Source organism: Cherax quadricarinatus, chromosome 17 (genome assembly GCF_038502225.1).
Source record: "Cherax quadricarinatus isolate ZL_2023a chromosome 17, ASM3850222v1, whole genome shotgun sequence".
In the NCBI taxonomy this organism is placed as follows: domain Eukaryota; kingdom Metazoa; phylum Arthropoda; class Malacostraca; order Decapoda; family Parastacidae; genus Cherax; species Cherax quadricarinatus.
Genome location: NC_091308.1, coordinates 29,353,161 through 29,497,339, shown reverse-complemented (window position 1 = coordinate 29,497,339; position 144,179 = coordinate 29,353,161). Strand labels below are relative to the sequence as shown.

Sequence of the window (144,179 nt, the reverse complement as noted above, 5' to 3'; positions counted from 1 at the left end):
TCCATTAAAGGGCTAGGATCCTTGAGGAGGACAGAATTTGAAAGTTTAATATTAATTTCAGAGATAGAGTGCAAAGAGTCAGAGTCGTCCTCAGAGGTAGAGGACAGAGTCATTACTGGGACTTTATCTGGTGTATGGAAGTATTTTAATTGATTAATGTGGTAAGTTTTAGTTTTTGAGGTCTTATCAATGGGAGCTACCACATAATTTACATCAGATAATCTACTTACAATCTGCATAGGTCCCGTAAATCTAGCTTTCAAGGTGTGGCCAGGTATAGGTTCCTGCACCAACACCTTGTCTCCTGGATGGAAGGAGCAGAATTGTGCACTTCTGTCATACCTCTGTTTCATCTTACTTTGAGCTGTCTTTAGGTTAGCCTTGGCTAACTGACGTGCCACCTGCAACCTTGAAGACGGGTTGTAGAGTGTTGAGCTAACGTCTTCTCCCATCCATCCTTCTTTGAGCACCCGAAGAGGACCTCATACATTGTGCCCAAAGATCAGCTCAAACGGACTATACCCTGTAGACTCTTGCACAGTCTCTCGTACTGAGAACAGCAACAAAGGTAGTGATTCATCCCAGTCTGTAGGAAAGTGCATGCAAAAACTTCTCATCATTGTTTTTAATGTCTGATGGAATCTTTCCAAGGCGCCTTGGGACTGAGGATGATAGGCAGTGGATAAGTTGTGAATTATCCCTAACCTAGTTAATACTTCCCTAAATGCTTTGGCAGTAAAGTTAGTACCTTGATCACTTTGAATAGTTTTAGGAATGCCAAAACAAGAAATGAATTTGGTTAAAGCTTTGAGAATAGCTTTAGCATTAATACTACGCATGGGAATTGCTTCAGGGTATCTGGTTACTTTATCCATAATCGTAAATAAATACTGATTTCCAGACTTTGACCTAGGTAGTGGACCTACACAATCTATAATTAAATCTGCAAAAGGTTCTCCATCAGCAGGTATAGGTTGGAGAGGTGCAGGTTTAATGGAATGTCCAGGTTTCCCAACTTGCTGACATTCTCGGCAACACCTAATATGATTCTTCACATCTTTCTTTAATTTTGGCCAATAAAATTCTTTTGTGATTCTATACAAGGTTTTTGTAATTCCTAAGTGACCTCCTAATGACGTATTATGAGCTATATTTAATATTTGAGGTCTATACTTTGTTGGAACCACTAACCTGTCATACAATTGCCGGCCCTCTATCTCCTTACCAGTCTCAGTGCAGATCAAATAATTGTTTTTAACTTCATACCTGACCGGATGACCCAAAGAGGATTTACCCATGGCTGCCTCAAAAGCGAATTTTAAAGAAGGGTCCTTTCGTTGTTCCTCCCGGAAGGACAGTCCCTCGGGCATGGAAACAGAGACATCTGGCAATCCTGCAACCTGGGAATAGGAAGGCTTGATCGGGGTCTTTTCACTTGATTTACGAGGCTCCGGCCGGTGTGCCTCATAAAACAACGTGGCTATTCCGAGATCGGAGTCGTCCAAGGATAGGTCAACATTCTCTCCAGACAACCCTTGGGATGTTGCCCGAGTTATGGCCAACACCGGAGCAGAATTAATCATTATAGGTTCAGGACACGAACTAACAGTAATAATGTTATTACCCAGTAATAACATGGCATCTTTCATGGGAAATCCTTTTGAGACACCTACAGTCAAGTACCCGGTGTAATATTTGCACTGTACATAAATTTTATGCAAAGGAACAGAATATATAGCTCCTCCAAATGCTTCCAATAAAACAGAGGAATTCAAAGAAGTATTCTCTGAAAGGGGTAATATTCCTTCTCTTACAAGTGAGCAATATGCTCCAGTATCTCGAAAGGTCTTTACTTCAATTGTTTCTGAGTTTTCCTGAAGGGAAATAAGACTCTTGCAATAATAAGGGGCCATACCTTTTTCTACTTCTCTATGGGACATGTTACTAGGGATATTAGAGATTTTCCCAATGGGTTGGGGTTTATGGGGGCAGTTGGGACGGATGTGACCTACTTTGTTGCAGAGAAAGCAGACGACAGGCTTGCCCTTTACTCCCTGTTGATGTTGCAAATGGTGTCGTTCTGGCTGGTGTCTCTCTGGATACTGTTGTCGAGATGCACCATGAGTAGTTTGCCTCTCCGCAGGTGGACCATATGTTGAGAAGCGTGGCTCACCAGGTGACTTAGTTGGCTGACGTAGACGTTCTCCCTCCGGCTGGCACTTCATTCTCCAAGGTTGACGATCTCTGCTCATGCCAGGCTGTTGAAAAGAGAGACGGGACCGCTCGGACAAGGAGCGGTTTGTTTCGAAGGTATCAGCCAACCTGGCTGCCTCCAATGCAGTGGTTAAGTCACGATCCTGCAGAAAGACTCGAACCTCTGGTCCCACAGACTCCAGCAGGTTATCAATCAGAATAAGCTGCACCAGCTCCTCAAAGGTAGACACCACTTGCTTTATACCAGCTGGTAAAAGCTTTGGTTTGCTGTCTCACAAAGTCCACTAGGGATTGACCAAGCTGCCGCCTGCTCAATTTAAAACTCTTGCGGTATTTGGCTGGGATACACGTATATGCTCCCAACACTGTGGTCTTCACTACTTGATAATCAGAAAATTCAATGTCATTTAATACTGACGTGAATTCTTGTACCTTACCCAATAATGCTGTATGAACCAACGATGCCCAATGCTGTTCCGGCCACCTCAAGGCTCGAGCCTGATTTTCGAAGCTTTCGAAAAATTGCTCTGGTTCGGCCTCATTGAAGTGGGGAACAAACTGTACTGCTTTCTGTAAACTAAAATCATTTACAGAATGCGAAAACTGCCTCCTTTCTCTTTCCCTATCAAATTCTTCCCTTGCGAATGCTCTCTGTTCCCTAGTTTGCTCAAGACTGATTTTTGCCAGCTCAAGTGCCAACGACGCTGATTCACCCTGAGACAACCCAGCTGCACTATACTGACCATTTTGCTCCGTAGGTGTATCATCTTCCTCCTGCGAGAACATAGGAGTTTTTGCCCTAGCTCCCGTAGAGGGAGGAGTCTGATGTGCCATCTCTTCTTCTATAAGCTTGTCAGCAATCAGTGAACGCAGTTGCACAGCTGTGAGAGTGCGTTTGTATGCAATGCCAATGGAACGAGCAATTTGCCAACAACGCTGAAGGGACAATTTAGGTAGGTTATGCAAAGTATATGCCGACACCAGACGTCTGACTCGTCTAGGTGGCATAAGTTATTCGCTATGCACAGTACGATTGCAGAATACCCCAACGTAACACGTTAATTTGCAGAACACGCTTAGCTATGCACAGTACGATTGCAGAATACGCATATAAGCAAAGCTGACTGCAAAATTCTCCACACCGAACAGGCTAGTAACAACTGACACGCAAAATTTGTAAAGCAATGCCAGACAGCTACACTGTTCTAGAAGATTGACCGTAGCGAAGCGAGCACACCGAACAAGCTAGTAGCGAGCTGTTGAACGATCACACAATAGTAAGGCTGATCATAACAAAGCAACTGACACGCAAAATTCGTAAAGCAAAGCCAGACAGCAAGCTGCACAATGTTCCTGCTACGAGCTTCACCCTAAGCTCAACCGTTTCTCTAAGTCCAGCTCCAGCTCTTGGACAGGCTACCCATATTACAACCCAGGATTCCAAATGGCCTGTTACCCCGGGTGTAATGGGAGCAAAATAAACACAGCAGAAAAAGTTTAGATTTATATTATCCTTCACCAATTTAGAACAGCAATATGTACACTATGTACAGTGATAAGTATAGTGCACTCCACGGTAAGCAAGGCAGAAATAGAAGCCACAAGATAGCAGACCGTGCTTCAACCAGCTCTAGAATGGGAATGACAAGGGCAGACAGGAGAGCAGTACCCACATAACCTCTGCGATTGCCAAAACCATCTTCTTATTGGCTAGAACCTGGTCACTAGTTGAACGACGGGGCCCCATCATCAACTCTTAGCAACCTGGTTCGCTGGTTGGGGGAGATAGCCTGTAAATGAGGGTGTGTACATGCGCCGAATAAAGATTACGTACTCTTTGCATGCCACAGAGGATGTGGAAGAATTGGTGGAAGACCACAATGAAGAGCTCACCACTGAGGAGCTGCAAGAGCTTCAGCAGGAAGAGCAACACATCACAGCTCAGAATCTTGCTGCAGAGGAGGAGGAAGAGAGATGGAAGAAGGTGCCTTCTTCAGAAATTAAAGAGATTTTTACTATGTTGGGTAAGATGGAAAGCTTTATGGAGAAACATCACCCTAACAAGGTTGTTGCAAGCCATATTGGCAACATGTACAGTGACCAAGTCTTGGGCCATTTTAGGGAAGTGTTAAAAAGACGACAGAAACAAAGCTCTCTCCACAGTTATTTTGCGAGACAGGACTCCATTGACTCTCAAGGTGGTCCTAGTGGCATTAAGAAACAGAGAAGGCAAGCAACCCCAGAAAAGCAATTTTTACCTGAGGTGTTGTTGGAAGGGGATTCTCCTTCCAAACTATAAACAATCCACTCTCTCTCCTCCAGTCTCCCATACACTAAGAAGAATCTCCAATAAAGGTAAGTGTTATGCTGTTAATGTTTCATTCATCATTTCCCATTGTATTGTTTATGTACTATATGTATATTTCATGTAAAAAATTTTTGTTTTAATACTTCTGGGTGTCAGGAACGGATTAATTGTATTTACATTATTTCTTATGGGGAAAATTGATTCGTAAATTGTAAATTTCGTTTATAGTAACGGCTCCAGGAACGGATTAATTACGAAAAACGAGGGACCACTGTATTTTGAAATGTCCATATTAGTGGAATGCCATAAAGCAGGGCCCTACTGTATACACATTTTTGCATACTTTTACACATGCTTACACATACACAGAGGGAAGGCATCATCTGCAAGAATGTTAGCCAAAACAAGGTGTGACTATTAGAAGGGAGGACAAAGCAAGCATTGGAGAAAGTGTCTGAAATGAAATTATTGTGCTCTCTGATGAATAGAAAAACCTATCAAGGTATTCTGAACTCAAGATGACCTAACAATCTGCATAGCATGATGCCTTATTCATAATTAGGATTAAGAGGAAATTAGTGGCTGCCATTTTACTTTTGGCAATTCTATTTATTGTATATTGTATTACCACTTAGTAGCCTGAAAAGTGCACAGTTAAATTCTATATTGTTCCTTTAACCCTTTGAGGGTTTCGGACGTACTAGTACGGCTTACGCACGGGTTTTTGACGTACCAGTACGCATAAATTCTAGCGCCGGCAAATCTCGCAGGAAAAGGCTGGTAGGCCTAGATGTGAGAGAATGGGTCTGTGTGGTCGGTGTGCGCGGTAGAAAAAAATCTGGGACCCAGTGGTGCATTGTGGGAACGCCATCTTAGTAAACAATGTCCACCATGCCTCGTGGTAAGAAGCTCCTCACTCCTCGGAGAATTGGGACACTTTTGTTCCCCAGTGACAGTTCTAATACAGATGGAAGTGCCAGTGAAGATGAGTTTCAAGGTTTTGGTGAGGTTTTGACCGAAACTAATGATCATAATATCGGTAATAGTGAGGAAAACCCAGACGACTCTCAGCCTTCCACCTCTGGTGCTGGGCCGTCTTGTTCACGTTCAGTTGTACCAGAATCCAAGAGGAAACTTCTATTTTCCCAAATCCCAGACTCAGATGAGAGCATGTGTGATGATAGTGATAGTGAATATGAACTACAAGCTCTTCAAACTAGTTCCAGTAGTCATAGTGAAGTGCAATATTCCCCAGTGAAGCGTCAGTATATACGACGACATATGCACTCTGGTAGTGTGCCATATGCCATTCCAAGGGGAAGGAGTGCATCTCGGAGTACATCCCGTGGCTGTACAACAGAAACAGACAGTGAAAATGACGATGATACTGTTGCAATTGGGATGGAAAATGTGCGTGGTGGTAGTGGTGCTGGCGGTGAGGCACCAGCAGTGGGCCATGCTGCCACCCACGCTGCCACCCACGCCGCTGCCTCAGCTAATCTACAACAAAGGCCACCATCCCCCACCCACCCACCACACCAGCCTCCACAACCACAACCTCCACAACCACAACCACCTGTCATTGTCCAGTACCCACCAGCAGACCGCACCTGGGATTGGCAGGAAGCTGTCAATTTTGTTCCAAATGCCCACCAGTTTGATGACAGCCAAAGTGGAATACGGCCATCTTGTACACTTGGGAACAATGCCACTGAACTGGAATGTTTTGAGGTATTCTTTGACGAACCCCTGATGGAAAGTATTGTCATGGAAAGCAACACATACTACGAGTACACCATGGCAAACACATTACTTTCACCAAAATCACATCTACACCAGTGGAAGGAGGCAACTTTGGCTGAGATGTATATTTTCTTTGCCACAATAATGCTTATGCCACATGTGTATAAGCACAAAGTGAAATCATACTGGTCAACAGACCGCCTGATTGCAACCCCAGGTTTCAGTGATGTAATGCCAGTGAATCGATTTGTGCTAATGTTACGTATGCTTCACTTCTCAGACAAAAGCAGGCCTGACAGAACTGACAGGTTATGTAAGATTAGGAATGTGTTTGTGTATCTGAAAGAGAAATTCAGTACACATTTTTATCCCTTCAGGAAGCTTGTAATTGACGAGTCTTTGATTCTGTTCAAAGGAAGGCTCTCTTTCAAGCAGTACATACCAAGCAAGAGGAAACGCTTTGGTATAAAGTTGTTTGTGCTTTGTGATTGTTACAGTGGTCTGGTATTGGATATTATTGTGTACACTGGAAGTTATACATTAAAATACCAGGAAGTTATTGGGCATCTCTGGTGATGTGGTTAGAACAATGATAGAACCATACCTTGGTAAGGGGCATATATTATATACAGATAACTGGTACACAAACCCCTCACTCAGTGATTTTTTGCGAGTGAACATGACAGATGTGTGTGGCACAGTGCGTGCAAATCGGAAACATATGCCCAAGTTTGAGGCTGGCACTTGTAGAGGTGAGGTGCAGGCGTTTGCTGCCAATGACATCTTGGCATTTCGGTGGCATGACAAACGAGATGTCACACTGTTGTCATCAGTTCACCCTAATGAAATGGCAGACAGTGGCAGGCAGCATAGAGAGAGCAATGAACCCATTCTAAAACCTGCAGCTGTGATTGATTACACCTTCAACATGCGTTCAGTGGACAAATGTGACATGCAGATTGGGTTTGCTGATTGTGTTCGCAAGAGTTATAAGTGGTACATAAAACTCTTTTTCCATCTTCTGGACATTTCCATGCTCAATGCTTATAATACGTATAAGATGAGGACCAGAAACAAACCACAGTACGGCGAATTCTGTTTGTCTGTCATCAGACAAATAGCATTCAAGTACCAAGGAACAGCACCTGCAATTGACCGCCTACCAAATTATCAACAACTACCTGCTCGTCTGAAGCATGGTGATCACTTCCTGGTAAAACTGCCTGCTAAAGCTTTCAAGAAAAAGGCTCAGAAGAGGTGTTACATCTGTGCACATATAAAAAAAAAGCCCACAACAATGCAGAGACACTCGTTTTATGTGTGAGGAGTGTAAAACACCACTGTGCATGACACCATGTTTCAAAGAGTTCCAGAGGCTGCAGAACTTCTAGAAACATTCCCTGTGACTGTATATGTGTATATAAAATATAGATAATAGTAATAAACAACATTTCATATCGTTTGTTTGTGTAAATATTTTCTATAAACAAAATAATGACAACAGTGTTTACGCCCTTATTGTGTAGTATTGAAAAAGAAATAACTTACAAAATACTGATCATGTTGGCCTCAGAGGCCATAAAAGTTACTCAGAAAAAGAAAAATTGAAAAATAATTGAAAATAGTACATAAAAAAGTAAATAGAAAAATACCGAGTGACAGCAGTTGGCAATGTTACCAGATGTTGTTCAATTCTGGCAAACTTCACGCCTCCATATCTTGGTAAGTATTGACGGTAAAAATTTTTTGTTTAGCCTATAATGTTTAGAAAAAAAAAACTATTTTTTCATAAGAAAAATATTTTTTTTTTTTTTTGAAATTTGGCCGACCCTGAGAACGAGTTTCTGAGAGGGCCTGTCGACCCTCAAAGGGTTAAAAGACATATTTCATTTTTATTATTCCCTAACTTGTACTATGTTTTGCCTTAATATATTCTTCTTGGTCCTCTACATATGCAAGCTTACGGCAGAATTTTCAGCCTTGTCACACATTCATATTTTTTTGACAAGCAAGATGATAGTTTTCCAATGTGATAGTTAAGAAAGAAAATACAGCTATTTTCAAATGGTTCCAGTGTTTGTTTCCTTAATCCTTTCACTATCCAGATTTCCAAAATTAAGTGTTCACAATATCCACATATTCCCCCCTTCCCCTGTTGATAGTTTAAATGGGCGAATTGGGCCCTTTACTCATGTCAGACTGATTTTAATGAAGAACCTTCTTCATCCTCAACTGCTGAGCTAGTACAACTATTTTTTTGTCCTCGATTTTAACGTCAAATTTAATTAAATACAATCCCTCAAAATTCAGGCAGGCGCCCTCAGAAATGCATGCCTTGGTGGTCTCCTACTTGTGCTCATGCAGTGCATTTGAAATGTGCTGCATGGGGTCAATATCATTACAGTGGGATCACAGAGCTAAATTCATCAATTGGTGGGATTATGTTTCTACTCTCACTTCGGCTTCCTCTACAAGTTTCGCGTAGAAAAAGTACGAAAATTGAGTGGTAAGTACTCTCCAGACCCAGCTCCCATTCTTAGGGTTTCTCGTGTCAGCATTGCAAGCCCTCTTGAAGTTGCCATAGAAATTGGAAATCTTCTTGCCCTTATCTCTCATGGGCTCCATCTATGCCCTTTGTTCTTCCTTCCAAATCTGCCTGAGAGTTAATGCTTTTAGACTTTTCTTCAAGCAGGGAAGTCTTATAATGTGCCTTTTATGCTTCTAGAACTAGAGTCAACACTTTCCACTTGCCGATCGTTGGCAGCCGGACCTGATGGCATTCACATTCATATGCTTTAGCATTTACATCCATCAGCCATCATAGTTCTCTTACGTCTTTTAAATCTTGTTTGGTCACAAAGAGTTCTTCCTCATCTGTGGAAAACTGCTGTTCTGCCTTTTCATAAACTGGGTACTTTGAGCCATGATCCCTCTCACTATCATCCCATTGTTCTTACCAGTGCAGTTTGCAAGGTGATGGAACATCTAGTAAACAGACATTTAGTGTGGTATTTAGACACAATAATCTTTCCACTCATCAGTCTGGCTTTTGTAAGAGCTGCTCCATTATTGACCCCTTACTCTGTAATGCCTTTGCTAGTAACCACTCAGTTATCACAGTTTTTTTTTTATTTTGAAAAGGTATATGACACTACTTGAAGATATAACATCTCGGCTCTGGCTCATTCGTTAAGCCTTCAGGATGTATTATTTTTTTTTTTTTTTAACAAGTCAGCCATCTCCCACCGAGGCAGGGTGACCCAAAAAGAAAGAAAATCCCCAAAAAGAAAATACTTTCATCATCATTCAACACTTTCACCCCACTCACACTCTGCTACTTTTCCTTTAAAATTTTTTGTCTGAGAGACATTTCCACGTTTGGGTAAAAAATTTGCTTTCCCCAGACTTTGTCCAAGCTGAAAGTGTCCCTCAAGGATGTGTGCTAAGTGTACCACTCTTTTTCTACTGCTCTCCCATCTCATATTTGGTCATCACTTTATGTTGATGACTTTGTTGTAGCTTGGCCAGCCACACTCCAGAATACTGTCAACCATGTTGATGACCTTGCTATAGCTTGTGCAGGCACTGGCTGCCACCTAGTAGCAGCCTCACTCCAGAATGCTGTCGATCGTGTTTCCCATTGGGCCGCTACTCATGGGTTTAAATTTTCTGGTGCCAAACTACACCAAAATATTTTCACCAGATGCTCTATTATCTCTGATACTCTGGTGTACTTGTATGGTTCCCATATCTGTGAATGTGATAAGGGCTGATTTCTCAGCCTTCTGTTTGATTGCCAGCTGAATATCCTTAAAACTCTTGCTTATCTTTCTTTTGGGGTGGGGGGGGGGGAAGATTGATGAACTTTCCTTCAGCTTCATTCTGCCCTAATCCTATTGAAACTAGATTATTGTGGCCTTTCCCACAACTTTTTGTAAGCTTGATCCCATTCATCATCAGTGGTTACGTTTGTGTCTAGATGCTTTTTGCTCCTTGCCTGTCGAGTCTACTATATGCAGAGGCAAATGCTCCATCTTTGCATGATTGGCGTGATGCCCATTGTCTCCAATATTTGTCATCTCTCACAACCTTCACGATCCTTCTACTTACAGGATGGTAATGGATGTTAGTAGAGGTCCATGATGTGTTCACCACTCATTTACTCTGTCCCTTTTCTCTTTGTATTCACTCTCTCTTGGCTTCTCTTCAATTGCCCCCTTTTCTCTTCCCCTTTGGCAAGTTCCAATAGTTCAAATATGTTCTTCCCCACTGCCATGCATGAAAGTTCAAATACCTACAGTTCCTTCTCATTCCCTTTCTCTTAATCACTTCCAAACTCATTCTCATGCCGTCACAATTTACGCTGATGGTTCAGAATCCTCTGATGGTGTCGGGTTTGCAGCAGTGCACCCAGACAGTGTTGTGCGTAGTCATTTATTACACTCAGCTAGCATTTTTACAGCTGAACTGTATGCAATTATCCATATTGCATCCATGCCTACCTCAACATTTGTAGTACAGGTACACCACTGACTTTCTGTTAATGGATAATCTGGCACCTCAGTTAATCCAGACAAAATTACGAGCAGGAACTTGAAATTCCCGCACCCGTCAAACCAGTTTACTGGGAGGCCCCCCTCAAGGAAGGTTCCTTGATGTTGGTGAGGGGCTCTTGAACTAGGGAATTGGATCTGTGCTCCGGTTCCCTGAATTAAGCCTGAATACCTTCCACATTTGCCCCCACAGGCGCTGCATAATCCTACGGGTTTAGTGCTTCCCCTTGACCTCAGGGTTGTTGAGGTGGTTCGGACATGTAGAGAGAATGGAGCGAAACAGAATGACTTCAAGAGTGTATCAGTCTGTAGTGGAAGGAAGGCGGGGTAGGGGTCGGCCTAGGAAAGGTTGGAGAGAGGGGGTAAAGGAGGTTTTGTGTGCGAGGGGCTTGGACTTCCAGCAGGTATGCATGAGCATGTTTGATAGGAGTGAATGGAGACAAATGGTTTTTAATACTTGACGTGCTGTTGGAGTGTGAGCAAAGTAACATTTATGAAGGGGTTCAGGGAAACTGGCAGGCCGGACTTGAGTCCTGGAGATGGGAAGTACAGTGCCTGCACTCTGAAGGAGGGGTGTTAATGTTGCAGTTTAAAAACTGTAGTGTAAAGCACCCTTCTGGCAAGACAGTGATGGAGTGAATGATGGTGAAAGTTTTTCTTTTTCGGGCCACCCTGCCTTGGTGGGAATCGGCCAGTGTGATAATAAAAAAAGAAAAAAAAATACTGGGAGGCCCACAGATGACCCTGATGAAGATAAAATAGATGCAGCTGAAAGACTTTACTGTGACAAGTAAATGAGCTGGTGAATGAATTAATCAAAGGGCTGGAACAAAGTACCGCCTTTACGGAACAAGAATTAACAAATTTGCATTTGTTGCATGAAAAAGTACACTGGGAAAGATGAAAACACATGAAGCAACTTCACTTGGATGATATGTTTAAAAAAGATTACAAAAAAAGAGTGTGTGTCCTGTGACTTCAACTTCAAGTAACCCAGATGTCACAGCTGCACCATCAGAAATCACAGATGAAATGATCAACTACAAAACAGACTACTCATGACAGCTCTTAACTTCCGGATTGATAAATAAATTTTGTTAAAACTTTTTTATTTATTATTTAATTTACATTTAGTATTTTGTTGATTTAAGGTTCCAGCAGTACATGGTGGCTTAGAGATATATGGGAAGTGTATAATTAACCCTTTGACTGTCGCAAGCCCCTTTCTGAAACTGTCATTCTATGTTGCAAAATTTTTGAAAAAAAAAAAAAAATTATTTTTTTCTTATGTAATGATAGAGAATCTTTTCCCGATGGTAATGACACCAATTGAGCTTATACCAGACAGCGGCAGCAGCGACCTCCAAGCTCCGTACTTTTCTCCAACTATCAGAGCCACCAATGCTCCTATGATGACCTAGTTACAAGCAAAACTGCACTACCCAACGTAGCACCCAGAATGACCAAAGATTACCACCAGTGAAACCTACAAATCGAAAGTAATAGAGATCAAAGGAAGACTGCCCACAAACCGAAAGCAACACCCCGCTGCCAGCCGAACAATGTAACCCTAAGCTTTGTATAACTACAACTTCTTCTTAACTACAACAATTCCTGTAGTATTATGAGGCGCAATCTAAAAGGAAACAGCACCAAGGCCAGCAAGAAAACATCGAAAAATTAACTATTCAACAAGTGTAGCCAGGAGGACGCTGGCCCAGCAACCACCCCACTCACCACTGCTCAAGGCGACACCACAACAATAACAACAAACATGGCTGCCACCAGCCCATCCTCCCCTCTCTTCCCCGGATTCAACCTAACAAGTAGTCTCTCAGGTATGACCAACGATCCAGATACCCTAAAGACATGCATCTCCACCTTAGTTATTAAAAATATGAATCTTCGAGAGACGCTAACAAAACAAGACACCAGGATGACACAACTCGAGAACAAAATCCTCAGTCTTGAACAAAAGTTAACAACACCAGGAATGACTAACTGTGACAAGACCATCCAAACAGTCATAGATAGCCATACCCAACAAATAATATCTCTTAATACAAAGGTTGAAGAAGCAGTAAAAGACTGGAAGAACAACTTAGATAACCAGTTCAGTGACTACTTTGCTCTCCAAGAAGATAAAACTGAGCAAGATAAACTATCGGACGCAGTAATAGTTAACAGTCCACTTTTTCCCAGTGATATGAACCAAACGAACAGTAAAGAAATTACTCTGCAGATCATAAAGGATCAAACAAGTGTTATTGTACCAGAGTCTGAAATAAAAGAAGCCAGGTTACTAGGATCCCATGGTAGAAAAAGTGTTATGCTTAGATTCCACTCATATGACAGGAAAAAAGACTTAATTATTGCATCTATTAAAGTAAAGAAAGAGGTATACATAAACGAGTGTCTTACCAAAAAACGTCAGAACCTGTATAGAGTCAGAAAACTTAAGCGGAAGAATAATGACACAATACACCAATGCTTCACACGGGATGGGAAAATTTTTGTTAGGAAAACAAATGTAGGTCAACTGTACACAATCACGAACGAGAATGATCTATCACGATTTCTCAGGGATACTAATCTTACAGAGAATAACTAAATGTCCAACCTAAAAGCCTACGTAGTGTAGTGTATGTTTTGCTTCATTATTGTTCAAATTTCATAGTACAATCTCTTAGTAATTAAATAATCAACTACCTCATTTTGTGATTTTACTAGTAAGCATAAGTCACCTTATCTAATTTTCTTATTTACTATTGTTTGCTTAAATATTAGCTGAATTAATACTTTCTCTGTCCATATTACTACCTCATATTTTTTTAAATACTATCAATTGATATTACTTACTAAAATTAATAATTACCATTTTTACTATCAATACAATTTACTCTTAACATTTTTGACATCATTTAATAACCATTACTTGTCTAATTACCTTAACCTTACCTTAACTTGTTTTGTAATCATTATTACTTACTAAAATTTTATTAAACACCATATTTACTACCAATCAATTTTACTTTTGTACATTAATCATTATTTTATACTTCCCATAACATTTTATTGCCAAATTTCCAAGTTTGTATATTCAACTCCAACCTTTATATTATCCTTTGTACCTGTGTACCTGTCTACCATCTTACTATCATATTATAACCAAGACATTGCCATTGTTATTTTTTACTTATTATTCTTTTGGTATTCTAATTTGTGAATTTTATTTTGTCAATTTAAATCTAGTTATACTCTTGATCTTGTCAACAACATATACCAGACCCTAGTGCAATTGCAAGTACCATTTCAATTTGTATTTTTATATTATAAGTTTATATTATAAGTCCTACTCTAAGATTGTTTTCATATCTTAGTGGCTATATTGTGTGTGCAATTAGTGTATATTTCAATTATATTATTGTTCAAGGCCCTTAACTATCTTTTGCTAACTAGTACCAACTACCTCATATATTTTTTTTTCTACTTTTTTTTTTCTTATTCTTTTGCTACCTTAACTTGTATATTTTATCTTGTCAATTTAAATTTAGTTATACTCTAATTCTTGTAAACAACTTATATAAGACCTTAGTGCAATTACAACTGAGAGTCTTGTGCCTTTTTTATATTATTAGATTAAACTCAGTTGTACTATAGCTCATTCTAGCTCAATACAGTCAATACCAAATTCATTATATTAGACCATAGTGTAATTACTAGTGAGAGTCTGGTGCTATTTTTAATTTGTATTTTTATATTATTAGATTAAACCTAGTTGTACTATAGCTCATTCTAGCTCAATACATAGACTATACCGAAGTTGTTACATTAGACCTTAGTGCAATTACAAGTGAGAGTCTTGTGCTATTTTTTATTTGTTTTTTATATTATTAGTTTATACCTAGTTGTACTTTAGTTCATTCCAGCACAACACATAGACAACAACAACTCCATTATGTGTATTAGTGACTATACTCTACATGACCAAAATGCTATAACTATATACTTGTCCAAACTTCCCACCACTACAGATATCAGTACTAAAACTCAACACACAACTCAGGATATAAATAACCATAATTTAAACCTAGAAGATGATTGATCACATTGATCTAAACCTCCATAATCTGACACACGACCAAAACCTATTGGAAAGTAACTGTCTTTACTACACAGCATCACAAGCCAGCACTATCCTAAACAATGCTAAAAGTCTATCAGTACTTAACTACAACATCAGGTCCTTAAGCAAACACAATGATGACCTCCTGGCACTCCTTGAATCACTAAAGACACCCTTCTCCTGCATTATTCTTACTGAGACCTGGCTTAAGCAGGACACAATAGATATCTACCCTCTACCAGGATACACATAATCCACAACTGCAGACCATACCAAGTTGGGGGTGGTATTGCAATCTATTACTCTAACCAATTATCTTGTATTAGCACCACTTGCTTTAGTGAGGAATATGGAGAATACATTTTTGTTAATTTTACTGTAAAAAACCTTAAGACGCCTATAACAATCGGTGCCATTTACCGGATACCCCACACAAACATCCCAAATTTCAGTGAGAAATTAACCCTTTGAGGGTCGACAGGCCCTCTCCGAAACTCGTTCTCAGGGTCGGCCAAATTTCAAAAAAAAAAAAAAAATTATTTTTTCTTATGAAAAAATAGAGTTTTTTTTTCTAAACATTATAGGATAAACAAAAAAAATTTACCATCAATACTTACGGAGATATGGATGCATGAAGTTTGCAGAAAATGAGCCGCGTATGGCAACAGCGGCGACTGCCGCTCACCCGGTAAACTTTAGTTTACTTGTATTTGAAGGTTTGTTGTTTTTTTCACTATTTTATTTTTTCACATAACTTATGTGGCCTATGAGACCAAAGTAAGGTGCAATGTACATATATACACTCGTTGTATACAACACAATAAGCACACAAACATAATTATCAATATATTGTTTACAAAACTTGTTTACAAAAACAAACAATACAAAACATTGTTTATTATTATTGTTCTATAATATATATACCAATATACAGTCACTGAACATATTCCTATTAGTTCTGCAGCTTGTGGCACTCTGAAACATGGTGTCATACACAATGGTGTTTTATCTTTCTCCCTCATTCTATCTCTTTCAATCTGTCTCTCTCTTTCTATCTGTCTGTCTATCTCTGTCTCACAGGTACACATAAATACAAGTATACATAGTATAAATTACCTAGGATAACCCAAGAAATCCAGACAAAGTGCTATACTCTGCTTGAAGATGTGAGTAAAAGTGATGACACAGTCTTGTGGCTCTCTGAGACAGAGAGCTAGATGGATAGACAGATAGACAGGGAGCTTGACAGACAGACAAATAGACAGACAGAAATGTTAGTGTACCAGTACCAGTGTACTAGTGTTCCACCCTCCTCCTCCTCTTCTTCCTCTTCCTCCTCTTCCCCCTACTCTTCCTCCTCTTCCCCCTACTCTTCCTCATACTCCTCTTCCCCCTACTCTTCCTCATACTCTTCCTCTTCCTCCTCCTCCTCCTCTTCCTCCTCCTCCTCTTCCTCCTCCTCCTCCTCTTCCTCTTCCTCCTACTCTTCCTCCTCCTCCTCCTCCTCCTCTTCTTCCTCTTCCTCCTCTTCCCCCTAATCTTCCTCCTACTATTCCTCTTCCTCCTCCTCATCCTCCTACTCTTCCTCTTCCTCCTCCTCCTCTTCTTCCTCCTTCCCCCTCTCTTCTCCTTCTCCTCTCCTCCTCCTCCATAGTGTAAATTACCAGGAGTCGGCAGCTGTCAAAATGACATATTGTCTCATTACTCACTCCCCCCTCCCGCCTGTCAAAACAATGGGGTCGGATGCTGCTTCCCTTCCTCCATTCTATCTAATTATCTTTCTCCCTCATTCTATCTGTCTTTTTATCTCTGTCTCACAGGTACACATAAATACAAGTATACATAGTATAAATTACCTAGGATAACCCAAGAAACCCAGACAAAGTGCTATACTCTGCTTGAAGATGTGAGTAAAAGTGATGACACAGTCTTGTGGCTCTCTGAGACAGAGAGCTAGACGGATAGACAGGGAGCTTGACAGACAGGCAAATAGACAGACAGAAATGTTAGTATACTAGCAAAAACAAAGGGAGGGAGATGTTTATCTCATCTTTTGGCATCAGCTCTACCCTCATTTACCCTCATCAAACGTCAGCACTTATCAGATGTTATCTCCCCTTATCTTGTTACTGTCATGGGTGAACATTTATTATTACCTATTATTATTATTATGTATTATTATTATGTATTATTATTATTATGTATTATTATCATTACGTATTCTTCTTCTTCCTCCTCCTCCTCCTCTTCTTCTTCCTCCTCCTCCTCTTCCTCCTCCTCCTCCTCCTCCTCTTCTTCTTCCTCCTCTTGCCGCCTCCTCCTCCTCTTGCCTCCTCCTCCTCTGCCTCCTCCTCCTCCTCCTCCATTCTTGGAACAAGTTTGAAGAGCTTGTAGTTCATAATCACTATCACTATCATCACCAATGCTCACATCTGAGTCTGGGATTTTGGAAAATAGGAGTTTCCTCTTTGATTCTGGTACAACTGAACGTGAACAAGATGGCCCAGCACCAGAGGTGGAAGGCTGTGGGTTGTCTGGGTTTTCGTCACTATTACCCATATTATGGTCATTAGTTTCGGTCAAAACCTCACCAGAACCTTGAAACTCATCTTCACTGTCACTTCCATCTGTATTAGAACTGTCACTGGGGAACAAAAGTGTCCCAATTCGCCGAGGAGTGAGGAACTTCTTACCACAGGGCACGGTGGAAATTGTGTACTATGATGGCATTCCCACAATGCACCACTGGGTCCCAGATTTTTTTCCTACTGCGCACACCCACCACACAGACCACACATCTAGACTTATCAGCCTTTTCCTGTGAGATTTGAGGCCGCTAGAATTTATGCGTACTAGTACGACAAAAACCCCTACGCGTAAGACGTACTAGTACGACCAAAACCCTCAAAGGGTTAAGGAAATGTGTGCATTGTGGCTTAAAGTGCAAACCTTTTTTGATAAAAATCACCCTGACACAGCTATTGCAAGCCGTGCTGGTGACTATTACACTGACAATGTTGTGAAACACTTTTGGAAAGTCATAAAGGAACGAGAGGTACAGGCCTCTATGGACAGATATGTTGTGTGACAGAGGTCCAGTGACTCTCAAGCTGGTCCTAGTGGCACTAAAAGAAGAAGGGAAGTAACCCCGGAAAAGGACTTGCTACCTCAAGTCCTAATGGAAGGGGATTCCCCTTCTAAACACTAAAACCATCCACACTCTCCCCTCCTCCCATCCCATCATCATCACCAGATCTTCAATAAAGATAAGTGTCATGTACTGTACATCTCTTCTACAGCTTGTGTGTATTAAAATTAATATTTCATGTGGTAAAAAAATAAATTTTTCTTACTTTGGGGTGTCTTGCACGGATTAATTTGATTTCCATTATTTCTTATAGGGAAAATAAATTCGCCTAACGTTGAGCTCTCAGGAATGGATTAATATTGTTAGGCGAGGGTCCACTGTAGAGAGTTTGAGAGTAAGACCCTTTCTTGCCACAATCTCCAGTGCAAGATTCAGACTTCATCTTAAGGGCCATGGTGAAATTTACTGTCCAGTTAGTACAGTTCATACAGATTGATGCTGCTCATAGGGCAGGGTTACTCAAACTGATGCTGCCTGCATGACGCATTGCCGCCGTGAGTATTGTCAAATATTGTACAGTGGTGTGCATCAGCCGGCCCAGCCCAGCTGCCAGATGCACGGTCGTAAGTCGAGTGGAAGTATGTAGAGCAGGTCGTAAGTCGGATGGTAGGTGTATTTTCTTTTTGGGGATTTTCTTTCTTTTTGGGTCACCCTGCCTCGGTGGGAGAAAGTCAACTTGTTAAAAAAAAAAAAACATACATATATACATACAGCCTCTCCTTACTTAACGATGGAGTTCCATTCCTAAGACCACACTGGTAAATGAATTTGTCACTAAGTATTACGATAAACTTTATAAACCATAGGCGTTGTTAGTCTAGGGGACTTTTTGATGAGAATTATTCTCTAGTTATATCGTAATAAGGTTGTAAGGAGATTGAAAAACTTTGTAAAATGTATCTTTAATATAAAGTAGATATTGTTAAAGACAAAATATTTTGTTGTACCTTATTCTTAACCCTTAAATGGTCCAAACGTATATATACGTTTTTTCAACATTTGAAAGTATGTAAAAAAATGTAGATCTTCTTTCTTCTTTTACATGTGAAAATGTGTAAAAGAGACTTTTATCTACTTTTTTTTTTGTTATATTTGAAAATATGTAAAAAAAACGTAGATCTACTTTTGGAGCACTACGGATTTGAATGTTGATCTGTTTGGACCGTTTAACCCTTTGACTGTCGCGGTCGTATATATACGTCATAGGAGATACCGTGTTTGACGTATCTATACACATAAATTCTAGTGGCTTCAAATCAAGCAGGAGAAAGCTGGTAGGCCCACATGTGAGAGAATGGGTCTCCATGGTCAGTGTGCACCATATAAAAAAAATCGGGGAGCCAGTGGTGCATTGTGGGAATACCATTTCAGTCGTCCTTTTTCAGCATGTCTAGCGGTAAGAAATATGTGACTCCCCAGCAAATCTGGGACTCTTCTCTTCCCAAGTGATGCTCTAACACAGATGGAAGTGTCAGTGAAGATCAATTTCATGATTTCGAGGAGTTTGAGACCAAAAGCAATGGAGGAGGAGGAGGAGGAAGAAGAGGAGGAGGAGGAAGAAGAGGAGGAGGAAGAAGAGGAGGAGGAAGGAAGGAAGGATGAAGAGGAATGAAGGAGGAGGAAGGAGGAGAAGGAAGGAGGGAGGAGGAGGAAGGAGGGAGGAGGAGGGAGGGAGGAGGAAGAAGAAGAAGAAGAGGAGGAAGAATAGGAAGAGGAATAATAATAATAATACCTAATAATAATAATATGTAATAATATGTTCCCTTGAGGCATGAAAACAATTCACCCCATGACAGTGACAAGATAAGGGGAGATAACATCTGATATGAGCTGACCTTTGATGAGCGTAAACGAGGGTGGAGGGAGGGGGGCAGCTGTCTATCTGTCTAAGAGCCAAGAGGAGGAGAAGGAGGAGGAGGAGAAGGAGGAGAAGAAGGAGGAAGAAGGAGGAGGAGGAGGAGGAAGGAAGGAGGAGGAGGAGGAGGAGGAGGAGGAGGAGGAGGAGGAGGAGGAGGAGGAGGAGGAGGAGGAGGAGGAGGAAGGAAGGAGGAGGAGAAGGAGGAGGAGGAGGAAGGAGGAGGAGGAGGAAGGAGGAAGGAGGAGGAAGGAGGAGGAGAAGGAGGAAGGAGAAGGAGGAGGAGGAGGAGGAAGGAGGAGGAAGGAGAAGGAGGAGGAGGAAGGAGGAAGAAGGAAGGAGGAAGGAGGAGGAGGAAGGAGGAGAAGAAGGAGAAGGAGGAAGGAAGGAAGAAGGAAGGAAGGAAGGAGAAGGAGAAGAAGGAGGAGGAAGGAAGGAAGGAAGAAGGAAGGAGGAGGAGGAGGAAGGAGGAGAAGGAGGAGGAAGAGGAAGGAAGGAGGAAGGAAGGAGGAAGAAGAGAAGGAGAAGGAGGAAGGAGGAGGAAGGAGGAAGGAAGGAAGAAGAAGGAAGAAGGAAGAAGGAAGGAGAAGGAAGGAAGGAAGGAAGGAGGAAGGAGGAAGAAGGAAGGAGGAGGAAGGAAGGAGGAAGGAAGGAGGAAGGAAGGAAGGAGGAGGAGGAAGGAGGAGGAGGAGGAGGAAGGAAGAAGGAGGAGGAAGGAGGAAGAAGGAGGAGGAGGAAGGAGGAGGAGGAGAAGGAAGGAAGGAGGAGGAGGAGGAGGAGGAGGAAGGAGGAGAAGGAAGAAGGAAGGAAGGAGGAGGAGGAGGAGGAGGAGGAGGAGGAAAAGGAAGATGAGGAGGAAGAGGGGGAGGAGGAGGAGAAGAAGGGAGGAGAAGGAGAGAGGAGAAGGAAGAGAGAGGAGGGGAGGAGGAGGAAGGAGAAGGAGGAAGGAGGAAGAGGAAGAGGAGAACGAGGAGGAGGAGGAGGAGGAGAACGAGGAGGAGGAGGAAGGAGGAGGAAGGAGGAGGAGGAGGAGGAAGGAAGGAGGAGGAGGAGGAGGAGGAGGAGGAGGAGGAGGAGGAGGAGGAGGAGGAGGAGGAGGAGGAGGAGGAGGAGGAGGAGGAGGAGGAGGAGGAGGAGGAGGAGGAGGAGGAGGAGGAGGAGGAGGAGGAGGAGGAGGAGGAGGAGGAGGAGGAGGAGGAGGAGGAGGAGGAGGAGGAGGAGGAGGAGGAGGAGGAGGAGGAGGAGGAGGAGGAGGAGGAGGAGGAAGGAGGAGGAGGAGGAGGAGGAGGAGGAGGAGGAGGAGGAGGAGGAGGAGGAGGAGGAGGAGGGAGGAGGAGGAGGAGGAGGAGGAGGAGGAGGAGAAGGAGGAGGAGGAGGAGAAGGAGGAGGAGGAAGAGGAGGAGGAGGAGGAGGAGGAAGAGGAGGAGGAGGAGGAGGAGGAGGAGGAGGAGAAGGAGAAGACGACGACGACGACCAAACATTTGTCTGTCTATTTGTCTGTCTGCCAAGCTCCCTGTCTATCCGTCTAGCTCTGTCTCAGAGAGAGCCATAAGAATGTGTCATCATCACGTTTACTCACATCTTCAAGCAGAGTATAGCACTTTGTCTGGATTTTTTGGGGTTATCCTAGGTAATTTACACTATGTATACTTGTATTTATGTGTACCTGTGAGACAGAGATAGACAGACAGAGAGAAAGAGAGAGACATTGAAAGAGATAGAATGAGGGAGAAAGATAATTAGATAGAATGGAGGGGAAGCAGCATCGGACCCCATTGTTTTGATAGGCGGGAGGTGGAGTGAGTAATGAGACAATATGTCATTTTGACAGCTGCCGACTCCTGACTCAAAACAATTATAAGCCACACACTCGCACCCAAGACAAGCTTGCTGAATGGTGATAATAGCAGTTTTATGAAAGTATCTAGTGACTTTATATGTGTATATATATTATAGAAACCAGAAGCAAGAAGGAAAGGCAGGAATGAAGGAAGGACTAGATGAAAGGAAGGAAAAAAGTAAGGAAGGACAGATGAAGGAATGTAGGAAGAGAGGTGGAATGCCCTCCAGGTAGCCTCCAGGTAGGAAAGGAATGAAGGAAATTAGGAAGGAAGGAAGGAATGATGACACATGACCATTTACCTAGGATAACTACATAACATAACTGCCTGCTAATACTTCAAAGAAAACTGCTCAGACGAGGTATTTTGTCTTTGCACATAAAAAAAAAACTTCCACAAAAATGCACACACACTGGTTTTGTGTGAGGTGGTAAACACCACTGTATGGAACCATGTATGTGAGGAGTAAAAACCACCTGTGTATGACACCATGTTTTATGTGTGAGGAGTGTAAAACACCACTGTGTATGACACCATGTTTTATGTGTGAGGAGTGTAAAACACCACTGTGTATGACACCATGTTTCAAAGAGTTCCACAAGCTGCAGAACTTCTAGGAATATGTTCAGTGACTGTATATTGGTATATATATTATAGAACAATAGTAATAAACAGTTTTTTGCATTGTTTGTTTTTGTAAACAAGTTTTGTCAACAATATATTGATAATTATGTTTGTGTGCTTATTGTGTTATATGCAACGAGTGTATATATGTACATTGCACCTTACTTTGGTCTTGCAGGCCACATAAGTTATGTGAAAAAATAAAATAGTGAAAAAAACAACAAACCTTCAAATACAAGTAAACTAAAGTTTACCGGGTGAGCAGCAGTCGCCGCTGTTGCCATACGCGGCTCATTTTCTGCAAACTTCATGCCTCTATATCTGGGTAAGTACTGATGGGAAAATTTTTTTTTTTGGGACTCAAACAATCAGAAAAATAATCTTAACATTTTCATAAGAAAAAATAATTTTTTTTTTTTCGAATATTTTGCGACACCAGGAGACACTTCAGGATTGGGCCTTTCGACAGTCAAAGGGTTAAGGGTTAATTATATATAAACAGACTTTATATACCACTTATAAATTAAGAAGACTTTCATTCTTAGTTGAATGAACCTTTAATATTCAGTTGAACAAAAAGTTACGTTATTCTCTATTTTCTAAGGAGATTAGGCTGATGGCTTAGAAAACTTGAAGTCTGTACACACGAGAACTTCTGTATAATGAAAATTCCACAATTTCTGGTGACTTAAGCGAATAAAGCTCTAGTCCAAAAGCTTCACCGCTTAGGTTAAAATGAGTAAGTTGTGGAGACCCTCTCTATACCGAGAGTTGCTGCACTGTAACTGCATCTCTGCATAACTATAATGGTAGTGGGTTTGTGTCAACCATCTTTGATATTGTTTTAATGTCACCTTTGCACCATTATAACATTTCTGGTATATTTTTAAATGTTTGTACAGTATACTGTGTACTCTACATTGTAATAAACAGAATAGAGGAAATCAGTTCTAATATACGTACATTATTTAGGTATGCATACTGATCAGAGAGCCTACTGTAAGTCTGAGGCATTGGTAAACAAGTATGTAATTAAGTGAGGAGTGGCTGTATTTTTAAATGTTTATACAGAAGTGTACTGTATACTGTAATAAACAGAATAAAAGAAATCAGCTCTAACATATATTATTTAGGTATGCATATTGGTCTGAGAGCCTGTTGTAAGTTTGAGTTGTCAGTAAACATGTTGCTAAGTGAACAAAGGCTGTATATGAGGCAGCCATGGCCTTATTTTCACTTCTGCCACGTATCAGCAACTTTTATACCCAGCTTAACCCTTTGACTGTTGCAAGCCCCTTTCTGAAACTGCCATTCTATGTTGTAAAATTTTTTGGAAAAAAAAAAAATGATTTTTTTCTTATGAAATGATAGAGAATATTTTCCCGACGGTAATGGCACCAAAAGTATGAAATTTGGTCAAAAACTCACGGAATTACACTCCCGTGAAGTTAGCGGTCTTGGAGAATTATACGCATTGGCAATTTTGCCGACTTTGAGCCCTGTTTTTGGCCAATTCCGTTGTTCCAGTTGACCAAACTCATAGCTATTTCTTTAGAACTCCATTTTTTCTATCAGTTGAGTACAAGAAACCACCCATTTACCAATTGGAACTATCCAATAAGTGGTCAGAAATTGGCAATTTGGCCAATTTCATGCAAATTAAAAAAGATGACAATTTCAAAATAGGGTCCAGAATAAACAATGTAAACATTCTTGCCACTAAAATAACATATTCTCTGTTCATTACTCATGTCTCTAGGCCCCTTTTGTATTACTATTGCTTTCTATTTTCATTTTTTATTCATACAAAAAATACAAAATTTACTGTTATGCAGACTACTGCAGCATTGTAAAAATGGTATAAATAATATCAGTGCACTAGTGAAAGAATATTAGACTCTCCAGTTGACGTGTATTGGAAGTGTGGTGTGATTTGCTTACTCTTGAACATTCGTAAAAATCGAACATTTCCACTACTTTGAGCTCAATTTCAAGGTCCTTTTCATCATGAAACTAACCAAAATCCTCTCTATTTCTGTAATATGTTTTCCATTTTATCACCTGAGACCATGAAAACAAGAATACAACGATAAATACTATACGAAAATACACCTCAAATTCAGCGTTTTAATCCAAAAAAAAACGGTCAGTTTTTTCTTCTTCTCATTATGCACTGCGTGCTGCAGGATTTTTTTTTATGTGGTGCCCGGTGCCGGGTGGCCCGGTGGCCTGGTGGCTAAAGCTCCCGCTTCACACACGGAGGGCCCGGGTTCGATTCCCGGCGGGTGGAAACATTTCGACACGTTTCCTTACACCTGTTGTCCTGTTCACCTAGCAGAAAATAGGTACCTGGGTGTTAGTCGACTGGTGTGGGTCGCATCCTGGGGGACAAGATTAAGGACCCCAATGGAAATAAGTTAGACAGTCCTCGATGACGCACTGACTTTCTTGGGTTATCCTGGGTGGCTAACCTTCCGGGGTTAAAAATCCGAACAAAATCTTATCTTATCTTATCTTATCTTCACACTGACCATACAGACCCATTCTCTCACATGTGGGCCTACCAGCTTTCTCCTGCTTGATTTGAAGCCACTAGAATTTATGCGTATTAATACGTCCGAAACGCTGGCTTGTAAGATGTATATATACGACAAAAACAGTCAAAGGGTTAAAAAGTCAACTTATACACTGGCATATACACTGATTCCCAGAATTTTGACTCAAAGATATGGTTCTTACCTAATATGAATGATTTGCATGATGATTTCACTCTCCACACTGAGCAGTTTGCTATAATGAATGCACTTAAATGTATGATACTTTAAGTATAACTATCATCTCTAAATGCTTAAAAGCCTGTGAGGCATGAACTGTAACATACAAGTGTATGAGGCCAGGAACAGGAATGGCAAAATTATAACAGTCAGAGTACACTTGTGTTGATTCACTGGCACACTGATTTTCAGCTGTATGACAGAGCTACTGAGCAGCTTTATGCATGGAAAAAGTGTGCCCATAGTATCACCACCTTACACTGACAACTTGTACTAAAAGTAGTGGAAAAAGATACAAAAAGCAGACAATATGATATTTTATCGAAGGTTTCCATCCTGGGACCTTGGTCACTCCAGATGCAGTGACCAAAGTCCCCAGGATCAGAACATTTCCAATAAAATATCCTTAAATGCTTGGCTTGTCTTTTTTCATTACACTGACTACTTCTACACAACCCTTGATCTTAAAGTTTTTTTTAGTATTACCAAATGACAAGTCATCCTCAGTGAACCTGCCAAAATGTATGTAGATTTTTACTTATTCAAAATTGCCTACCTACCATAAAATCATTTGTGCATTTTAATATTCTAAATTTTATTAAATTGTGTACCCATAAAATTAGTGCAAGGTAAGCCTTGGGGAATGCCAATAAGGAGGTGATTTTTTGGAGAACAAGTTTTTGGTTGCATCTGAACTAGTTTTGTACTATATCCAAATGTTTTTGCTAACATTAGTCTATCTGTGTCTATTAGTTTCATACACAACTGACCCTGACCAGTTTTAGGATTGCTTTCATCATGAGTTTGATCTGCAGCATGACCCAAAATAAGGTATTCATTTAAAGAAAGAGGCAAATTACAAAAAACTTGGCTACGGGGATACTTAAGAATGTGATTTGACTGAACTCCTCCATAACAGCATGGACTGCAAACAAATGCAGCCTTCTGTTCTAGGCACTTAAGCATTACTAAATCAGTTGCAACTCCACAAGCATGTAGACAAACTCCTATATTAAAATGCCCTTTAAAATAGTCAAGATTACACTGCATGAATGTAACATTATTTAACTGGAGGTCTTCAACTCTCTTCTTAGCTCGGACTAATGAGGCTTCTTTATTTTCAACAAGTAACACTTTACACTCTGGAAGACAGAAGGCAGCAACTATACCAACATGACCTCCTCCAGCACAAAAATCAACAATCACATCACCCTTTTTAGCAAAAATCTGTATGGCAGAAACAACATTTTCTAGTTGTTGACACTTTCTATTCAGTCTAGACAAAGGAAGCTGGCCCTCTTGTGGACTTACTGCTGATGGAAAAGATGACCAAGGGAGTGAGATGACAGCTGAAGGATGGGCATCAAAAACTGGTTTGATAGCTGCTTTTTCTAAGACTTCCAAAACTTTGTCTATGTCATTCTGATGGGTAAATGCCCTCCAGCGAGGCTTATACCTTTCGGGGTCACTTTTGTATATACTCTCAAAAGGAATTTCAGGAATTACAATTTCAACAGAAGTGCTAATAGTTTCCTCAGTAGACATGTGAACTAAAGCCTTCTGGAGAACAGGTAATGCCCTTTGAACATGATTATCACAAGAAATGAGTTTATACCACTTAGTGACTAGAGGAAACACATCTTCCACGTCTACAAATGTTTGTACCTTTGATATAATTATGTGGAAACTAGCATAAAGTATAATGTCAGCCAAAGTCATGTCTAAGCCTTCTGCATATTTGTGTTCTAGTTGTGGAAGTTCAGAAAGTTTTTTCTGACACAGCTTCTTTTGTGCATTTTTATCTTGAAATGTACTTTTGATGTACTCTTGCTTTTTCTTCAGTGCATTGTGAAGAATGGGTGGGTACTGCAGGTGGTGCTCATATCTTAACATGTCTTCTGGCAATATTATCTTTTCACTACTGAAATAATGACCCCTAAAAACACTTTTAAGTGTCGTAATTGTCTCCACTTCACAGAACTTTGTCCATACACTGACTTCAGCACATGCTTGCAAGCATCCTCCTCTAAATCCTAAAAGGTTTTTGCAGTAATGTTTTGGATGCATTTCAACTGTCTGATTCAAAACAAACCTCAGAGAAGAACATAACCCAGCTACACACCAAGACTGTGATACCATCATAACTGCTGGCAACATACAATTTTTAATCATATCTGGACAGTCTACTTCTTGTTTTATAATTATCTCAAAATTCAAGCTACTCACAGTTATCGGGAACCAAGGATCCTCTTCCAAGCTTAAAGTATCACTGATACTTTCATTGTTACAATGTATTGTGGCTGAGGGTAAGCAAAACATATGTTTCTGTTGTTCCACCAGCACTACACTGACTGCCGGGTTATAACAATACTGTAGAGCAAACAAAGCTACAAGAGTTTCACCAGGAACCCAAAGCTCATCACCATCTTTCCTGCCTTCCAGGTAAAAACTATCCTGCATCATGTTGACTTGATATCAAACTTGAGAAGCCCACTGAAAAAAAAAAAAAAAAAAAAAAAACATGAAATAAAGAATACCTAAAGTGCATTGCATAATTAGGAACTTTTCAACTTATGTATCAAAGTATATAAGGATTCTGATTTTAATAAATAATATATCTGCAATACGAAAATATGACAAACTTTCAGGTATCAGTAGTGGTAGACAATATTAATAAGAGTATAATACAACTGAAATTTATAAAAATGAGTATAAAGAAATAACAAAAAAGTTACTTTCCCCCTACAAAAAAAATTGCATTTTGAGTGATTGTATCCTGTTTGTTCCATGAGTAAACAACTCTTGGAATGAACAGGATTTGAACCCATGGAATGACAGTCCAAAACTTAGTAGGACAGTGCTGTAACCACTACACCATGCCAACCTTATAATATTCATCCAGCTAGGTATATTTCTACAGATTAGGGAGATTAGCATGGCCTCCACTCTGATTACAAATGAAGGATTTTACATATGAATCCCACACCAATATGATTTTGGAAAAAAGTTATTTAATGTTTAAAATATAACAACTCTCAGCCTATTAATTTAATTTGTACAACAATTTATATGACTTATGGTCCATAACTCTTTGAGGGTTCATCCCGTGGTTCTACAGCTTTGAAGCCTGGGTCCAAGCCACAGTTGTATGCCATGAGCTCAGCTCACTCTGATAAGCTGTGAGCAGTAAATTTGGGCCTAGATATGGGAGAATGGATCTATGTTGTAAGTGTGCACCCTATAAAACAAATCATGCAGCATGCAGTGCATATTGAAAAAAAAACTGTGGCTGTGTTTCTGGATTAAAACCGTGAATTTGCGGTGTATTTTCGTATGGTTTTTACAGTTATATTTGCAGTTTCTTGGTTTCATTTGACAGAATGGAAGATATATTACAGAAGTAAAGATAATTTTGATTGGTTTTAGTACTGAAAACAACTTGAAATTGAGCTCAAAATAGCGGAAATGTTCGAGTTTTGCCAATGTTCAAGAGAAAACAAATGACATCACGCCTCCAATACACGTCAACTGGTCGATCTAATATAAGTAGACAGCAACCACCCAGGGAGGTACTACCGTCCTGCCAAGTGAGTGTAAAACGAAAGCCTGTAATTGTTTTACATGATGGTAGGATTGCTGGTGTCTTTTGTCTGTCTCATAAATATTCAAGATTACAGGTACATCTTGCTACTTCTACTTACACTTAGGTCACACTACACATACATGTACAAGCATATATATACACACCCCTTTGAGTTTTCTTCTATTTTCTTTCTAGTTCTTGTTCTTGTTTATTTCCTCTTACCTCCATGGGGAAGTGGAACAGAATTCTTCCTCCGTAAGCCATGCGTGTTGTAAGAGGCGACTAAAATGCCGGGAGCAAGGAGCTAGTAACCCCTTCTCCTGTATATATTACTAAATGTAAAAGGAGAAACTTTCGCTTTTCCTTTTGGGCCACCCCGCCTCGGTGGGATACGGCCGGTGTGTTGAAAGAAGAAAAGATCTGAGTTTTCTTTGATTTTATCATTTTATCTTAGTTCTTGTTCTTATTACTTTTCCTTTTATATCCATGGGGAAGTGGAATAAGAATCTTTCCTCCGTAAGCCATGCGCCATGCGTGTTGTAAAAGTCAACTAAAATGCTGGGAACAATGGACTAGTAACCCCTTTTCCTGTAATAATTACTAAAAGGAATAAGAAGAAAATTGTCAAAGTGGGAAGTCTGAATGTGTGTGGATGTTGTGTGAATGATAAGAAAGAGATGATTGTGGAGGTTATGAATGAGAAGAAGCTGGATGTCCTGGCTTAAGTGAAACAAAGCTGAAGGGGGTGGGTGAGTTTCAGTGGAGAGGAATAAATGGGATTAGGTCAGGGGTTTCTAATAGAGTTAGAGCTAAAGAAGGAGTAGTAATAATGTCGAAGGATAAGCTATGGCAGGAAAAGAGGGACTATAAATGTATTAATTCAAGGATTATGTGGAGTAAAATAAAGGTTGGATGTGAGAAGTGGGTTATAGTAAGCATATATGCACCAGGGAAAGAGAGAAGTATAGAGGAGAGAGAGAGAGATTCTGGGAAATGTTGAGTGAATGCGTGGGGAGTTTTGAACCAAGTGTGAGAGTACTTGTGGTTGGGGATTTTAATGCTAAAGTGGGTAAAATTGTTGTGGAGGTTGCCAGAGGTAAATGAAAATGGGGAGCCTTTAATTGAGCTATGTGTAGAAAGAGGTTTGGTAATAAGTAATACATATTTTATGAAAAAGAGGATAAATAAATATACAAAGTATGATGTAGCACATAATGAAAGTAGTTTGTTAGATTATGTATTGGTGGATAAAAGGCTGATGGGTAGGCTCCAGGATGTACAGGTTTATAGAGGGGCAACTGATATAACGGATCATTATCTAGTTGTAGCTACAGTTAGAGTAAGAGGTAGATGGGATAAGAGAAAAATGGCAACAACAAGTAAAACGGAGGTGAAAGTGTATAAACTAAGGGAGGAGGAAGTTCAGGTGAAATATAAGCAACTATTGGCAGAAAGGTGGGCTGGTGCAGGTATGAGTAGTAGGGGGGTTGAAGAGGGTTGGAATAGTTTTAAAAATGCAGTATTAGAATGTGGGGCAGAAGTTTGTGGCTATATGAGGGTGGGTACAGGAGGAAAGAGGAGTGATTGGTAGAATGATGAAGTAAAGTGTGTGATAAAAGAGAAAAAGGTAGCTTATGAGAGGTATTTACAAAGCAGAAGTGTTATAAGAAGAGTAGAGTATATGGAGAGTAAAAGAAAGGTGAAGAGAGTGGTGAGAGAGTGCAAAAGGAGAGTGGATGATAGAGTGGGAGAGGTACTGTCAAGAAATTTTAATGAAAATAAGAAAAATTTTTTGAGTGAGTTAAACAAGTTAAGAAAACCTAAGGAACAAATGGATTTGTCAGTTAAAAACAGAGTAGAGGAGTTAGTAGATGGGGAGATGGAGAGAATATTTTAAGGAACTTTTAAATGTCAATGAAGAAAGGTAGGTGGTAATTTCATGCACTGACCAGGGAGGTATACCATCTTTTAGGAGTGAAGAAGAGCAGGATGTGAGTGTGGGGGAGGTGCGTGAGGCATTACGTAGAATGAAACGGGGTAAAGCAGCTGGAACTGACGGGATCATGACAGAAATGTTAAAAGCAGGGGGGAGGGATAGTGTTGGAGTGGTTGGTATTTTTGTTTAATATATGTATGAAAGAGGGGAAGGTACCTAGGGATTGGTAGAGAGCATGTATAGTCCCTATATATAAAGGGAAGGGGGACAAAAGAGATTGTAAAAATTATAGAGGAATAAGTTTACTGAGTATACCAGGAAAAGTGTACAGTAGAGTCATTATTGAAAGAATTAGAGGTAAGACAGAATGTAGAATTGTGGATGAGCAAGGAGGTTTTAGAGTGGGTAGGGGATGTGTAGATCAAGTGTTTACATTGAAGCATATATGTGAGCAATATTTCGATAAAGGTAGGGAAGTTTTTATTGCATTTATGGATTTAGAAAAGGCATATGATAGAGTGGATAGGGAAGCAATGTGGAAGATGTTGCAAGTACAGTGGACCCCCGCTTTACGATCACCTCCCAATGCGACAAATTATGTAAGTGTATTTATGTAAGTGCGTTTGTACGTGTATGTTTGGGGGTCTGAAATGGACTAATCTAATTCACAATATTCCTTATGGGAACAAATTCGGTCAGTACTGGCACCTGTACATACTTCTGGAAGGAAAAAATATCGTAAACCGGGGGTCCACTGTACATGTATATGGAATATGTGGTAAGTTACTAAATGCTGTAAAGAGTTTTTATGAGGATAGTGAGGCTCAGGTTAGGGTGTGTAGAAGAGAGGGAGACTACTTCCCGGTAAAAGTAGGTCTTAGACATGGATGTCTAATGTCAATTAATGGTTGTTTAATATATTTACAAATGGGGATGTAAAAGAAGTAAATGCTTGGGTGTTCGGGAGAGGGGTGGGATTAAATTATGGGGAATTATATACAAAATGGGAAGTGACACAGGTACTTTTTGCTGATGATACTGTGCTTATGGGAGATTCTAAAGAAAAATTGCAAAGGTTAGTGGACGAATTTGGGAGTGTGTGTAAAGGTACAAAGTTGAAAGTGAACATAGAAAAGAGTAAGGTGATGAGTGCATTAAATGATTTAGATAAAGAAAAATTGGATATCAAATTGGGGAGGAGGAGTATGGAGGAAGTGAATGTTTTCAGATACATGTATTTGGGAGTTGACGTGTCAGCGGATGGATTTATGAAGGATGAGGTTAATCATAGAATTGATGAAGGAAGTGAGTGGTGCATTGAGGTATATGTGGAGGCAAAAAATGTTATCTATGGAGGCAAAGAAGGGAATGTATGAAAGTATAGTATTACCAACACTCTTATATGGGTGTGAAGCTTGGGTTGTAAATGCTGCAGCAAGGAGGCAGTTGGAGGCAGTGGAGATGTCCTGTCTAAGGGCAATGTGTGGTGTAAATATTATGCAGAAAATTCGGAGTGTGGAAATTAGGAGAAGGTGTGGAGTTAATAAAAGTATTAGTCAGAGGGTCAGAGGACTGAAGAGGGTTTGTTGAGGTGGTTTGGTCATTTAGAGAGAATGGATCAAAGTAGAATGACATAGAGAGCGTATAAATCTGTAGGGGAAAGAAGGCGGGGTAGGGGTCGTCCTCAAAAAGGTTGGAGGGAGGGGGTAAAGGAGGTGTTGTGGGAGAGGGGTTTGGACTTCCAGCAAGCGTGCGTGAGCGTGTTAGATAGGAGTGAATGAAGACAAATGGTATTTGGGACCTGACGAGCTGTTGGAGTGTGAACAGGGTAATATTTAGTGAAGGGATTCTGGGAAACCGGTTATTTTATATAACCAGACTTGAGTCCTGGAAATGGGAAGTACAATGCCTGCACTCTAAAGGAGGGGTTTGGGATACTGGCAGTTTGGAGGGATATACAGTGGACCTTTGCATACCGTTGGCATCACATAACGTTAAATCCGCATACCGATACATTTTATCACTAAAATTTTGCCTCGCATACCGCTAAAAAACTCGCTCAACGCTATTCGTCCGAGACGCTTCTAATGTGCGGCCTGAGCCAGCTTCACATGTTCCGCCGGTGGCATTGTTTACAAGCCAGCCTCCGCGGTAACATCCAAGCATACAATCGGAACATTTCGTATTATTACAGCGTTTTTGGTGATTTCATCTGCAAAATAAGTGACCATGGGCCCCAAGAAAGCCTCTAGTGCTAACCCAGTGGTAAAAAGGGTGAGAAATACTATCATACCACAGTCAGCTGCTGCTGCACCACGGTCAGCTGTTGCTTGACCAGTCAGCTGTTGCTGGATCAGTCAGCTGCTGTTGCACCACGATCAGCTGTTGTTGGACCAGTCAGCTGTTGCTGAATCAGTCAGCTGCTGCTGCACCACGATCAGCTGTTGCTAGACCAGTCAGCTGTTGCTGGATCAGTCAGCTGCTGCTGCACCACAATCAGCTGTTGCTGGACCAGTCAGCTGTTCCTGGATCAGTTAGCTGCTGCTGCACCATGATCAGTTGTTGCTGGATCAGTCAGCTGCTGCTGCACTACGATCAGCTGTTGCTGGACCAGTCAGCTGTTGCTGGATCAGTCAGCTGCTGCTGCACCACGATCAGCTGTTGTTGGACCAGTCAGCTGTTGCTGAATCAGTCAGCTACTGCTGCACCACAATCAGCTGCTGCTGCACCACGATCAGCTGTTGCTGGACCAGTCAGCTGTTGCTGGATCAGTTAGCTGCTGCTGCTGCACCACTATCAGCTGTTGCTGGACCAGTCAGCTGTTGCTGGATCAGTCAGCTGTTGCTGGATCAGTCAGCTGTTGCTGGATCAGTCAGCTGTTGCTGGACCAGTCAGCTGTTGCTGGATCAGTCAACTGTTGCTGGATCAGTCAACTGTTGGTGGACCAGTCAGCTGTTGCTGGATCAGTCAACTGTTGCTGGACCAGTCAGCTGTTGCTGGATCAGTCAGCTGTTGCTGGATCAGTCAGCTGTTGCTGGATCAGTCAGCTGTTGCTGGATCAGTCAGCTGTTGCTGGACCAGTCGGCTGTTGCTGGATCAGTCAACTGTTGCTGGATCAGTCAACTGTTGGTGGACCAGTCAGCTGTTGCTGGATCAGTCAACTGTTGCTGGACCAGTCAGCTGTTGCTGGATCAGTCAGCTGTTGCTGGATCAGTCAGCTGTTGCTGGATCAGTCAGCTGTTGCTGGATCAGTCAGCTGTTGCTGGACCAGTCAGCTGTTGCTGGATCAGTCAGCTGTTGCTGGATCAGTCAGCTGCTGTTGCACCACGGTCAGCTGCTGTTGCACCATCAGCTGTTTCTGAACATGACTCGTCCCGAACCTGTCCGTCCAGCCTGAGCGCCTGCCTTGCCGTCATTGTTTACAAGCCAGGGTGGCCAGTTGCATGCATACATTCGATACATTTTGTATTATTCCATTATTTATAGTGCTTGTAACTGCTAAATAAGCCACCATGGGCCCAAAGAAAGCTTCTAGTGCCAACCCTGTGGTAAAAAGGGTGATAAATACTATCGTACCACAGTCAGCTGCTGCTGCTGCACCACGGTCAGCTGATAAATTGGACCAGTCAGCTGTTGCTGCACCACAGCTGCTGCTGCACCATGGTCAGCTGCACCACAGCTGTTGTTGTTGCTGCACCACCGTCAGCTGTATTACTCGAAGATGTGGAGAGAGTGTCGTTGGTGTGGCTTAACGTGAAACAATTACCGAGAAACAATTAACCCCAGAGGGTTAGCCACCCAGGATAACCCAAGAAAGTCAGTGCATCATCGAGGACTCTAACTTATTTCCATTGGGGTCCTTAATCTTGTCTCCCAGGATGCAACCCACACCAGTCGACTAACACCTAGGTGAACAGGGAAAAATGCCTGGAACTAGTGCTCATATTGGTGAATTTAAAGCCAGCAAAGGTTGGTTTGAGAGATTTAAGAATCGTAGTGGCATACACAGTGTGATAAGGCCTGTTCTGGAAGAAAACGCCTAACAGGACCTACAGTACTCAGGAGGAAAAGGCACTCCCAGGACACAGTGTCTCATCAGTCATTGCTGCATCTTCAATAAAGGTAAGTGTCATTTATTCTTCATTTAGTAGAGTAGTACATGCACAATATATACTGTGCATGTACTACTCTACTATTGTGCATGTATCCTTCTCTTTGTGTGTAGGAAAATGTATATTTCATGTGGTAAAAAATTTTTTTTCATACTTTTGGGTGTCTTGCACGGATTAATTTTATTTCCATTATTTCTTATGGGGAAAATTCATTTGCATAACGATAATTTTGCATAACAATGAGCTCTCATGAACGGATTAATATCGTTATGCGGGGGTCCACTGTATTGTGTATTTCTATACTTCTAAACTGTTGTATTCTGAGCACCTCTGCAAAAACAGTGATTATGTGTGAGTGAGGTGAAAGTGTTGAATGATGATGAAAGTATTTTCTTTTTGGGGATTTTCTTTCTTTTTGGTCACCCTGCCTTGGTGGGAGATGGCCGACTTGTTGGGAAAAAAAAAAACTGATATTATTTATATAATTATTATAATATTGCATAACAGTAAATTTTCTATTTTTTTGGTGTGAATAAAAATTGTTTGTGAATAAAAAATCAAAATGGAATTTATCTGTAAAAATGAATTCCATGAGGAGCACTAAACCTGTAGGATTATACAGCACATGTGGGGGGGGGTGGAAGATATTCAGGCTCAATTCAGGGAACCGAAGCACAGATCCAATTCTCTAGATCAAGAGTCCCTCACCAGCATCAAGGAACCTCCCTTGAGGGGTGTAAAGCCTGGAAATGTAACTAATAAACAGATGAAATGTTATTTTAGTGCTAGAAATGCCTGCACTTTATTTTGGACCCTAATTTGAAATTGGAATATTTTGAACTTTATTTATTTATGTATGTCTTTGCAAATAGTACACTGAGATTATGTATTTACAATAATGGGATGCAATGCAAAGAGAGCCTCTATTATGCCTAGGCATTATGGGCTTTGTGTGAAATTGGCCAAATTACCAATTTCTGATCACTTTAATGGGTAGTTGAAATAGTTGATTGGGCAGTTTCTTGTGCTCACTCAATCAAATAGAATCAATACTAATGAAATAGCTAAGAATCTGGTTGACTGGAATAATGTAATTGACTGATGTGTAAATATCACTTATGCAGTAAAATTCGCAATAGTGTAATTTTATCAATTTTCCATCAAATTTCATATTTTTTTGTTTTATTACCTTCAGAAAAAGATTCTCTTACCATTTCATAAGAATTTTTTTTTTTTTTTTTTTTTTAAATTCTTGGACCCTGTGGACAAGGTGTAGAATCACGGCTTGAATTCTCAAAGGGTTAATAAATAATGAAAAAGCTCACATGTACACTGCTATTTTACATGGCAAAACGACACTAATTGGGAACTGACCCTGAAATGGCTTGATGAAGCAGAAAAGTTAAAAACCAAATTTAATGGAATGCATCTCTAAGTTTAACATGAGTGTTTAAGGGAAACTGGGGTTTGCCTAGCATAAAAATTTATTAGGAACTAATTTCTCCCAATATATATATGTTATGTTTTAGGTATGCTTGCAACTGACTTATATATTTGAAAAGAGGCCAGTTATTAAATACATGACACTACAAAGTGTCATTTATACACAGCTTCAGCTGTATATAAATGACACTTTTTGTAACAAGGAAGGAAACCAGAACAATATTCATGCGGCAGTAAGCCCTGGTAGCTCCAAATGGCCAGATGCCTCAGTCTTAACCGTATTATCATTGTGTCTGGTGTTAGTCATAAACAAGAGAATGCAGTAAGACTTTCAACGTTGAAATGCAACAATAAAAGTTTTGTAGATGAATGGTTCAGAGAACCGACATGTTGATAAATTAGACACATGTGCAACTCTTGGGTATCTCTATTGAGAAAACGTTTCACCACACAGTGGCTTCATCAGTCCATACAAAGGAGAATCTTGAAGAACAGGAGGAGAATGAGGTAATCAGTCCCTCAACCTTGAGTCGATGTGGTCAGTCCATCAATCTTGAATAGAATACGGCATACGTGCTGAGAAGGAGCTTATAAACCGTTGGCAGGAGAGGTGTAGCAGTCATAGGTCGTGTAACATTCTCCTCCTGTTCTTCAAGATTCTCCTTTGTATGGACTGATGAAGCCACTGTGTGGCGAAACGTTTTCTCAATAAAGATACCCAAGAGTTGCACATGTGTCTAATTTATCAACATGTCGGTTCTCTGAACCATTCATCTACAAACCTGTCAGACACTGCAACTTCTTGGGATCTTAATACTTGAATTCTTTGCCTAATTCTTGGGCACGACCTACTTCAACACTGAACAAATGTTACACGACCTATGACTGCTACACCTCTCCTGCCAACGGTTTATAAGCTCCTTCTCAGCACGTATGCCGTATTCTATTCAAGATTGATGGACTGACCACATCGACTCAAGGTTGAGGGACTGATTACCTCATTCTCCTCCTGTTCTTCAAGATTCTCCTTTGTATGGACTGATGAAGCCACTGTGTGGCGAAACGTTTTCTCAATAAAGATACCCAAGAGTTGCACATGTGTCTAATTTATCAATAAAAGTTTTACTGCATATCAAAAACTTACCTCAAACTGATGTCTTTGGTAAGAGATATGGGTTTAAACGGCCTTGTGAACGAAGTTTCTGATATCTCAAAGCTGTTGATAGTCCTGCAATAACACCAATGGCTGCTGCTAATCCCTCAAAGAGCCAAAATCTAAATTCCTCTTGCCACACTAACATATCACAGCTAAAAAGTATTAGGTAAGATTTAATATTATTTTTTTTACATACATTTTTGCAAAAAATTAACATCAACTATCTGTTCAAGAAGGTCCCAAATAAATCAATGTAGACAACTGCATTACTTTGGTAAACATTATATAATTTTAACTTTATTGTGAAATCTATTGGTGAACCATTCATGCATTTCAAATTAAGTGCTACATGGAAGAGTGCTCTCTCTATCCTGAAACCCCATACCCCTCAAGGGAGGTTTCTTGATGCCAGTAAAGGGCCCTTGATCTGAGGAATTGAACCTGACTTTCCCTTCCTTGGACCAAACAATTATTTTCCATTCACTCAAGCACTCTCTGACCTCTGTGGGTTTAGTGCTCTCCCATGAAAGTAATAATAATAATAATAATAATAATAGTAATAATAATAATAATAATCTGCATCTTGAGCTTATAAGGACAGCACCCTCAAGTAGCTCCTGCCTCAACATGCAGCATACTGACATTGTACCTACTACATATACTCCATCTATTGTACTGGACTGAAAAAGCCCCTAGTGGGCAACACATCTTAAATGTCCTAAAACTGTTTCCATCTTACTCGTGAACATTGTTAATACACCATTTAGCCTGCAATATCTTATGTGGCATGTGTATTATGTGTTATTATTAATCTAGAATTACAGGTAGTAGGTTGGTAGACAGCAACCAACCAGGGAGGTACTACCGTCCTGCCAAGTGAGTGTAAAACGGAAGCCTGTAATTGTTTTACATGATGGTAGGATTGCTGGTGTTTTTTTTTTCTGTCTCATAAACATGCATGGTTTCAGGTACGTCTTGCTACTTCTACTTACACTTAGGTCACGCTACACATACATGTACAAACATATATACACCCATCTGGGTTTTCTTCTATTTTCTTACTAGTTCTTGTTTATTTCCTCTTACCTCCATGGGGAAGTGGAACAGAATTCTTCCTCCGTAAGCAATGCGTGTTGTAAGAGGCGACTAAAATGCTGAGAGCAAGGGGCTAGTAACCTCTTCTCCTGTATATATTACTAAATGTAAAAGGAGAAACTTTCGTTTTTCCTTTTGGGCCACCCCGCCTCGGTGGGATACGACCGGTGTGTTGAAAGAAAGAAAGATTAATCTAGAATGAAATTTGGTGTATGTGTGATGCTTGCAGCAACCATTAATTCTCTCACTGTCTTCCATGTTGATCTATGTTACTGATGCCAGTGTCACACATGTAAATCTGCATTTAAAGAGCACCCTCAAATATGCTGTGAGCAGTAAATTTTGGCTTAGACATGAGAGAAAGGGGTCTGTGTGGTGGGTGTGTACAATGTAAAAAAACAATCTTCCCCCACGCAGTGCATAATGCAAAGTCAATGACCTTGAGAGAGGCACTGCATTACCTGCTTGTGACTTTCACCCATATTCACTATGTGAAGAGAGGTGAAGGTGCCTCCTTCACCCCCCCCCTATTCTCCTGTATTCTCAACTCTCCACCTTTACCATAGCATCCAGTAAAGGCAGAAGTCACTGAACCAGGAAAGTGTGTGAGCATCAGTACCAACGTAGGCCTAATGTGGCTGAGGAATGTGCGAGGAAGGTGGGTAGCCAGCAGGCAACAGTGAGCTTGTAGTGCTTATTATATTAAGATGGAATAAGTGTTCCAGCCTTCACAGCTAGCTAACCTCTTCCTTTTTACTCTTCGAACCATTGAGGTGGAGTAAAAAGTATTAGAGCCCAGGCTAGCTCATTCTACAGGCAACACCTAGCAATTCACCCACCGCTGCATGCCACCCCCAAGTGCCACCAACACCCACAACCCCTCCTTCTTCCTCTCCTGCTCTTCCCTCAGCAACTCAAATGCAAGTTTTAGATTTCTGGCACCCAACTTTAAAAGGCCTAGTTTTAGTGGTGGTGACAGATGGCGCTGACAGCTCTTCTGGCTGGAGTAAACAACATCAGCTGATTCCCTACTCATACTATTCAAAGACAAGAATGCTATTCATCTCATTGATGTTTCTCAGATATAGAAGAGACCTAAGGATGCTATCGTGTGTGATTTATATATAGGTTAATTCAGTATCAGCAGAAGTGTATTCTAAGCACTAATGTGTGCACTTGTTGTATGTGATAACAGTTGTCATACATGGTAACATGTGTGAGTGAGTTTGTTTGGGTACTGGTTCATCTACATACAGCTGAACAAACACCCGTACATACATACATGCATGCATACATAGTAAAGTGTGAGTTACCTAAGGTGGCCCAAAGAAGTCGGGCATGGTGATTTATCTCACTGTCATTGCAACATAGCTAGCTAGCATTTTTTTTTTTGTATGTTAACGTGCAAGGAAAGCTCATATTGCATACTTACAATCCCTTTTTGTTGTAACATAACCCATGTATTGCTGGTAAGCTCCTGGTTATAATTGAAAGAATTAGAGGTAAGACAGAATGTAGGATTGCAGATGAGCAAGGAGGTTTTAGAGTGGGTAGGGGATGTGTAGATCAAGTGTTTACATTGAAGCATATATGTGAGCAATATTTCGATAAAGGTAGGGAGGTTTTTATTGCATTTATGGATTTAGAAAAGGCATATGATAGAGTGGATACAGGAGCAATGTGGCAGATGTTGCAAGTATATGGAATAGGTGGTAAGTTACTAAATGCTGTAAAGAGTTTTTATGAGGATAGTGAGGCTCAGGTTAGGGTGTGTAGAAGAGAGGGAGACTACTTCCTGGTAAAAGTAGGTCTTAGACAGGGATGTGTAATGTCACCATGGTTGTTTAATGTATTTATAGATGGGGTTGTAAAAGAAGTAAATGCTAGGGTGTTCGGGAGAGGGGTGGGATTAAATTATGGGGAATCAAATTCAAAATGGGAATTAACACAGTTACATTTTGCTGATGATACTGTGCTTATGGGAGATTCTAAAGAAAAATTGCAAAGGTTAGTGGATGAGTTTGGGAATGAGTTTGGGAACTTTATTATTTTTTAAATACACTACCTAACAGAATACTCCATACGACTGAATGTACAACAATGCATGCAACCATATGACCTGTCTTTGTAATACTCATTTGTGCTTTATAGTTATCTGTTTACAATAATGTACTATCACTGATTTCATCATTGCTTAGTTAATTTTAAGCCAGCCCGAAATGCTATGCATAGTATAAGTGGCTTTGGCATGCTGCTCTTATCTGTATTTTTTTGTACCTCTGTATGTATGCTCAAATTGTTAATAAATAAATAAATAAATAAATAAATAAATAAATAAATAAATGTTCAGCATAAAATAAATAAATAAATAAATGTTCAGTAAGAATAATCACTAAATCCCATCCCTGGCAACACACCCCCCCACTCTTCATAGATCTAAACTTACTCCCTGTTCAGAACATCCACACTTACTACTGTGCAATCTATATCTACAGGACCTTAAATTCCACTATTAACCTTGACCTAAAACACTTTCTTGATAGTTGTGACAGGATCCACAGGCATAACACCAGACACAAACATCTCTATGACATTCCCCGTGTTTGACTAAACCTTTACAAAAATTCAATGTATTTCAAAGGACCTAAAATCTGGAACACCCTACCTGAAAACTCTAGAACTGCAGACACATTCATCACTTTCAAAACTACAGTTAGAAAACATCTTATCTCCCTGATCCACCCCAACAACTAACTACATGATAACCACCTGGTGGTTCACAATTACACTCACTTACCCACTGACTATAAACCCAGAAATAATAATCTTAATCTTAAAATAATAAATCCTAACTAGTCATAAGTTTGCCTATGATACTCCAATATAGACACTTTGTATTGTGCCAAAACAAAAGCATTCACATTGCTAAACTCACAAATTATGATGTAGTCACTTAGCCTTAATACCATAATCTGTAAGGATTTATTCTTAAGAATTAATCTAAGTTTGCTTGAAATGCCTAGCCAGGCTAGGTGTCCTAGTGGCCCCCTCTGTAATTAGTATTTTATAACATGTAAACCACACAATAACCAAAACCTGTAAACCCTATGTTGTAACCCTTATAGAGAATAAACTTGAATTGGATTGAATTTAATTTGTTTACTCTTGAGCTTCGCTAAAGAACAGAACATTTTCGCTACTGTGACAGCAATTTCAAGATACTTTTCGTCATGAAAGCAATCAAAATCATATATATTTCTGTAATATATATTTCATTCTATCAAATGAGACCAAAAAAATGAGAATATAACCATAAAAACATATATAAATATACCGCTAAGTGGCCGCTAATGGCTGAGAAGTGAACTCCGCTATTTATGGTCTTATTTCTTTCATTTTTGGTGTACGTTAAGAAGTATCTTTCCATCATACATTGCCCAAGTTTGAATAAGATAACCCAACAAACAACTGAGAAAATAATAATAATAATAATATAATAATAATAATAATAATAATAATAATAATAATAATAATAATAATAATAATAATAATACAGTGGACCCCGGTTCACGATATTAATCCGTTCCTTAGAGCTCATCGTAAACCAAAATTATCGGAAAGCGAATCAATTTTCCCCATAAGAAATAATGGAAATCAACTTAATCCGTGCAAGACACCCAAAAGTATGAAAATTTTTTGTTTTACCACATGAAATATTAATTTTAATACACACAAACTGAAGACATGTACAGTTACATGACACTTACCTTTATTGAAGATCTGGTGATGATTGATGGGATGGGAGGAGGGGAGAGTGTAGATGGTCTTAGTGTTTAGAAGGGGAATCCCCTTCCATTAGGACTTGAGGTAGCAAGTCCTTTTCCGGAGTTACTTCCCTTCTTCTTTTAATGCCACTAGGACCAGCTTGAGAGTCACTGGACTTCTGTTGCACAACATATCTGTCCATAGAAGCCTGTACCTCTCGTTCCTTTATGACTTTCCTAAAGTGTTTCACAACATTGTCAGTGTAATAGTCACCAGCACAGCTTGCAATAGCTGTGTGAGGGTGATTTTCATCCATAAAGGTTTGCACTTCAAGCCACTTTGCACATATTTCCTTAATCTTTGAAGTAGGCAACTTCTTCAATTTCTCTATCCCCTCCTCTGAAGCATTTTCCTCAGGTGTGGCCTCTTGCTGTTGAAGATGATCTAATAGCTCATCAGTGGTTAGTTCTTCATTGTCCTCCTCCACCAACTCTTCCACATCCTCCCCACTAACCTCCAACTCCAAGGACTTCCCCAATGCCACAATGGATTCCTCAACTGGCATACGCTTCTCAGGGTTAGCCTCAAACCCTTCGAAATCCCTTTTGTCTACACATTCTGGCCACAGATTTTTCCAGGCAGAGTTCAAGGTCCTCTTAGTCACTCCCTCCCAAGCCTTACCTATAAGGTTTACACAGTTGAGGATATTAAAGTGATCCTTCCAAACCTCCTTTAGAGTCAATAGAGTATGTATCTGTGGTCACTTCAAAGCACCTTTCAAACATAGCTTTTGTGAACAGTTTCTTGAAGTTGGAAATGACCTGCTGGTCCATGGGTTGCAGGAGAGGAGTGGTATTAGGAGGCAAAAACTTGACCTTAATGAAACTCATGTCCCCAGAAAGTCGCTCTGCCAAGTCTGTAGGATGACCAGGGGCAATGTCTAATACCAGGAGGCACTTATGGTCTAATTTCTTTTCAATTAGGTAATTTTTCACATTGGGGGGCAAATGCATGGTGTAACCAGCCATAGAAAAAGTCCCTAGTGACCCATGCCTTACTGTTTGCCCTCCACAGCACACACAAATTAGCCTTGAGGACATTGTTTTTCCTGAACACTCTGGGAGTTTCAGAGTGATACACCAATAAAGGCTTCACTTTGCAATCACCACTAGCATTGGCACACATCAGAAGAGTAAGCCTGTCTTCATAGGCTTATGTCCTGGGAGTGCCTTTTCCTCCTGAGTAATGTAGGTCCTGCTTGGCAATTTCTTCCAAAACAGGCCTGTTTCGTCACAATTAAAAACTTGTTCAGGTTTCAATCCTTCAGCCTCTATGTACTCCTTGAATTCATGCACATATTTTTCAGCCGCTTTCTGGTCTAAACTGGCAGCTTCACCATGCATAATCACACTATGTATGCCACTACAATTCTTAAATCTTTCAAACCAACCTTTGCTGGCCTTAAATTCACTCACATCACCACTAGTTGCAGGCAATTTTTTTACCAAATCGTCATGCAACTGCCTACCCTTTTCACAGATGATCGCTTGAGAGATGCTATCTGTTTTTCATTTATCCACACCAATAACAGTCTCTCAACATTTTCTAACACTTGTGGTCGCTGTTTCGTAATCACAGTTGCACCTTTTGCAAGAACAGCTTCCTTGATTGCCGTTTTCCTGCTCACTATAGTAGAGATGGTTGATTGGGGTTTACTATACAACCTGACCAGCTCTGACACACGCACTCCACTTTCGTACTTTGCAATTATCTCTTCATTTCAACAGTCATTAGCACCCTTGGTCTCGTAGGGTTGGCACTAGGAGCTTTCTTGGGGCCCATGGTGACTTATTTTGCAGAAACAAGCACCAAAAACAGTGATAATATGGATAATATGGAATATACCGAATGTATCCTTAGATGCGCGCACACTTGCTGGCTTGTAAACACTGGCACACACGGGGGAGTTCAGGCCACACGTGGACATGTCTCGTACGAACCGCATCGCATACTGGGTTTTGTAACGGGAACTGAGGCAAATTCTCTGCGATATAATGCATCGGTTACCGGATTTATTGGATACCGATAACATCGAGAACCGGGGGTCCACTGTACCTTTATTTACTACACGTACATGTACAAGGTATACAGGCCTAGCTGACATCAGTGACATACTACTGTATAGAAAGCCGCTTGTTATGCAGAGTATTTCAAGAAAATTAGGTCAGTGTCCCAGGAGAACACCCACACTAGTCGGCTAACACCCAGGTACCCATTTACTGATGGGTAAACATAGACAACAGGTGTAAAGAAACACGCCTAATGTTTCTGCCCTGGCTGGGAATCGAATATTTACCAAAAATCATATATGACTAACCCAAGACAGGTACTAAAAATAAGCCATGTTGACTTTTTTGGGTTATCCTAGGTTTTCTACACATATGCTGCTATGTGTGATAATCTATATAGAGAAAATAACTTTTTTGTTTCAGGTTTATGGTGCAGTCCGAGTGTATATCACAGTTAACCCTGTGCTATACTCCGTTTTCTCTAATATAAGCCCCCAAGACAGGGATAGGAGAATGGTATTTGTATACCATATATCCTCTTCATACCTTCGTCGAACTGCTCAGTGTTATGCCAAATATTATTCATTCTGGAGTATTTAACATGTTTTATGTTATTTATATTGTTTATTATGTCATATTAGATCAATTGTGATAGGCAAATAAGCTGTAGTGTTGATATTAGCGTAATAATAAAGCATATTCTCCTGCATCATGAGACTGAGCTCATGGCAACCGACAGTGGCTTCAAAGCCACCTTATCTTTAATGGATAATGTACTGTGTTGATGCTTTACATAATGAGAAGCATTTCTTTTATTCATTGGAACCATGGCTAGGGCTAAAAGTAAACAGGTTAAAACAATAAATGGAGAAAAAGAAATTGGAATGACTTATGAAGCAAGTAGCGCCACCAAACAGTACCAGCAGGTTGGTGTGGCGACCCTGGAAATTTGAAATTATGCTAGCCAAAATTAGTGCCGAATAACTGAAGAAACCGAATAAATGATTGCCGGATTTGTGATGGCAGATCTGTATGTATATATACATTTTTTTTTATTAACCATGACTTGCTCCACGTAAAATTGTCACACTATGGTATAAGAGGGCACTCCCTCAACTACCTCAAGTCTTACCTCAGCAACAGAAGCCAATATGTGTACGCAAATGGGGCAAACTCTTCTGCACAACCAATTACAGTTGGTGTCCCACAGGGAAGTGTCCTTGGCCCTCTTCTCTTTCTCCTATACATAAATGACCTTCCAAATGCTTCGCAATTACTCAAACCCACACTATTTGCAGATGACACTACATACGTCTTCTCTCACCCCGAGCCCAGTCACGCTAGCCAATACTGTAAATACCGAATTACAGAAAATATCTACCTGGATGAGGACTAACAAACTTACACTAAACATTGACAAAACCTACTTCATTCAGTTTGGTAACAGAGCTACAGATGTCCCTCTTAACATAATGATAAATGGATCACCTATCACAAAACTAACAGAGGGAAAATTCTTAGGAATCCACCTTGATAATAGACTCAAATTTCATACACATATACATCAAATTTCTAAGAAAATTTCCAAGACTGTAGGCATACTATCGAAGATACGGTACTATGTTCCACAGTCAGCCCTCCTGGCCCTATATCACTCTCTTATTTACCCCTATCTCACCTATGGAATTTGTGCATGGGGCTCAACAACAATTAACCATCTCAGACCACTAATTACCCAACAAAAGGCTGCAGTTAGAATGATATGGAGATTCTCACTACAATAGCACACTCACCAATATTCAATACACTAAACCTATACCACTTACAAAACATCCATACTTATTACCTATTATACATAGAACATAACTCTGATATTAACCCTCCCCTCAAACATCTCCTTTGTAACCTCAACAGAACACATGACCATAACACAAGGCACAGATCACTCTTTACAGTGTTCCTCATGTCCATCTCCACTATCTACAAAACTCAATACATAAAAGCCTAAAATCTGGGATTATTACCTGTAAATATAAAAAGAAGCAACCTGTTTATAAATTCCAAGTCTCTTCTCAAAGATTACTCACCCCAAAAACCAAATAAATACTGAATAACTGAACATTATAAATTGTATATCTTAAATGTTTCTCACAATTATATCACATAAATATTAAACCTAAAAACCCAATCTAACTTTATTATTTTTAAATACACTACCTAACAAGTCACTACTAACTGAATGCAACCACATATGACCTGTCTTTGTAATACTCACTTGTGCTTTATAGTTATCTGTTTCACATTATTGTTTTATCACTGATTTCATCATTGTAGTAGCAGCGCTGTATAGTCATATTGTAGGCGCTTCTTTTGATTATAATAATAATAATCATTGCTTAGTTAATCTTAAGTTAATTTTAAGCCAGCCCGTAATGCTATGCATAGTATAAGTGGCTTTGGCATACTGCTCTTATCTGTATTTTTTTTTGTACCTCTGTATGTGTGCACAAATTGGAAATAAATAAATAAACACATCTATTAACACCAAGCATCCTCAAATCCATTAACACAAAGCACAAATATGAAAAACAGTATAGAATGGGTCAAATAACTGGAGAACAGTCAAAAAGTTACTCGTCATCATTTACCAGCCTGATAAGAAGGTCAAAAAAATTGTATTATGAAAATAGATTACTCGCAACATCAAGGTGATATATGAAAAAAAACCTGGAAAATATATCTGAAATTCTTGGAATTAAAAAGTTGTATCCAAAACAAAGCAATCAAACTAACAAAATCAGATGAGCCCTACTCCTCCTTGAGAGCAGCAAACAGACTTAATGTTTTCTTCTCCACCATAGGAAAAATCTAGCAAACAAAATGAGCACAAACACACGTCCATCAGACTACCTTATAAGTTCCCTACCCAATCGTGTTCCTGGCTCCAACCAGCCCCACTGGAGATTCTGCTCATCATCAACACCCTTAAAGAGAATGGGGACATCAGACAACTTGCCTGCTTTTACTTTCTAAACTTCTCAGAAGTGTACCACCAATTATTGTAATGCTCTTTAACCAATCCATTGAATCATCTACCTTCCCAACAATCCTCAAAATAGCGGGTCCTCCGATCATAAAAGGTGACCAAGCTGACCTGAACAACTATAGACCAATATCTAACGCTTTTTTCTCTCTAAAATCTTTGAAGAATTAATTCATAGATGGATCTATTCTACCTCGTTTCACACAACATAATGAAACCCTTGTCAGCGGTTGATTCAGAATAATAAGCACAAATGATGCTATCATGTACTGGGTAATATATACCGCACTTGAAAAGAAAGAAGTCCCATGGGCATTTTCTTTGATTTACTGCTTCGATACAGTCGACGATGAACTGTACTCCAAATTAATGCACTATGGTATCAGGAGCTGCTCCCTCAACTGCCAAGTCATGCAGCAGTAACAGAACTGTAAGTGTAGCAAATGATGCAAACTCTGTACTAGCCAGTACATTAGAAGTTTCCACAAGAGCGATCATGGACCACTCCTCTTTCATCATCAATGATCTACCAGATAAATCACATGTAAACCCATATTATTTGCAGGATGGCACTGTATGTGTCAACTTGCCACCCAAATACAGTCATACTAGCTGCAGTCAGTGCGATTACAAGAAAATATCTGCCTGGATGATGACTAACAAACTTATATAGAGCACTGATAAAACCTATTTCATTCAGTTTATGACTCAATGCAAATGATCAGTGCTATAGTGCTAAATGGTCATGATCTTAAAACTCTGAAATTATGGTGTGTCAGCAGTATGAGTTCTAGACTTTTAACAATCACCAGAAAATCTCAAGACTATTGACATACTATCAAAGATAAATTATATTACACAATCAATGTGTATATTACCATTCACTCATACATATCTTTACATATGGAATTTGTATGAGGATCAACAACATCAATCTCTAAATCACTGTGTAACAAAGGCAGTAAGATAATGTAATTCCTCCATGCTTTGTCATAATTTCAGAGTGAGATCATCACCATTATGAACATCCATATATATTGTGCCTACTACATGCACAGAACAATGCATGCAACTATCGCCACACTCAAACTTCTCTATAACCTAAACTGGTGCAGCTACAACTTCAAGACACAGATCTCTTTTGATACTCGATATCACATCCTGTGTAGCTCATATAAAGAGACTTCTAAATATAATTCATTACCAGAAGATATTAAAAGTAATAACCCAGTCTGAAAATCAATTTAAGACTCTTCTCAAGAAACCACTTTATCACCTAGACTAAATGCTAAATACTCAGTGCCACTCTGCCTCACTCACATCATAACTGAAGTATAATCACATTGTTGACGAGATATAATTGAATGTTGTTTTCACAAAAAGCATTTTTGAATATAAATATATCATTCCATGTTTAAATTTGATTCTGAACTATAATTAATATTCTCACTGTACAGCTTCTGGAAACGATTTTCCTGCCTTCAACTATGATATACTCTTAGTATTAAAGTGAATTTGTAAGACAATAATGTTAAGTTGCCCATAATGCCTAGGCATAATAGAGGCTCTCTTTGCATTGCAACCAACTATTGTAAATACAAAATCTCAATGTACTGTTTGCAAAGACATAAAATAAATAAATAAATAAATACATACAACCGAAACAGTCAAGGGGTTAACCCTTTCCAGTCGTAGGCCCTCCTCTAAACTTGTTCTCAGAGATTGAAATTTTTGAAAACAATTATTTTCTTCACGAATGATAGAGAATATTTTCGATCTCAATGACCCCAAAAATTATGAAATCTGTTCGACTTAGGTATATAAAGTTAGCAGTCTTGGCAGCGTTTCGCATGTTGATTTACCATGCGCTATTTTATTAATTCAGTGTGCCAGTTGACAAAATCATAACTATTTGGCTGAACTCCATTTTTCTATCGAATGAGTACAAGACTACCATTTACCAATTTCAACTGCTCCAATAGTGAATTAAGAAATTGGCAATTTTATAATTTCAAACAAATTTCAAGTTGCCATTCCAGAATAAACAAGACAGACATTCCTGGCACTAAAATAGCTTTTTCTTTGTTCATTAATCCCACATCCCCAGGCGCCTCCATATTTTTATTTTCTACTTTGATTTTATTCTCACTGTTTAAAATAGAAGATTTACTGTTATGCAGACTAGTACTGCATTGGTGTGAAATGGTATAAAATATCCAGCACATGAAAGAATATGAACTCACCAGTTTGATGTGTATTAGATAGCGTGATATGTTTGCTACACTTTTGAACTTAAGCAAAAAATCGAACATTTTCTGTTACTTTGAGCCAATTTCAAAGCACTTTCATTGTGAAACCAATCAAAATCATCTCAATTTCTGTAATATGTCTGTTCTAAAGTGAAACCAAAGAAAACCAAAAGTGCAACATAAATCTCTCTGAGAAATGTAGTGTAAAGCTGCTGTTTTCAGCAAAAAGCTATGATGAGGTTTTTTCTCTCATTGCACTGTGTGCTGCAGGATTTTTATACTGTGCTGACCACACAGACCCATTTGCTCATATACTTAGGCCACCAACTTTTTCTCTGCGTAGATTTAGAGAACACTAGAATTTACGCGTACTAGTACATTGGAAACCCTGAAAGGGTTAAATATGATTGGGCGGCCGGGAATTCATGAATGTTCAAAGCCTGCGAAAGTGGAAAACGTGAATGTTGAGGGAGACCTGTACTTGTTTCTGGCTCTTTGACTAATCCCCATATTTTCCTGTCTCCTTTGCCTACTGTACTTCATCCATTCTCTAGGGCACTCGGGCACATGCGCGTGCATGCATATGAGAGAGAGAGAGTGCGCCTCAGCGTATCTGCATTAAGCTTGACAGTAGGGGTTGCAAGATCAATCTGTGAGCACAGAAATGCGCTCACACCTTAGTGTGCTCCACTTTCTTGGTTTATACTATCCTCTCATCTCTGACTGCTTGACGGAGTAGAACAGAGCAAGAGCGTCTCATCTCTGCGCCTGGACCCATCCTGGATAGTCTGTCATTCAGCGAGCCTTCAACATAGGAGGATGTGGGTGGCCCTTGCTGTATGTACAAGGCCAATATTGTCAATACCACGCGGATCATGAGGACGTGACAAGCTTTATATACAGGCGGGCGAGAGAAAGCAGCAGCTTCACTCTGGCTGTACCCATGCCAGAACATCACTCCATCTGAGATCCATACATACACCGGATGACCTAGGAGTATAGGTACATTAAATACAGCATAATAATGTCAACGAGATAGTCAGTTGATCAAATGAAAATGCTGGCTTACAGATAGCTCAACTTCATCCTGTTTCTTGTATGTCTCATAACAATGAAAATGCTCAAGTGAGCTGATGGGTAACAGCTCTTAGCTGCCAATAAATTGGAATCATAACCTGTAAATAGCTTGTCCAATAAAGGCTAGGGATCATGTGTATCCAAACCCTGTAAAGAAAGAGAGAGAGAGAGAGACTGGTAAGATCCTTGAGACAATAATCTCAAATGGAAATGGCTGATTTTTCCTGCACTCATACTTTGTGATTGTCAATATGGCTTCAGGAAAGGTTACACTGCTGCTGATCTGTTGTTAAACCTCTCCACTAAGTGGCACCAGTCAATGGATGAATTCAAAGTCAGCTGTGTGGTAGCACTGTAGTTTATTAACTGGCACTTTTGACGGGTGTGGCACCAGGGCCTCTTAACAAAACTTCAAGCACTGGGGTGCAGAGGCTCTGCTATGTCTCCGCAGTGATTACCTTCATGTTAGATCTCTAAATGCCAGTTCTCAATGAAATGGAATCAGCAAGACATCCTATTGGGGCAGAGTGTTCACAAAGGCGTGCAAGTGTTTTATGGAATGTCTACTTCAACCGACCTTCTTCATCTCATCCCAGAATCACATGCATAGAAACGACTGTACACTGACATTCACTTATCAGAGAAGAAATGCCAGCTGCTCTAAGCTACATCAATACCAGCTGAGAGCTATATCAGCTTAGAAATAGATGGTAAGTAACATTTGCACGTGAGAAAATGCATATGATGATCGTCTCTAGGCACCATGATGATAATGCTGGTGCAGTAGTAAGGATGAATGGGGGGGTGTTGGCACCTGGAGAAGAAGTTGATATCCTTGGGGTGAAATTTGACTCCAAACTAACCATGAAGAACCATGTTGTAAATCTTGCAAACAAGGCAGCCAGGAAGCTTACAGCACTTCGCCGTATCTCGCATCTGCTTGACAGTAGGGGTTGCATGATCCTGTATGAGGCACAAGTACGCTCACACCTTGAGTATGCTCCACTTTCTTGGTTTGCCTGCCCCCCTCCTCATCTGCACTGCTTGGCAGAGTAGAGAACAGAGCAAGACGCCTCATCTCTCGCCTGGACCCATCCTGGATAGATCTGTCATTTCAGCAGAGCCTTCAACATAGGAGGGATGTGGGTGGCCTTACTGTTATGTACAAGGCCAATATTGTCAAAATACCACACTTGGATCCACTTCGAGGACAGCGAAACAAGCTTTTATGCCACAAGACGGGCAGAAAGCAGCAACTTCACTCTGGCTGTACCCTTCTCCAGAACATCATCCATCTGAGATCATACATACCCAGGATGACTCGAGTATGGAACACATTCTGACAGCAGAATAATGTAAACAGATAAAGTCAGTTGATCAAATGAAAATGCTGGCCCACAGATGGCTCCAACTTCATCCTGTTCCCTACTTGTATGTCTCATAACAATAAAATGCTTTCAAATGAGCTGATGTAGGTAACAGCCTCTTAGCTTGCCAATAAAGTTAGGAATCCTTAACCTGTAAATAGCTTGTCAATAAAGCTAGGATCCTTAACCTTGTCAAACCCTGTGTAAAAAAAAAAAAAAAGAGAGAGAGAGAGAGAGAGAGAGAGAGAGAGAGAGAGAGAGAGAGAGAGAGAGAGAGAGAGAGAGAGAGAGAGAGAGAGAGTGAGAGAGAGAGGAGTGAGAGAGAGGGAGAGAGTGAGAGAGCGAGAGAGTGGGAGAGAGAGAGTGAGTGAGAGAGTGGAGAGAGTGAGAGAGAGAGAGAGTGAGAGAGAGAGAGAGAGTGAGGAGAGTGGAGTGAGAGAGAGTGAGAGAGTGAGAGAGGAGTGAGAGAGGTGAGAGAGGAGAGAGAGAGAGAGAGAGAGAGAGAGAGAGAGAGAGAGAGAGAGAGAGGGAGAAACAGAGAGAGAGACAGAGAGAGAGGTGGAGTGAGAGAGAGAGAGTGAGAGAGTGAGAGAGAGAGAGTGAGAGAGTGAGAGAGAGAGAGAGAGAGAGAGAGAGAGAGAGAGAGATAGATAGATAGATAGATATTACAAATACAGTGGTACCCCGAGTTTTGTACTGCTCCCAACTCGAACAATTATGTAAGTTTATTATTGTAGGTGCTTTTGTATGTGTATTTTTGGGGGTCTGCAATGGACTAACCTAATTTACATTACGGGACGGCCCCAATTATATGGCAGGTTAGGTTCCAGGCTACTGCCATAAAGCGGAACGCGTCGTAAAGTGGAACACCCCTTTTTTCCACTTATAAATGCATATAAATACTAGCTAACAAATTTACACTAACATATATTAAGTTAGCAATAGAACTAGGCATTAAAAAATAATAAAAAAGTAAAATACACATATAGTACACTCATTACTTACCTTAAAATATTTGTAGTCTTAATCTGTGGTGAGACAAGTAGTATTTATTGTAAGAAATCAAGTGTGGTGTGTATGGTAGCCAGCCAGGCCAACCCACCCACACATAATATTCTATAACATTTAAGCATCCCAGAGCAATAAAATGCATATACAGTTCACTCATTACGTACCTTAAAATATGTGTAGTCTTAATGTAGGGTCAGAGGTGAATAAACGAGATAAAACGAATAAATGAGAGAGAGAGAGAATGAGTACATGAGGGAGGACATGCACAGAGTTATGTAAACAAACCAGGCGAACGCAAGTTTTGTAAACAAACAAAGTGTACATGTCTGGTTTGTGTACAAGTTACATTGTGTACAAGTTGTCTCTACATTGATACGGTAGAATAAATAAAGAAGAACACTCCCATTTTCAAGTAACACCATTTTTAGAAGAAATGACGCTCTGAGTGAAGGCAATGGAAATAAGTCACTCTGTCTGACTTTTTTGGGTTATCCAAGGTTCTCTATACATATGCTGCTATGTATGATAATCTATATAACTGTATTTGTGTATACCTGAATAAACTTACTTACAAACGAAAGGAATACTTTTCTACAGTTACCCCCAGTAGAAAATGTTATTCTTGCTGTCACTCGTACAAGTCTGGCTCCCACATCTCGTATTTATGTTTATTTATTCTACTGTGTAGTGTATTTATCATCTTTATATGTTATGTATCGTGTTTATTATATAATTTGAAAAAAATATCATAGATGGATTAATGAAAATGTGTATATTAATATAATATACAACATTTAATGAGCCAGTGATTATTATTAATAATACTAATATGGTGTCACTCGTACAAGGCGTCTGGCTCCCACACCTCGTATTTATGTTCATTTATTCTACTGTGGAGTGTATTTATCATCTTTATATGTTATGTATCATGTTTATTATATAATTTTGAAAAAATATCATGGATTAATAAAAATGTGTAGATAAACGTAATATACGACATTTAATGAGACTCGGTGATTATTATTATTATCATTATTACTAATATGGTGTCTTGAGACATAAGACACTCTTACTGATTTTAACCCTTTCAGGGTCCGTCCCGTAGATCTACGGCTTTACGTTCAGGGTCCAAACCGTAGATTTACGCCATGAGCTCAGCTCACTCTGATAAACTGTGAGTGGTAAATTTGGGCCTAGATATGAGAGAACACATCTATGTGGTATGTGTGCACCACATAAAACAAATCCTGCAGCACACTGTGTATAATGAGAGAAAAAAACTGAGACCATGATTTTCGATTAAAACAGCAACTTTGCAGTGTTTTTTCATATGTTTTTTATAGATGTATTTGTGATTTCTTGGTCTCATTTGATAGAATGGAAGACATATTACAGAAATAGAGATGATTTTGATTGGTATTAACACTGGAAATGGTGTGAAACTGAGCTCAAAGTAGAGGAAATGTTAAATTTTTGCCAATACTCAAGAGTAAACAAATGACCTCACATGTCTAATACACGCCAGCTGGTGGATCTAATATACACTCACAAATGTGGTGATGATATTTACACAATTATTACAATATTGCATAACAGTAAATCTTCTGTTTTTTGGCGTGAATAAAAATTCATTATGTGAATAAAAAATCAAAATGGAATTTATTTGTAAAGCCTCAAAATGTAACTAATGAACAGAGAGAATGTTAGTTTAGTGCCAGGAATACCTACATTGTTTATTCTGGACCCTATTTTGAAATTGGAATATTTTGAACTTTGTGTTAAATTGGCCAAATTAACAATTTCCGATCACTTTATTTTGTAGTTGAAACAGTTGACTTGGCGATTTCTTGTGCTCAATCGATAGAATAGAAGTAATACTAGTGAAATAGCTAAGAATTTGGTCGGCTGGAATAATGTAATTGGCCTAAAATGGGAGTCAAAGTCGGCAAAATCGCTGATTCGTAAATATCGGTGACACATCAAAATTCGCGAGAGCATAATTTCGCCAATTTTCCATCAAATTTCATACTTTTTGTTTTATTACCTTCACAAAAAGATTCTCTACCATTTCATAAGAAAATTCTTGGACACTGGGGCACCAATTCAGATTTTGGCCTTGGACCCTGAAAGGGTTAATATGTACCTGCACACCAGCACAGTAAGTTTATTTAGGTACAGGTATACATAAGTATAATTATCAGGGTATATATAAAGTATGAAATCACATTTAAAAACACTTGAAATTTTGGAGTTTCCAAACATAATGGAGAGACTTAGTGCTTACGGATCTCACATAGAATGTAAACAAACTGGGTGGGACACACACGCGTCAGTGCGTGCAAGAGTCACACCTTCCGTGCTCTGCGAATATAAGTGTTTTCGAGGGCTACCCAAGTGATCTGAAGGGTAGCTAAGTGTGCTTGGGTAGTGAACAATTCCTTGAAGCGATTTATAATCTGCCTGAGCCACATAAGTGTAGGGAAAGCTGCAATTTTGTAAGTGATCTAGAAAGTAAAACGTGGTGGCGCAGTCAGAGCGGGCAGGCTAGTGTGGGTGGTAAGGCGACATTGCCACGTGTCACCCAAGAAAGATAATAAAGTGAAACAATCGTGTAACCAGTGAGAGAAATACAGTGAATAGGGTACATTATATGATGAGAAGAAATTGAGGTGGATCTACGCCAGGACGTCACATTGAGCTGGACAATCTACAGGTTGCTACAGCTGCATTGCAAGTACTGTATTCACCTATTAGTGGTTAATGGGTGTGGGGTTTCAGGTTCCAATTAACCGCCAAGCTGATTGTGAATGGTCCAATCTCATAGCACGATAAAGAATAGGCACTCAAGTATTCAATAAGGAATAGCAATTGGTAATCCATTGAACAAGGCGAGTAAGTTACTATAAGCTAGGTGGCAGGACAAGCATAAAGGGCAACATTGTAAGTAGGTGCAGGTCAAGTCCCAGGAGGGTGAGGGTCAGGTCACAAGAGGTTGTGGTCACAAGCGACCACTGAGACTCCACATTACACTCCAACGCACATTTCACCTACTTTTCAGACACATAATAAACCCACACATAATTCCACACACACACACACACACACACACACACACACACACACACACACTCACACACGCACACACACACCCACACACACACGCACACACACACACGCACACACACATGCACACACACACACACATGCACACACACACACACACATACACACAAATACACACAGACACACACACACACAGACACACACACACACACACACACACACACACACACACACACACACACACACACACACACACACACACATACACACACACACATGCACACACATACACACACATACACACATATACATACACACATACATACACACGGCAGGGCCAGGAGCTGAGTCTCGACCCCTGCAACCACAATTAGGTGAGTACACACATACATACATACCCACATATACATACACACATACACACACACACACACACACACACACACACACACACACACACACACACACACACACACACACACTCACACACACACACACATGCACACACACACACACACACACACACACACATATACAGACTCACACATACACTCCCCCCTCCCCCACCAACCTCTCACTCCTTCCCCTGATCCCACCCCTCCCTCTTTCCCCCTCCCCCTCCCCACCACTCCCTCCTCCCTCCTCTCCCTCTCCCATTCACCCATTTGCTTCTCCCTCCTTCCCACTCCCCATATTCCCCCCTAAATCCCCCTCCCCACCCCTCTCCCACATAGCCACAGTTCCTCCTCTACCTCCCCCCCCCCACTCTGACAAACACACTACTAACCTAACACACAGAATTACATAGGTTTCCCACTCTGAGGCAATCAAAATAAAGCAAAAATGGGTTGCCAGAGAGCAGGAAGGAAAACCAAGGGACAGGAGGAGGAATCTGCAAAGGAAGATTGGGCAGCAGAGCTCATAAAAAGGGAACATGAATGGGAAAAGAAACTAGAAGAACTTAGCATGAGAATGGAGGATAGGATAGATATGGAAAGCAGGAAGTAGGAGGTGCAAGTCAAAGCAGCAGAGGCTATGATACAGAGTTTAGAAGAGGAACTGAAAAATCTGAAACAGCCTAAAGAACTAAAGAACATTTTGGGACTGACATCAGAGACTGCTACCTCAGTCACAAATAAGGGGACTGTATTGAAAGAAGGAGCAAAACTGCATGTAGAAGCTCTATCAGAGGAGACTGTAGTAAATGAAAGAACTAAGCTATATGTGGAGGCCCTAACAGACCACAGCAGAGCCCAGGGAAAGCCAAGAAAAGAAAATGACAGGCCACTGAGCCCAAGTACATTAGCTAGTGAAACTGAAGAAAGGAAAGCTGCAATGGAGGAAATTAAATTGAATGAGTGGATACACAAGGATATGCAGTGGGAGAATGAAAGGGAGAGGCTAGTCTTTGTGTATGGGCTCCAGGAAGCTGAAGGGGAAACATATGAAGCAAGAAAACAAGGGGAAAAAAAAGCAATTGAAAGCATCATAAAAGCAATAGGAGAAGACGACATGACCCAGCTGGAAAATTTTCGGAGAATAGGGGGGTTTGCAAAAAAAAGAACCTGGCCAGTGCAAGTGACCTTCAAGGCAGAATCGACTCGGAACAGGATCTTGCAGGAGAAAGCACGATTAAGGGACATGCCGGCATACAGGAAGGTGTATCTCGACCGCGACAGAGCACAAGAAGAAAGGCAGAAACTGAGAGAGATGGTACAAAGGCAAAAGGAGGAAAGAGAGGGGATGGAGGAGACAGACAGGAGATCCCAGACCCAGGAAGAAGATCAAATACAGCCCCCCTCCCAACTTCCTATAGAAGCCCCCAACCAGGTCAACCCCAGTGCAACCAAACACTCTAAACCAAAACACCCATGCCATATCCAATCCCCCACCCACTGCATTACAAACTCCACCCCCACAGCAACCACCCATAGTTCCTTATCAGGTCTTCCACTTCCCCAACCCCAATATACCTCCCAGACCACAGTCTTAGAAAAGAAGTTGAAGGTGTGGTATACAAATGCAGATGGAATAACAAATAAGTATGAGGAGTGGCATGAAAGAATCAAGGAGACATCCCAGACATAATAGCACTCACAGAAACAAAACTCACCAGAATAATAACAGATTCAATCTTTCCATCCGGATATCAAATCCTCAGGAAAGACAGAGGGAGGAGAGGGGGAGGAGGAGTTGCACTGCTCATTAAAAACCAGTGGGGTTTTGAGAAAATGGAAGGAATGCATAGAACAGGCAAAAGGGACTACTTAGTAGGAACAATCCAGTCTGAGGGACATAAGGTGATAATTGTAGTAATGTACAACCCACCACAGAACTGCAGGAGGCCAAGATAAGAATACGATGAGAGCAACAGAGCAATGGCCGACACACTAGCCGAGGCGGCCAGGAGAACACACATGGGGGGAGCAAAGTTACTAGTTATGGGTGATTTCAACCACAAGGAGATTGACTGGAAAAACCTGGAGCCCCATGGGGGTCCGAAACATGGAGAGCCAAGATGATGGATGTGCTACTGGAAAACCTCACGCATCAACATGTTAAGAGACACTACCAGAGAGAGAGGAGAGGATGAACCAGCAAGACTGGACCTTGTACTGTATTCACCTTGAGCAGTTCGGACATCGAGGATATCATGTATGAAAGGCCCCTGGGAGCTAGTGATCATGTGGTTCTGTGCTTCGACTACATAGTTGAGCTCCAAGTGGAGAGAGTAGCAGGAATAGGGTGGGAAAAACCAAACTACAAAAGGGGGAACTACTCAGGCATGAGGAACTTCCTGCAAGACATTCAGTGGGAGAGGGAACTGACAGGAAAACCAGTACAAGAAATGATGGATTATGTGGCAACAAAATGCAAGGAGGCAGAGGAGAGGTTTGTTCCCAAGGGAAACAGAAATAATGAGAAGAACAGAATGAGTCCTTGGTTCACCCAAAGGTGTAGGGAGGCAAAAACTAGATGTACTAGAGAATGGAAAAGGTATAGAAGATAGAGAACTCAGGAAAATAAAGAGATTAGCCAAAGAGCCAGAAACGAATATGCACAGATAAAAAGGGAGGCTCAGCGACAATATGAAAATGACATAGCATCGAAAGTCAAGTCTGACCCAAAGCTGTTGTATAGCCACATCAGGAGGAAAACAACAGTCAAGGACCAGGTAATCAGACTGAGGAAGGGTGATGGGGACTTCACAAGAAATGACCAAGAGGTATGTCAGGAGCTCAACATGAGATTTAAAGAAGTATTTACAGTGGAAACCAGTAGGACTCCAGGAAATCAGAACATGGGGGTACACCAGGAAGTGCTGGATGAGGTACATATAACCAAGGAGGAGGTGAAGAAGCTGCTATGCGAACTTGACACCTCAATGGCGGTGGGACCAGACAACATCTCTCCGTGGGTCTTTAAAGAGGGAGCAGAGATACTGTGTGTGCCATTAACAAAGATCTTCAATACATCAACTGAAACTGGGCAACTCCCTGAGGTATGGAAGATGGCAAATGTAGTCCCAATTTTTAAAAAGGTAGACAGACATGAGGCACTAAACTACAGACCTGTATCACTAACGTGTATAGTATGCAAAGTCATGAAGAAGATCATCAGGAGGAGTGGTGGAGCACCTGGAAAGAAACAAGTGTATAATTGACAACCAGCACGGTTTCAGGGAAGGAAAATCCTGTGTCACAAACCTACTGGAGTTTTATGACAAGGTGACAGAAGCAAGACGAGAGAGAGGGATGGATCGACTGGATGGACTGCAAGAAGGCCTTCGACACAGTTCCTCACAAGAGGTTACTGCAAAAGCTAGAGGAACAGGCACACATAACAGGAAAGGCACTGCAATGGATCAGAGAATACCTGACAGGGAGGCAACAACGAGTCATGGTACATGACGAGGTGTCAGAGTGGGCGCCTGTGACAAGCGGGGTTCCACAGGGGTCAGTCCTAGGACCTGTGCTGTTCTTGGTATAAGTGAATGACATAACGGAAGGGATAGACTCAGAAGTGTCCTTGTTTGCAGATGATGTGAAGTTAATGAGAAAAATCAAATCGGATGAGGATCAGGCAGGACTACAAAGAGACCTGGACAGGCTACAAGCCTAGTCCAGCAACTGGCTCCTTGAGTTTAACCCTGCCAAATGCAAAGTCATGAAGATTCGGGAAGGGCAAAGAAGACTGCAGACACAATATAGTTTAGATGGCCAAAGACTCCAAACCTCACTCAAGGAAAAAGATCTGGGGTTGAGTATAACACCGAGCATATCTCCTGAGGTGCACATCAATCAGATAACTGCTGCAGCATACAGGCGTCTGGCAAACCTACGGATAGCGTTCCGATACCTCAGTAAGGATTCGTTCAAGACTCTGTATACCATTTACGTCAGGCCCATACTGGAGTATGCAGCACCAGTTTGGAATCCACACCTAGTCAAGCACGTCAAAAAATTAGAGAAAGTGCAAAGGTTTGCAACAAGACTAGTCCTAGAGCTAAGGGGATTATCCTACAAAGAAAGGTTGAGGGAAATCGGCCTGACGACACTGGAGGCCAGGAGGGTCAGGGGAGACATGGTAACGACATATAAAATACTGCGCGGAATAGACAAGTTGGACAAAGATGGGATGTTCCAGAGATGGGACACAGACACGAGGTCACAATTGGAAGTTGAAGGCTCAGATGAATCAAAGGGATGTTAGGAAGTATTTCTCAGTCATAGAGTAGTCAGGCCATGGAATAGCCTAGAAAGTGACGTAGTGGAGGCGGGAACCATACATAGTTTTAAGGCGAGGTATGATAAAGCTCATGGAGCAGGGAGAGAGAGGACCTAGTAGCAATCAGCGAAGAGGCGGGGCCAGGAGCTATGACTCGACCCCTGCAACCACAAATAGGTGAGTACAAATAGGTGAGTACAGTGACCGTATTAGAAAGTCAGGAGGGGGAGCCGTATAGAGTTTTGGTCATAATTTGAAGTGACCGTAGCGGAAAGCCGTAAAGCGAAACGCCATAAAGGGGGGCCCTATTGTATTCCTTTTGGGAACAAATTTGTTTAGTATTGGCACTTGAACAGCTTTCTGGAATGAAATAAGTTCGAAACTCAGGGTACCACTGTAGTACAGTTGAATTTCAATTTAAAGAACCTCCATTTAACAGATTTTTGGAAACAGACAAAAATCTGCTGGGTGCAGAACTATTTTTTAACTCTGCAGTGGCTGGTATGGGGTGATTAAATTTATTATTGCCTGTGCATTCAGAAGTAAAGAATTATCATTCACTTTTCATTTTTCCCTGGATTTAGTGTTTATTTTTACTTCATTACAGTAGAATATAAAGCACACTGTGATTAATTATGGCCTCTTAAGAATGTATTGGTGTTACAAGGAAGCATTAGAATACAGCCTCTCCTCCCTTAGCGACGTACTCGTTTACAGACGCCTCAGACTTATGACGGGCTCTCTGAACAGTATGCAGTATATTAGAGCTGATTTTCTCTATTTTGTTTATTACAATATACAGTACACTACTGTATAAACATTTAAAAATATACCAGAAATGTTATAAATGATGCAAAGGTGACATTAAAGCAATATCAAAGATAGTTGACACAAACCCACTACCATTATAGTATGCTCCTCACTTAGCAACAAATTCGTTTACCAACGTGGTCTTAGGAACGTAACTCCGTCGTTGAAGTGAGGAGAGGCTGTATAACTGTTAGCAAGAAACTTGAACTGAATTATTTACAAAGTCACACGGTGTGACTTTGTAAATGGTCCAAGTCGGACCGAAACGTCGTCGTAAGCTCCTCTCTTCTATGTGCGGGTTATTTGTGTATCGTTCCAGTCACAGTATTGTGCCTTTTTTTGTTATTTTTGAACTGAATTAAAGATATTCCACGTCACCTCTATACATGTATATTCATGGCAAAAAAATATCATTTATCCACTAATAAAGGTAAACACAGTTTTTCTGCTGTACTTTTGACTCTATTAATTTCATTGTTCATTATATCTGTAAATTATGTGCATGGTACTATATTATGTATACTGTATTTTTTTTTTTTTTTTTTGCTATACATGTATAGTGGACCCCCGGTTATCGTAATTAATCCTTTCAGGGTTTCGGCCATACTAGTATGGCTTACGCACCAGGGTTTTTGACGTACTAGTACGCCTAAATTCTAGTGCCCTCAAATCTAGCGAGAGAAAGCTGGTAGGCCTACATATGAAAGAATGGGTCAATGTGGTCAGTGTGCATGGTATAAAAAAAATCCTGCAGCACAGTGCGTAATGAGAAAAAAAAAAACTTTAACCGTGTTTTTGGATTAAAACAGCGACTTTGCACTGTATTTTCCTATGGTATTTATTGTTGTATTCAAGTTTTCCTGGTCTTATTTTATAGAATGGAAGACATATTACAGAAATTGAGATGATTTTGACTGGTTTTACAAAGAAAAGTACCTTGAAATTGAGCTCAAAGTAGCAGAAATGTTCGATTTTTACCAAAGTTCAAAAGTAAACAAATCATGCTATGCATCCAATACACGTCAACTGGTGAGTCTAATATTCTTTCACAAATGCACTGATATTATTTATACCATTTCTACACTAATGCAGTAGTCTGCATGAGAGTAAATCTTCTATTTTTTTGTGAGAATAAAAATTCAAAGTGGAAAGCAAAAGAATGTAAGAGGGGCCTGGGGACGTGACTAATGAACAGAGAAAATGTTATTTTAGTGCCAGGAATGTCTTTCTTGTTTATTCTGGACCCTATTTGGAAATTGGCATCTTTTGAAATTTGTGTGAAATTGGCAATATTGCTAAATTCTGACCACTGTATTGGATAGTTGAAATTGGTAAATGGGTGGTTTCTTGTACTCAGTCGATAGAAAAAATGGAGTTCTAGCGAAATAGTTATGACTTTTGTCGATAAGTAGACTGGAATTGGCCGAAAATAGGGCTCAAATTGGGCAAAATCGCCGATGCATAAACATCGCCGAGACCGCTAACTTTGCGAGAGCATAATTCCCTAAGTTTTCCATCAAATTTCATACTTTTGGTGTCATTATGATCGGGAAAAGATTATCTATCTTTTCATAAGAAAAATTTTTTTTTTTTTTTTTAAATTAGGCCGACCCTGAGAACAAGTCTCTGAGAGGGCCTGTCGACCCTGAAAGGGGTTAATCCATTCCAGAGAGAGTGACTAAACCTGAATCTGATGATTTACAAATTCATTTTTCCCATAAAAAATAATGTAAGTCCATTTAATCCATTCCAGACACCCAAAAGTATTAACAAAAATTATTTTTTTAATAGATTAAATATAGATTTACATACAGAAAAAAATGAGAAATCAAGTATAAAACAATAATATCACACTTACCTTTATTGAAGACTCTTGTTGGTGTATGGAGGATGGGATGAGGGGAGAGGGTTAGGATGATGTTCCTCCACAAATGTTTGCACCTCACTCCACTTTGCACAAATGTCCTTAATCTTTGAAGAAGGCACCTTCTTCTCTCTCTCTTTTTTCTCCTCTGAAGCAATTTCCTCAGCTGGTGTACATAAGAACATAAGAAAGCAGGAACACTGCAGCAGGCCTGTTGGCCCTTACTAGGCAGGTCCTTCACAAACCATCCCACTAACAGAATCGTATTTGCCCAACCAATTTTCAATGCTTCCCAAGCAATAAGCTTTGATAATTCTATTCACTCATGTGCAAGTCCCCATCAAATCAAATCGTGTGTGTGGGGAAGTACACTGTCTGGTGTGTGGGGAAGTACCCTGGCTGGTGTGTAGGGAAGTGCCCTGGTTGGTGTGTTCTTTCTTGAATTCTATCGTGTTTATTGCCTTCTTTACCAAAGGGCTGGCACTAGGAGCTTTCTTTTGGCCCATGGTGGCTTATTTAGCAGTTGCAAGCACTAAAACAAATGAAATATTACAAAATGTATCATATGAAAGCGTGGGATCGTGCTCACTGGTTGATAAACAATGACACTGACTGTAAATGACGTGTCGGGCTGCTTGGACGTGTTTGGGACGAATGACTATTACCAAGCTAAATCATGATCACCAAGCCAATATTTTGATGAAAAAAAACGTTACTATTCCAAATACAGTGGACCCCTGCATAACGATCACCTCCGAATGCGACCAATTATGTAAGTGTATTTATGTAAGTGCGTTTGTACGTGTATGTTTGGGGGTCTGAAATGGACTAATCTACTTCACAATATTCCTTATGGGAACAAATTCGGTCAGTACTGGCACCTGAACATACTTCTGGAGTGAAAAAATATCGTTAACCGGGGGTCCACTGTACTATTATGAAATCTAATGACTACGAAATCTGGGGTCCACTGTATTTTAACCCTTTGAGGGTCAACAGGCCCTCTCCGAAACTCGTTCTCAGGGTCGGCCAAATTTCAAAAAAAAAAAATTATTTTTTCTTATGAAAAAATAGAGTTTTTTTTTCTAAACATTATAGGATAAACAAAAAAATTTTACCATCAATACTTACAGAGATATGGATGCATGAAGTTTGCAGAAAATGAGCCGCGTATGGCAACAGCGGCGACTGCCGCTCACCCGGTAAACTTTAGTTTACTTGTATTTGAAGGTTTGTTGTTTTTTTCACTATTTTATTTTTTCACATAACTTATGTGGCCTATGAGACCAAAGTAAGGTACAATGTACATATATACACTCGTTGTATACAACACAATAAGCACACAAACATAATTATCAATATATTGTTTACAAAACTTGTTTACAAAAACAAACAATACAAAACATTGTTTATTATTATTGTTCTATAATATATATACCAATATACAGTCACTGAACATATTCCTATTAGTTCTGCAGCTTGTGGAACTCTGAAACATGGTGTCATACAAAATGGTGTTTTATCTTTCTCCCTCATTCTATCTCTTTCAATCTGTCTCTCTCTTTCTATCTGTCTGTCTATCTCTGTCTCACAGGTACACATAAATACAAGTATACATAGTATAAATTACCTAGGATAACCCAAGAAATCCAGACAAAGTGCTATACTCTGCTTGAAGATGTGAGTAAAAGTGATGACACAGTCTTGTGGCTCTCTGAGACAGAGAGCTAGATGGATAGACAGGGAGCTTGACAGACAGACAAATAGACAGACAGAAATGTTAGTGTACCAGTACCAGTGTACTAGTGTTCCACCCTCCTCCTCCTCTTCTTCCTCTTCCCCCTACTCTTCCTCCTCTTCCCCCTACTCTTCCTCATACTCTTCCTCTTCCTCTTCCTCCTACTCTTCCTCTTCCTCCTCCTCCTCTTCCTCCTCCTCCTCTTCTTCCTCTTCCTCCTACTCTTCCTCTTCCTCCTACTCTTCCTCCTCCTCCTCCTCCTCTTCTTCCTCTTCCTCCTCTTCCCCCTAATCTTCCTCCTACTATTCCTCTTCCTCCTCCTCTTCCTCTTATTCCTCTTCCTCCTACTCTTCCTCTTCCTCCTCCTCCTCTTCCTCCTCCTCCTCTTCTTCCTCTTCCCCCTACTCTTCCTCCTTCTCCTTCTCCTCCATAGTGTAAATTACCAGGAGTCGGCAGCTGTCAAAATGACATATTGTCTCATTACTCACTCCCCCCTCCCGCCTGTCAAAACAATGGGGTCGGATGCTGCTTCCCTTCCTCCATTCTATCTAATTATCTTTCTCCCTCATTCTATCTGTCTTTTTATCTCTGTCTCACAGGTACACATAAATACAAGTATACATAGTATAAATTACCTAGGATAACCCAAGAAACCCAGACAAAGTGCTATACTCTGCTTGAAGATGTGAGTAAAAGTGATGACACAGTCTTGTGGCTCTCTGAGACAGAGAGCTAGACGGATAGACAGGGAGCTTGATAGACAGGCAAATAGACAGACAGAAATGTTAGTATACCAGCAAAAACAAAGGGAGGGAGATGTTTATCTCATCTTTTGGCATCAGCTCTACCCTCATTTACCCTCATCAAACGTCAGCACTTATCAGATGTTATCTCCCCTTATCTTGTTACTGTCATGGGTGAACATTTATTATTACCTATTATTATTATTATGTATTATTATTATTATGTATTATTATTATTATGTATTATTGTAATCATTACGTATTCTTCTTCTTCTTCCTCCTCCTCCTCTTCTTCCTCCTCCTCCTCCTCCTCCTCCTCTTCTTCTTCCTCCTCCTCTGCCTCCTCCTCCTCTTGCCTCCTCCTCCTCTTGCCTCCTCCTCCTCTTGCCTCCTCCTCCTCTTGCCTCCTCCTCCTCTTGCCTCCTCCTCCTCTGCCTCCTCCTCCTCTGCCTCCTCCTCCTCCTCTATTCTTGGAACAAGTTTGAAGAGCTTGTAGTTCATAATCACTATCACTATCATCACCAATGCTCACATCTGAGTCTGGGATTTGGGAAAACAGGAGTTTCCTCTTTGATTCTGGTACAACTGAACGTGAACAAGATGGCCCAGCACCAGAGGTGGAAGGCTGTGGGTTGTCTGGGTTTTCCTCACTATTACCCATATTATGGTCATTAGTTTCGGTCAAAACCTCACCAGAACCTTGAAACTCATCTTCACTGTCACTTCCATCTGTATTAGAACTGTCACTGGGGAACAAAAGTGTCCCAATTCGCCGAGGAGTGAGGAACTTCTTACCACAGGGCATGGTGGAAATTGTGTACTATGATGGCATTCCCACAATGCACCACTGGGTCCCAGATTTTTTTCCTACTGTGCACACCCACCACACAGACCCATTCTCTCACATCTAGGCTTATCAGCCTTTTCCTGTGAGATTTGAGGCCGCTAGAATTTATGCGTACTAGTACGACAAAAACCCCTACGCGTAAGACGTACTAGTACGACCAAAACCCTCAAAGGGTTAAAATTACAGTGGACCCTCAGTTATCGGCCAATTCGGTTTTCGCCCGCTTTTTTGGCCGAAATTCTATCCCGGTTATCGGCCATTATTTTGGAGATTGGCCGTACTGGATGCATCCACCAGTAGCAAAGTACGAAAGCGAAGGAGGAAGAGAGAGGTTAGAATGTGCCTTCTTCAGTGATTCTACAATATATACAATACTAAAGCAGCAAGAGTCAATAAAGGCTATAGCACCAGGCAGCAATAAAGTGTAGCATTAACAGTGTAGCAAGTAAGTTAAGCAGTTAAGGGATAGGAAAAAGACGACACGAAACTGACTCTTCCAATGGTGTTGGAGGTATATAGGGCCACTGACAATATATGCAGCCCTGTGTATCTTCCACCACCCTAAACCAATGCCAGTGTCTCCTCCAAGGTACAATAAGTATAAATATTTATTTATAAATTGTAAATATTTCTTATTTATAAATTACGTACATTGTTTCAGTGAGAACAGTGGTGGTGGCCTCTGCTGCCGCCACCACCACCACTATACAGTGGACCCCCGGTTAACGATTTTAATCCGTGCAAGAGGGCTCATCGTTATGCGAAATAATCGTTATGCGAATTAATTTTCCCCATAAGAAATAATGGAAATAAAATTAATCCGTGCAAGACGCCCAAAAGTATGAAAAAAATTTTTTTTTACCACATGAAATGTTAATTTTAATACACACAAACTGAAAAAGGCATGCACAATTACATGACACTTACTTTTATTGAAGATCTGGTGATGATTGATGGGATGGGAGGAGGGGAGAGCATTATCTTCTTACTGTTTAGAAGGGGAATCCCCTTCCATTAGGACTTGAGGTAGCAAGTCCTTTTCTGGGGTTACTTCCCTTCTTCTTTTAATGCCACTAGGACCAGCTTCAGAGTCACTGGACCTCTGTCGCACAACAAATCTGTCCATAGAGCTCTGTACCTCCCGTTTCTTCAAGACTTTCCTAAAATGGGCCATAACATTGTCATTGAAATAGTCACAAGCACGGCTTGCAACAGCTGTGTCAGGGTGATTTTCATCTATAAAGGTTTGCAGTTCAAACCACTCTGCACACATTTCCTTAATCTTTGAAGTAGGCACAATGGATTCCACAACTGGCATAGGCTTCTCAGGGTTAGCCCCAAACCCTTCAAAATCTTTCTTAATTTCCATACTAATTCTCACCCTTTTTACCACAGGGTTGGCACTAGAAGCTTTCTTGGGGCCCATGGTCACTTATTTTCCAGAAACACCACCGAAAACACTGTAATAATACGAAATATTCCGAGTGTATGCTTGGATGTTACCGCGGAGGCTGGCTGGTAAACAATGGGACGGCCGGCACATGTGAGGGCACATTGGACGCGTCTCGGACGAAAATCGGTATGCGGGTTTTTAATCGGTATGCGGGGCAAAAATTTTGCGATAAAAGTAATCGTTATGCGGAAAAATCGCTATGCGATGCCATCGTTATGCGGGGGTCCACTGTATGTACAGTTTATGCTGTCGGTGGCCCTTATAAACCCAACACCACCACCACTCCACATACGTAATGACATATGATATTCATTCTAGAGTATATATCATGTTTCTATGTTATCGATATTGTTTAATATGTTATAACAGATGAATTGTGACAGATAAATAAGCTGCAGAGTTGATAACAGTGTCATATTTAAGCATTCTGTCCTGTCTACAAACAATAAATTCGCCTCCCTCTCTGATCCTCACCGTTTTGCATATGCCAACAAGACTCTTCAATAAAAGTAAAAGTGATTTAAATGTTCATTTATCCATTTCATCAGTGATTTTATTTAGCTCTCATTGTTTTGTGTACGTAAAACTATAGTTAATCTTTAAAAATATATTTTTTGTCAATATTTTTGAGTGTCTGAAACAGATTAATTGGATTTACAGCAGACCGTCATTTAGCACAAGTTTATTTGGCACAATCTGAGTATAGCACGACTGAAGAATTGCAATACTTTTTATGTAACATGTTGTACGATCAATTTAACACAATTCACAGGAGGGGAAAAATTTTGAGCGCACGGTCGCCCGCGGTGGTTTATACCACTGAGTCTATGGGGAAGGCCTACTGCCATCCCCCTGCCACCCTTACCCACGTCCACCATGCTCCCAGCCTCCAGTTTGGTTTATACGCATGCAGGACGAAGATACTCGGGAACCTAGCTGTGTTTATTTACATACATATTTTCTTAATTTCATTGCTATTTGTTAAATCTGCCAAGCAATAATGGCACCCAGTAAGCCTACAAGTGTTGCTGAAAGTGACAAAAAAAGGTTTAAGTGTTCAAGTCTAGGAATTGCAAAGAAAATTGAGATATTAGACAAGCTTAAGAGTAGATCACGTTTGGTGGATATAGTGAGGGCCTAATGGCCTTAATGAAGCGTCGGTTCGTACAATTAAAAAGAACGAGGCGAATATACGAGCTTGTGTAATGAATAACCCAAGATGTCATCTGATGAACAGAATGACACTTAGGTCTCAACAAGTAAATAAAACAGAAAACTTGTTGCTTGAGTGGATTGAACAAAAGACAAAGAAAGGTGCACCACTTAATTTCCTCTTAATTAGGGAAAAGCCCTTATAGTTGTTTAAAGCAGCGTGTGATAAGGTAGGAAGGCCTGAAAAAGTGTGCGTTTAGCACAGGCTGATTCCACACCTTTAAGTTGCATAATAAGTTACATAATATTAAGTTTTCTGGTGAAAGTGCTTCAGCTGATCATACAGCAGCAAGTAATTTTGCTGCTGAATTGCAGGAAATTATTTCTGAGGGTGGCTATGAGCCACATCAAGTGTTTAATGCTGACGAGACAAGTGTTTTTTGGAAAAAAAAAATGCCAACACGAACTTATATCAGTCAGCAAGAGAAGAGTGCACTGGGCTTCAAGGCAGCAAAGGACCGCTTCACCTTGTTCTTTTGCGGTAATGCATCAGGTGATTTCAAGTGTAAGCCCATGATTATTTACCGCTCTAAGACTCCTCATGCTTTGAAAGGTGCAGATAAAAACACCTTATCAGTAATTTGGAGGTGAAACCAGCCAGCATGGATGACAGAGGAAATATTTATTGACTGGTTTAAGCATCACTTTATTCCTGAAGTCAAGTTATACCTGTACAGCAAGAACCTTGCATTCAAGGCTCTCTTCATTCTTGATAATTCCCATACTCATCCACAAGCTTTGCTGGATGTGACCCCACATGTAAAAGTTGTATTTTTACCTCCAAATACAACATATTTAATACAACCACTGGATTGGGAAGTTATTAAGTCATTCAAGTGTAACTACACAAAAAAGTTATGAAAAAACTAGTTACATCAATGGACTCTGATTCCAACTTGGCAGTACCAAGCTTCTGGAATAAATTTAACATTGCAGATGCTATCAGCTATGCTAGAAGTGCATGGAATGAAGTGCCCCAATCAACATTAAATGCAGGCTGGGGAAAGTTATGGCCTTCTGTGGTTAACTCTTTCACTGGTTTCCCCTTACAGACTTTCTCACTGAAGAGGACCCTGACAAATCTAGAAGCAGTGCTTTGAAACGGGGTCTAGACCAACTGATGATGCCTTACTGTCAACTGTATAATGTACTGCAGGGTAAAACAGCCCAGAGAACCATTACAGAATTTATGCACACTCCAATACAACCATCAACTTCAGTACAGGTCCGCCATCACAAATCCGGCAATCAGTTATTCGGTTCCTTCAGTTATTTGGCACCAATTTTGGCTAGAATAATTTCAAATTTCCAGGGTCGCCACACCAACCTGCTGGTACTGTTTCGTGGTGCTACTTGCTTCGTAAGTCATTCCAATTTCTTTTTCTCCATTTATTGTTTTAACCTGTTTACTTTTAGTCCTAGCCATGGTTCCAATGAATAAAAGAAATGCTTCTCATTATGTAAAGCATCAACACTACATTATCCATTAAAGATAAGGTGGCTTTGAAGCCACTGTCGGTTGCCATGAGCTCAGTCTCACGAAGCAGGAGAATATGCTTTATTATTATGCTAATATCAACACTACAGCTTATCTGCCTATCACAATTGATCTAATATGACATAAGAAACAATATAAATAACATAAAACATGTTAAATACTCCAGAATGAATAATATTTGGCATAATACCGAGCAGTTTGATGGAGGTATGAAGAGGATATGGTATACAAATACCATTCTCCTATCCCTGTCTTGGTGGTTTATGTTAAGAGAAAATGGAGTGTAGCATAGGGCTAACTGTGATGTACACTCATACTGCACCATAAACCTGAAACAAAAAAGCTATTTTCTCTCTATAGATTATCACACGTAACAGCATATGTGTAGAGAACCTAGGATAACCCAAAATAAAGTCAACGTGGCTTATTTTTAGTACATGGCTTAGGTTAGCCATATATGATTTTTGGTAAATATTCGATTCCCAGCCAGGGCAGAAACATTAGGCGTGTTTCTTTACACCTGTTGTCTATGTTTACCCATCAGTAAATGGGTACCTGGGTGTTAGCCGACTAGTGTGGGTGTTATCCTGGGACAATGACCAATTTTCTTGAAATACGTACTCTGCATAACAAGCGGCTTTCTATATAGCAGTATGTCACTGATGTCAGCTAGGCCTGTATACCTTGTACATGTATGTGTAGTAAATAAAGATATTATTATTATTATTATAATATTATTATTATTTTCTCAATTGTTTGTTGGGTTATCTTATTCAAACTTGGGCAATGTATGATGGAAAGATACCTCTTAACATACACCAAAAATGAAAGAAATCAGACCATCAATAGCGAGTTCACTTCTCAGCCATTAGCGGCCGATTAGCGGCATATTTTTGTATGGTTTTTATTTTTATATTCTCATCTTTTCAGTCTCATTTGATAGAATGAAAGATATATTACACAAACAGACATGATTTTGATTGCTTTCATGACGAAAAGTACCTTGAAATTGCGCTCACAGTAGCGAATATGTTCAATTCTTTAGCGAAGCTCAAGAGTAAACAAATGACGTCACCGTCCAATACCTGTCCGCCTGCCAGTCCAGTATGGAGTCAAGAATGGCTTAACATTATTTATACAATTATTACAATAATGCAGCAGTCTGCATAACAGTAAATCTTCTATTTTTTTGTGAATAAAAATTCCAAATGAAAAGCAAGAGTTAAAATATAAGAGGGGCCTGTAGCCGTGACAAATGAAAAGAGAAAATGTTATTTTAGTGCCAGGAATGTCTACAGTGTTTATTCTGGATCCTATTTTGAAATTGGCATCTGTTGAAATTTGTGTGAAATTGGCCAAATTGCCAATCTCTGACCACTTTATTGGGTAGTTGAAATAAGTGAATGGGTGGTTTCTTATACTCAGTTGACAGACTAGAAGTAAATAAGTTTATTCAGGTATACACAAATACAGTTACATAGATTATCATACATAGCAGTGTATGTATAGAGAACCTAGGATAACCCAGAAAAGTCAGACAAAGTGACTTATTTCCAGTACCTGGCTTGGGCTTGCCATATATGATTTTTGGTAAATATTTTTTTTCTTGGTTGTTTGTTGGGCTATCTCATTGAAACGTGGGCAATGTATGATGGAAAGATGCTTCTTAACGTACAACAAAAATAAAAAAGATGGACGATAAATAAGGGAGTTAACTTCTCAGCCATTAGCCGCCTCATTGCAGTATATTTTTGTATGGTTTTTATGGTTGTATTCTCATTTTTTTGGACTCATTTGATAGAATGGAAGATATATTACAGAAATAGACATGATTTTGATTGCTTTCATGATGAAAGGTACCTTGAAATTGAGCTCAAAGTACCGGAAAAGTTCAATTTTTGCTGATATTCAATGAACTGTGTAAGTCAAGTTGGTTAATTTTATTATGTGTATTCTAACCTAACCACTCTGTAATTCGGCAAACTCAGTAATCCGGCACACTACAGGTCCCAATGATGCCGGATTTGTGATGGAGGATCTGTACCAGAACCTCTACCATCCACTTCTGTTGACAACCAACAACCATCCGCCTCAGCCACACCATCCATATCCACTCTCTCCACAATCATCCACACACATCATTACCCACAATTTAAGGTAAGAAATACTATTATTTCTATTGCATTTGTAGTCTTAAGCAGTAATATATCACGACAATGAACTACAATTACATGTTCACTTTTATTTTTGTAAGATTGTTGGTCTAAAATAAAGTTGTTTGGCTTTATGGGGGCTCCCAGGAATGTATCCCTATTTTTCCCACAAGTTCTTCAGTTCATTTAGCACAAATTTACCTAACATGACATTTTCAGGAACGTAACTACTGTGCTAAATAACAGTCTACTGTACATTAATTCTCATGGGAAATATCATTTCGGTTTTCAGCCTTTTTGGTTTTAGGCCCACTTTCTGGAACGAATTATGGCCAATAATCGAGGGTCCACTGTATTCAGAAAACCAGACAATAAGCATTATGAGACACCATCGTACCCCTAATGGTCCATTAAACCAAAGTGTTACTGTAAGTTAAGCACACATATTATACACTATTATAAAAAGTTATACTACATGGAATGAAAATGTACATAAAGTACAGTGGACCCTCGCCTAACCATATTAATCCGTTCCCGAGAGCTCAATGTTAGGCGAAATTAATTTTCCCCTAAAGAAATAATGGAAATCAAATTAATCCATCCAAGACACCCCAAAGTATAAAAAAAAAAAAAATTTTTACCACATGAAATATTAATTTTAATACACACAAACTGAAGAAGAGATGTACAATACATGACACTTACCTTTATTGAAGATCTGGTGATGACTGATGGGATGGGAGGAGGGGAGAGTGTGGATGGTCTTAGTGTTTAGAAGGGGAATCCCCTTCCATTAGGACTTGAGGTGTCAAGTCCTTTTCTGGGGTTACTTCCCTTCTTCTTTTAATGCCACTAGGACCAGCTTGAGAGTCACTAGACCTCTGTTGCACAATACAGTGGACCCCCACATAGCGAACTTAATCCGTGCAAGAGGGCTGGTCGTTATGCGAAATGTTCGCTATGCGAATTAATTTTCCCCATAAGAAATAATGGAAATAAAATTAATCCGTGCAAGACACCCAAAAGTATGAAAAAAAATTTTTTTTACCACAAAAAAATGTTAATTTTAGTACACACAAACTGAAAAAGGCATGCACAATTACATGACACTTACTTTTATTGAAGATCTGGTGATGATTGATGGGATGGGAGGAGGGGAGAGAGAGTGTTAGTGTTTAGAAGGGGAATCCCCTTCCATTAGGACTTGAGGTAGCAAGTCCTTTTCTGGGGTTACTTCCCTTCTTCTTTTAATGCCACTAGGACCAGCTTCAGAGTCACTGGACTTCTTTCGCACAACATATCTGTCCATAGTGGCCTGTACCTCTCGTTCCTTTATGATTTGTCTAAAGTGGTTCACAACAGTGTCATTGTAACAGTCACCAGCACGGCTTGCAATAGCTGTGTGAGGGTGATTTTCATCAAAAAAGGTTTGCACTTCAAGCCATTTTGCACACATTTCCTTAATCTTTGAAGTAGGCAATTCCTTCAATTTCTCTCTCCCCTCCTTTGAACCAGTTTCCCCAGGTCTGGCCTCTTGCTCTTGAAGTTGATCTATCAGCTCATCAGTGGTTAGTTCTTCATTGTCCTCCTCCACCAACTCTTCCACATCCTCCCCACTAACCTCCAACCCCAAGGACTTCCCCAATTCCACAATTGATTCCTCAACTGGTATACTACTCCTCTCAGGGTTAGCCTCAAACCCTTCAAAATCCCTTTTGTCTACACATTCTGGCCACAGTTTCTTCCAAGCAGAGTTCAAGGTTCTCTTAGTCACTCCCTCCCAAGCCTTACCTATAAGGTTTACACAACTGAGGATATTAAAGTGATCCTTCCAAAACTCTTTTAGAGTCAATCCAGTGTCTGTGGTCACTTCAAAGCACTTTTGAAACAGAGCTTTTGTGTACAGTTTCTTGAAGTTGGAAATGACCTGCTGGTCCATGGGCTGCAGGAGAGGAGTGGTATTAGGAGGCAAAAACTTCACCTTAATGAAGCTCATGTCCCCATAAAGTCGCTCTGCCACGTCTGTAGGATGACCAGGGGCATTGTCTAACACCAGGAGGCACTTAAGGTCTAATTTCTTTTCAGTTAGGTAATCTTTCACATTGGGGGCAAATGCATGGTGTAACCAGTTATAGAAAAATTCCCTAGTGACCCATGCCTTACTGTTTGCCCTCCACAGCACACACAAATTATCCTTGAGGATATTCTTTTGCCTGAACGCTCTGGGAGTTTCAGAGTGATACACTAATAAAGGCTTAACTTTGCAATCACCACTAGCATTGGCACACATCAACAAAGTAAGCCTGTCTTTCATAGGCTTATGTCCTGGGAGTGCCTTTTCCTCCTGAGTAATGTAGGTCCTGCTTGGCATTTTCTTCCAGAACAGGCCTGTTTCATCACAATTAAACACTTGTTCAGGTTCCAGTCCTTCAGTTTCTATGTACTCCTTGAATTCATGCACATATTTTTCAGCCGCTTTGTGGTCCGAACTGGCAGCCTCACCATGCCGTATCACACTATGGATGCCACTACGCTTCTTAAATCTCTCAAACCAACCTTTGCTGGCCTTAAATTCACTCACATCATCACTAGTTGCAGGCATTTTTTTAATTAAATCGTCATGCAACTTCCTAGCCTTTTCACATATGATCGCTTGAGAGACGCTATCTCCTGCTAGCTGTTTTTCATTTATCCACACCAATAAGAGTCTCTCAACATCTTCCATCACTTGCGATCTTTGTTTCGAAAACACAGTTAAACCTTTGGCAACAACAGCTTCCTTGATTGCCGTTTTCTTGCCCACAATAGAAGCGATGGTTGATTTTGGTTTCTTGTACAACCTGACCAGGTCGGTGATACGTACTCCACTTTCATACTTATCAATGATCTCTTTCTTAATTTCAATGGGTATTCTTACCCTTTGAGGTGTAGGGTTGGCACTAGAAGCTTTCTTGGGGCCCATGGTCACTTATTTTCCACAAACAGCACCGAAAACACTGTAATAATACGAAATATTCCGAGTGTATGCTTGAATGTTACCGCGGAGGCTGGCTGGTAAACAATGGGACGGGCGGCACATGTGAGGCTGGCTGAGGGCGCACATTGGACGCGTCTCGGACGAAGGTCGCTGAGCGGGTTTTTGTCCACTATGCGGGGCAAAATTTTAGCGAACAAAGCGTTCGCTATGCGGATTGTTCGCTATGCAAGGCGTTCGCTATGCGGGGGTCCACTGTATATCTGTCCAAAGAGGCCTGTACCTCTCGTTCCTTTATGACCACAACATTGTTAGTGTAATAGTCACCAGCACGGCTTGCAATAGCTGTGTCAGGGTGATGTTCATCAAAAAAGGTTTGCACTTCAAGCCACATTGCACACATTTCCTTAATCTTTGAAGTAGGCAACTTCTTCGATTTCTCTCTCCCCTCCTCCGAAGCAGTTTCCTCAGGTCTGGCCTCTTGCTGTTGAAGATGATCTAGCAGTTCATCAGTGGTTAGCTCTTCATTGTCCTCCTCCACCAACTTTCCACATCCTCCCCACTATCCTCACTAATATGAGCACTAGTTCCAGGCATTTTTTCCTGTTCACCTGGGTGTTAGTCAACTGTTGTGGGTCGCATCCTGGGGGACAAGATTAAGGACCCCAATGGAAATAAGTTAGACAGTCCTCGATGATGCACTGACTTTCTTGGGTTATCCTGGGTGGCTAACCCTCTGGGGTTAATCGTTTCTCGGTAATTGTTTCATGTTAAGCCATACCAACAACACACTCTCCACATCTTCGAGTAATACAGCTGATGGTAGTGCAGCAACAGCTGACTGTGGTGCAGCAACAGCTGACCATGGTGCAGCAGCAGCTGACTGTAGTGCAGCAACAGCTGACTGAGGTGCAGCAGCAGCTGACTGTGGTGCAGCAGCAGCTGTGGTGCAGCAACAGCTGACTGGTCCAGCAACAGCTGACGGTGGTGCAGTAGCAGCTGACTGTGGTATGATAGTATTTCTCACCCTTTTTACCACAGGGTTGGCACTAGAAGCTTTCTTGGGGCCCATGGCCACTTATTTTGCAGGTGAAATCACTAAAAACGGTGTGATAATATGAAATGTTCCGATTGTATGCTTGGATGTGACCGCGGAGGCTGGCTTGTAAACAATGACACCCAGAGAACAAGTGAGGCTGGCTCAGGACGCACGTGGACGTGTCTCGGACGAATCGCGTTGAGCGAGTTTTTAGCGCTAGGCGAGGCAAAATTTTTGCTCTAAAATGAATCACTAGGCGAATTTAACACTATGCGATGCCATCGTTAGGCGAGGGTCCACTGTACATACTAAGTATAAAAAACTTAAATAAAATCTTTACATAGGAAACAATAATTTTTCTAACTAGGATATAGAGTTGTCATGCAATGGCATAAAAGAAAAATCTTTACCTACGATATGCTTCTCCTGAAAAATAGCATTGTACTTTCTGCCTGTAGCCTGTCAGCTGACACAGTGCTGGTACAATGAATGCTCTCTCAGCATCTGAAATCAGGTTAAAATAAGTTATCGGCTGGAGCAAAACAAAAACAAAATTTAAAAGTAAATGAGCTGGAGAAGAAGCAGAACCAGTATGTATATAAACTTCAGTATCAATCCTTAGATTAAAATTCTGCAATATCTGAATGGATTTGTAACTGCTTAACCTTTATTCTTATTGATACTAGCAAACAAGAGAGAAGAATCATATAAAACACATAAAAATTTATTTTTTTCTTATTTTTTTTAATTAACACATTGGCCAATTCCCACCAAGGCAGGGTGGCCCGAAAAAGAAAAACTTTCATCATCATTCAATCCATCATTGTCTTGCCAGAGGGGTGTTTTACACTATAGTTTATAAAACTGCAGCATTAACACCCCTCCTTCAGAATACAGACACTGTACTTCCCATCTCCATGACTCAAGTCCGGCCTGCCGATTTCCCTGAATCCCTTCATAAGTGTTACTTTGCTCACACTCCAACAGCACGTCAAGTATTAAAAACCATTTGTCTCCATTCACTCCTATTAAATATGTTCACACATGCTTGCTAGAAGTCCAAGCCCCTCACACACAAAACCTCCTTTACTCCCTCCCTCCAACCTTTCCTAGGCTGACCCCTACCCTGCCTTCCTTCCACTATAGATTTATACACCCCCCAAATCATTCTGTTTTGTTCCATTCTCTCTACATGTCCAAACCACCTCAACAACCCTTCCTCAGCCCTCTGGACAACAGTTTAGGCAATCCCGCACCTCCTCCTAACTTCCAAACTACGAATTCTCTGCATTATATTCACACCACATATTGCCCTCAGACATGACATCTTCACTGCCTCCAGCCTTCTCCTTGCTGCAACATTCATCACCCATGCTTCACACCCATATAAGAGCATTGGTAAAACTATACTCTCATACATTCCCCTCTTTGCTTCCAAGGACAAAGTTCTTTGTCTCCACAGACTCCTAAGTGCATGACTCACCCTTTTCCCCTCATCAATTCTACGATTCACCTCATCTTTCATAGACCCATTTGCTGACACATCCACTCTCAAATATCTGAATACATTCACCTCCTCCATACTTTCTCCCTCCAATCTGATATCCAATCTTTTGTCACATAATCTTTTTATCCTCATAACCTTACTCTTTCCTATATTCACTTTTAATTTTCTTCTTTTACATACCCTACCAAATTCATCTACCAACCTTTGCAACTTCTCTTCAGAATCTCCCAAGAGCACAGTGTCATCAGCAAAAAGCAACTGTGACAACTCCCACTTTGTGTCTGATTCTTTATCTTTTAATTCCACACCTCTTGCCAAGACCCTCGCATTCACTTCTCTTACAACCCCATCTATAAATATATTGAACAACCACGGTGACATCACACATCTTTGTCTAAGGCCTATTTTTACTGAGAAATGATCTCCCTCTTTCCTACATACTCTAACCTGAGCCTCACTATCCTCATAAAAACTCTTCACTGCTTTCAGTAACTTACCTCATATATCATACACCTGCAACATCTGCCACATTGCCCCCCTATCCACCCTGTCATATGCCTTTTCCAAATCCATAAATGCCACAAAAACCTCTTAAGCCTTATCTAATTACTGTTCACCTATATGCTTCACTGTAAACACTTGGTCTACACACCCCCTACCTTTCCTAAAGCCTCCTTGCTCATCTGCTATCCTACTCTCCGCTACTCTTAATTCTTTCAATAATAACTCTACCATACACTTTACACTATAATTTTTGCACTCTCTTTTGTCCCCTTTGCCTTTATACAAAGGAACTATGCACGCTCTCTGCCAATCCCTAGGTACCTTACCCTCTTCCATACATTTATTAAATAATAGCACCAACCACTCCAAAACTATATCCCCACCTGCTTTTAACATTTTTATCTTTATCCCATCAATCCCAGCTACCTTACCCCCTTTCATTCTACCCACTGCCTCATGAATTTTCCCCACACTCACAACTGGCTCTTCCTCACTCCTACAAGATGTTATTCCTCCTTGCCCTATACACAAAATCACAGCTTCCCTATCTTCATCAACATTTAACAATTCCTTAAAATATTCCCTCCATCTTCCCAATACCTCTAACTTTCCATTTAATAACTCTCCTCTCCTATTCTTAACTAAGACAAATCCATTTGTTCCCTAGGCTTACTCAACTTGTTAATCTCACTCCAAAACTTTTTCTTATTTTCAACAAAATTTGTTGATAACATCTCACCCTCTCTCTCATTTGCTCTCTTTTTACATTGCTTCACCACTCTGTTAACCTCTCTTTTTCTCTCCTTATACTCTTCCCTCCTAGCATCACTTCTACTTTGTAAAAACCTCTCATATGCTAACGTTTTCTCCCTTACTACTTTCTTTACATTATCATTCCACCAATCGCTCCTCTTCCCTCCTGCACCCACTTTCCTGTAATCACAAACTTCTGAACACTCTAACACTACATTTTTAAACCTACCCCATACATCTTCGACCCTATTGCCTATACTCTCACTAGCCCATCTATCCTCCAATAGTTGTTTATATCTTACCCTAACTGCCTCCTCTTTTAGTTTATAAACCTTCACCTCTCTCTTACTTGATGCTTCTATTTTCCTTGTATCCCATCTACCTTTTACTCTCACTGTAGCTACAACTAAAAAGTGATCTGATATATCTGTGGTCCCTTTATAAACATGTACATCCTGAAGTCTATTTAACAGTCTTTTATCTACCAATACATAGTCCAACAAACTACTGTCATAATGCCCTACATCATATCTTGCATACTTATTTATCCTCTTTTTCTTAACCCTTTGACAGTTTCGGTCATATACATACGTCTCATGAGCCACCGATTTTTGACGAATATATACTCATAAATTCTAGCGGCTTCAAATCAAGCAGGAGAAAGCTGATAGTCCCACATGTGAGGGAATGGGTCTGTGTGGTCAGTGTGAACCATATAAAAAAAATCCTGCAGCACGCAGTACATGAGAAAAAAAACTCCGACCGTTTTTTAATTCAAATGCCGACTTTGTGTTCTATTTTCGTATAGTATTTATGATTGTATTATCGTTTTCTTGGTCTCGTTTGAGAGAATGGAAAACATATTATAGAAATAGAGGTGATTCTGATTGGTTTTACTATGAAAAGAACCTTGAAATGGAGCTCAAATTAGGGGAAATGTTTGATTTTTGCCGATGTTCAAAAGTAAACAAATGATGTCATTTTCCAATAACTGTCCAAGTAGCCATTCTAATATGCAGTCATGAATGGGTTGACATTATTTATACAATTATTACAATACCGCAGCAGTCTGCATAACAATAAATCTTCTATTTTTTGTTTGAATAAAAATTCAAAATAGAAAGCAAGAGTAATATCAGAGGGGAATGGAGACATGACTGATGAACAAAGAAAATGTTATTTTAGAGCCAGGAATGTCTGCATTGTTCATTCTGGACCCTATTTTGAAATTGTCATATTTTTCAATTTTCATGAAATTGGCCAAATTGCAAATTTCTGACCATGTTATTGGGTAGTTGAAATCGGTAAATGGGCAGTTTCTTGTACTCAATCGATAGAAAAAATGGAGTTCTAAAGAAATAGCTATGAGTTTGGTCGACTGGAACAATGGAATTAGCCGAAAATAGGGCTCAAATTGGGCAAAAATCGCCGATTCGTAAATATCAGTTTTCCATCAAATTTTGTTCTTTTGGTGTCATTACAATCGGGAAAAGATTCTCTATCATTTCATAAGAAAAAATAATTTTTTTTTTTTTTTGAAATTTTGCGACACCAGGAGACACCTCAGGATTTGGGGTTGCGAGTCAAGGGGTTAAAAGATGTATTACCTTTAACTACATCCCTTTCTATACAAAGTTCAAAGGGCTCTCATTATCATTTACAGCTGGCACCCCAAACTTACCTACCACACCCTCTCTAAATGTTTCTCCTACTTTAGCATTTAGGTCTCCTACCACAATTACTCTCTCACTTGGTTCAAAGGTTCCTACATATTCACTTAACATCTCCCAAAATCTCTCTCTCTCTACTCTACACTCCTCTCTTCTCCAGGTGCATACACGCTTATTATGACCGACTTTTCGCATCCCTTATTTTAACCCACATAATCCTTGAATTTACACATTTATATTCCCTCTTCTCCTTCCATAACTGATCCTTCAACATTATTGCTACTCCTTCTTTAGCTCTAACTCTCTCAGATACTCCTGACTTAATCCCATTTATTTCTCCCCACCAAAACTCCCCTACCCCTTTCAGCTTTGTTTCGCTTAGGGCCAGGACTTCCAACTTCTTTTCATCCATAACATCAGCAATCATCTCTTTCTTGTTATCTGCACTACATCCACGCACATTCAAGTTTTTCTTCTCTTTTTTAGTAAATGTTTACAGGAGGAGGGGTTACTAGCCCATTACTCCTGGCATTTTAGTCGCCTTATACGACACGCATGGCTTACGGAGGAAAGATTCTTTTCCACTTCACCATGGACAATAGAGGAAATAAATTAGAACAAGAGTTATTTAGAAGAAAGAAGAAAAACCTGGATGTGTATGTATATATATGCATGTACGTGCCTGTATAGTGTGACCTAAGTGTAAGTAGAAGTAGCAAGAAATACCTGTTATCAAGCATGTTTATGAGACAGAAAAAAGACACCAGCAATCCTACCATCATGCAAAACAGTTACAGGTTTCTGTTTCACAGTCATCTGGCAGGACAGTAGTACACTTCCCTGGGTGGTTGCTGTCTACCAACCTACTATCTTAAAACATTCTAATCCTTATATATACTAACAAACTAGATAAAAGAATCACAGAACAATCTTCACAACTAACATGAACATTTCTGGCAGTCATCCAAGGGATCGTATTCCTCATTTATCCAGCACAAGTCACGAGATTTGATGAGTGAAATCAGCTCCTCAGGATCCTCCAATGCAGGTGCTAATACATAGCTCTCAATTACCAGAGCTACCCAAGTTAATCTGAAAAATTATAAGTTACTCATGCAAAACATATAGTGTGTATATATATATATATATATATATATATATATATATATATATATATATATATATATATATATATATATATATATATATATATATATAATATATATATATATATTCCATTCTAAGGACAAAATACATTTAAAATACAGGATATAAAGAACAAAAGACTCTATGGCTAAGACAAATTTCATTCAAAAATATTGTACGTACAAAATTTACATGAAAACACATGAAGTTGTAACAGAATGCAATAATGTAATGCAATCAGGCTTGTAAACACTTCCTCTTGGAATTTAGACATAAAATGTAACAAATACAGTGGAACCTCAAATATTGAACTTAATCCGTTCCAGGAGTTAGTTCTAAATTCGAAAAGTCTGAAAAGCGAAGCAATATTTCCCCTAAGAAATAATGGAAATACAATTAATCCGTTCCACAAACCCAAAAATATTCACACAAAAAATACATTTTATAGAGATTAATTATAGTTTTACATACACACAACAAATACAGTGTTCAATTATGTATAATAAATTTAAATAAACATAAAATAACATTTTACTTACCTTTATTGAAGATTGGTGATGGCATCTGGAAGAGAGGGAGGAGGAGAGAGGGAGTTGAGGTTAGTGTTTGGAAGGAGAATCCCCCTCCATGAGGACTTCAGGTATCAAAGTCCTATCTGGGGTTACTTCCCTTCTCTGTCTTTTAATGCCACTAGGACCAGCTTGAGTCACTGGACCCCTGTCTCACAAAATAACTGTCCACAGTCCTCTGTTTCTGGTGCCTCTTAAAGATTTCCCTAAAATGGGACATGGTTCTGTCACTGAACTTGTTGCAAAGATGACTTGTTTCAGCTTGCTTAGGGTGGTACTTTTCCACAAACATTTGGACATCATTCTACTTCTGTATTATTTCCTTCTTCACATCTATGGTGTTTCTCACTTTCTTTACCACAGGGGTACCACTAGCAAGTTTCAAAGTTGCTTCGAAATAAGGGTTCTATTTTTGAAAAGTTTGATAAGCGATACGTTCGAAATTTGAGGTTCCACTTTAAACCCAATAAGAATATAAGTATGGCTAAACTCCATAAAAAACAGAAAGCCTCTGGCTTCTCAAGGTCCTCATAGCCAAAGATGAGGCTGTGATCATGGTCACCCATACAATTATTGTTTAGACTCGGTATTGCTTTGCCTGACCAATCAAACGATGTGCACATCATAGACAAAGTGCATAACTTGAGTAACTCTCTGGGCAAGGGACATCTAACCAAGTACAGATAGAAAGTGTGTCTGTCTCGCACTCAGCAGACAGAGGATAAAGTCTCAACTACGTCTTGCACTGAATGACACAGTGGGTTTAGCACTTAACATAAGCCCAAAGGATGGTAGTTGCAATTGGCAGGATGACAGCCGCATAATATCTCTATGTTGCAGGATGCTAAGTGTTCATTTGGTTACAGGGCAGTAGCTGCAAATATATATCCTGGCTTGTATAGTTAACAGTAGGACTGGTAGTGTTTAAACTGTTGTAGTTCCAAATTATCATTATTATTCATGATGAAATGCTAACCTGTGGGGGTTACTCAGTGTATAAGGAGTGGGACACAATCAAATCAGAGCCAACAAAGGGGCACCTTTAATTCCTTGGATCAAGAGACCTTCACCAATATGAAGGTACTCCCTTTGAAGAGTTCTTGATAGTTGCATAAAGAATAATTATTATTATAATCGTAACTAGGCGCTAAACCCACAAGGATCATACAGAAAGCACCATTATATCCTGGTTTCCAATACATTCCAATTACCTAGCCTACCCTTTTCAATCTCCACCTTTTTCAACTCTATCACATCCTGTGAGGTTTAGCAGAGTTGTTTTTCTTTTTAACACACCAGCCATCCTCCACTGTGATAGGGTGACAAAAAAAAAAATTGTGATCATTCATTCAAACACCGGGCTGTGGCTCGTACATTGGATTGTGTGCAGCCAGCAGTAACAGCCTGGTTGATCAGGCTCTGATCCACCAAGAGGCCTGGTCACAGACCGGGCCATGGGGGTGTTGACCCCCGGAACTCTCTCCAGGTAAACTTCAGGTACCAGAAGCGTGTTGACATTACAGTTCAAATGTCCCTTCTTTCAAGTGCAGGTTATGTAAAGTTTTTCAGGAACAGGACTAATGTTTCCTGATGAGGGTCTTAGTCATATAATGAACCGCTGCTGGAGCTTTTGGTCATTTGACCGAGGCCTTGCGCCAGCTTACCAGTCCACCCCCTTAAAAAACAGGCTATTTTTTGTTATATCAAATGTGTACTGTGTACTTCCTACCTCCAGGACTCAAGTCTGGCTAACCAGTTTACCTTGATTATATTTCAACAGCACATTGTCATAAAAAACACTTACCTCCACTCTAATCTAACATTCTCACACAAGCCTATTTAATGTTCAATCCCCTAGCACTGAAAGCCTCCTTTGGCCCTCCCTCCATCCTTTTTTTTGGAATGACTCATATCCCCCTTTCCTTCCAACTCTCATTTATTTGCCCTCTTAGACATTCTATTTTTCTATATTGTCTCTAAATGCCCAAACCACCCCAAGAATCACTCCTTAGCCCTCTGCATTATATTTCTGGTAACCCACAACTTCTAATCTCCAACTCGCTACCGGAACAGGTCAAGGATCCCCTGACGGCTTATAAATTTAGGACTTTACTAAAAAATCATCTTATTTCACAATATTAACCAAATCAACCAACACATCTGCTAACTAGTTTTATTATGTGACCTCTAGGCTCTTAATTCTGCCAATCCATAAAATCATCCTATTTCTCAATATTAACCAAATTGGCCAAAACATCTGCTAATTAGTCTTATTATGTGACCTCCTGGCTTTTATTTCTGCCATTCCATAAAATATTACCACCTGCACCATTACTTGTAAGGTAGATTTTGTGTGCAATTTCAAGCTTATTTTACCGAACCCTACTCACCTGTATTAAGTTTAAATAAGATTGTAGAACATCTAACCACTATTACTTGTCTAGTTTCAAGTATAGTTACTATGTACTACTATTATCTTATCGAGTTTTAATTAGTTACTTTGTATTAGGATTAGTTTGCCCGAAATGCCTTGGCATGATAGTGGTTATCTTTGTACTTAGCAAATCAAAACTGTAATTACACATTGTAACCTTTGCAAAGAAATAAACTTTACTTTACTCTGAACTCTCTGCATAATATTCACTACACATTAACCATGAGTTCCACTGCCTATTAATGTATACCAGTAAATTATCATCAACCGGGGGAAGCATTGAACCCATAAGGCTCATACAATGCCTGTTATGTATTTCAAGATAATAATAATTGAACTTTACCCTGAGGATCTAGTGAAATAATCTTTGTGACAAACTTCAGTAATTGGTTGAGTTTAATTCAAGCAATACTATTTATGACGAGTTCCTTGGGCAGAGTGATCACAGAATCATTAAACATTTCCTAAACTTAGCAATGTTGCTTATTCATTTAAATTTTAATTTCAACAAGCATTTCCTAATACAGGTCGGCCATCACAAATCTGGCATCCTCGGGACCTGTAGGGTGCCATGTTAGTGACTTTGCCAGATTACCCAATTTACGCCCTATTTTTGGCCCATTCCATTGTTCCAGTCTACCAGACAAATAGCTATTTTGCTAGTATTCCTTCTGTAGTGCTGTTTAAATTCAGCAAAGTTTATTCAAACGTTGCACTGAACCTTCACCTCAGTGCAACTCTTGCAAGAACATATCTTGCAAGGATTTTTTTAATTGTATTTGTGTATACCTAGATAAATTTATTTACTTACTTCTATTCTGTCAACTGAGTACAAGAAACCGCACATTCACCTGTTTCAACTACCCAATAAAATGGTCAGAAACTGGCAATTTGGCCAATTTCACACAAATTTCTAAAGATGCCAGTTTCAAAATAGGGTCCAGAATAAACGATGTAGACATTCCTGGCACTAAAATAACATTTTCTCTGTTCATTAGTCATGTCTCCAGGCCCCTCTTATATTACTCTTGCTTTCCATTTTGAATTTTTATTCGCACAAAAAATAGAAGATTTACTGTTATGCAGACTACTGCATTACTGTAATAATTGTATAAATAACGTCAACCCATTTGTAACTGCGAGTTAGACTGGTCAGTCGGACACGTATTGGACAGTGATGTCATTTGTTTACGCTTGAACATCGGCAAAGAATTGAACATTTCTGTAATATATGTCTATATCTTCCATTTTATTAACCCTTTCAGGGTCCAAGGCCCAAATCTGGAGTCACGCACCAGTGTCCAAGAATTTTCAAAAAAAAAATTTGTTATTTTTTCTTATGAAATCGTAGAGAATCTTTTTGTGAAGGTAATAAAACAAAAAGTACGAAATTTGGTGGAAAATTGACGAAATTATGCTCTCGTGAATTTTGATGTGTCAGCGATATTTACGAATCGGCGATTTTGCCGACTTTGACTCCCATTTTAGGCCAATTACATTATTCCAGTCAACCAAATTCTTAGCTATTTCACTAGTATTACTTCTATTCTATCGATTGAGCACAAGAAATCGCCAAGTCAACTGTTTCAACTACAAAATAAAGTGATCGGAAATTGTTAATTTGGCCAATTTAACACAAAGTTCAAAATATTCCAATTTCAAAATAGGGTCCAGAATGAACAATGTAGGCATTCCTGGCACTAAACTAACATTTCCTCTGTTCATTAGTTATGTTTTGAGGCTTTACAAATAAATTCCATTTTGATTTTTTATTCACATAATGAATTTTTATTCACACCAAAAAATACAAGATTTACTGTTATGCAATACTATAATAATTGTATAAATATCATCACCATATTTGTGAATGTATATTAGACCCACCAGCTGATGTGTATTAGACGTGTGAGGGCGTTTGTTTACTCTTGAATATCGGCAAAAATTTAACATTTCTGCTACTTTGAGCTCAGTTTCAAGCCATTTCCAGTGCTAAAACCAATCAAAATCATCTCTATTTCTGTAATATGTCTTCCATTCTATCAAATGAGACCAAGAAATCGCAAATACAACTATAAAAAACATACGAAAAAACACTGCAAAGTTGCTGTTTTAATCGAAAAATCATGATTTCATTTTTTTTCTCTCATTATACACAGTGTGCTGCAGGATCTGTTTTATGTGGTGCACACATACCACATAGATGTATTCTCTCATATCTAGGCCCAAATGTACCACTCACAGTTTATCAGAGTGAGCTGAGCTCATGGTGTAGATCTATGGTTTGGACCCTGAACGTAAAGCCGTAGATCTATGGGACGGACCCTGAAAGGGTTAAATGAGACCAAAAAAAAAACAAGAATACAACCATAAAAACCATATGAAAATATACCGCTAAGGGGCAGCTAATGGCTGAGAAGCAAACTCTGTTATTTATCATCCAATTTCTTTCATTTTTGGTGAACGTTAAGAAGGATCTTTCTATCATACATTGTCCAAATTTCAATAAGAGCCCGACAAATAACTAAGAAAAAAAATATTTCTCAAAAATTATATACACTTACAGTGGATTCTCGGGTAATGATGCCATCTGATAGTAATAAAATCGGATACTGATGCGTTTTTGCGTAAAAATATTGGCTCGGCCAACAATGAAAAACTCAAGTTAAGGACATTCGTCCCGAACGCACCCGTACGGCCTGGACCGCCTGCGGCTGCCCGGCCAGTATGTACAGCCAGTGTGCCATTGTTTACAAGCCAGTGTGGACGGTTTCATGCATACAAGCGATACATTTTGCATTATTCCATTGTTTTAGTGCTTGTAACTGCTAAATAAGACACCATGGGCCCAAAGAAAGCTTCTAGCGCCAACCCTGTGGTAAAAAGGGTGAGAAATACTATTGAATTGAAGAAAGAGATAATCGAAAAGTATGAAAGTGGAGTGCGTGCCTCCAAGCTGGCCCGGTTGTATAAGAAACCCCAATCAACCATTGCTACTATCCTGGCCAACAGAAAGGCAATCAAGGAAGCTGTTGTTGCAAAAGGTGCAAGTATGCTTACAAAACAGAGATCGCAAATACTTGAGGATGTGGAGAGACTGTTATTCAAATCAAATCAAATCAAAGTTTATTCTCTATAAGGATTACATTGCAGGGTTTACAGATTTTGGTTATTGTGTGGTTTACATGTAGTAAAATACTAATTACAGAGGGGGCCACTAGAACACCTAGCCTGGCTAGGCATTTCGGGCAAACTTAGATTAATTCTTAACCCTAAATTATAACAAAGTGTGGAGTAAGTTGACTAAATACTAAGTGACTAAATGCTAAGTGACTAAATACTAAGTGACAAATACTAGTTTATGAGTTTAGCAATGTGAATGCTTTTGATTTGGCACAATACATAGTTTCTATATTGGAGTATCACAGGCAAACTTATGACTAGTTAGGAATCATTATTTTAAGATTAGGATACGTATTTCTGTGCTTACAGTCAAATGGGTGAATGAATGAGTGTAAATGTGGAACATCAGGTGGTTTTTATGTAGTTAGTTGATGGGGTGTGTCAGGGAGATAAGATGTTTTCTAGCAGTAGTTTTGAAGGTGATGAATGTGTCTGCTGTTCTAGAGTTTTCAGGTAGAGTGTTCCAGATTTTTTTTGGTGTGGATCAACAACAAACAATTATCAGAAGATAGTGTTTCAGTCAATCGTATGTGAAAAGGCCAGGCAGTTGTATGTGGATCTCATTAAGAAAATGCCTGGAACTAGTGCTGATGTTAGTGAATTTAAGGCCAGCAAAGGTTGGTTTGAGAGATTTAAGAATCATAGTGGCATACACAGTGTGATAAGGCATGGTGAAGCTACCAGTTCTGACCCCTCCTCTCATCTCATCAATCACCAATAAATCTTCAATGAAGGTGTCATTTATTCTTCACGTATTTATTCATGTCTCATTGTTTTCTGTGTAGGAAAATGTATATTTCATGTGAAAAAAAAAAAATTTAATACTTTTGGGTGTCTGGAACGGATTAATTGGATTTCCATTATTTCTTACGGGGAAAATTAATTCGGCTAACGATGAAATCGGTTAAGAACAAGCTCTCTGGAACGGATTAAAATCGTTACCCAAGGGTCCACTGTAGAACAAGCTCAAGCCATGTATTGGAAATAAGTCACTGACTTTTTTGGGCTATCCGAGGTTCTCTACACATATGCTGCTATGTATGATAATCTACGTAGAGAAAATAGCTTTTCGTTTCAGTTTCATGGTGCATTACGAGTGTATATCACAGTTAGCCCTGTGCTATACGTACTCTGTTTTTTCTAATATAAGCCCCCAAGACAGGGATAGGAGGATGGTACTTGTATCCCATATCCTCTTCATACCTTAGTCAAACCTCTCGGTATTATGCTAAATATTATTCATTCTGGAGTATTTACCATGTTTTTATGCTTATATTGTTTATTATGTCATATTAGATCAATTGTGATAGGTAAATAAGCCATAGTGTTGATATTAGTGTAATAATAAAGCATATTCCCCTGCATCACGAGACTAAGCTCATGGCAACTGACAGTGGCTTCAAAGCCACCTTATCTTTTATGGACAATGAAATGTGCATGTGCTTTACACAACAAGAAGCATTTCTTTTATTTGTTGGAACCATCTCTAGGGCTAAAAGTAAGCAGGTTATAACAATATATGGAGAAAAAGAAACTGGAATGATTTATGCAGCAAGTAGAGCCACCACACAGTAGCAGCAGGTTGGTGTGGCAACCCTGGAAATTTGAAATTATGCTAGCTGAAATTAGTGCCAAATAATTGACGGAACCAGATGACTGATTGCCGGATTAATGATAGCCGACCTGTATTAGTAATTTCCTCTCATTTAAATTTTACTTTAAGAATGGTACAAGACTATCACTTTCAGAGTAAACAAAATGAGTACAGGTCGGCCATCACTAATCTGGCAATCAGTTATCCGGTTCCAGCAGTAATCCGGCACTAATTTTGGCTAGCATAATTTCAAATTTCATCATTATACTGACTCAAATTTCATCATTATACTGATTCATAAATTGTGCAGATGGTTGTAAATCCACAGCAGCAAGCCAGTGGAGGAGAAAGCAGTGATGAAAATGAGGAGAATGTAGCAGAAAGAGTTGCTACTGATAGGTTCATTAACCCTTTCAGGGTCCGTCCCATAGATCTACGGCTTTACGTTCAGGGTCCAAACCGTAGATCTACGCCATGAGCTCAGCTCACTCTGATAAACTGTGAGTGGTACATTTGGGCCTAGATATGAGAGAATACATCTATGTGGTATGTGTGCACCACATAAAACAGATCCTGCAGCACACTGTGTATAATGAGAGAAAAAAAATGAAATCATGATTTTTCGATTAAAACAGCAATTTTGCAGTGTTTTTTCGTATGTTTTTATAGTTGTATTTGCGATTTCTTGGTCTCATTTGATAGAATGGAAGACATATTACAGAAATAGAGATGATTTTGTTTGGTTTTAGCACTGGAAATGGCTTGAAACTGAGCTCAAAGTAGCAGAAATGTTAAATTTTTGCCGATATTCAAGAGTAAACAAACGACCTCACACGTCTAATACACGCCAGCTGGTGGGTCTAATATACATTCACAAATATGGTGATGATATTTATACAATTATTACAGTATTGCATAACAGTAAATCTTCTATTTTTTGGTGTGAATAAAAATTCATTATGTGAATAAAAAATCAAAATGGAATTTATTTGTAAAGCCTCAAAACATAACTAATGAACAGAGGAAATGTTAGTTTAGTGCCAGGAATGCCTACATTGTTCATTCTGGACCCTATTTTGAAATTGGAATATTTTGAACTTTGTGTTAAATTGGCCAAATTAACAATTTCCGATCACTTTATTTTGTAGTTGAAACAGTTGACTTGGCGATTTCTTGTGCTCAATCGATAGAATAGAAGTAATACTAGTGAAATAGCTAAGAATTTGGTTGATTGGAATAATGTAATTGGCCTAAAATGGGAGTCAAAGTCGGCAAAATCGCCAATTCGTAAATATCGCTGACACATCAAAATTCGCGAGAGCATAATTTCGTCAATTTTCCACCAAATTTCGTACTTTTTGTTTTATTACCTTCACAAAAAGATTCTCTACGATTTCATAAGAAAAAATAACAAATTTTTTTTTTGAAAATTCTTGGACACTGGTGCGTGACTCCAGATTTGGGCCTTGGACCCTGAAAGGGTTAAGTGTATTTTAACCTAACCACTTCGTAATCCGGCAAACTCACTAATCCAGCACACTACAATTCCCAATGATGCCGGGTTAGTGATGGCCGACCTGTACAATACAGCACTATATAGTGAATATCATGAAGCCTATATAGTAATGTAATGGCTTCTTTTTTTTAGTTATCTCAGCTTAAATCTTCATTTCCCTTTTAGAAGCATGTAAATTACTGCTTCCCATACAGTATGCTATACATATGTATTGTTACAATGTATGGTAAACTTTTCATTTTGTGTATAAAACAAACGTACAGTATCTGCTATATCCGTTAAAGGTATGAGCATCATTACTTAACCCCAGTCTGGTTTCAGACTAAGCCTCATAAACTGTTAAGGAAATGATGTACTGCATAAATAAGAATTTTCAAGAAACACTGAAAAGTAAAATTTATAATGAATGTAAAAAGATATGTGAACATTTACCTGTAATAATACATATTCATGAGACAGAAAATATCAGCAATGGAGTCAGAGTGCAAAACAGTTGTTAGGGTTTCAGTTGACACTCATATGGCAGGATGATAGTACCTCATTGTGTGACAGCTGTCTACCGACTTACTACTTGCAATAACGATTTAAAACAAAACAAACATACTATATATCAAGGTGAATGAGACATCAGTGAGTGAAATAGCTTTATTTTAATTTAAATAATTAAATCAGGATCCCTCGTAGCTCAGTGATAGCATGTCTGGCTTACAACTGATGAACCTGTGCTCAATCCTGAGTGGGGGTGGGGGGGGGCAAGACATTTATTTAAGTCTAACACCTACTGCTGTTCACCTATCATTCAATAGGTACCTGGGTGATAGCAAACTGCTGAGGGTTGTATCCTGGGAAAGTGGACCAAACAACCCCAGTGGAAATAGCTACAATAATTGGTTTTCTTGTGTTATTTTGGGCTTCTAACCCTCTGGGATTAGTAGTCCAAATAAAATTTTCTTCTTTCAACTTTATTATTAAAAGAATTTACAATGTAGTATCTTATACATATACAATAGGTGTACAGACATACAGCACTGATTTTGCCAAAGAAAATCCATAAAAGCCATGTGGCAGTGCATGACATCAGTGGAAGTGATTGAAGAAGTAATGGATGGCCTGCAAAGGTGAATGAAAAGGCAATGGATGGCCAATGATGGTGAATGAAGTGTTGGATGGCTAGTGAAGGTGAAGAGGGAGTGGATGACCAGTGAAAGTGGACGAGTAAACAATTTTTTAAGCCTCATATATAATTTATTTTATTTAGTAAATTATATTATTATTATTATTATTATTATATAATTTATTTTATTTAGTAAACATTATTATTATTATTATTATTATTATTATTATTATTATTATTATTATTATGGGAAAGCCCTAAACGTGTAGGACGCATACAGATAATAGGGGGTAACTGGGTTCAATCCAAGAGAGTACAACTCCAATTCCTTGGGTAGATTCTATAGAATTTAACACAGAAAAACCTAATAAAGTCAGTGTGGCATATTTCCAATGTGGTTGTAAGGTGCCAATGAGTAATACAAGGCAACGCCAGCCTGTATCCAGATGTTTCCTTCAAGAGCTGTCCTTGGTCCCAATAAAGGCTTTCACTAGGAAAAGTGGATGACATGGGTGTAGGTGAACGTGGTCTTTGTATGGAGAAATTACTATGTTAAGATAATAGCTCTAAACCCACACGGGTCATACAATTCTGCCTATGGAGGGAACAGTGGATGTCAGCGATGACCTAACTGCATGAGAAAGAGAGAGAGAGAGAGAGAGGTGAGTCATCACTAAGACTCACTCACCCAGCTGCCCCAAACAACACCCTCACCGCCGTGCACTTAACCCGCTTCACCATTCTCGCTCCAACACACTCAGCTTCTCCAACTCGCCATGCTGCACCTCTTTCTTGTTGGGTTTGTAAGGGCCACTGACCGCTTATGACGTATCGAACCCTGCTACCCAGTTACCGGGGAAGATATATTGCCCAAAGCTAGGCGATGAAAGAACAGGGAACAAAAGTTCCTTATGTAAATAGAAAAAGAAATTAGAACTTCTAAAGTAAGCTAGGTGGACTCTCTTTGTCGAGCCCCGGCAGAGTAGGATGTCGCATGCTGCATCTTTTCGAGAATAACTGGGCCTCTATTCATCAAACAGAACTGTTTGCCATACTCCTTGCATTGAAATGCGTCCATGTATCTAAGATTGACACTTTAATTGTAAATGATTCTCTGTCATCCATAAATGCTCTCAACTCATTAAGTATAAACTGTGGCATGCTTGTGTCAGAAGCCAGACACAGGTATGGTAAGATTGTGGACAGTGGAGTCAGAGTGCACATGCTGTGGATTCCATCTCACATTGGTCTTCAGATGCATGATAGAACTGATAAATTGGCTAAGCTGTATGCTTTCAAAGAGGGAGTAGATTACAATCTTGGCTTGTCAGTTAGCAGTTTGAGAACAATAATACGAAAAGAACTTCAACTGAATTTTATTGACTTAAGACTTAGGAAGATTGACACAAGTCAGTCCATCTATCATCATTCCATCATGCAGGAGGAGCCACATGTCTATGGTGCATCCAACAAGATAAGCAGACTCTTGGATGTCACTACCGCCCGGCTCCGGCTGGGTTACAAGTATCTTTGGCAGGTTAAATCACAATCACCAGATGTAGACTAAACCAAATGTAAACTTTGCCAGATGGACTATTGTCACACCCTGCGTTAAAAACAACTCACTCAGAAATGTTCAAGAAATGGCTAAGTATTTTATCCACAGTGGTATATTACGGACCATTTTGGAGAAATACCCTGACTTTGCTAGCTGTAAATAAAGCATTACCACGTGTGTGTGTGTGTGTGTGTGTGTGTGTGTGTGTGTGTGTGTGTGTGTGTGTGTGTGTGTGTGTGTGTGTGTGTGTGTGTGTACTCACCTCACCTAATTCACCTAATTATGGTTGCAGGGGTCGAGACTCAGATCCTGGCCCCGCCTCTTCACCGACCGTTACTAGGTCCTCTCTCCCCCTGCTCCATGAGCTTTATCATACCTCGTCTTAAAACTATGTATAGTTCCTGCCTCGACTACATCGCTTGCCAGACTATTCCACTTCCTAATTACTCTATGACTGAAGAAATACTTCCTAACATCCCTTTGACTCATCTGTGTCTTCAGCTTCCAATTGTGACCCCTTGTTTCTGTGTCCCATCTCTGGAACATCCTGTCTCTGTCCACATTGTCTATTCCACGCAGTATTTTGTATGTCGTTATCATGTCTTCCCTGACCCTCCTGTCCTCCAGTGTTGTCAGACCAATTTCCCTTATTATTATTATTATTATTATTATTATTATTATTATTATTATTATTATTATTATTTTAATAAAAAAAAGCGCAAAGCCACAAGGGCTATACAGCGCCGATTTCCCTTAACCTTTCTTCATAGGACATTCCCCTTAGCTCTGGAACTATCCTTGTTGCAAACCTTTGCATTTTCTCTAATTTCTTCACGTGTTTGACCAGGTGTGGGTTCCAAACTGGTGCTGCGTACTCCAGTATGGGCCTGACGTACACAGTGTATAAAGTCTTGAACGATTCCTTACTGAGGTACCGGAACGCTATTCTCAGGTTTGCCAAGCGCCCATATGCCGCAGCAGTTATCTGGTTAATGTGTGCTTCTGGCGATGTACTCGGTATTATACTCACTCCTAGGTCTTTCTCCTTGAGTGAGGTTTGCAGCCTTTGGCCACCTAGCCTATACTCTGTCTGCAGTCTTCTTTGCCTTCCTCCAATCTTCATGACTTTGCATTTGGCAGGGTTAAATTCTAGGAGCCAATTTCTGGACCACACATCCAGCCTGTCCAGGTCCCTTTGTAGACCTGTCTGGTCTGCGTCTGATTTAATTCTCCTCATTAACTTCACGTCATCTCCAAACAGGGACACTTCTGAGTCTATCCCTTCCGTCATGTCGTTCACATATACCAAGAATAGCACTGGTCCCAGGGCTGACCCCTGTGGGACCCAGCTAGTCACTGGCGCCCACTGTGATACCTCATCACGGACCATGACTCGCTGTTGCCTTCCTGTTAGGTATTCTCTGATCCATTGCAGTGCCCTTCCTGTTATACGTGCCTGTTCCTCTAGCTTCTGTACTAATCTCTTGTGAGGAACTGTGTCGAAGGCCTTCTTGCAGTCCAAGAAAATGCAATCAACCCACCCCTCCCTCTGATTTCTTACTTCAGTTACCTTGTCATAAAACTCTAGTAGGTTTGTGACACAGGATTTGCCTTCCATGAATCCGTGCTGGCTGTCGTTTATAATCTTGTTCCGCTCCAGGTGCTCCACCACTCTCCTGATAATCTTTTCCAAGACTTTGCATACTATACATGTCAGTGACACTGGTCTATAATTTAGTGCTTCATTTCTGTCTCCCTTCTTAAAGATGGGAACTACATTTGCCTTCTCCCATACTTCAGGTAGTTGCCCAGTTTCAAGAGAAGTATTGAAGATTTTGGTTAGTGGCACACATAGTGTCCCTGTTCCCTCTCTAAGGACCCACAGAGAGATGTCCGGTCCCACCGCCTTTGAGGTATCAAGGTCACTTAGGAGCTTCTCCACCTCCTCCTCAGTTGTATGTAATTCATCCAACACTTGTTGGTATATCCCTTGTTGCTATATGCCACTTGTGGAAAATATTTTAAGTTTCCAAAGCTATAGTGCCTAATAGGTGTTTAATGTGTTGATATGGGTCAAAAAATGTATTTGAAAATGGAAGAGAACCAAGAGGTTACCTCTGTCCCTGCGCTGATGCAGGGGGGGAGGTTGAGATGGGGCATCGGTAGCAGGAGTGTTTTGAATGGAGTTAAGAGGCTGGGAAAGCATGGGACCAGGAAATTGGCATTCACAGCGGCCTAAGGATTAATATAGGCCTCACTTCATAATAGGAAGTGTCGTAACTGTTCCTGGTGAAGAGTGAGGGAACGTGATTTACGGGACCGCTGTAATAAGTGGTAAAATTAGTGAAAAATGGTAGAACCAGTGGTGACTGGTGCGACGCTATGGAGTGTGTCCAGGGGAAAATACCCGTGATTTAATCATCACTCATCGCTCTCAGATCTTAATGGAGTGACCTCTAAAGTGCATAATAATTATGAGACATTAAATCGTCCCTTGAATTGTAATGTAATCGGTGATAATAACACTAAGTTAAGAGAATGCTGAAGGGAAATAAGTCGCTGTTCTCCAAGTGAACACGTGTAGACCTCGTGGTTCCTGTCCCGAGGAGATTTTAGATTTAGATTTTGCCAGCGAAGTGGCTAGTTTATTGTGCACCCCATATCCATCCTGTGGACGGTAGCGCAAGAGCATATGGATACACAAAAGGCCTAGGAACTAGGCCCCAAAGGGTTAACAGGAATACATATGGATTTATATCTACATATCTATAGTTCACTTATCTGTTACAAGCAAATTTAGGAAATTTAGGAAATTAAGCAAATTTAGGAAATTTGCTTAGTATATCTGGTATCTTATTTTCATTCAATTCAATTCAGTTCAATTCAAAGTTTATTCTCTATAAGGATTACAATGCTGAGTTTACAGAATTTGGTTATTGTGTGGTTTACAGGTAGTAAAATAATGATTACAGAGTGTACCACTAGAACACCTAGCATGCCTAGGCATTTCGGGCAGACTTAGTTTAATTCTTAATTTTAAAATATTACAAATTATGAGGTAAGTTGGTATTATGGCTAAGTGACTAAATACTAGTTTGTGAGTTTAGCAATGTGAATGCTTTTCTTTTGGCACAGTACATAGTTTCAGTATTGGAGTATCACAAGATTCATTATTTTAAGATTGAGATTAATATTTCTGTTTATGGTCAAATGGGTGAGTGAGTGTAAATGTGAACCACCAGGTGGTATTTGTGTAGTTAGTTGATGGGGTGTATCAGGGAGATAAGATGTTTTCTAATGGTAGTTTTGAAGGTGATGAATGTGTCTGCAGTTCTAGAGTTCTCAGGTAGAGTGTTCCAGATTTTAGGGCCTTTGACATACATTGAATTTTTGTAAAGGTTTAGTCGGACACGGGGAATGTCGTAGAGATGTTTGTGTCTGGTGTTATGCCTATGGGTTCTGTCACAACTATCAAGAAAGCGTTTTGGTCAAGGTTGATATTGGAGTTTAAGGTCCTGTAGATGTAGATTGCACAGAGTAAGTGTGGATGTACTGAACAGGGAGTAAGTTTAGATCTATGAAGAGTGGGGGTGTGTGCTGCCAGGGATGGGGTTTAGTGATTATTCTTACTGCAGCTTTTTGTTGGGTTATTATTGGCTTTAGGTGTGTTGCTGCAGTTGATCCCCAAGCACAAATAGCATAGGTGAGGTATGGATAAATGAGTGGTATAGTGTGAGAAGGGCATTTTGCGGCACGTAGTATCGTATCTTGGAGAGGATCCCAACCGTTTTGGATACCTTTTTGGTTATGTGTTGAATATGGGTGCTGAAATTCAGGTTGTTGTCAAGGTATAGGCCTAGGAATTTGCCCTCATTATGTCTGGTAATTAGAGTGTTGTCAATCTTAATGTTAATTTGTGCATCTCCTGCTCTGCTACCAAACATTATATAGTAGGTTTTGTCAGTGTTAAGCGTAAGTTTATTGGCTGTCATCCAAGTCGATATTTTGATCAGCTCCTCAGGGTGGCAAGATTAGGGTGAGAGATGACATAAGTCGTGTCGTCAGCAAAGAGAATGGGTTTCAGGCATTGGGATACGTTTGGAAGATCATTATGTATATGAGGAAGAGCAGGGGACCAAGGACACTTCCCTGCGGAACTCCAGTATTAACTGGCCGTGTTGTTGATGCTGTGTCTTTAATGGTGACATACTGATACCTATTAGTAAGGTAAGATTTGAAATAAGCAAGCGCATGGCCTCTTATACCGTAATGGTCAAGTTTGTGGAGTAGGATGTCGTGGTCTACTGTGTCAAAAGCTTTTCTTACCTGGAGTTTACCTGGAGAGAGTTCCGGGGGTCAACGCTCCCGCGGCCCGGTCTGTGACCAGGCCTCCTGGTGGATCAGAGCCTGATCAACCAGGCTGTTGCTGCTGGCTGCACGCAAACCAACGTACGAGCCACAGCCCGGCTGATCCGGAACTGACTTTAGGTGCTTGTCCAGTGCCAGCTTGAAGACTGCCAGGGGTCTGTTGGTAATCCCCCTTATGTGTGCTGGGAGGCAGTTGAACAGTCTCGGGCCCCTGACACTTATTGTATGGTCTCTTAACGTGCTAGTGACACCCCTGCTTTTCATTGGGGGGATGGTGCATCGTCTGCCAAGTCTTTTGCTTTCGTAGTGAGTGATTTTCGTGTGCAAGTTCGGTACTAGCCCCTCTAGGATTTTCCAGGTGTATATAATCACGTATCTCTCCCTCCTGCGTTCCAGGGAATACAGGTATAGGAACCTCAAGCGCTCCCAATAATTGAGGTGTTTTATCTCCGTTATGCTCGCCGTGAAAGTTCTCTGTACATTTTCTAGGTCGGCAATTTCACCTGCCTTGAAAGGTGCTGTTAGTGTGCAGCAATATTCCAGCCTAGATAGAACAAGTGACCTGAAGAGTGTCATCATGGGCTTGGCCTCCCTAGTTTTGAAGGTTCTCATTATGTCATCTCTCACCCTAATCTTGCCACCCTTAACACCATTGTGAATGAGGAGCTGATTAAAATATCGACTTGGATGACAGCCAATAAACTTATGCCTAACACTGACAAAACTTACTATATTATGTTTGGTAGCAGAGCAGGAGATGCACAAATTAACATTAAGATTGACAACACTCTAATTACCAGAAATAATGGAGGAAAATTCTTAGGCTTATACCTTGACAATAACCTGAATTTCAGCACCCATATCCAGCATATAGCCAAAAAAGTATCCAAAACGGTTGGGATCCTCTCCAAGATACGATACTACGTGCCGCAAAATGCCCTTCTCACACTATACCACTCACTTATTTATCCATACCTCACCTATGCTATTTGTGCTTGGGGATCAACTGCAGCAACACACCTAAAGCCAATAATAACCCAACAAAAAGCTGCAGTAAGAATAATCACTAAATCCCATCCCTGGCAGCACACCCCCCCACTCTTCAAAGATCTAAACTTACTCCCAGTTCAGTACATCCACACTTACTACTGTGCAATCTATATCTACAGGGCCTTAAACTCTAATATCAACCTTGACCTAAAACGCTTTCTTGATAGTTGTGACAGAAGCCACAGGCATAACACCAGAAACAAACATCTCTACGACATTCCCCGTGTCCGACTAAACCTTTACAAAAATTCAATGTATGTCAAAGGCCCTAAAATCTGGAATACCCTACCTGAGAACTCTAGAACTGCAGACACATTCATCATCTTCAAAACTACCATTAGAAAACATCTTATCTCCCTGATACACCCCGTCAACTAACTTCACGAATACCACCTGGTGGTTCACACTTACAATCGCTCACTCATTTGACCATAAACAGAAATATTAATCTCAGTCTTAAAATAATGAATCCTGTGATACTCCAATACTGAAACTATATACTGTGCCAAAACAAAAGCATTCACATTGCTAAACTCACAAAATAGTATTTAGTCACTTAGCCATAATACCAACTTACCTCATAATTTGTAATATTTTACATTTAAGAATAAAACTAAGTATGCCCGAAATGCCTAGCCATGCTAAGCGTTCTAGTGGTACACTCTGTAATCTCAATTTTACTACATGTAAAGCAAACAATAACCAAATTTCTGTAAACTCAGCATTGTAATCCTTATAGAGAATAAACTTTGAATTTGAATTTGAATTTGAATCCATCCTGTCATTTTTCTAGCAGATGCGATTGATACAATGTTATGGTCCTTGAAGGTGAGATCCTCCGACATGATCACTCCCAGGTCTTTGACGTTGGTGTTTCGCTCTATTTTGTGGCCAGAATTTGTTTTGTACTCTGATGAAGATTTAATTTCCTCATGTTTACCATATCTGAGTAATTGAAATTTCTCATCGTTGAACTTCATATTGTTTTCTGCAGCCCACTGAAAGATTTGGTTGATGTCCGCCTGGAGCTTTGCAGTGTCTGCAATGGAAGACACTGTCATGCAGATTCGGGTGTCATCTGCAAAGGAAGACACGGTGCTGTGGCTGACATCCTTGTCTATGTCGGATATGAGGATGAGGAACAAGATGGGAGCGAGTACTGTGCCTTGTGGAACAGAGCTTTTCACCGTAGCTGCCTCGGACTTTACTCTGTTGACGACTACTCTCTGTGTTCTGTTAGTGAGGAAATTATAGATCCATCGACCGACTTTTCCTGTTATTCCTTTAGCACGCATTTTGTGCGCTATTACACCATGGTCACACTTGTCGAAGGCTTTTGCAAAGTCTGTATATATTACATCTGCATTCTTTTTATCTTCTAGTGCATTTAGGACCTTGTCGTAGTGATCCAATAGTTGAGACAGACAGGAGCGACCTGTTCTAAACCCATGTTGCCCTGGGTTGTGTAACTGATGGGTTTCTAGATGGGTGGTGATCTTGCTTCTTAGGACCCTTTCAAAGATTTTTATGATATGGGATGTTAGTGCTATTGGTCTGTAGTTCTTTGCTGTTGCTTTACTGCCCCCTTTGTGGAGTGGGGCTATGTCTGTTGTTTTTAGTAACTGTGGGACGACCCCCGTGTCCATGCTCCCTCTCCATAGGATGGAAAAGGCTCGTGATAGGGGCTTCTTGCAGTTCTTGATGAACACAGAGTTCCACGAGTCTGGCCCTGGGGCAGAGCGCATGGGCATGTCATTTATCGCCTGTTCGAAGTCATTTGGCGTCAGGATAACATCGGATAGGCTTGTGTTAATCAAATTTTGTGGCTCTCTCATAAAAAATTCATTTTGATCTTCGACTCTCAGTCTGGTTAGCGGCTCGCTAAAAACTGAGTCATATTGGGACTTGAGTAGCTCACTCATTTCCTTGCTGTCATCTGTGTAGGACCCATCTTGTTTAAGTAGGGGCCCAATACTGGACGTTGTTCTCGATTTTGATTTGGCATAGGAGAAGAAATACTTTGGGTTTCTTTCGATTTCATTTATGGCTTTTAGTTCTTCCCGCGATTTTTGACTCCTAAAGGATTCTTTTAGCTTAAGTTCGATGCTTGCTATTTCTCTGACCAGTGTCTCCCTACACATTTCAGATATATTGACCTCTTTTAGCCGCTCTGTTATTCTTTTCCGTCGCCTGTAAAGGGAGCGCCTGTCTATTTCTGTTTTACATCTACTCCTCCTTTTTCTTAGAGGAATAAGCCTTGTGCATACATCGAGTGCCACCGAGTTAATCTGTTCTAGGCATAAGTTGGGGTCTGTGTTGCTTAGTATATCTTCCCAGCTTATATCGGTTAGGACTTGGTTTACTTGGTCCCACTTTATGTTTTTGTTATTGAAGTTGAATTTGGTGAATGCTCCCTCGTGACTAATCTCATTATGTCGGTCTGGGGCTCCGCGCATACATGACTGAACCTCAATTATGTTGTGATCTGAGTATATTGTTTTTGATATGGTGACATTTCTTATCAGATCATCATTGTTAGTGAAGATGAGGTCTAGTGTATTCTCCAGTCTAGTAGGCTCTATTATTTGCTGGTTTAAATTGAATTTTGTGCAGAGATTTAAAAGCTCGCGTGAGTGTGAGTTTTCATCAGAGCTGCCTCCTGGTGTTATTACTGCAACAATATTATTTGCTATATTCCTCCATTTTAGGTGCCTTAAGTTGAAATCCCCCAGGAGCAAGATGTTGGGTGCAGGAGCTGGAAGGTTTTCCAGACAGTGGTCAATTTTTAACAGCTGTTCCTGGAATTGCTGGGATGTTGCATCTGGAGGCTTGTAGACTACCACAATGACTAGGTTTTGGTTCTCGACCTTTACTGCTAAAACTTCCACTACATCATTTGAGGCATTTAGCAGTTCTGTGCAAACAAGTGACTGCAATGTACAGGCCAACCCCCCCCCCCCTTTTGCCTGTTCACTCTGTCACATCTGTATAGGTTGTAACCTGGGATCCATATTTCGTTGTCCAAGTGATCCTTTATGTGGGTCTCAGTGAAAGCCGCGAACATTGCCTTTGCCTCTGCAAGCAGTCCACGGATGAAAGGTATTTTGTTGTTTGTTGCTGGCTTTAGACCCTGTATATTTGCAAAGAAGAATGTTATCGGACTCATGGTATTGTTGGTACTGGGGGGAGGGATTTTTTTTCCGGCATTAGTATCTGTATCTGTTGGTTTGGAGTGGAGGCCATCGACTGTGGTTCCACTCCAGGAATGACTGGATTTGGTGTACGATTTCTGCCATTTCCTGCCAGTTTTTTTTTCCTTCCTGGCACTAAAAAACCTCTCCCTCTTGAGTGGCTGTGGCTACCCAGGTTTTCCCATGGCCTGGATGTTTTGTATCTTTTTGTCCCCTTTAGATGGTATGCCTGGCAATTTAAGTTATAGCACAGTCTTTCCTGTACTGAAGAGGTAGACAGTTCAGGGTGAAAAAGCTTACAGGAAGGGAGTTTGCATTTTCCTGTTGTCATATGGGCATGGCATTTTCTAGGGTGGTCATAGTTGCACGTCCCATCTGTTTTTCCAGATTTCCCATGCCAACAGATACCGAGTGCATAGTATGTGCACAGGCTTGGTTTCCGTTTGCCTTGGGTTTCTGTGACTGTATTCCCTGTTGGTGCATGTTTCCCTGTCTTACTTCTATCCTCCCTAGCACCAACAATGGAGCCCCCACCAGTTGTTTTTGGTAATATATCCTCACTATTGCTAGTGGAGTCCTCTTGTTTGCTATTTCCTGCGGTATTTCTAGTTTGCAATATTGGTTTTATCTTATCTTTGACTACACTTGTTTCCCTACTATGGCTCCTGTCCCCTATGAGGTCATTTATATGTATTCCTTCCTGCGTATAATTCCCGACTACCTGGACAAAATCTCCAGCTTCACCATTACTGTCTCCCAGGACAGCATCTCCAGCTTCCCCATTACTGTCTCCCAGGACAGCATCTCCAGCTTCACCATTACTGTCTCCCAGGACAGCACCTCCAGCTTCACCATTACTGTCTCCCAGGACAGCACCTCCAGCTTCACCATTACTGTCTCCCAGGACAGCACTATCAGCCCCCCATTTACTGACTACCAGGACATCATCTCCAGCCTTACAGTTTCTGACTACATGGCCAGTATCAAGGGCAGTACCATTCAGCCCAGACTTTTTATGTTCCCATCTGTTGTAGAAAGCTTCCAGGTTTTCTATGAAAGCAGCTTTGATGTTGACCTCTTTTAATACCCTTGTGATTTTAGTCCACAGATTTATCTCATTTGGGCATACCCAAAAACACTTCCCTGTTTTAATACTGCTTGTAGCTAGTTCTTGAATATCTGCACAAGGGGCGTGACACCAATTTCCACAAAAATGACAATTTATGCATGTGGAAGCCCGTTTGTTTGACTGACCACAGACTACACACAGCTTCATAATGATTTGAATGGTTGATTTACTGCAATTCTACTAGCAACCTCTTGAATATTCTATTAATAACCTGCTAGGTAGTGCACAACGAAACCGTTTGAAACCAGTCCAGGGTTCGGACCAGTCAAGGGTTCGGACCAGTCAAGGGGACCAGTCAAGGGTTCGGACCAGTCTATCTGATCTGATCAGTGGGTCACTTATTTAAACCATACTGGTCGGTGATTTGAGCTAACACATGAAGGATCTACTGGAAATTATCTACCCGAGTAATATGTGATTTGATTGATACAAAAGTATAACTTGCGTGTTGAAGAGCCGGTGACTGCTGGCAACTCCTACAGTGACGCACGGTCGACCTCAACCCTTGTTTATCAATCGCTGTATCTAGCTTTTCTATTTTTTTTTTCGTCTCCACCACAATAAATGCTATATTATCACTATAGTTGACTGGTGCAAATTTTGGAGGAAGGACGCTTTTTCTGGAGTAATAATTGCTTCTCGTTGTGTATATTGCGACCGCTGGTAACTACAGGTTATATGAAATTCACAGTATATGTCTGGTATTTCAAGAAAAAAGAAACTAATGACAGTCACTCCACTCCACTAAGTACCATTATAATACTGGTTAGTTGCTACTACAACACTGTATTCTGCTATTCACTGGTATCACTAAAAATCAATAATAAAATCACTAAAAAATCAATAAAATCAATAAAAATTCCTAGTGGATATTCCTTATTTTCCAATGCTGTGTAAAGCAGACCTAGCATTTTTATGATTGCATCATTAGTGCTTTTATTTTTCCTGAATCCAAATTGGCAGGGGTTGAGTATGTTTTGTGCCGTTATAAATGAATATAGTCTCCTGTGCACAAGTTTCTCAAAGATTTTGGATAGCAATGGTAAGTTTGATATTGGCCTAAAGTTGTTTAAGTCTGTAGGGTCACCACCTTTATGTATTGGTGTAACCCTTGCCATCTTGAGTAGTTTCGGGAAGGTGCTAGTTTTTAGTGACTTGTTCAAATTCAATTCAAATTCAAAGTTTATTCTCTATAAGGATTACAATGCTGAGTTTACAGCAATTTGGTTATTGTTTGGTTTACATGTAGTAAAATTGTGATTACAGAGTGTACCACTAGAACGCTTAGCATGGCTAGGCATTTCGGGCATACTTAGTTTTATTCTTAATCGTAAAATATTACAAATTATGAGGTAAGTTGGTATTATGGCTAAGTGACTAAATACTAGTTTTGAGTTTAGCAATGTGAATGCTTTTGTTTTGGCACAGTATATAGTTTCAGTATTGGAGTATCACAGGATTCATTATTTTAAGACTGAGATTAATATTTCTGTTTATGGTCAAATGAGTGAGCGAGTGTAAGTGTGAACCACCAGGTGGTATTCGTGTAGTTAGTTGACGGGGTGTATCAGGGAGATAAGATGTTTTCTAATGGTAGTTTTGAAGGTGATGAAGGTGTCTGCAGTTCTAGAGTTCTCAGGTAGGGTATTCCAGATTTTAGGGCCTTTGACATACATTGAATTTTTGTAAAGGTTTAGTCGGACACGGGGAATGTCGTAGAGATGTTTGTTTCTGGTGTTATGCCTGTGGGTTCTGTCACAACTATCAAGAAAGCATTTTAGGTCAAGGTTGATATTAGAGTTTAAGGCCCTGTAGATATAGATTGCACAGTAGTAAGTGTGGATGTACTGAACTGGGAGTAAGTTTAGATCTTTGAAGAGTGGGGGGGGGGTGTGCTGCCAGGGATGGGATTTAGTGATTATTCTTACTGCAGCTTTTTGTTGGGTTATTATTGGCTTTAGGTGTGTTGCTGCAGTTGATCCCCAAGCACAAATAGCATAGGTGAGGTATGGATAAATAAGTGAGTGGTATAGTGTGAGAAGGGCATTTTGCGGCACGTAGTATCGTATCTTGGAGAGGATCCCAACCGTTTTGGATACTTTTTTGGCTATATGCTGGATATGGGTGCTGAAATTCAGGTTGTTGTCAAGGTATAAGCCTAGAAATTTTCCCCCATTATTTCTGGTAATTAGAGTGTTGTTCTCTTCCACATGGATAAATTGTCATTTTTGTGGAAATTGGTGTCACGCCCCTTGTGCAGATATCCAAGAACTAGCTACAAGCAGTATTAAAACAGGGAAGTGTTTTTGGGTATGCCCAAATGAGGAAAATCTGTGGACTAAAATCACAAGGGTATTAAAAGAGGATAACATCAAAGCTGCTTTCATAGACAACCTGGAAGCTTTCTACAACAGATGGGAACATAAAAAGTCTGGGCTGAATGGTACTGCCCTTGATACTGGCCATGTAGTCAGAAACTGTAAGGCTGGAGGTAATGTCCTGGTAGTCAGTAAATATGGGGCTGATAGTGCTGTCCTGGGAGATAGTAATGGTGAAGCTGGAGGTGCTGTCCTGGGAGACAGTAATGGTGAAGCTGGAGGTGCTGTCCTAGGAGACAGTAATGGTGAAGCTGGAGGTGCTGTCCTGGGAGACAGTAATGGTGAAGCTGGAGGTGCTGTCCTGGGAGACAGTAATGGTGAAGCTGGAGGTGCTGTCCTGGGAGACAGTAATGGTGAAGCTGGAGATTTTGTCCAGGTAGTCGGGAATTATACGCAGGAAGGAATACATATAAATGACCTCATAGGGGACAGGAGCCGTAGTGGGGAAACAAGTGTAGTCAAAGATAAGATAAAACCAATATTGCAAACTAGAAATACCACAGGAAATAGCAAACAAGAGGACTCCACTAGCAATAGTGAGGATATATTACCAAAAACAACTGGTGGGAGCTCCATTGTTGGTGCTAGGGAGGATAGGAATAAGACAGGGAAACATGCACCAACAGGGAATACAGTCACAGAAACCCAAGGCAAACGGAAACCAAGCCTGTGCACATACTATGCACTTGGTATCTGCAGTTAGTTAGTTTAATATGTTTATTATGCACCCCATACCCATCCTGTGGGCGGTAGTCAAAAGATTACAGAGGTACATAATTGGTCCAGGGACTGGACTCCAAAGTTTTGATAGCTGAGCAAGTTACAGAGGTAATGATCTCACAATTTACAAAGGTAATGAACTCACAATTTACAAAGGTAATGAACTCACAATTTACAAAGGTAATGAACTCCAGGTAGGTCTGGTCACAATCATGACAAGTTACAAAGGTATTTACATATTACAGAGGTACGTAATGGGTCCAGGGACTGGGCCCCCAAAGTTTTGATAGCTGAACTAGGTACAAGGTAATGAACTCACAAGTTACAAAGGTAATGAATTCTGTAGAATGGTTACTTACGTTTATACATGCTACAATCATGAACAAATTATAGAGTAATGAGCAATTCACACTTCCACACCCGGTCACAACTGTAATGAGTTAGTGTGGAAGTGTGAATTGCTCATTACTCTATAATTTGTTCATGATTGTAGCATGTATAAACGCAAGTAACCATTCTACAGAATTCATTACCTTTGTAACTTGTGCAGACATGGGAAATCTGGAAAAACAGACGGGACGTGCAACTATGACCACCCTAGAAAATGCCATGCCCATATGACAACAGGAAAATGCAAACTCCCTTCCTGTAAGCTTTTTCACCCTGAAATGTGTACCTCTTCAGTACAGGAAAGACTGTGCTATAACTTAAATTGCCAGGCACACCATCTAAAGGGTACAAAAAGATACAAAACATCCAGGCCATGGGAAAACCTGGGTAGCCGCAGCCACTCAAGAGGGAGAGGTTTTTTAGTGTCAGGAAGGAAAAAAAACTGGCAGGAAATGGCAAAAATCGTACACCAAATCCAGTCATTCCTGGAGTGGAACCACAGTCGATGGCCTCCACTCCAAACCAACAGATACAGATACTAATGCCGGAAAAAAAATCCCCCCCCCCCAGTACCAACAATACCACCAGTCAGATAACATTCTTCTTTGCAAATATACAGGGTCTAAAGCCAGCAACAAACAACAAAATACCTTTCATCTGTGGACTGCTTGCAGAGGCAAAGGCAATGTTTGTGGCTTTCACTGAGACCCACATAAAGGATCACTTGGACAACGAAATATGGATCCCAGGTTACAACCTATACAGATGTGACAGAGTGAACAGGCAAAAGGGGGGAAGGGGTTGGCCTGTACATTGCAGAGTCACTTGTTTGCACAGAACTGCTAAATGCCTCAAATAATGTAGTGAAAGTTTTAGTAGTAAAGGTCGAGAACCAAAACCTAGTCATTGTGGTAGTCTACAAGCCTCCGGATGCAACATCCCAGCAATTCCAGGAAGAGCTGCTAAAAATTGACCACTGTCTGGAATATCTTCCAGCTCCTGCACCCAACATCTTGCTCCTGGGGGATTTCAACTTAAGGCACCTAAAATGGAGGAATATAGCAAATAATATTGTTGCAGTAATAACACCAGGAGGCAGCTCTGATGAAAACTCACACTCACACGAGCTTTTATATCTCTGCACAAAATTCAATTTAAACCAGCAAATAATAGAGCCTACTAGACTGGAGAATACACTAGACCTCATCTTCACTAACAATGATGATCTGATAAGAAATGTCACCATATCAAAAACAATATACTCAGATCACAACATAATTGAGGTTCAGACATGTATGCGTGGAGCCCCAGACCGACATAATGAGACTAGTCACGAGGGAGCATTCACCAAATTCAACTTCAATACAAAAACATAAAGTGGGACCAAGTAAACCAAGTCCTAACCGATATAAGCTGGGAAGATATACTAAGCAACACAGACCCCAACTTATGCCTAGAACAGATTAACTTGGTGGCACTCGATGTATGCACAAGGCTTATACCTCTAAGAAAAAGGAGGAGTAGATGTAAAATAGAAAGAGACAGGCGCTCCCTTTACAGGCGACAGAAAAGAATAACAGAGCAGCTAAAAGAGGTCAATATATCTGAAATGCGTAGGGAGACACTGGTCAGAGAAATAGCAAGCATCGAACTTAAGCTAAAGGAATCTTATAGGAGTCAGGAATCGTGGGAAGAACTAAAAGCCATAAATGAAATCGAAAGAAACCCAAAGTATTTCTTCTCCTATGCCAAATCAAAGTCGAGAACAACGTCCAGTATTGGTCCCATACTTAAACAAGATGGGTCCTACACAGATGACAGCAAGGAAATGAGTGAGCTACTCAAGTCCCAATATGACTCAGTTTTTAGCAAGCCGCTAACCAGACTGAGAGTCGAAGATCAAAATGAATTTTTTATGAGAGAGCCACAAAATTTGGTTAACACAAGCCTATCCGATGTTATCCTGACGCCATATGACTTCGAACAGGCGATAAATGACATGCCCATGCACTCTGCCCCAGGGCCAGACTTACGGAACTCCGTGTTCATCAAGAACTGCAAGAAGCCCCTATCACGAGCCTTTTCCATCCTATGGAGAGGGAGCATGGACACGGGGGTCGTCCCACAGTTACTAAAAACAACAGACATAGCCCCACTCCACAAAGGGGGCAGTAAAGCAACAGCAAAGAACTACAGACCGACAGCACTAACATCCCATATCATAAAAATCTTTGAAAGGGTCCTAAGAAGCAAGATCACCACCCATCTAGAAACCCATCAGTTACACAACCCAGGGCAACATGGGTTTAGAACAGGTCGCTCCTGTCTGTCTCAACTATTGGATCACTACGACAAGGTCCTAAATGCACTAGAAGATAAAAAGAATGCAGATGTAATATATACAGACTTTGCAAAAGCCTTCGACAAGTGTGACCATGGCGTAATAGCACACAAAATGCGTGCTAAAGGAATAACAGGAAAAGTCGGTCGATGGATCTATAATTTCCTCACTAACAGAACACGGAGAGTAGTCGTCAACAGAGTAAAGTCCGAGGCAGCTACGGTGAAAAGCTCTGTTCCACAAGGCACAGTACTCGCTCCCATCTTGTTCCTCATCCTCATATCCGACATAGACAAGGATGTCAGCCACAGCACCGTATCTTCCTTTGCAGATGACACTCGAATCTGCATGACAGTGTCTTCCATTGCAGACACTGCAAGGCTCCAGGCGGACATCAACCGAATCTTTCAGTGGGCTGCAGAAAACAATATGAAGTTCAACGATGAGAAATTTCAATTACTCAGATATGGTAAACACGGGGAAATTAAATCTTCATCAGAGTACAAAACAAATTCTGGCCACAAAATAGACCGAAACACCAATGTCAAAGACCTGGGAGTGATCATGTCGGAGGATCTCACCTTCCTGGAGTATACCTGGAGAGAGTTCCGGGGGTCAACGCCCCCGCGGCCCGGTCTGTGAACCAGGCCTCCTGGTGGATCAGCGCCTGATCAACCAGGCTGTTGCTGCTGGCTGCACGCAAACCAACGTACGAGCCACAGCCCGGCTGATCAGGAACTGACTTTAGGTGCTTGTCCAGTGCCAGCTTGAAGACTGCCAGGGGTCTGTTGGTAATCCCCCTTATGTGTGCTGGGAGGCAGTTGAACAGTCTCGGGCCCCTGACACTTATTGTATGGTCTCTTAACGTGCTAGTGACACCCCTGCTTTTCATTGGGGGGATATTGCATCGTCTGCCAAGTCTTTTGCTTTCGTAGTGAGTGATTTTCGTGTGCAAGTTCGGTACTAGTCCCTCTAGGATTTTCCAGGTGTATATAATCATGTATCTCTCCCTCCTGCATTCCAGGGAATACAGGTTTAGGAACCTCAAGCGCTCCCAGTAATTGAGGTGGTTTATCTCCGTTATGCGCGCCGTGAAAGTTCTCTGTACATTTTCTAGGTCGGCAATTTCACCTGCCTTGAAAGGTGCTGTTAGTGTGCAGCAATATTCCAGCCTAGATAGAACAAGTGACCTGAAGAGTGTCATCATGGGCTTGGCCTCCCTAGTTTTGAAGGTTCTCATTATCCATCCTGTCATTTTTCTAGCAGATGCGATTGATACAATGTTATGGTCCTTGAAGGTGAGATCCTCCGACATGATCACTCCCAGGTCTTTGACGTTGGTGTTTCGCTCTATTTTGTGGCCAGAATTTGCCACAGTGCCGTGTCTTCCTTTGCAGATGACACCCAAATCTGCATGACACTGTCCTCCATTGAAGACACTCCAAGGCTCCAGGCGGACATCAACCAAATATTTAAATGGGCTGCAGAAAACAATATGAAGTTCAACGATGAGAAATTTCAATTACTCAGATATGGTAAACTGGTAAACGATAGGAAATTAAAATTTCATCGGAATATAAAACAAATTCCAACCACACAATAGAGCGAAAAACTAACACCAAAGACCTGGGAGTGATCATGTCGGAGGATCTCACCTTCAAGGACCATAACATTGTATCAATCGCATCTGCTAGAAAAATGACAGGATGGATAATGAGAACCTTCAAAACTAGTGATACCAAGCCCATGATGACACTCTTCAGGTCGCTTGTTCTATCTAGGCTGGAATATTGCTGCACACTAACAGCACCTTTCAAGGCAGGTGAAATTGCCGACCTAGAAAATGTACAGAGAACCTTCACAGCATGCATAACAGAGATAAAACACCTCACATGCTGGGAACGCTTGAAGTTCCTGAACCTGTACTCCCTGGAATGCAGGCGGGAGAGATACATTATATACACCTGGAAAATCCTAGAGGGACTAGTACCAAATATACACACGAAAATCACTCCCTACGAAAACAAAAGACTTGGCAGACGATGCAACATCCCTCCAATGAAAAGCAGGGGTGCCACTGGCACGTTAAGAGACAACACAATAAGTGTCAGGGGCCCAAGACTGTTCAACTGCCTCCCAGCATACATAATATGGGGGAATACCAATAGACCCCTGGGTGTCTTCAAGCAGCCACTGGACAAACACCTAAAGTCGGTACCTGACCAGCCAGGCTATGGTTCGTACATTGGATTGCGTGCAGCCAGCAGTAACAGCCTGGTTGATCAGACCCTGATCCACCATGAGGCCTGGTCACAGACCGGGCTGCGGGGGCGTTGACCCCCAGAAAACTCTCCAGGTAAACTCCAGGTTTAGTGAGGTCCTTTGCTATTAGACCCATTCTGTACTGTTTTTCATATAGATCTTTTTTATCAATAGATTTGAGGATGGTGTTTGTAAGCCAGGGGCTGTTTAGTAATGCATGTTATATAGGTTTTAGGTTTTTTGTAAAAAAATATTAACACATTCATCAATATCTAAGTTGTCTGCTAGCTCGTTTTGTCAGTCAATGTCATTAAATGTTGTAATAAAGTTATTAACGGATGACTCGTCATGTAGTTGGAATGTGATCTTAGTTGTGTCCTGGGACACTTTACACAAGTTGGTTATGAGAAAGATGGGATAGTGGTCAGTGGTGTTATCTGTGATTATGTCTGCTTACGAGCCTTTTCCATCCTATGGAGAGGGAGCATGGACACGGGGGTCGTCCCTCAGTTACTAAAAACAACAGACATAGCCCCACTCCACAAAGGGGGCAGTAAAGCAACAGCAAAGAACTACAGACCAATAGCACTAACATCCCATATCATAAAAATCTTTGAAAGGGTCCTAAGAAGCAAGATCACCACCCATCTAGAAACCCATCAGTTACACAACCCAGGGCAACATGGGTTTAGAACAGGTCGCTCCTGTCTGTCTCAACTACTGGATCACTACGACAAGGTCCTAAATGCACTAGAAGACAAAAAGAATGCAGATGTAATATATACAGACTTTGCAAAAGCCTTCGACAAGTGTGACCATGGCGTAATAGCGCACAAAATGCGCGCTAAAGGAATAACAGGAAAAGTCGGTCGATGGATCTATAATTTCCTCACTAACAGAACACAGAGAGTAGTCGTCAACAGAGTAAAGTCCGAGGCAGCTACGGTGAAAAGCTCTGTTCCACAAGGCACAGTACTAGCTCCCATCTTGTTCCTCATCCTCATATCCGACATAGACAAGGATGTCAGCCACAGCACCGTGTCTTCCTTTGCAGATGACACCCGAATCTGCATGACAGTGTCTTCCATTGCAGACACTGCAAGGCTCCAGGCGGACATCAACCAAATCTTTCAGTGGGCTGCAGAAAACAATATGAAGTTCAACGATGAGAAATTTCAATTACTCAGATATGGTAAACATGAGGAAATTAAATCTTCATCAGAGTACAAAACAAATTCTGGCCACAAAATAGAGCGAAACACCAACGTCAAAGACCTGGGAGTGATTATGTCGGAGGATCTCACCTTCAAGGACCATAACATTGTATCAATCGCATCTGCTAGAAAAATGACAGGATGGATAATGAGAACCTTCAAAACTAGGGAGGCCAAGCCCATGATGACACTCTTCAGGTCATTTGTTCTATCTAGGCTGGAATATTGCTGCACTCTAACAGCACCTTTCAAGGCAGGTGAAATTGCCGACCTAGAAAATGTACAGAGAACTTTCACGGCGCGCATAACGGAGATAAAACACCTCAATTACTGGGAGCGCTTGAGGTTTCTAAACCTGTATTCCCTGGAACGCAGGAGGGAGAGATACATGATTATATACACCTGGAAAATCCTAGAGGGACTAGTACCGAACTTGCACACGAAAATCACTCACTACGAAAGCAAAAGACTTGGCAGACGATGCACCATCCCCCCAATGAAAAGCAGGGGTGTCACTAGCACGTTAAGAGACCATACAATAAGTGTCAGGGGCCCGAGACTGTTCAACTGCCTCCCAGCACACATAAGGGGGATTACCAACAGACCCCTGGCAGTCTTCAAGCTGGCACTGGACAAGCACCTAAAGTCAGTTCCTGATCAGCCGGGCTGTGGCTCGTACGTTGGTTTGCGTGCAGCCAGCAGCAACAGCCTGGTTGATCAGGCGCTGATCCACCAGGAGGCCTGGTCACAGACCGGGCCGCGGGGGCATTGACCCCCGAAACTCTCTCCAGGTAAACTCCAGGTTAACAGGGATATAGTGTTTGTCCAGATGTGGTCTAGTAATGAGGCATTTGTGTCAGTGATTCTTGTAGGTTTTGTTATTGTTGGTAGAAGTAAGCAGCTGTTCATAGTGTTTGTATATTCAGTCACTTGTAGGTCATGGTCATGGATGAGATTTATGTTAAAGTTCCCTGTAAATATTAGGTGGTGTTTGTTCATCTCAGCGCTAGTTATTATGTTTCTTAGTTTTTCACTTAAAGAGTAAATATTGGAGTGAGGAACTCTGTATATTGCATCTGCTGTTAGAGATTTTGTAAGGTTTTTGGATTTAAATTTTGCAAAGGTATATTAACCGTGTTCATCCCTTGTGCAAGTAGAATTTATACACTCTGGTTCATCAGGGTAGTATATAGCTGTTCCACCCCCTAATTGACCTGTCCTACAATTGTGTATGGCTGTGTAGCCAGGTATGGAATAAATGTTTGTAACCTCATGTAGCTATATTTCAGCGAGAATAATGATAGACATACTGACATTTAGAGAATTCAGTAGTACTTGGAGGTCATCAGTGTTTGCTTAGTGATCTGACATTATAACTGAATACTGTTATGTTATTGTTGGCACTGAGTCGTGTCTTAGCCTGACAAACAGTATAATAAAAGCAATTGTTATTAGGCTCATGTGTATCATTTAATAAAAGGTTGATGTCAGGATCGATGTTTGCAATCATATGACTAATGCAAGTTTAATAATGTATAAATAGTATAAATAAACTATTATTGTTGTACTGGAGGTGATATGAGAGCTTATACAAACAGTACAAAGTGAAGGCAGCAGAACTATTCTACACATTGCACAGATACTAAACAAGTAATAATAATACAAAATGTATAAAGTTAAAGATAGTAAAAAAGGTCTTAATTAAAATTTAAATAGTAAGATTTGACTTAAAGCACAAAATTTAGGCAAGAGAGGAGGAACACTGCAACAGGCCCATACTAAAGTATACCTGAAGGGGGGGGGGTCATGGTCAACGCCCCCCACCCCCTGGGCCCGGTCTGTGACCAGGCCTCGTGGCGCATCATGGCCTGATCAACCAGGCTGTTACTGCTGGCCGTACGTAAACCGACGTATGAACCACAGCCTGGCTGGTCAGGTAATGACCAGGAAGGCCCTTCTCAAACTCAAATCCACTAAAGAAAATATTTGGGAGGAGGTGGAAGGAGAGAGGAGGGTGATGAAGTAAAAGGAAGAAATGCAAAAAGAAATATAAAAAGAGCTAAACCCGAAAGGACAACACAGTGCTGCGGGACGGAATGTTTAAGGGATGAGCAAGAGGTGAGGGTGTCGAGTTAGATGGTAGTAGAGGTGGAGGCTAGTGAAGCAAAAATGAAAACAGAGTTGGTGCAATAGACTTCTACCACATGTACTCACCTAGTTGTGATTGCAGGGGTCGAGTCACAGTTCCTGGCCCCGCCTCTTCACTGGTCGCTACTAGGTCACTCTTCCTGTTCCATGAGCTTTATCATATCTCTTCTTAAAGCTATGTATGGATCCTGCCTCCACTACATCACTTCCAGGACTATTCTACTTCCTGACAACTCTGTGACTGAACAAATACTTCGTAACATCCCTGTGATTCATCTGAGTCTTCAACTTCCAATTGTGACCCCATGTTGCTGTGTTCCATCTCTGGAACATCCTATCTCTGTCCACCTTGTTGATTCCTCTCAGTATTTTATATGTCGTTATCATATCCCCCCTATCTCTTCTGTCCTCCAGTGTCGTCAGGTCGATTTCCCTTAACCTCTCCTCGTAGAACATGTCCCTCAGTTTGGGGACTAGTCTTGTTGCAATTCTTTGCACTTTCTCTAGTTTCCTTAAGTGCTTGGCTAGGTGTGGGTTCCAAACTGGTGCTGCATACTCCAATATAGGCCTAGCATACACAGTGTACAGGGTCCTGAACGATTCCTTATTAGAATGTCAGAATGCTGTTCTTAGGTTTGCTAGGTGCCCGTATGCTGCAGCAGTTATTTGGTTGATGTGCGCCTCAGGAGATGTGCCTGGTCTTATACTCACTCCAAGATCTTTTTCCTTGAGTGAGGTTTGTAGTCTCTGGTCTCCCTAGACTGTACTCTGTCTGTGGTCTTCTTTGCCCTTCCTTAATCTTCATGACTTTGCACTTGGTGGGGTTGAACTCCAGGAGCCAGTTGCAGGACCAGGCCTGCAGCCTGTCCAGATCCCTTTGTAGTTCTTCCTAGTCCTCGTCTGATTGAATTCTTCTCATGAACTTCACATCATCTGCAAACAAGGTCACTTCTGATTCTATTCCTTCCGTCATGTTATTCACAAATACCAGAAACAGCACTGGTCCAAGGACTGACCCCTGTGGAACCCTGCTCATCACGGGCGCCCACTCTGACACCTTGCCACGTACCATGACTCACTGTTGTCTTCCTGACAGGTATTCCTTGATCCATTGCAGTGCCTTATCTGTTATCCCTGCCTTGTCCTCCAGCTTTTGCACTAATTTCGTGTGGAACTGTCAAACGCCTTCTTACAGTCCAAGAAAATGCAATCTACCCACCCTTCTCTCTCTTGTCTTACTGCTGTCACCCTGTCATAGAACTCCAGTAGGTTTGTGACACAGGATTTCCCATCCCTGAAATCGTGCTGGCGTGGTTGATAACTTCATTCCTTTCTAGGTGCTCCAGCACTCTTATCCTGATAATCTTCTCCATGACTTTGCATATTTTACATGTCAGTGACACTGGTCTGTAGTTTAGTGCTTCATGTCCGTCTACTTTTTTAAAAATTGGGACTACATTTGCTGTCTTCCATACCTCAGGTAGTCGCCCTGTTTCGATAGAAGTGTTGAAGATTGTTGTTAGTGGCATACTTAGCACCTCTGCTCCCTCTCTCAGGACTCATGGAGAGATATTATCCAGCCCCATTACCTTTGAGGTATCTAGCTTGCTTAGCCTCTTCACTTATTCCTTGGTTGTATGTAGTGTCCAACACTTGATGGTGTACCCCACCTCTCCATCTTTCTGGAGTCCCTTCTGTCTCCCTTGTGAACACTTCTTTGAGTCTCATGTTGAGCTCCTCACATGCTTTGCAGTCATTTCTTGTGATCTCCCCTCCTTCCTTCTCAAGACTGATTTCCTGGTCCTTGACTATTTTCCTCCTGATGTGGCTGTACAACAGCTTTGGGTCAGATTTGGCTTTTGCTGCTATGTCATTTTCATATTGTCATTGGACCTCCCTTCTTACCAGTGCATATTCGTTTCTGGCTCTACGACTGCTCTCCTTATTCTCCTGGGTCCTTTGCCTTCTATACTTCTTCCATTCTCATAGTATACTTGGTATTGGCCTTGCTACACCTTTGGGTGAACCAAGGGTTCATCTTGGCTTTCTTGTTATTTCTGTTAGGCTTGGTACAAACCTCTCCTCAGCTTCCTTGCATACTGTTGTCACATATTCCATCATCTCGTTCACTGACTTTCCTGCCAGTTTTCTGTCCCACTGAATCCCATGCAGGAAATTCTTCATGCCTGTGTAGTCCCCTCTCTTGTAGTTTGGCTTCATTCGTCCTGCTTTCCTCTCCACTTGTAACTCTGTGTATTTGAAGCTCAGAACCACGTGATCACTGGCCCCGAGGGCTTTCATATGTGATGTCCTCAATATCTGCACTACTCAAGGTGATTACTAGATCCAGTCTTGCTGGTTCATCCTCACCTCTCTTGCGTGTTGGTACATGAGGTTTTCCAGTACCACCTCCATCATCTTAGCCGTCCACGTTCCTGGGCCCCCACATGGCTCCAAGTTTTCCCAGTCGATTTCCTTGTGGTTGAAGTCACCCAAAATAAGCAGCTTTGCCCTGCTCACATGAGCCCTTCTGGCCACTTCAACCAGCGTGTCAACCATCGCTCTATAAATCTCATACACTTGCCTTGGCCTCTTGCTGTGTGTGTACTCACCTAGTTGTTGTGTGTGTGTGTACATGTACATGTGTGCACTCGTGTGTGTGAGCGTGTGCTTGTGTATGTGTACTCGCCTATTTGTGGTTGCAGGGGACGATTCATAGCTCCTGGCCTCGCCTCTTCACTGATCGCTACTAGGTCACTCTCTCCCTGCTCCATGAGCTTTATCAAAACTTGTGTTAAAACTATATATGGATCCTCCCTCCACTATGCCACTTTTCAGATGATTCCACTTCATGACAACTCTATGACTGAAGAAATACTTCCTAACATCCCTTTGACTCATCCGAGTCTTCAACTTCCAATTGTGACCCCTTGTTTCTGCGTTCCATCTCTAGAACATCATGTCTTTGTCCACCTTGTCAATTTCTCACAGCATTTTGTCATTATCATGTCTCTTCTAATCCTCCTGTCCTCCGGTGTCGCCAGGCCAATTTCCCTTAGCCTTTGTTAGTAGGACATTCTCCTTAGCTCTGGAACCAACCTTCTTGCAAACCTTTGCACTTTCTCTAATTTCTTGATGCCGTTGACCAGGTGTGGGTTCTAAACTGGTGCTGCATACTCCAATATGGGCCTGACGAACAAGGTGTACAGAGTCTTAACGATTCCTTGCTGAGGTATCAGAATGCTATTCTTAGGTTTGCCAGGCTCCCATATGCTGCAGCAGTGATCTGGTTGATGTGTGCCTCAGGAGATGTGCTCGGTATTATACCCACCCCAAGATCCTTTTCCTTGAGTGAGGTTTGCAGTTTTTGGCCACCTAGCCAGTCTTCTTTGCCCTTCCCCAATCTTCATGCCTTTGCATTTGGCGGGGTTAAATTCGAAAAGCAGTTACTGGACCAGGCTTCCAGCCTGTCCAGGTCTCTCTGTAGTTCTACCTGATCCTCATCCGATTTAATCTCCTCATTATCTCCACATCATCTGCAAACAGGGACACTTCTGAGTCTTCTTGTCATGTGAATAAAATGATAGTGCAGGGGTAGAGGGTAGCAAGAAATTAAGATAGAAAGGGCTGTGAGGAGTGCTAGAGACATCATCAGAGTTTGTGCAGTAAACCAGTTGCTGTCAAAAAGTCAGTGAGAGAATCTGGGTTAAAGGAGGGTCCATCAACAAGAAGGGAAGGTAAAGTAAGGGCAGTAGAGCAATGATGATGTTGGAGGTAAATTCTACATGCTCATTGATAGAATGGGCAGTCCAACATAATATGGCTAACAGAAACTGGAACCTAACAATTCTCATAGAGTGGAACAGGGCACCTCTCCATGAGATACCCGTGAGCAAGATGAGTGTGGCCGATGTGAAGACGGGAGAGAGTATTTTCCCAACCTCGGCAGTGATGACAAGAAGACGGCCAGAAGCCTATACCGTGTTTAACAGAATGCAATTTGTTATGTAGCAGATCAGGACAATGTTGTTGCCAACGGGTGCAAAAGTGGGTAGCAGTTACAGCAAAATAGTCTGTGAATGAAATGCCTCTACATGAAACTGGGAGGTCATGTACTACTGACCACACAGCAGCCTGCCTGTTCATTGCCCTGTATGTCAACATGACCAGGGACCCTACAAAAAACTTTTGTGTTTGCTAGAGATAGGACGTAACCCAAGTTGGATACGAAGAACCAGGGGATGAGGTGTATCAAATTTTCTTATAGCCTGTAAAGCACTAAGGGAGTCTGAAACGACCACAAATGGTGACACAGGCACAGATGCAATACGAATAAGTGCTAGGAGAATGGCATACAATTCGGCCGTAAAAATGCTAGCCGAGGATAATAAATGTCCTTGCATGACACTGTCCAGAAACACTGCTGTAAATCCGACGCTGTCAGAAGACTTGGAACCACTGGTGTACACTGTGATGGCATGAGAATGAGATCAGAAGTGGTTAAGAAAAAGTGAGAAGCAACTGTAGGCAGTTGGGCTTTCGTGCATGGCAGTGGGAAAGAACAGACACGATGTCGGAACTTCCCAAGGGGGTAGGGAAAAGCTAGATGCTACGTTAACACAGAAAGGTGGTAACTGAAGAAAGTTAGTTTAGTTAGTTTAATATGTTTATTATGCACCCCATACCCATCCTGTGGGCGGTAGTCAAAAGATTACAGAGGTACATAATTGAAGAAAGACAAGAGCGAATGTAGGTGAAGAGAAAAGGGAGAGAGTAAATGGGTGATAAACAAAGAACGTCTACTAACATCAGTGACTATCCTATATATGAAAGGACTGCAGAGGTCATGGGAGCAAATATAATAGTGAAGGCAATGAGCATCATGGCGATTGGTCAAGGATGGAATAATTGCCTCTGCATAGAGGCACTCAACTCATGAAGACCAAAAAGCACCAAGGCATAAACGTATTATTATTATAATAAAAAAGAAGCGCTAACCCACAAGGGCTATACAGCGCTGTGGCATAAACGTAATCCCTGGTGATGGATGGGATTAAGGCAAGAAAGAGTTGAAGGAGAAGTCACTGAATATATCTGGTCACCATAATCGAGTTTCAATAAAGTTAGGGCTGAATGTAGTCGAGTGTAGAGTTCTACGATCAGCCACCCCATGAAAAATGAGCGAGGGTTTTAAGGAGGTTCAGCTGGCTATGACAAGGTGCCTTCAGGGAGGTAATGTGAGGTTTCCAGAATAACCGACAGTCAAACAGAAGGCCGAGAAACCTGACCGTATCACGTTCTGGGATATGCGAGCTAAATAGGTACAATGGATGATCAGAGATGACAGAACGTCTGGTGAAAGTAATTAGGTGAGTTTTAGTACTAGAAATTTAAACCCATGAGTAGTGGCCCAATTGGAAACATGGTTGACCACATGCTGGAGAGAAACTATGAGGTGACAGTCAGCACCTGCACAAGCTATAGCAAAGTCATCAACATACAGTGATGATCAAATATTTATTAGATGGAAGAATAGATGCCAGATCATTTATAGCAAGGAGAAAGTGTTGTGCTCAGAACACATCCCTGGGGGACATCTTCAGCTTGGACAAAATCCGGGGAAAGAACATTAACCCGAACATGGAAATGTCTCTCAGTTAAGTTCTGGAAAAAATGGTAGATTGCCTCAGAGGCCTAAGGTCAAGATGTTGTACCTCCTAGTTGTGTCATATGCCTTCTCAAAATAAAACAAGATGGTGATAACAGAGTGGTTATTGGCAGAGGCATTACGAACATACGTATCCAAGCATAGTAAGGGGTCACTGGTAGAACAGCCCTTGTGAAAGCCATATTGACTAGTGGAGAGACTATTGTGTGTCTCTAAATACCATAGCAAACGTCTATTTACCGGATGTTCCATCATCCTGCAAACTGCACTGGTAAGAACAATGGGACGATAGTGGGGGGGGGGCATCATGTCCCATAATACCCAGTTTGCGGAAAGGGAGAACAATGGCAGATTTCCACAGCTGGGGAAGAACTCCTTGCTACCAAATAAGATTAAAGAGTCGTAAGAGGGCAGCAAGGGCTGACTGATGTAAATACTGTAGCATATGAATATGAATGCTCTCAGGCCCAGCTGCCGATGATCGACAAGTGGATAGTGTTGCATCCAGTTCCAGAAGTGTAAAACACAGTATGAGATTCTTCTCTGATAGAAAAGTTTAAGGGCTCTAACTCTCTGGCAGACTTGGAGGAAAGAAACGAGGGGCATAGATGAAGCCCCTGAGAGATACGGACATGATAATTACCAGTTTCAGTGGCAACGTCAAGAGGGTTTGCTATAGCAACATTGGCAACCCGAAGAATGGGAACCAGGTCAGGAGAGTATTTACCACTCAGTTTCTGTATTTTTTTCCAGACTGCACTCATAGAGGAAGCCGAAGTGATGGTAGAAACATAATCCCGTCAGCAAGTACATTTAGCATCATGGATGACACGACGGGTGACTGCTCTCTTCTGCTTAAAATCAAGGAGTTGTTCTGTGGTTCTATTGTACCGGTACCTGCCCCATGCAGTGCATTTCAGACTGCCCGAGCACAAGACCACCAATGCATGCACCTCTGAGAATGCCTGCCTGAGGTTTGGGGTATAGAATGTGAAACTGCAGTTAAAACTGAGGTCGAGGAGAGGTGCAAAAGCTCATCAACGTAGGATGAAGAAGGATCTTCACTGAAAGCAGTATGACACGAGTAAAAACCCCAATTTGCTCGGTCAAATTGCCAGTGTGGGCTACAAGGAGGTGGTGAATATGAAGGAGAAGGATGATTGGAAAATGATTGCTACCATGGAAGTCCGGGAGGACAGACCAGGTAAAGTCTAGTACAGTTGAGGAAGAGCAAACCGAGAGATCGATGCAAGAAAGAGAATGAGTACGAGGATCAAAATGATTGGGAGTACCTGTATTTAAAACATGCAGGAGGAGAAAAGCCTCCAACTGAATGCCACGGGAGTCACAGTGAGAACCCCCAGAGTAAATAGTGAGCACTAAAATCGTCATCAGAAGTGGTGGCGGTAAGGAATAAACCAGAAATGCAACATCTGGGATAGATAATGACCAAGACGGAGAGAGATACAAAGAACAAATTGTATACCACTTATTCAGGTGGATGTGGGCTGCAGTGTAATGCCACGAAGTATAAACAAAGAGCTGATGGTATGGAATACCGGTGCATATAAGAAGTGCACATTCATTAAAGGCTCCATCAGGAAAAGAATCCTGTGAATATAATAAAACATAGCCTGAGATGGGATGGATAACAGTGGAGCATAATTTGGGTTCCTGTAAACAAACACAAAAGGGAAAACTGGGAGAGCAACACCTGAAGCTCACCCAAGTTACCTCTGAGGTCACGGATACTCCATTGTAAATAAGCCATGATTTGCAAAGAGAAAGATTCAAGAAATATGAAGATAGAGGTATCGATGGACTAGAAGCGTTAGAAAAGTCCATGTGGAGGCAGTGGAAAACGTTCAAACAGCAAAGGATTGGGACGCTGCGAAGAAAGGAGTTGTGCAGACAGAGAAGAGTGAAGAGGAACAGGAGGTGGATCAGTGTCCATCAATGGTCTAGTCTCCAATATATTCGGAGATAGCTTCAAGTGTTTCAGAGGACAAGGAAGTTGTATGTGGAAGGATATTGGAAATGGAAGGAGGAGGGTGAGTAAAGATCGGGGCAACGATGGAATGTACCAAAGTGGGGGGGGGGGGAAAGCAAAAGGGTAGATGGAACTGGAGAAGCTTGGGAGGGGACAGGAGAGGAAGGGACCTGGGAGGGGGCAGAAGAAGAAACTTGGGAGGAGACAGGAGAGGAAGGTACCATACGAGGAGGATGAACCTCCACACTCGTAACAGAGCCAATTACAGGTGAAGACCCAGTTACAGAGACTGGAAAGGAAAAATGTGCAGGTAGAAGGGAAGGAGGGGTTAGAGGAGACATTAACAATGGTGATTTTTTGGACTTTGTAGAGGCAGAGGGGCGATGGGGATGAGTTGCTGTACGAGGTCTTGTAGACACAGAAACTTGTGAGAAGAGGAAGAGGTGAGAGCAGAATGAGATGTCGAGGTAAGGACCTCTGAGTCCAAGACAGCAAAAGAAATAGAGACAGGGGTTACCACAAAGGAGGAAGGGGTTACCACAAAGGAGGCTGCGGAAGTTGGGACCCAGAGGTGGGGGGGGGGTCGTTGAGTAACCTGAGAATAAGAATAAGTTATTTTCCTCCATGTGTATTAAAAAAATAAGTAAGTTTTTATACTCTTAATATTTTTTTTCCAGTTTAGGAGGGAGTGTCAGAGAGCGGATCTAGGGGGGCGATGATTCCTGAACCACTGACATATAGATCACACACACACACACACAAACGAGGGAACTGCAACATATACAGAGAATTCAGTAATGTCTACAGGAGTGAAATGTAAAAATAAATGCAGCATAGAGGAGAGCAAGAATATATTTAAGAGAATAACTGAATATTATGAAGGACAACATAAGAACCGAGTGGTGATTCTGGGGCCATGATAATTCCACTGTTACGGAGGGAGAAAAGAAGGAATACACAGTGATAAAACCTATAATATAAAGGAAGAATTACACACAGCATCAAAGCTAATGTAAAAATTCTTCAACTACGTCATAGGTAAATACAAGGTGCAAGTGACGATAAAACCTTTAACTAGTGGCAACCATGGCATGACTCAGAGCAACAAAGACAGAGCGTCAATACTCAACACATCCAGAACTTGTGTTACTACACAGCACCACACGAACATGTGTTACTACACAGCACCACACGAACATGTGTTACTACACAGCACCACACAAACATGTGTTACTACACAGCACCACACGAACATGTGTTACTACACAGCACCACACGAACATGTTACTACACAGCGCCACACGAACATGTTACTACACAGCACCACACGAACATGTTACTACACAGCACCACACGAACATGTGTTACTACACAGCACCACACAAACATGTGTTACTACACAGCACCACACGAACATGTTACTACACAGCACCACACGAACATGTTACTACACAGCACCACACGAACATGTGTTACTACACAGCACCACACGAACATATTACACAGCACCACACGAACATGTTACTACACAGCACCACACGAACATGTGTTACTACACAGCACCACACGAACATGTTACTACACAGCACCACACAAACATGTGTTACTACACAGCACCACACGAACATGTTATTACACAGCACCACACGAACATGTTACTACACAGCACCACACGAACATGTTACTACACAGCACCACACGAACATGTTACTACACAGCACCACACGAACGTGTTACTACACAGCACCACACGAACATGTTATTACACAGCACCACACGAACATGTTACTACACAGCACCACACGAACATGTTACTACACAGCGCCACACGAACATGTTACTACACAGCACCACACGAACATGTTACTACACAGCACCACACGAACATGTTACTACACAGCACCACACGAACATGTTACTACACAGCACCACACGAACATGTTACTACACAGCACCACACGAACATGTTACTACACAGCACCACACGAACATGTTACTACACAGCACCACACGAACATGTTACTACACAGCACCACACGAACATACCCAGGCTACAATATTCATTGTAGAGACGGAAACTGGTATTTTTTATTATCTAATTAAACTAGTTGTACTGGTTAGAATACATAGAGACATTGATCATTAATAATCAAGCTGGTAAGTTAAACTGTTTGTTAGAGTGGCAGCAGTAAAAGGAAGTGTACTGTTTGAACTGGTAAATGTTACTGCAATGTTCAAAATGGTATCCAGAATGTGTTATTGCAGTATTCATGGTATCCAGAACGTGTTACTGCAGTATTTATGGTAGACAGAACGTGTTACTGCAGTATTCTTGGTATCCAGAACGTGTTACTGCAGTATTCATGGTATCCAGAACGTGTTACTGCAGTATTCATGGTATCCAGAACATGTTACGGCAGTAACTGCAATAGCAAGAACAGAGTATACTACAAACTCTGGCCATTATTATTATTATAATCAAAAAGAAGCGCTAAGCCACAAGGACTAACTCTGGCCATACAATAGTGTGGAAAAATAATGCAAGGGACTTGGGAGTGGTAATGTCTGAGGATCTCACTTTCAGGGATCACAATAGTGCTACGATCACAAGTACAAAGAATATGATAGGATGGATAATGAGAACGTTCAAAACGAGAAATGCAAAGCCAATGATGATCCTTTTCAAATCACTTGTTCTCTCTAGGCTGGATTACTGCTGTGCATTAACATCTCCGTTCAAAGCAGGTGAAATTGCAGATCTAGAGTGTACAGAGAACCTGTACTGCACGTATAAGTTCTGTCAAGCACCTTAACTACTGGGAACGCTTGGAAGCACTTGACTTGTACTCGTTGGAATGCAGGAAAGAGAGAGATATCATAATCTACACTTAGAAAATCCTGAAAGGAATGGTCCCGAATCTGCACACAGAAGCCACTCCCTACGAAAGTAAAAGACTGGGCAGGCGATGCAAAATACCCCCAATTAAAAGCACAAGGGGAATTACCAATAAACCCCTAGCTGCCTTCAAGAGAGAGCTGGACAGATACCTAAAGTCAGTGCTGGATCAGCTGGGCTGTGGTTCGTACGTTTTACTGCATGCGGCCAGCAGTGACAGCCTGGTTGATCAGGCCCTGATCCACCGGGAGGCGTGGTCGTGGATTGGGTTGCGGGGGCATTGATCCCCGGAATAGCCTCCAGGTAGTCCCCGTGCAGGTGTAGATGAGAGACTGCCATAGCATAAGGAAAGCCTTCTGCCTTGAGACAATGGATTTCTCGCTCATTTAAGTAAACTTTGCAATGGCAAGAATAAGTTGAGTGAGCCTCACTACAATTAAGGCAAGAGGGAGGTAGACTACAAGACATATTGGTATGGTCGTCAGCACCATATTATTATTATTATTATAATCAAAAAGAAGCGCTAAGCCACAAGGGCTATACAGTGCTGCAGGGTAGGGAAGGAAGCGAGGGTATTGGGTGGTAGAAGGGGGAAGGGATGATCAGTAGGTTACAGAAAACAGCGGGGCAGGGGTAGAGGGCAGCAAGAGATTGAGGTAGAAAGGGCTGAAGGTATCATCAGAGTTTGTGAAGCCAGTTGTTGTCAAAAAGTCAATGAGAGAGTCCGGATGAAAGGTGGGTCCATCAGCGAGAAGGGAAGGTAAAGAGAGAGCAGCGGAAGGAAGACGACGTTGGAGGTATATTCTGTGTGCTCGTTGATAAAGTGGGCAGTCTAATAGAATGTGGCTAACTAATAATGGAACCTGACAATTCTCACAGAGAGGAGCAGGGCGCCTCTCCATGAGATAACCATGAGTAAGACGAGTATGGCCAGTACGAATATGGGAGAGAGTAGTCTCCCAACCTCGACACTGGTGACAAGAAGACGGCCAGTAATCTATACTCGGTTTAATAGATTGAAGTTTGTTACCAAGCATAGTAGACCAATGTTGTTGCCAACGGGTGTGAAGGTGGGTAGCTATTGCAGCAAAATAGTCCGTAAATGGAACACCTCTATATGAAACTGGTAGGTCATGTACTGCTGACCGCGCAGCAGTGTCTGCCTGTTCATTGCCCTGTACGTCAACATGACCAGGGACCCAACAAAAAACTATCTTTATGCTTGGAAGAGATGCGGCATAGCCAAACTTGGATACGGAGGACTAAGGGGTGAGGTGTATCAAATTTCTGTATAGCCTGTAAAGCACTAAGGGAGTCTGAGACAACCACAAATGATGACATAGGCATAGATGCAATATGGATAAGTGCTGCAAGAATGGCATACAATTCAGCAGTAAAGATACTAGCCGAAGATAGTAAATGTCCTTGTACGACGCTGTCTGGAAACACTGCTGCGAATCCTACGCTGTCAGAAGACTTAGAGCCATCTGTGTACACTGCAATGGCATGAGAATGAGAGTGGAAGTGGTCAAGAAAAAGAGAGCGGGAAGCTAACGTAGACAGTTGGGCTTTCGAGCAAGGGAGTGAGAAAGAACAGACTCGAACAGCTGGAACTTCCCATGGGGGTAGGGAAAAGTGAGATGCTACATGAACATAGAAAGGTGGTAAATGAAGAGAAGACAAGAGTGAATGTAGGTGAAGGGAGAAGGGACGGAGCAAACAGGGGCGGTGAACAAATAATGTCTACTAATATCGGTGACCATTCTATAAATGGAAGGATTGCGGAGATCATGAGAGCATACATAGTAGCGAAGGCAATGGGCATCATGGCGATCAGATAAGGATGGAATGTTCACTTCTGCATAGAGGCTCTCAACAGGGGAAGAGCGAAAAGCACCAAGGCATAAACGTAATCCTTGGTGATGAATGGGGCTAAGGCTAGAGAGAGTAGCAGGAGAGGCCGCTGAATAGATCTGGTCACCATAATCAAGTTTCGATAAAATGAGGGCGAAATGTAGGCAAAGGAGAGTTCGACGATCAGCTCCCCATGAAAGATGAGCAAGGGTTTTAAGAAGGTTCAGCCGGCTGTGACAAGTTGCCTTCAGAGAGGTAATGTGAGGTTTCCAGGATAACCTATGGTCAAAGAGGCCTAGAAACCTGACTGTATCACGTTCAGGGATATGGAAGCCATAGAGGTACAAAGGATGATCGGAGGTGACAGAGCATCTAGTGAAAGTAATTTGGCGAGTTTTGGTACTGGAAAATTTAAACCCATGTGTGGTGGCCCAATTGAAAACACGGTCGACCGCATGTTGGAGAGAAACTGTAATGAGGTGACAGTCAGCACCTGCACATGCAATAGCGAAGTCATCAACATAGAGTGATGACCAAATATTGGATGGAAGACTAGAGGCCAAATCATTTATAGCAAGGAGAAAAAGTGTTGTGCTCAGAACACATCCCTGGGGGACACCTTCAGCTTGGATAAAGTCCGGGGAGAACACATTATTAACCCGAACACGGAAATGTCTGTCAATTAAAAAGTTCTTAAGGAAGGATGGTAGATTGCCTCGAAGGCCTAAGGAGTGGGCTTGGGCCAGAATATTATACCTCCAAGTTGTGTCATATGCCTTCTCAAGGTCAAAAAATATGGCAGTAACTGAGTGGTTATTCGCAAAGGCATTACGAACATACGTATCCAAGCATAGTAAGGAGTCTATGGTAGAACGGCCCTTACGAAAGCCATATTGACGAGTGGAGAGACTGTTGTGTCTCTAAATACCACTAAACGTTTATTTACCAGGCGTTCCATCACTTTGCAAACTGCACTGGTAAGAGCAATGGGACGATAGTGGGAGGCTTCATGTCCCGTAGTACCCGGTTTGCGGAAAGGGAGAACAATGGCAGATTTCCACAGCTGTGGAAGAACTCCTTGTGACCAAATAAGATTGAAAAGGCATAATAGGACTGCAAGGACTGACTGATGTAAATGTTGTAGCATACGAATATGAATGTCGTCAGGCCCAGCTGTCGATGATCGGCAAGCTGAGTGTTGCCTCCAGTTCCTGAAGTGTAAAAGGCACATTATCCTGTTCTCTGGGAGAAGAAAAGTCCAAGGGTGCTAACTCTCTGGCAGACTTTGAGGAAAGAAACGAGGGGCATAGATGGAGCCCCTGAGAAATATGGACCAGATGACGCCAATTTCATTGGCAACATCTAGTGGGTTTGCTATATCAACACTGGCAACCCGCAGAACAGGAGCCGGGTCAGGAGAATATTTACCACTCAGTTTTCGTACTTTTTTCCAGACTGCACTCATAGAGGAAGCAGAGGTGATGGTGGAGACATAATCTCGCCAGCAAGTGCCTTTAGCGTCACGAATGACACGGCGAGTGATCGCACGCTTCTGCTTAAAATCAAGAAGTCTCTCCGTGGTTCTATTGTACCAGTACCTGCCCCATGCAGCGCGTTTCAAACGTACTGCAGGAGACCACCAAGGCACGCATTTCTGAGAATGCCTGCCCGAAGTTTGGGGTATAGAATGAGAAGCTGCAGTTAAAACAGAGGAGAAGAGGTAAAAGCTCATCAATGGAGGACGAAGAAGGAACCTCACTAAAAACAGTTAGTTGTGAGTAAAGGTTCCAATTTGCCTGATCAAATTGCCAGCGTGGGATACGAAGAGGTGGTGAATATGAAGGAGAAGCAAGAATGATTGGAAAATGATCGCTGTCATGTAAATCCGGGAGAACAGACCAGGTGAAGTCTAATGCGGCGGAGGAAGAGCAGACCGAGAGATCGATGCAAGAGAGAGTATGAGTCTGAGGATCAAAATGGGTGTGAGTACCTGTATTTAAAACATGGAGGGGGTGGGTAGCAAGAAAAGTCTCTAACTGAATGCCACGGGAATCACAGTGAGACCCCCCCAGAAGAAATGATGGGCATTAAAATTGCCAACAGAAGTGGTGGCGGTAATGACAAAACAAGAAAGACAATATCCGGGATAGATAATGCCCGAGAAGGAGAGAGATACAAAGAAGAGTGTATACCACCTATGCAAGTGGATACGGGCTGCTGTGTAATGCAGCGAAGTACGAACAAATAGCTGATGGTACAGAATATCAGTGCGTAGAAGAAGGGCAATTTCATTAAAGGTCCCATCAGGAAAAGGATCTGAAGAATACAATAAATTATAGCCTGAGATGGGATAGATAACGGCAGAGTGTAATTTTGGTTCTTGTAAGGCATGTAAGCAAACACCAACAGGGGAAAACTGGGAGAGCAACATCTGAAGCTCACCCTGATTACCCGAGGCCGCGAATATTCCACTGTAAATAGGCCATGATTGGCAATGATAAAGATACCTGAAATCCGCAGGTAAGGGTACCTACGGACTAGAAGGGTTAGAAAAGCCCACATGCGGTGGCAAAGGAAAATGCTCAAGTAGCGAAGGAACGGTGCGTTGTGAAGAAAGGAATTGCGCAGATGGAGAAGAGGAAAGAGAAGAAACAGAGGGTGGATCAGTGTCCATTGATGGTTTGGTCTCTGCAATATATTCAGAGATTGCTTCCAGTGTTTCGGAGTTCAGAGACGTCGTATGGGAGACAATATTGGAGATGGAAGGAGGAGGAGTTTGAGTAAAGATCGGAGCTGTAATGGACTGTACCAAGGTAGGAGGGGGAGGGTGAAAGGGTGGAGGGAACTGGAGAAGTGTGGGAGGGGACAGAAGAGGCAGAAACCCGGGAGGTGGCAGAAAAGGAAGAAACTTGGGAGGGGACAGGGGAGGAAGGCGCAGTACGAGGAGGATAAACCTCCACACTTGTAATGGAGCCAGTGAAAGGGGAAGACCTAGGTACAGAGACCAGGAAGGTAAAATGTGGAGGTGGCTGAAGGGAAGGAGGGGTTAAAGGAGATTTGTTGGACCTCTGAGAAGTAGAGGGACAATTGGGAGGAGGTGTCGTACGAGGTCTTGTTGATACCGGGGTTTGTGAGGGAGAACACGAAGTGAGGACAGACTGAGGTGTTGAAGTAGGGATGTCTGAGCCCAGGACAGCAAAAGAATTAGATACAGGAGTGACTATGGGACTGGCAACCGCAGAGGAGGCTGCAAAAGATGGGACCCCAGAAGTGGGGGGATGTTTAGAAACACGAGAATAAGAAACATGGGGTAATCTCCCTTGGAGGTGGAGATGAGAAACTACCATAGCATAAGGGAGACCTTCTGCCTCTTTGAGGCAACGAATTTCCCGCTCATTTAAGTAGACCTGGCAACAGCGAGAATACGAAGGGTGAGCCTCATGACAATTAAGGCAAGAGGGAGGTCGACTGCAAGATGTATTAGAATGGTCATCGGCACCACAGACTGGGCATTCGGCTATAGATCTGCAATATTTTGCTGGGTGACCAAATTGCCAGCAATTCCTACACTGTTGTGATGTAGGGATCACCTTCCAAACTTGTAACTGATGTCCTGCTACATAAACAGAGGATGGGAGTTCATGGCTGTCAAAAGTTAAACGAGCCACATTGCAAGGGCATCGTCTTCGCCCGCGGGCGGGAAGAACGTAAGTGTCTACCTTGAGAATTGGGATATCTTGGAGTTCCAGAATGCCATTGCCACATGTCTGGAAATTCTGTTGGACTATGGTATGGGGCAGAATAACAGTACCACTACAAGAATTGAGGGAATGATGTTTTTCGATAGTGATAGGAATAGTATCGATATGTGAAAGAAGAGAAAGAGCATGAGCTTGGGTAGAATTCTGGACTGTGATGATGCATGTACCACTCTTAAGAGCATGAAAGGAAATATCTCTACCAACGTGGCATAGGAGCGCTTTGCCAATACTATGGTCAGAAAGATAGGAAGTAGAAGTCGGTCGTAATGTAAAGAATTTAGTCCATTGTGTGGTCCGAAACTGAGTGTGGAGAGGGAGTGCATGATGTGTTGGTCTTTTCCGAGTAGAATGGGAAGGTAACGAAGTAACATCGTCAGGAGACTGTCGTTGGCATTTAGAAGTGGGACCAGAGTCGGTCCGATGTGAGACGGGCTGGCGATTCGAAAATCGTCGCGCCATAGAGGGAGAGGCCAGAAGCATAGTCAAAGGAGAGCGGAGGTCAGACAAATCGAAGGAGTCAGTGGAAGCCCCGGTACCTGAAGCGGGTGAGGAAACAGCACCAGCAAGAGATACAGGGGCCTTAGGAATGTCCAAAGAGTGGCCAAAAGACGAGGCGAGGTCAGAACAGGGTGCGGTAACAAGAAGGGGCCCGGGGGTAGTGGGGTCATGGATTTGGGACTCCATGGTTAGGTTACTCCTTTCTTTTTGTTTTTAAGAAAAAAAAAGAAAGAAAAGAAAATAAAAATAAAAAAAAGAATAAGAAAAGGGGGGACTGGGGAGGGATAGTTCCTAGGAGGAATGAAAGGGCCAGAAATCTCCCTCCGCGCCCAAGAGGACCTCAGCACCGCAAGTAGCGCAGATGCAGCATGGAACCCACGCCATACCCTAACCTTCATGACAGTAAACCAGCAATCCGGGATAGCAACCTCACATCTGCCGAGCTACCTCGGTGGACAAAAGAGAGGGCGGCCGGATATCCGCCACAAAGCATACCTCCTTCGGCCACAACCCCCGGAATCTGAAAGGTGGCTTCCAGAGATACACCAGTCGCCCGGAAGACACCCAAAGCCACCCTCCGGGATACCGGAGAGGGATCGGAACATCCCCAGGCGATCCAGATCCCACGGCAAACTACACCACCACCAAGAACCTCAACGGAATTGGATGGACCCCGGTACCCTTCCCCCTACCTATGAACTAGTGTGCCTGTGGGAAAAATCCCAAAGGCCAAAAAGAGGAAGGGCAAAAGGGAGGGGTGGGGAGGAGGAGGAAAGGAAAAAGGGGAGGATGGGGAAGATGGGATAGGGAAGGGGGGATCGGGGGGTAATTAGGTTTGGTCTGAGGAAGGAGACTGACAGGTCTAATTCCTCAGACCAGGAGCCTCTTCACCACGCCAAAGAGACCCCCTTGAAGAGGTCAGCACCATAGACTGGGCATTCGGCCATGGACCTGCAATATTTCGCTGGATGACGAAAACACCAGCAATTTCTACAATGTTGCAGTGTAGGGATCACCTTTCGAACTTGTAAACGGTGTCCCACAATATAAACTGAGGACAGAAGCTCACGGCATTCAAAAGTTAAGTGAGTTATATTGCAAGGGTATGGTCTCCACCTGCTGCAAGGGAAGACATAAATGTCTACTTCGAGGATTGGGAGGTCTTGGAGCTCAAGCTGTTCCAGAATGTCATCACCACATGTCTAGAAATTCTGTTGGACAATGGTATGAGGTAGAATGACAGTATCACTACAAGAATTGAGAGAATGATGTTTCTCAATAGTTACAGGAATAGCATCTATGGTTGTAAGGAGAGAAAGATTGCAAGGTTGGCTAGCATTCTGTACCATGACTATGTGTGCACCATTCTTGAGAGCATGAAAGGAGTACCTTGCTAATATTATGATCTGAAAGAAAGTCAGGAGAAGTCGGTTGCAGAGTAAAAAACTTGAGTCCATTGTGTAATTTGAAACATAGCGTGTAAGAGGGAGTGTCGTGCCAGTCTTTTCTGGGCAAAATGAGAAGGAAGTGAAGGAATATCATCAGGTAATGGTCTTGGGCATTTAGGTGTGGGGATAGGAGATGGTCCGACATGGGACGGGCAGATCTGAAAATAGCCACACCATAGAAGGAGAAACCGGAAGCATGGTCAAACAAGTGCAGAGGTCAGATGTATCAAAGAGTTAGGCAGAACCCCGGTACCAGCAGGAGGTACAGGGGCATGAGTTATGTCCGAAGAGTGGTCAAATAATGAAGTAGGGTGGGAACACGGTGTGATAGCAAAAAGGGGCCCGGTGGGAGCTGTTTCATGGACTTGGGATTCCATGATTATGTCACTTCTTTCTTTTTTGCTTAAAAAAAAAAGAGGGGAGGGGACATGGAGGGATAGATCCTAGGAGGAATGAGGACATAAATCCCCCTCCACACCTAAGAGGACCCCAGCACCGCAGTAGTGCAGATGTGGCATAAAACCTGTGCCATACCCTACCCTTCATGCCAGTAACTCAGCAATCCGAGATAGCAACCTCACACATACCTAGCCACCTCGGTAGACAAAAGAGAGGGTGGCCGGATACCCGCCACAAAGCATTTCTCCTTCAGCCGCCACTCCGGGGAATCCAAAAGGTAGCTTCCAGAGATACACGCATCACCCGAAAGACACCCAGGGAGACTGGAGAATAAGTGGGACATCCCCAGGTGATCCAGATTCCTTGGCAAACTACAACACCACCACAGACCTCAATGTAATGGGATGGACCATGGTACCCTTCCCCCTATCTAGGAACGAGTGCGCCTGTAGAAAGAATCCCAAAGGCTGAAAACAGGAAGGGGATAGGGAGGATGGGATAGGGAAGGGGGGATTGGGAGGTAATTAGGTTCAGTCTGAGGAAGGAGACCAAAAGGTCTAATTCCTCAGACCAAGAGACTCTTCACTGCACCAAGGAGCCCCCCTTGAAGAGGCATGGACCTGCAATATTTTGCTGGGTGGCCAAAGCGCCTGCAATTTCTTCACTGTTGTGGTGTAGGGATCAACTCTCGGGTTTGGAGACAGTGTCCGGCAATATAAATGGAAGACAGAAGCTCACGACAGTCAAAAGTTAAGCAAGCTACGTTGCAGGGGTAGCATCTCCACCTGCGGGTAGGTGGTATATACATGTCTACTTCGAGAATTGGGAGGTCTTACAGCTCAAGTTGTTCGAGAATGTCATCACCACATGTCTGGAAGTTATGTTGAACAATGGTATGAGGCAGAATGATGGTACCACTACAAGAATTGAGGGTGGTGTTTTTGAACTGTTACAGGGGTACCATCTACTGTGGTAAGGAGAGAAAGATGGTGGGCTTGGCTAGCACTGTGTATCACGACGATGCGTGTACCACTCTTGAGAGCATGAAATGAAATATTTTGACCAATTTGGTGTAGGGGCACCTTCCCGATACTATGATCTGAAAGATAATCAGTGGGAGATGGTGGTTGTAGAGTAAAAAACTTAGTCCATTGTGTACTTTGATATGTAGTGTGTAAGGGAAGAGAGTGTTGTGCAGATCTTTTCTGGGCAGAGAAGTAATAGAAGTGTCATCAGTTAATGATCTTGGTTGTTTAGGTGTGGGACCGGAGTTGGTCTGCTGTGAGATGGGTGGGTGATCCGAGAATCGTCGCACCATGGGGAGAGAAGCCGGAAACATGGTCAGAGAAGTGCGGAGGTCGGATGTATCGAAGGAGTCAGGTGAAGCCTCGGCACCTGGAGCTGGTGACGAAACAACACCAGCAGAAGGTACAGGGGCGCTAGAAAGGTCAGAAAAACAGTCAACAGATTCCACCGCAAAGTGCACCACCACCAAGGACCTCAACAGAATGGGTTGGACCATGGTACCCTTCCCCCTACCTAGGAACTAGAATGCCTGAGGGAAGAACCCCAAAGGTTGAAAACGGGAAGGGGATAGGGGAGGGATGGGGAGAGGAGAGGAGGAATGGGAGGGGAGGAATGGGGAGGATGGGATAGGGAAGGGTGGATTCGGGGGGTAATTGGGTTCGGTCTGAGGAAGACCAAAAGGTTCAATTCCTCAGAGCAATAGCCTCTTTACCATGACAAAAAGCCCCCCTTAAAGAGGTTATTAAACTGAAGGCTATCTTAATGTTTTAAGATACAAATATAATTATTATAACTATTATTATTATTACTGGAATAGGAGAAATAAATTACACATGTCAAAAGTTTATTACAAAAGTATGCTACAAGTCAGGTACATTAATATATACAGGTACAGTACGAGATACTAGTCTGAGACCTATTTTATTACAAACTTCCAAATTAGTTTACCAATAAAAGTTTCCTTTGACTATTAGTGTGTCCATAATAAAAAGGACAAAATTTTATACATTTTTAAATCTGTTCTACCAAATGTTCTTTATATACAATCTTGTTGAACAGAATATATTTTGTACAGCATGTATATTTATTCTAGTTAAAGCACCCTGCAAGTACTGTAATACTCTGTGAAATACAATTTGAAAGCCATATACTGTGCCATAAAAATAAACACATTTTTATATTAAGCACGTATGCACACACATAGTGGCAGGTAGGCGGTTACATTCCTGAAATTATCGCTTAGTGTAAAACAGCGATGTGTCTCATTTACATGAAAATTAGGGTTTGGTATACAACACCTCCAAGAGACATAAAAATTAAAGCTTTTATTTCATCAAAATAATACAGTTTTTGATACCTTATATTGTAGATGTGGCTGTTAACCTAACACTACCATCTATCACCACCTACCAGCACTATTACCACCTAATACCATCAATCACCACCCTCCTCCATCACTTAAAGCCAGATATATTTTGTATTGCAATAGTTACCACCTTCATAACTTACCAGTCCCATCACCTATGATCACCTACCAACACTATAATCATCTAACACTAGTTTCTTTTAAAAAGTCAGAGTCTGCATGAAACATGGGATTTTCAGAGAGATGAACTAACAATGTGACCCAGCCTTCTCACAGAGTGGTACCAGGCATTTCTCTATTTGGTATGTGTGTGCGAGTCATGTGTCTCTGATTCGTAATCGTGAGTGTAGTTCCCCACACTCAACAGTGGGAAGACGGTCAGAACCCCAATTATGGTATGACTGAAAACCATTTGAATCTTAACTTAGACCAACATTGTTTCCAGCAATTTCTGAGTTTTTGAAAGAGCATTGAAAAATAATCTCTTGCGAGAAATTGTTAAAAGTTGACCAAGTAGCTTAATCTGATGGTGCAATGAAGAAATAACCAGTTATCCACCTGAGCTCAGTAAGCCCACATTAACCCCTCCCTCCACTTTCATTTCAAGAAGACAGCATTATCAGAATGTTAAGTTATACTGTTGTGATTTTTACCTAGTGCACCACCTGTAATAAAAAAAAAAGTTGGGCAAATCTGGAGGTGTCTAGAATGTAACCCTAATTTTCACATAAATACTTCACTGCTAACAATATATTAAATTATGTGCTGATTTTCAGGAACATAATCCTTGCATTATCAAGAGGGCTTACTGTAACAAGAAACCAGATTATTTTTACAATAAGTGAAACAGTGGTAAGCATGAAAATTAATAACAATGAGAGCTTGTATGTATTGTATAGACTTCCCTAAGGGTGTAAATACAACCCAGAATTTTCTCATTGATCAAATCACCTTGACAAGGAACAAACTGTAATATGCAATCCTGAAAAATGCCATACATCTGAGGAGGCTGTCCTCCAAGCAGTAGAGCTTGGAAGTCTTTGCTATGGACAGAGAGGAAGTAAACGTGTTACTATTTCCTCTACACTGTCAAAATTTATGAAGTAGGAAAACCTGTTAGACTTACATTTTCTAATTTGGGTCATGAAAATACAGTAAACAGTATAGGATTTGTAAAGAAATCTGCTTTAATTGATTTAATCTCAATTAGGTTAGTGAATAGTTACCCAGTGTGATCCACCCCTCATTTACACACTAACTTTTTCAACCCTCTAAACTGCTTACAAAATAAATTTAAGTCAGTGTGGACAATGTAAATACACACTCAAAGCAAGTCCTACATGACTTAATTTATACTCGGAGAACATTTTACCACTTATGTATAAATTTTGTATATACATAAGTGGTAAAACGTTCTCCAAGCATAAATTAAGTCACGTAGGATTTGCTTTGAGTGTGTATTTATATTGCCAACACTGACTTAAATTTATTTTGTAAGCAGTTTAGAGGGTTGAAAAAGTTAGTGTGTAAATGAGGGGTGGATCACACTGGGTAACTATTCACTAACCTAATTGAGATTAAATCAATTACCTAATTGAGATTAAATCAATTACCTAATTGAGATTAAATCAATTACCTAATTGAGATTAAATCAATTAAAGCAGATTTCTTTACAAATCCTATACTGTTTACTGTATTTTCATGACTCAAATAAGAAAATGTAAGTCTAACAGGTTTTCCTACTCTTAACTTTAACATTACAGCAGTACCAGGGCAATGTGTGGTGTGAATATAATGCAGAGAATTCGTAGTTTGGAAGTTAGGAGGAGGTGCGGGATTACCAAAACTGTTGTCCAGAGGGCTGAGGAAGGGTTGTTGAGGTGGTTCGGACATGTAGAGAGAATGGAGCGAAACAGAATGACTTCAAGAGTGTATCAGTCTGTAGTGGAAGGAAGGCGGGGTAGGGGTCGGCCTAGGAAGGGTTGGAGGGAGGGGGTAAAGGAGGTTTTGTGTGCGAGGGGCTTGGACTTCCAGCAGGCATGCGTGAGCGTGTTTGATAGGAGTGAATGGAGACAAATGGTTTTTAATACTTGACGTGCTGTTGGAGTGTGAGCAAAGTAACATTTATGAAGGGATTCAGGGAAACCGGCAGGCCGGACTTGAGTCCTGGAGATGGGAAGTACAGTGCCTGCACTCTGAAGGAGGGGTGTTAATGTTGCAGTTTAAAAACTGTAGTGTAAAGCACCCTTCTGGCAAGACAGTGATGGAGTGAATGATGGTGAAAGTTTTTCTTTTTCGGGCCACCCTGCCTTGGTGGGAATCGGCCGGTGTGATAATAAAAAAAAAATAATTACTTTTTTGTGAAGAAAATATCGTAAATAAAATCTAAATTTAAAGTATGTAAATATATCATTCATGTGGTGCAGTGCAGTACAGTTCCTGCATCAATGGTAACTGTCATGAATAGTACAGCCAGTAATACTGTACTCCAGAAAGTAGTGCCAATGATAACAGAGGTGTGAGATGGATAATATAAATATATACATGTAATTATTAATTATAATGATGTATATTTAAACACATCAAATGATAACCAACATACAGTGGAACCTCAAATATCGAACTTTCTTCGGTCCAGAAGGCTGTTCGAGTGCCTTTACCGAATGAATTTATTTCCATCAGGAATAATGTAAATTAGATTAGTCCATTTCAGACCCTCAAAAATACACTTATAAAAGCACTTACAAAAATGCACTTACATAATTGGTCGTGTTGGAAGCAGTTCGATTTTTGAGGTTCCACTGTATGTGACGTGTAAATAAATATTTCAATACACATGTATACTTGTGTAAAACAAACAATTAACAAATACTTATCAGTATTATATACCATGCAGTAATGTACTTAGATTCTATGCAAGGATGCATAACATAGCCAAACTAGGCTTAATACTAATACTTAATACTTCAACACTGTACAGAGGTAAAATGTCATTATTTTTCACATTTATTATTGCAAGTATTCAGTCCAGTTTCTTATACAGTGGTACCTCGAGTTACCAACTTAATTCACTTCAGAAGGCTGTTCAAGTGCTGATACTGAACGAATTTGTTCCCATAAGGAATAATGTAAATTAGATTAGTCCATTTCAGACCCCCAAAAAATAAACTTACAAAAGCACTTACAAAAATACACTTACATAATTGTTCAAGTTGGGAGCTCTTTAAAACTCAAGGTACCACTGTACAGTGGAACCTTGGTTTTCGTTAGCCCTGGTTTTCATCAAATTTGGTTTTTGACGACTTTTTTTTTTTTTGTCAAAATATTGTCCCAGTTTTTGTTCCTCACCTTGGTTTTTATCTGCTGTACCAAACATATCCGCATGCCCGCACCCACACAAAGCATCCCAGGCATGCATTCTGAGTCAGTCTGGCTTTTTTTCTGCGCGTTCATACAAAACATTTCATAATAATCTATTGTTTTTTGTTCCAGTTTATTGAGTGCGACTGCTAAATAAGCCACCATGGGGCCAAAGAAAGTTCTGAGTGCCAGCCCTTCGATAAAGGTGAGAAACATGATAGAATTCAAGAAAGAACTTGTAGAAAAGTATGAAAGTGCAGTACATGTGGTCGATCTCGTCAAGATGTACGGGAAGTCCTCATCAATGACAATGCCGTGTCTCCTTTTAGACAAATCTTTAAGAGACGCCAGAAACAGACCTCTCTGGACAGATTTTTTTGTGGGACAGGGGTACAGTGGCTCTCAAACTGGTCCTAGTGCCAGTAAAAGACAAAGAAGGGCAGTAACCCCCAGTAGGGACTTGATACCTGAAGTCCTTATGGAAGGGGAATCTCCTTCCAAACAATAAACTCTCCTCCCTTTTCCCTCACCGTCATCCATATGCTAACGAGTCTTCAATAAAGGTAAAACTGATTTAACCCTTTGACTGTTTCGACCGTATATATGTGTCTTACGAGCCAGTGTTTCAGACGTATATATACTGAATAATTCTAGCGGCTTCAAATCAAGCAGGAGAAAGCTGGTAGGCCCACATGTGAGAGAATGGGTCTGTGTGGTCAGTGTGCACTATATAAAAAAAAAAAAATCCTGCAGCACACAGTGCATAATGAGAGAAAAAAAAACGTGTTTTTGAATTAAAGCACCGACTTTGAGGTGTATTTTCCTATAGTATTTATGGTTGTATTCTCGTTTTCTTGGTCTCGTTTGATAGAATGGAAAACATGTTACAGAAATAGAGATGATTTTGATTAGTTTCACGATAAAAACGACCTTGAAATTTAGCGGAAATGTTCGATTTTTACCAATGTTCAAGAGTAAGCAAATCACACCACACGTCCAATACACATCAACTGGGGAGTCTAATATTCTTTCACTAGTGCACTGATATTATTTATACCATTTTTACAATAATGAAGTAGTCTGTATAACAGTCAATCTTCTATTTTTCGTGTGAATAAAAAATCAAAACAGAAAGCAAGAGTAATATAAGAGGGGCCTGCAGACATGACTAATGAACAGAGGATATGTTATTTTAGTGCCAAGAATGTCTGCATTGTTTATTCTGGGCTCTATTTTGAAATTGGCATCTTTTATAATTTGCATGAAATTGACCAAATTGCCAATTTCTGACCACTTTACTGGGTAGCTGAAATTGGTAAATGGGTGGTTTCTTATACTCAATTGATAGAAAACACGGAGTTCTAAAGAAATAGCTTTGAGTTTGGTCAACTGGAACAATGGAATTGGCCGAAAATAGGGCTCATAGTCGGCGAAATTGCCGATGTGTATACATATATCGCCGAGATCACTTACTATGCGGGAGCGCAATTCTGTAAGTTTTCGATCAAATTTCGTACTTTTGGTGTCATTACCATCGGGTCAAGATTCTCTATCATTTCATAAGAAAAAATAATTTTTTTTTTTCCAAAAATTTTTCGACACCAGAAGACACTTCAGAATTTGGAGTTGCAACAGTCAAAGGGTTAAATGTTCATTTATCCATTAAAATTAGTGCTTTATATTTATTTCTCATTTTTTTTGTATGTAAAACTATAATTATTCTCTATAAAATGTATTTTTCGTTAATATTTTTGGGTGTCTGAAATGGATTAACTGGGTTTACATTATTTCTTATGGGAAATATTGCTTTAGTTTTTGTCAAATTTGGTTTTCGTCAGACTGGAACGAATTAAAAACAAAAACTGAGGTTTCACTGTACTCTACAACCCTTAAAAAACATAAAATTAATAAAAATGTGTCCACAGCAAACATGTCACAGCTCCCACCTGTGCACAGTTTCAAGGTCTGACTATGTGCAATGACTTATTTGTATATACAGGAGCCGAGCTATGCTTGTGGTGTCCCAGCTTTGATAGTTACAGTAATTTACTATAATTTTTTTTTAAAGTTTCTAGTGGTTGTAGCACTTATTACCTCTTCTTGTAAATCATTCCACTGTTCCACACTTTATGAAGAAATTTTTTGTATGTGTGTAGTTACCTTAATACAAGAGTACACTAAATGTGTGTAGTTACCTTAAAAAAAGTGCACTCAGTGTGTGCAGATACCTTAATACAAGTGTACACTCAATGAGAAATCGGGTCTTAGCTTTATCTTTATACTGTACATTAAGATAACATATCTGAATATTATAAACTAACTAAATGTAAACTTGAACATATACTTACCAAAAGTAAGACATAATCTTGAATACAGTAATTCACATAACAAAAGTACTACAGATTATACATTTTTTAAGGAAAAGCGAGAAAATTATAATGTGTTTTACAGAGAACCATTTAATATACAGTAAACCCTCAATTTAATGAATCTCAATTTAGTGGACTTCAAAAACAGGGGACAAAATAAGCTAGGTCAATTCATTCAGAAACAACAAAGTCCATTGATTACAGAAGTCTCCATGGTTATGATCATAGTTAAACAATCTTATGTCTATCCAACGCAATCACCATTACAGGCTATTAAATCAATGGTTTTTCTTTCTGTAATTCATGATTTTTATTCAGAAAATCACGTTGCTGACCTTACAAGACTGTAATGAAATAATTTTATTATAAGGATGTAAAGGATGGTCACAAGGAAGAGCAGCAAAGGAATTTAATAATAATCATCCAGAAAAGTCAATAGTTCTCAGTAGCAAGACTCTTCAAGAACTTCCAAGCAAGATGAAGTTATCTCCATCACAGATATGTTGAGGAACATTCAAAGAAACCAATTTTTCTGCTTGCAAACATGGTTTCAGATAGGTGGAATTCAACTTATGTAGCCATCTGCACAAATAAATGGCTTTCCTATGATGTACAACTTTGTGGACAACCTCTACATTTACATATAAGTATTACCATAATTTCCCCAAAAAGTGTGTTGCTATATTAATAAAAAAAATTATAAAACTTACCACTTAGGTCATCTGAAGTCACCTAAAAGAGTCACTCTGAAAACGTCAAAACAACACACTTGTCACAATAAAAATCCAATGAAAATTAAAGACCATGTATAGGAAAAAATAATTTTAAGTCAGTTTAAGAGATGAAAGCTTAATTAAATTCTGCTAAAACAAAGCTAGAAATGGTCTGATTACAATATAACAATTAAGGTAGGTACGTATCACTGATCTCCTATTCAACTTTATCTCACTAAGCACTTTTATAATTGAAATAATCTATATAAAATATCTGTCTTTTCTCTCTCTTGACTTCCATTTCCTCATACATTCTTTCTCTCTCTCTCTCTTTATCTTTTCTTTAACTTCCAGCAATGTGGGGTCTTCTCACCCCCATCATGTACATAAAAGAATTGCGTTGTGTTAAATGTATTGTGTGGCTTAGCATATCATAAAAAAATTAAAACTACTGGAAACAAAATAAAAAATTAATCAATTTAAAATACAGTGGACCGCCACCTTACAAACGCATCGCGTTACGTTAAATCCACCATACGAAGCATTTGAATGCAAAAATTTTGCCTCACCTCAATAAAAAACTCGCCTTATGTGATTCATCCGGGATGCGTCCCATGTGTGGCCTCAGCGCCAGTGTTTACAAGCCAGCCAGTGTGGTCGCATCTATGCATACATTCGGTACATTTCACATTATCCCAGTGTTTTTAGTGCTTGTAACTGCAATATAAGTCACCATGGACCCCAAGAAAGCTTCTAGTGCCATCCCTGTGGTAAAAAGGGTGAGAATTAGTATGGAATTGAAAAGAGAGATTAAGGAAATGTGTGCAAAGTGGGTTGAACTGCAAACCTTTACGGATGAAAATCACCCTGACACAGCTACT

At 40.9% G+C, this 144,179-nt stretch overlaps 1 protein-coding gene and 1 long non-coding RNA gene across 9 annotated transcripts; one reads left to right on the top strand and one right to left on the bottom strand.

Annotated features, from left to right (window-relative positions):
* Nucleotides 1–23,200: 23,200 nt before the first annotated feature.
* LOC128686346 (glutathione S-transferase C-terminal domain-containing protein homolog) lies at nt 23,201–94,013 on the bottom strand. Of its 8 annotated transcripts, none has more exons than XM_070085912.1 (6): nt 93,886–94,009; nt 92,520–92,654; nt 82,592–82,740; nt 77,629–77,718; nt 37,405–37,568; nt 23,201–27,679 (listed from the first exon to the last, which is right to left on the bottom strand). In XM_070085912.1, exon 6 carries the CDS (start codon nt 27,647–27,649, stop codon nt 25,775–25,777), a length of 1,875 nt encoding a protein of 624 aa, XP_069942013.1. In that variant the 5' UTR covers nt 27,650–27,679; nt 37,405–37,568; nt 77,629–77,718; nt 82,592–82,740; nt 92,520–92,654; nt 93,886–94,009; the 3' UTR covers nt 23,201–25,774. The 8 variants fall into 8 exon arrangements, with proteins under 8 accessions (XP_069942013.1, XP_069942014.1, XP_069942015.1 ...); XM_070085919.1 differs by having other exon boundaries at nt 27,541–27,679; nt 77,625–77,718; XM_070085913.1 differs by lacking the exon at nt 92,520–92,654 and having other exon boundaries at nt 93,916–94,013.
* Nucleotides 93,883–143,194, top strand: LOC138852826 (uncharacterized). Its single transcript, XR_011392103.1, has 3 exons — nt 93,883–94,000; nt 140,349–140,421; nt 142,956–143,194. It is a non-coding gene; the product is annotated as an uncharacterized lncRNA (long non-coding RNA).
* Nucleotides 143,195–144,179: the final 985 nt, after the last annotated feature.

Coding starts and splice junctions, on each gene's coding strand:
- LOC128686346 (XM_070085913.1), bottom strand. CDS start 27,649: ATGATGCAGGATAGTTTTTACCTGGAAGGCAGGAAAGATGGTGATGAG.